The sequence below is a fragment of the Anopheles arabiensis genome, chromosome 2, assembly GCF_016920715.1.
Source record: "Anopheles arabiensis isolate DONGOLA chromosome 2, AaraD3, whole genome shotgun sequence".
In the NCBI taxonomy this organism is placed as follows: Eukaryota; Metazoa; Arthropoda; class Insecta; order Diptera; family Culicidae; genus Anopheles; species Anopheles arabiensis.
The window spans coordinates 58,170,445-58,314,623 of NC_053517.1; the positions used below are offsets into that span (position 1 = coordinate 58,170,445).

Sequence of the window (144,179 nt, forward strand, 5' to 3'; positions counted from 1 at the left end):
ACCACAGCATCACGCTCACCATAACCCAACCTTCACTGCACCTCAGCAACACACATACAACATCGCTAGCGATCACACAGCCACAAACAATACACAATGCACATTTGCAGCAGCATTGCAGCCTGCATCCGAACAAGACATACTGCAAACTGCTATGATAAATATCATAGACGATTTCGGAATAGCACATCCTGCGCGGGCGCTGTTGGACAGCGCATCGCAACCGAATCTAATAAGCGATCGACCCGCTCATCGCTCAGGGCATGCGTCGTTTTGAGCTTCTCGAGCGGAGATTGGAACGTGATCCAGCACTTCGAGAAGCATACCAAGACTTTATGCAGGAGTACTTAGCACTGGGGCACATGATTCCTATAAGCACTGAATGTGATGATACAGCTGCTTATTATTTACCACACCATCCAGTTTTTAAAGCGTCAAGTACCACCACAAAGGTCAGAGTAGTTTTTGATGGCTTGGCTAAAACATCAACTGGGTTTTCACTGAATGAAACTTTGAGGTTTGGACCCATAGTTCAGGATGAACTCATCGATATTATTTTGCGTTTCCGCACCTATAATATTGCTGTCGTAGCTGATATCGCCAAAATGTATCGACAAATTGTTCTGCATCCGGATGATCAACGATTGGTTCGCATTTTCTTCCGTTTCTCACCGCAATCGCCGATTGAATTGTACGAGCTGAATACTGTGACATATGGTTTGTCTCCATTATCGTTCTTGGCCACTCGTACATTGCTTCAGATTGCGGAAGATGAAGGTGCTGACTTTCCACTAGCTTTACCCGCACTAAGACACAATTTTTAAGTAGACGACTTCATCGGCGGAGCAAACAGCGTGAGTGAAGCTCGCAAGCTTCGTCAGCAACTTTCCGAGTTACTCTCCAAGGGCGGGTTTGAACTCCGGAAGTGGACATCAAACTGTTTAGGCGTACTAAGTGGTTTACCAGCAGAGCATATCGGTACACAGTCATCACTGCAGTTTGTGCCGAATGAGACTCTGAAGGCACTTGGCATCGCATGGAAGCCCGAATTAGATGTTTTGTGCTTTGAGTCGACTGCAATAATGGAAACCGCCAACCTTACCATGCGATCCATATTGTCAAACATTGCTCGAATGTTTGATCCACTTGGATTGATCGCTCCAGTCATCATACGCGCGAAATTGCTAATGCAGGAGTTGTGGCTGCAGAAAATCGGATGGGACGATCCGGTCCCTGTACACATCTGTAACAAATGGAAATCGGTTACTGGACGACTGGAAGGATTTGGAAAGCTTCAAAAGCGAACGGTATGTGCTCTTACCTAACTCTAAAATACAGTTCCATACATTTGCAGACGCGTTAGAAGTTGCTTATGGTGCTTGCACTTATGCGCGCTGTGAGGACCAGCAGGGACAAGTCGAGTCAGCCTGCTTGCGTCGAAATCTCGTGTAGCTTCACTAAAACGAGTTACATTGACAAGATTGGAGCTCTGCGCGGCCGTGTTAGGAGCACATCTTCATCATCGTGTTAGACGCGCTATGGGAATCGACACAACCGAGTCTTTTTTCTGGTCGGATTCGACGGTAACGCTAAACTGGATAGAATCTCCACCCAACACCTGGAAAACATTCGAGGCGAATCGTGTTGCTGAGATCTAGAACTATTCGCAACCTCGTCAATGGAAACACATTCCCGGTTCATCGTATCCCGCCGATCTGGTGTCTCGAGGGATGTCAGCAGCTGAAATGCTAAAAGGATCGATTTGGAGCTGTGGTCCTTAATGGTTGGCGCCATCCCCCTCCAAATGGCCAATGTCAAATCCATCACTGGCTGCTGAAATGGATATAGAAATTCGTCAGACACGTACACTACAGTCATCACAAGTTGCCTCAGCAGCATTATCGATCACCCCTGAGGCTACAGAAGCAGCTAAAATCGTGCTTTGTAAACTGGCACAACAGCACGAATTTTCATCGGAGATCCAACTGCTGAAAAAGGGACAAATGATACGAAAACAGTCTCCTCTACGGCGATTGAATTTGTTTCTCGACAAGGATGGATTATTACGAGTAGGAGGCCGCTTGAAACTTGCACAGCTACCGTACCAGTTCAAGCATCCCATCCTGCTTCCCAAGAACCATCAGCTGGCTCATCTCATCGCGGTGCACATACATGAGAAGCTGATGCATGGCGGGGGAAGACTACTACTTTCCCGGATACGTGAGGAATATTGGCCACTCGATGGACGGCTAGTAAAAAACGTAGTGAGGAATTGCTTTTGTTGCATACGCCAGGATCCGCAGCTGACACAACAACAAACTGGTCAACTCCCGTATGAACGCATCACCCCGAGCCGGCCGTTTTCCATAACTGGAGTGGTTTATGCCGGCCCACTGTATCTGAAACCCGCACACAAGAGAGCCGCTACCGCTAAATGCTACTTGTGTGTGTTTGTGTGTTTTTCAACCAAGGCAGTGCATTTGGAGCTCTCCACGGCAGGCTTCTTGGCCGCATTACATCGCTTCACATCCCGGCGAGGATTACCATCGGACATTTACTCCTATAACGGAAAAAACTTTGAAGGTGCGGCACACGAACTTAATGAATTGTTTGATATGTTACAGAACGTACAGCAACAAAACGTCATCGCATCCAACTGTTCGGACAGGGGCATAACTTGGCACTTTACCCCACCTAAGGCCCCACATTTTGGTGGATTGTGGAAAGCAGCGGTCAAGACGGCCAAACGACATCCTTGCAGGCAGCTAGGCATTTCGAGGCTGTCTTACGAGGGATACAGCACCATTCTGCAGCAAATAGAAGCGGCAATGAACTCGCGTCCTTTGTTGCCAATGACGGATGACCCTAATGATTTGGCAGCGCTTACGCCGGCGCACTTCCTGATCGGCTCTTCTATGCATGCTGTCCCGACTACATCCGACTGAAACCATACACGTTAGATAAATTGCAGAGCTGGCTATTGCTTGTGCAACGCTTTTGGAAGCATTGGACAACGGAATATCTGCAGGAAATGCAGAAGGATAATAAGGTACGTAGCGAAATAGTACCTGGCAGACTGGTCATCCTTGCGGATGATTCGCTCCCTATCACCCGATGGCCACTTGCTCGCATCATCGATGTACACCCCGGAGAAGATCCACTTACGCGTGTAGTGAAATTGAAAACGGCAAAGGGAATAGTTACTTCCGATTAGCAGCACGTGTAGTTTGTTTTCGTTTATGACATTCTGTCATGGGGGGGAGTATGTTGACGCTTCGCTTGGATGTCAAATGATAACTTGACGAAAGTGAGATTCGTCAAGTGAGAATGAGCAAAGTAGGAAATGATGAGTAGCGGGTGAGTTGCCACTCGCGTGAGTGGCAATCATAGAAAAATTATAAATAGGGTAACATAATGAATACACTTTCTCTTGCACTTTGGAAATTAAAACATATCGGTAAATATTCAGCCCACGCAAAATCATATCCGAAACGTTCGCGATTGTTCAGACTGTTTTGGACAGGTAAGAAAGATTTTGAAACATTGGAAAACTAATGCTGTCCGGGCCTGAAGACATGCCGCGGCATTTATTTAGAGCCCAATTAAGCTCATCAAGAGAAAAAAGGCTATTGTAATTTTGGTCGGAAGCGTCAATGGTGCAAGGGGTCTCAGAGATGAATTTATGGGTTAGAAAATGAGATGCAAAGTTGTGTGTTGCAGATGTAATTTAAGGCAAAGCATGGGTTTGGGATAATATGAAAGGGGAATCACTTGGAGTGGGCCAAGGTAGATAACAGAGGCGACACGGGTTGAGCAATACGGAGGAGGAAAGAGTTGGTTGGTATTATTCCGTTATTAATTTTGCGAGTAAAACGACGCACTTGAGTAACTTTTTGATCTTTCAAATTGTCAAGAACTTTGTCATCCTTCATGTGCTTCAGAACAGTAGAGAAAATTACGCATTGGACAGTGTGGGGTGTGATGGTGATAGGTGTTTCGTTAAAAAAATTTGTTAGAGATTGTAAATTTTTATAGTGAGTCAAAGAGTATACAGAACCAGATACATCAGCCCTCCTTCCTCGCCGTTAAACCATTCCGGGTATGCTCTAGCCCGGAAATTCGTGCCGAGAGGGAGATGAGCCCTCGTGGCAGGAGGAGGGACTGACATATCGTCGGCCCTCTTAGCACTGGCACTGAAAAAACGTTACTGTAACTATTTTTCTAATGTCCACTGCACCACTTCACTTCTAAACATGAATGTTTAATGAGGGACTATCTGACTAATGTCTTCAAACACTTACTTCTGAAAAACTTACAATATCTGCTCTAACGAAACAAGTTACACACTTGGGCCACTAAATTTTACGTATCGCTATGAGAAAAACGAACAGCTTAAAGTGCGTTGAGATAGTTCTTAATAAAGCTTTGAAATTTAATTTAACGTCTCGCTGTGAAAACAACGAACGACGTAAAAGGATGTATAAGTTTTATTTTTTCCCACATGCACTACACTACAGCACAAAACTCCTGCAATACCAAACACGAACAACACTTTCCAGCACTACGATTCGCGAGCGTTGAAATTCCATCGATTTGATGCGCGATTCCTGATTCGACTTCGCAGTAACATCCCAACCAGCAAAACCGAAGCTATTGGAAAACTTTCTTGTGTGCCAAAGCGAGAGAGCATATCTTCTCTCTCTAGAGTTTGGACTGGCAAAAAATAATGGACGAAAATCGGGAGTAGAGGAAACCTTTCGAACGACACGCACATATGCATTTGCATACGGATTCCACTTGACCAGGTCTACCGGTCGCTCATCCGGGTGTTAGGCATCCTTAGTGTCTGCGTACAAACTGAGCCCACGGGCCTGCCCACGCTCGAATGCAGAGCCGATTTCATACGATTCTATCTTTTCCAATAACATAAAAGGGACAGGGCTTATACCCTGAACGTACCCGAAAGGTATGCATGCTTCACTCATCAGAATCTACAGACAAGGACAAGGCAAAAGAGATACAGAAAAGTTTCCTCACGGCTACACATGTCCTCTAGACGCGTTGCCTATGCGTCTCGCTCGGTATCACAGTGGCATACGGCAGGTAAGCAGTACAAATGCAGCTACCTGATACGCACACATGTTTATCGAACACAACTATTCGGTTCGGCTCGGTAAACTTCATGAAGACTTCGGAACAAAAGGGCGCAGACTTTTTCATGATTTTGTATGACTTCGGCTGTTTTGGACCACGCGTGTAGGCGCTGACAGTCTGTCCAGAACTTTCCGTCGCTGTGGAAGGATGTGATTTCTTGTGATCCGTACTTTGCTCTTTTACGTTTTGTGTCATGTCTTCTTCTTCAATTATGGAATGATTTATCCTTGTAAATTTCTAAGGTAAGTTTCTTGTTGTCGTGCTTGCTTCTATGGGTACATTCAACTAACGCTTTAAAAGTTACAGGTCGTTTAAAAAGTTACAGGTGCACGCGCATATTAATCGACGGCTACCTGATGGCCTTGCCAACATCCCAAAACAGGTTTCAATACCGTTCTTTCGTAGAAGAGCGCACTTCAAGGACGCCAAGGATACGGCTAAACATGCGCATCACCAGCCCGTGACGTCATTTCCAGACAGGCGCTGGCTGAATATGACGAGGATATCCTAGCGCGGATAGAAGGAAGAACGAGAGGCAGGCTAGCGGAAAGTTACCGCATTATTTTGAAGTGATAAAGCATCCTGCCGTATAGAGCGTGAGTGTGCCAAAACGTTTGTGGAAAGAGTAACACCAATAAATAGCTTGCGAAAGTGTGCTTAAAGCAACTCGACAAAGCGTCACTACTACAACCAGCAATCTACAAACCAGCAAATATGGGAGCGGGACCAATGTGTATGCGTGAGCATGACCAGCAACCCGAGGCCAGTTCGTGCTGGGCTGAAGTTTTTATTTTAGCTGCTGCTAGTGTAAAAACTAGAGGAAAACATTATAGGAAATCTTTTTTTCACGTGCCGCCTTCGGAAATTATTGAGGGGATGCCGTTGAGGGGTGCCGCTTTCAGTTGGGAATGAGATACTGTACAAAAATATACACGCCGTTTTCATTTGGCATCCGTGGTCCATATGGAGCGCTCCATATGGATATAAAAAATAATATAATTTATCCATTTAGCTGTGATGTACTCGTTCACCCAGTGTAAAATTTGGAATCATTCAGTTCTGATTCAATTTGCCCGTGTATAATCTATATGTACAAAAACGCACCATACAGGGTTTTGAATCATATAAGGGCATAGTTCAATCACTTAGGGGAATGTTGCAAATCGCTTGGGGAATGTTGCAAATCGGTAGGGGAATGTTGCATGTAAGCTGTAGAAGTTTGCAATCATATAGGGGAGTGTTGCAATCGATTAGGGGAATTTTGCAAGCGTACTGTGGAGCCGGTGCCGGTGTAAAAAGCTTCGAATTGATACCGATGATGTTTATTAAAAAACAACATCATTTGGAGTTTTTTTTTTGTGTGGGATCCAGCTGTACACACTAGTGATGGGTAAAATTGGCAAAAATCCGGAGTCGACTCCGATCCGACTCCGATAAATTCGGAATCGACTCCGGAAGGTAGGTCCGCGCTGCAATATCCGGAGTCGTTCGGAGTCGTCGGAGTCGTTCGGAGTCGTCGGAGTCGTTCGGAGTCGTTCGGAGTCGTTCGGAGTCGTCGGAGTCGTCGGAGTCGTTCGGAGTCGGAGTCGTTCGGAGTCGTTTGGAGTCGGAGTCGTCCGGAGTCGTTCGGAGTCGTCGGAGTCGTTCGGAGTCGTCGGAGTCGTTCGGAGTCGTCGGAGTCGTTCGGAGTCGTCGGAGTCGTTCGGAGTCGTTCGGAGTCGTTCGGAGTCGTCGGAGTCGTCGGAGTCGTTCGGAGTCGGAGTCGTCCGGAGTCGTCCGGAGTCGTTCGGAGTCGTCGGAGTCGTTCGGAGTCGTCGGAGTCGTTCGGAGTCGTTCGGAGTCGTTCGGAGTCGTCGGAGTCGTCGGAGTCGTTCGGAGTCGGAGTCGTTCGGAGTCGGAGTCGTCCGGAGTCGTTCGGAGTCGTTCGGAGTCGTTCGGAGTCGTTCGGAGTCGTTCGACTCCAGACAACTCCGGACGACTCCGAACGACTCCGACTTCGGGCGGATCTAGTGGTTCCATTTTGCCGGAGTCGGAATCGAACTAACAAAAGTCGGAGTCAGATCGGAGTCGTGGGTGCGCTCCATACAGCACATCATTAGTACACACGATAAACTAAATAAATCCTGCTGCAGAGACATGACAGATTAAACATGATAAGTTAGTAAGATTGACGAAAATATTTTGAGGTATTTACAGTGGCACCCGCAGTCTGATGACAGTTCCAAAGTACGATTGCAAAATTCCCGTAATCGATTGCAACACTCTCCTATATGATTGCAAACTTTCACAGCTTGCTTGCAACATTCCCCTACCGATTTGCAACATTCCCCTAAGTGATTGAACTATTCCTTTCTGAGTTCCGAGCTCTGTTCTTGTTCTCCAGATTGACAGGTTCGATCCGTTCCTCAATTTTTGGAATTATTCCCATCACTACAGTGTTTATACCATATTATCAGCTATTCGCGAAATAACTGCGATTCGCGTTCAGTTCATCGAAATATAAGAACTAGTATGTTCAAGTATGTTGGGCCGGTCTGGTGGTTGATGACTGTACCACTCCTACGACTTTAACAACAATCCTTCATGGGTTCAAGCCCCGAATAGACCGTGCCTCCATACTTAGGACTGACTATCCTGCTATGGTAACAATAAGTCAAAGAAAGCCAAGCTTACTTCACCAGTGGGTAAAAGGCAGGCCTTGTGACCGACAACGGTTGTTGTGCCAAAGAAAACAAAATGTTCAAGTTCATCAACCGATTAGCCCAGGCCTACTAACGAGCCCTGAGGCATTCAACGAGGCTTCTTAACCTTCTATCATATAAGCAGGAAGTACCATACATGGTGTTTCAAAATCGACGGTACTAACTTGCGGTCGCTTAGTACACTTACCGTTTCATACGCCATTGCAACACTAAACTTATTCTCTTGACCAAATTAAATCCTAACTCACTTTAAACATTTAATGGTAAATATCAGTGATTAGAAAATTCTCTTTGATGACAAACTAGTAACCTGGATTTTACGGTTTTCAATACTCAATGGCATAAAGAAGGACAAAAATATAACAAGGGTTAATCATATATTATGCGTTTCAATTTTTATTGGAATTTGAGTAATCGATGCATCCCTTACTGCTGGTTAGATCTATTTCTTCAGAATCATTGGATGAGTCGGTAGAATTTGCATATCTCACACTTATTCTCGATGGTTGTGAAGATAGTTGTACTGTTGAGAGGGTTTCAGGATCTTCAGTGATAGTTTGCTGGTACAGTTTACTCTCTGGGTAAAAATAGCGATGGTGTTCGAAAGAAACTTGCTCCAAACATTGCTTAGAAAAGACTGTCAAATTGCTTTCATTTAGGTGGTCCTTCCCATTTTCCTTGTGGGTGCTAACAGCTTTATGATTCATAATAGTTGCGTTATCAATTCTTAAGCTGCTGCTATATACCGTATTTTGACAAACTGATTGTGAATCAATATCACTAGACTGTTCATGAACACGTTCTGAATTGTGTTTATTCTTCGTTCCTTTTTTGATCTCATCTTTGTTGTTGTTAGTATTGTTGTTTGAAGCAGTTCGCGAATCAGATGCTAATAACGAAATGAGATATAGTTAAATGCAATTATTAAATTAAGAAATCATGGAAGTTACAACAAAACATATGTGTGTGTGTGTGTGTGTGTGTGTGTGTGTGTGTGTGTGTGTGTGTGTGTGTGTGTGTGTGTGTGTGTGTGTGTGTGTGTGTGTGTGTGTGTGTGTGTGTGTGTGTGTTTGTGTGTGTGTGTGTGTTTGTGTGTGTCTGTGTGTGTGTGTGCCAATTTGCCGTGATTGTTTTTTCGAAACATACAAAAAGTTTTTTATTAATTCCTTTTTTCTCCTCACTTCGTCATGATAATATACAATTTTCTTTAATTTATTTTACCTATTATTATTTCTGCGTTACCCATACTTAAACAACGCATTCTCCATGCATCTTGCAATAATTGAAGTCTTGCTTGTTTCCTCCATTTGGCCCTCCGATTCTGAAACCACACCTACAAAACGAAAGCAATCTTTCATAGCCATTAACAAATTCATCCAGCATAATTTAAAACACATGATTTAAAAGTGGTTTATGGGCATCCTAGGTGGGCTGACGGTCATTTATATACTGTAAATAATAATAATAATATAATTTAATACTGTAAATTAGAAAATAATTGGATACTGAGTCCTTTCTGCAGAAGGACGTTATTGTTAGATATTAATCCACCCGATATTGTATGATCGCCAGACTATACCTCTTAAATATATCTAATAATTGTATACTAATATTATTATCATCATATTTGAAAGCTCCTTGCATTGAACGTCATATGCTTTGATAAAACGGCATTTTTAAAAGTTTGTCAAACACGGATTTTTTTTAATTTAATAAATAGTCGAGAATGCAACTGGATAACTGTTTTGTTTCGAAATATCAAGCAAATTATTATGATCACAAGCATTCCTATTATTTATTTTTTTCGCCAAAGTAATGAAACTTAACTCTCGTTATAACGCATTACGCATCATTTTCGTTCGAGTTCGATAACATGTATTTATATCGTATATGTACAATTTTTTCGTATTTAGTTGTTAATTTATTCGCCATCATCATTAACAACAGTAATAGTTAGTCTATGCCTACCTAATCATAGCTTTTCCAACACTTATAAGTGGCCGATTAGTGATCGCATAGCACGATCCATATGAGATTCGAATCCTTCACCGGTATTTTGTTAGGTCGTATGATTTGACGTCTATACCTAGACTGTCCCTGCCTCTGTGTCGACTGTATTTATTTTATAGTTATTATTAAGTCATAAGTTTTTTTTAAATCAAACCAGTACGACCTAATAACTCCTCATACATAAAAAAGCTTCCATTACTTTTTTGTTTATCTTTATTTCTCATTTTGCATTTAATTTTTGATCATATTTTTTATGTATTAGAGTTAATATAAAAAGGAAAAGTCAAAATCAAGCGACTGTACACAGCTTTTAGAACATAAAATAACATCAAAACAGTCTGTTGCACGTAAAACACACATAAATTGTCCCACAGAAATAGTTAAGAAATGTTCTATTGATCTTTGTTTACTAATTTTAATAGATACGACTACAATAATTTGTTCACCATTAACTTGCAAAAATATAAGTAATACGACTTATTCGGACCGTTCCTTCTGAATAAAAAAAACTTGCAAAAAGTTGATTAATTAATTATAACCTGGACACGTGCTTCACTCAAATTAATCCGTAGAGCAACTTCTTCTCTCAAGAAGACATCTGGATAATGAGTTTTTTTAAACAACTGTTCAAGTTCTTGAAGCTGTTGCGGGGTAAACGTAGTGCGATTTCGCCGTTGTCGACGCCGACCAAACATATATTCCGTAAGCAAATCTCCAGGCATCGGAGACAAGAATGGACCCGCCATCGATAGTTGTACGCAAAACTTTATATACTTTTTGTGTTTTTATTTTTCAAGCAACCAGATTTCACGAATAAAGCACCTTACAAATAGATTCACAAACACCTTATTTTATTTCAACTAATCTAGACAGTGTCTCCAACAAGACTGGTTCGTTTTGTTAGTAATAAACATCTCCTCGGTCTTCTCAACCCTAAGTGCCATCCCGTGCGATCCCTTTCTATCTGATAAATACAACTTTTTCTATATTTCGCTTTCTCACTTTATCTCTCATTCCTCTCATATTTTTGAATTCAAATCAGAATGCGAATAAAAGTGCATCTTGTTCGACCAACACGTTATTCACCAACACATCCGATTTTGTCCCTTTCGTTTTATCGTTCGGGAAGTATATAATTGTGTTCATGTTACCTGTTAGTTATTTTCCAGCAGGAAACTTCCCCTTTTTTCATAACTGAGTATGTTGTCTCATTTTCATGAGATTTTTCGGCCATCGTAGATTAGAAAGGTACTTGAAAGATGCTTTAAAAACGGAACATTTTTATTCATTATTTGTAAATGAAAACAAGTTTTAATTTTGAACAACATCAATGTTGCTGTTCATAACCTATATTAGCGTTATTAATGCTATCTCTTATGTTCATTTGGATTACACGAGTTTTGTTACATTACAAAACAGTTTTATACATAATGGATAAAAAAAAATCATCAACATAAAAAAAAGTTTTTCAACTAAATATGGTTATACATGTAGATTTACGTTTGTAATATATTTGTATTGCAATAATTTTCCCAAGAGCATGTACCATTCAATTTACTTTTCACACCACCCGAGTGTGCGCGCTTCCACCACAGTCGTAATAGAAATTCATGCAAGCGCTTGCGCTTGTATTGTTATGTTAACTTCGATGCAAAGAAAACAATTATGAGTAATGTATTTCCAAACAAGGAAAATGAAAAAGACATTATATTATATTTTCGTCGCGTAGTGACACGCGCATATATTTTCATTCACTTTTGATTTGGGTAAGGATTGCTTTTGTTAGATGGAAGAGAATAGAACGAAAATTTTCGACGGGGTACGAGGAACCTTATTTTACCATGCCCTTTCTGTGACCGCTTAGGAAGCTCAGTAATAAAAAAAAGGCGGAGCAAAAACCGAGGCCAATCAAAACGTTATTAAAAACGTATTTAAATTTGGTTTGCAATTCGCCATTTGTTGTCCATATGTAGCAATGTATCTCATTTGCTTTAGCTTTTATACAATTGTAATGATTAAATTATATTTATATACAAAAAAAGACCATATAAATACCAGGGTTAAAATCCATTTCCACTATTGTATTTTGTCTTATTTTGATACTTTTGGCCTGGCTCTTATTGATACCCAGGTCTATAGCACTACGTTAATGACTTCGTATCAGTTTATGGATATTTCATATGCTTTTACGCTAGAAATGTGTCACATTCATGGGCTTAAAATACGCTGTCGCATGTTTTGAGGTATTGTGCTACAGTCATGGCTTTGGCTCATTACGAATCGGTAAATTATTCCCTTAGGGTAGCTTAAAAAGCTCAAAAAAAAATGTTGTCCTCAGTGGTGGATCCAGCCTCACCACGGTCCTAGGCTCGGTTTGGTAGCAAGCCCCCAGGTAGCAGGTTATGGCTTAAAGAAATAAGTAATGCTTTTTATGCTAGACTGCAGAAGTGTTTTCCGCACAATACCACATCACATTCAATATGTACTAGATATATACCTCTATATATATATATATATATATATATATATATATATATATATATATATATATATATATATATATATATATATATATATATATATATATATATATAATATATAATATATATATATATCGTCGATTATCCGGGCAGCTCGGGACCGGATGGTTGCGATTTGAGTAATCGATTTGCACGGATAATGGTCCAAGAAATGTCAAACGCATATAAAACATATGAAATTCACTAGTTTTATTATTAATTCACCTAGAATCAATCGATTAATCGTTAGTAGAATATTATTTTAATCAATAACTGTAGGTTTACCAACTGTTCATGAACAAAAATGAATTTCGAAAATACCCTAGACACTACAGAGCTGCACAAGAAACTGGTTACCCTATTGATTATCGCTGCAAACTTTCGCCGTACGTATGAACAGCTGTCAGATATATGCGCACGGTTAAGCCGCCCGCCGGTTAATCGACGTTCTACTCTATATATATTTATATATATATATATATATATATATATATATATATATATATATATATATATATATATATGTTGTGTATATATATATATATATATATATATATATATATATATATATATATATATATATATATATATATATATATATATATATATATATATATCTATAGCATATCAGGGACACAACTACCGCGGTGCACTACGGTCAGGGATTTAGGAGTCACCCTGGATTGTAAACTAGATTTCCGACAACATTACTGTGAAATTTGAGACAACGCTAACAAAACGCTAGGATTTATTCAACGACAAACGAGAGAGCTCAATGACCGAGCGAGCTGAGAGAGATCTGTATAAGTCCTACGTTTGTTACATCCTCGAGTTTAGTTCTATAGTTTGGTGTCCTTTCTCTAGTGCAGGGGCCTCTAAACTTTTCAGCTCGCGGGCCGCATTGCTTCAAAAATAACTATATTGAGGGCCATTTGACGCTACCTTTAAATGAAGAGTGAACGTTTAAATCTCGGTTTTACAACAAAATACTAACGATACTAATACTAAAGCTTGATTTTTGTCTTAGAAAAGTAAAAAATACATTTTTATTTGAATAAGTCATAAAAACGTAAAATTTATATTAACTCTGACAAAGTCATCGTGGGCCGCATTATTTGTTATTTGTTATTTGTTATTTGTAATTTATTAATTAAAATTCAACGGACCGCAAGTGGCCCACTTGAAGCGAATTCATTTACATTAGCATAGTCACATTTCGGTCATTCATTTGTCACGCTTAGTCTTAAGTAACATAATTAACATGTAAAAGGTCGCACGACACGAATACTATTTAACAATGCGGTGCGCGACATGTCAGGTTGATGACGATCACAAATAACATTAAACTCACGGCACATACGAATAAACGGATCAGAGGAGCCAAAGCGAGTGCGGCGTTCCTCCACGTCAAGTAGCGATCTAGCTCGGAGCGATCTCGGCGGGACATACATGTTGAGCCTCGAAAGAAGCGCGGGCGAGTCGATCCGATTGTCAAGAAGTCCCGCGACAAACAGCCTCTGAGCGTTACAGTTCCGCTGCTTCAGCGTCTCGATGCCAAGCAACGCACAGCGTCCCTCATAGTCCAGTTGGACACTCCAGGAGCGCAAAGCGAACCGCGTGAATTTGCGCTGGATCGACTCTAAACGAGCTAGGGGACGAGCAGCTGTAGGCCACCATACTACTGAAGCGTATTCTAACACTGGTCGCACCAAAGCACAATATAGCGTCTTGATGCATATCGGGTCAGTGATGTCTCGTGCTATTTGTTTTAGTATTATAAGCTCTTGAGGGCCGCATGCGGCCCGGGGCCGTAGTTTGGAGACCCCTGCTCTAGTGTATGGTCCAATAGGATTGAAGCTGTCCTAACGATAGTTACACGTATTGTCTTGCACTTCACTCCGTGGCGTAATGTAATCCCTCGTACATCGTACCCCACTCGTTGTTTGTTGTTTGGTCTGGACACACTTGCTAAGAGATGTGATATTGCCCAATATACGTTTATGTCCAATCTTTTGTCGGTGAGATAGAATCGCCAGAACAATTGGCTAGAGTCAACATAAATGTCTCTCCTAGAGTGTTCCTTAACTACAGACTAATTAGAACTTAAACAATTAAACATTGATGAACATTGAAAGTCCCATGTTTTTTCAAAACATTGTACAAAATCATGAAATTTAATCAATATTTATTTGTATATTCTGGATAGTCTTCTTCTTCTTCTTCTTTGGCTCAACAACCGATGTCGGTCAAGGCCTGCCTGTACCCACTTGTGGCCTTGGCTTTCAGTGACTAATAGATTTCCCCCCATAGCAGGATAGTCAGTCCTACGTATGGCGGCGCGGTCTATTTGGGGATTGAACCCATGACGGGCATGTTGTTAAGTCGTACGAGTTGACGACTGTACTACGAGACTGGCTAATTCTGGATAGTAACGAGCTCATATTTCATATTATAACCTATACCTTCACGCAAAAGGGGTTACGAATCACGAGGTGTCTTTAGATATATCTCTTCACAAGCCCACACTTTGAATATGTAATTTTTATAAACTACTGCATTGCTTCGAATTACGGACACTTATGGCATGTTTGGCGGTTCCGTGGTATAGTCGTCAACTCGTACTCGACTTAACAACATGCCCGTAAGCCAAGTCTAGAATGGACCGTTCATCCCTAACAAGGATTGACTATCCGGCTGCGTAAGTCAAGCCTAGAATGTACCGTCCCGATCCTACTGCGTGGTACTAAAAAAGGTTCGAAAGCCTGTATAGGCTTGCATGTCTACGTAAGACGTTAGACCAAATAGAAGAAGAGGAAGAATACGGCAATTTTGGCAATCATTCTAAATTATTTAAAAAAATCAATTCTCGAAATCATTACTCTCACATTGTTACTCATATTCATCACGATATTTCATTCATATTCCACAGTTTTGAGGTCATGTTTCATATTATGAACGCTTGGATCAGCGATGTCAAACTCATTTGACCCAGCGGGCCAAAATGCCACTGAAAATAGCAGTACGAGCCACAGCCTAATTTTAACATTATATTTATTATATGATACAAAAATCAGATCGTTATCAATTCTATCCATTTCATTTTGGGATGATAGTTACATTACAAAAGTTGAAACTTTGATCAAAAAGTTAAAAAAATAACTGTAGCAATTTTTTTTCAATTGACCATTTGCTTATTTCCTTCCTGCCAATCTACATTGAATTCTTCATTCATTATGGCGACCAAAATCAGAGTCATAATCCCACCTGTAGTTTATCTAAACACATCTAAGGGTCTTGGTACGATACCTCATGGAGAGCTTGAGATCGTTTGTAACATCCTATCAAAACATCCTATCCTAACACGTGTTTGTGCTGAAATCTGAGTTCATCTTATATCTAAACGTTTTGCAGAAGTAAATGTTCTATCTTTAGTATAGCTAAAGATTGGGGTTTTGGGTTCGATCTTTTCCAAAAAAATATGTAAAAATGATGAGAGCTTACGTTTTTTATTCCTGTTGGTGAAGTGTTTTTGTTAAATTTTACAAGTCTTTTTTTTTACAAGTCTGTTCAAGATAAAAACAGTTTTTGGAAGTTAAAATCCGAGTAAAAATTCTGAGTTAAAATCTCGCATAACGAGGAAATTCATTTCTGTTCCCGATAAGAAACCGTGACCATTTCGAGAGTTTCAATCAAAACAAATAGCGGAGATGAGAGTTTTTCTGCGCTTATCGACAGATGGAGTAAGTTAGCCGTTCGGCGAAATTTCTTATGCCTTTTTTCCCTCCTACGGCAAATTTGTCAAGCAGCTCGTCGAGCTACCCGTCCCTGGCTCCGCCTTCTACCCCTCGCCGGAATGCGCTGTCGAAGGTTTGGATGCGTTAGTGCGCCAGACGGCCAATCGCTGTTAGCCGTCGTTCGTGCTCATTCCCTCCATAGCGCTATCTCTTTCTCGCGTGTGATCAATGCTCACGAGCTGTTGTGGCGCTTAAAAAAGCCGTTAACAAACATTGCGGCGATGAAGTTGCATTTTCAAAAATCAAACCAAAAAAGGGCAAAGAGTTCAAACGCTGCCAAGTAAAGATGATCAAGGAATCGGTAGCTCACGCCGGAGGGTTTGCTGTGCAACGCGCAGAACTCTAATTCGCAATGACACGTTCATCCCGGCGCTGATTTTCATCAACTTTCCGTTCCGCCGGCATCTAGAACGCAAGCTTATAGTGAAACTGGTATACTGGAAAGTTCACTGGCAGTCCCTGGGGCCTGCCATCGAACTGAACGTGTTAAGCATTAAATATAATATTGTTACAATAGGCTTACTTAAATTTCAGGCGGAGAGGGGGGTGGCCATGGGACTCCTACGATTATTGGTCACAGGCCCCAAAATGGTAGCTGGCATAGGGAGAGGTCACGGTAGGTTCAGTTTGACCCGAGGGTGCAGCGAGTTCGGGTCGACCCGGTAGATCAGTAGGTGCGCGAAAGCATAAGCGACTCCGACCCGTTGGTGCGGCGAGTTCAGGTCGGGTCGGGTCATATTGAACCTATCTTGATCCAACCCGACCCGAACTCGCCGCACCAACGGGACGGAGTCGCTTATGCTTTCTCGTACCTACTGATCTATCGGGTCGACCCGAACTCGCTGCACCCTCGGGTCAAACTGAACCTACCGTGACCCGACCCGACCCGAACTTGCTGCACCAACGGGTCGGAGTCGCTTATGCTTTCTCGCACCTACTGATCTATCCGGTCGACCCGAACTCGCTGCACCCTCGGGTCAAACTGAACCTACCGTGACCCGACCCGAACCGAACTCGCTGCACCAACGGGTCGGAGACGCTTATGCTTTCTCGCACCTACTGATCTATCGGGTCGACCCGAACTCATTGCACCCGCGGGTCGGATTTGATTCCGACTCCGACCTAGCGCACCCGCTGCACCCACGGGTCAGAATCGATTCCGACTGGCTTGCACCCGACTCCGGGTCGGGTCGTGAAATGAATCGTATGACACAACACTTGTGTGCAGCACTTTGACAGTCTGTGAGAAGTGCGATTTACACTGGCGTTGAAAACCCGCTACCATAGTTTTTTCGACCATAGCTTTAGCAGTTTAGAATTAGAGCACTCCGCAAACAGTTTTAACATCACAAATTGTAGTTTGATAAAGACATACAATGATATATTTTTCCTTGCAAAATTCACAAAAAGACCGTTGGTAATCAAGGCAGCGGGGCTATTGAACGACTAACAGTTTTAAATCTATAATATAGAGTGGAGCGCCATTTTTTTGGGCTAATCGGGAGCCGACCTCGCCTGGATACTCGAAAAACACGGATAATTAGTCGAATGAGATATTTAATCACAAATTCCTGTTTTTTAATTGTACTAGTGAAGGCCCGGTAAAATCTACCGGATGTACTCAAATTTAGAATTATTCTCAAACTCTACACGTTCAGTGGCAACAACCATAACTCAAACACCTATTTGTTCTTATGCGTTACACCACAAATGTGTTAACCTTGTACCTTCCTGGACAGCTCTTACTGTACTTTGCAGAAACGTTAAATGAGGCGCTGTCGATGAAGCTACTTTTGAGCAAAGTCACACAATTTTGAAATTTCTGAACTGATACGTGATACTGATGCCTCTGTTGACACAAATGTATAATTTTTTAATTATTATTTTTTATTTTTCGGCGTGATTTTATGGAAAGCATAGCTAAGTAGTAACCTCAACAACGTGTTCATTGAATAACGTATTGATGTGCAGTGGATTAAAAAAAGGGTGCCGCTAATACATATACAGGGTGGCATCGTAGAAGTGATACACCTATTCGAGTGCTCTTATATTGTGTTTTTTGTCACTGTGTGTCAAACTCATTTGTATATTTTGACTGTTTAATTTGTTTACTATTTATTGTGAAAAACGTAAACTTAGTGTTCACTTCAGTGTTCTCATATATTATAATGGATTCAAGTCGCGAACAAATAAAAATCTTGCATTTGCATGGATTGACAAACATACAGAGTAAGCAGAAACTGTCTCATCTCAATTTAAGTCGACTATTCGTCTACCGGACCATCAAGCGATACGAGGAGACAGGCACGGTTGTTCCAAATAAAAAACTGGGCAAAAAACTGAGTGTTCGGACTCCAGCGGTGATCAAAGCGGTAAAGGAACGTGTGGGGCAAAATCCAGCTCGGGCGGGAAGAAAAATGGCGCGTTAAATGAACGTGAGTCACTTTTCCATGCAAAGCATTCTGAAAAAGGACCTTGGTTACAGAGCGTTTAAAAAGCAAAAAAATCACGGCTTAACCAGCAAATCTATTACCGAAAGGGTGGCCAGATCTCGCTTGTTGCTGAAGACACACGCAGGCCACAACATCATCTTTTCGGACGAAAAACTGTTCACTCTGGAGGAAACTTTGAATAAGCAGTGTTGTGGGCAGCCGTGCGTGCCGACCCTGGACTTGCCGTGGCAGTTGCGCTGCCACCGGTCAACGTCCAGGGGACGACAGTGTACACGCACACTGTCGCACACACTAAGCGCGCAAGGCTTAGTGTGTGCCGAGCGCCGAGCAGAGTATGTACGAAGGCCGATCGAGCAGGGGCGCTCGGTGCGGCTGGTGCGCGGCCCATACAGTATACGTTTAAAGTGTTTGTTCATTATGTATTTTATTTATATCGTATGTTTAATAAGTGTTTTAATAAAAGCAAAAGTTTAAACATAACAGTGGCGACGAGGATGGGATCCTCCTGCGTAAGGGGGATCCCAGTACGAACCCGCGGACGCCATCGCGATTGGGCACGTCTTTCGCTGCATCATCGTAGCGGCCATCGCGATGGCAAAGGTCCGGGATTCCGTGGAAGGATTGGGCCGCCGCCACCGCCAAGACCGAGGCCCCCGGCTGCCGTCCCATCAAGGGGGCCATATGGGCAGCGCTGCACACTCTCGGCGACGTGTGAAGGTCGCCGGGCTGCAATCAAGCAGCGCCGGCAGCGTCATCGGCGAGGAAGCTTTCCGCCTTGCTGCCGGGCTATGGGCGAGAGCGTCATCCGCCAGGCTGCAGCCCCAGCTTCAGCGGGCGAGGTTCATTGCCGCCCTGAGGTAACAACAGCAGTCATGCCACTGTGTCCTAAGAGGGCGAGGGATCTAAGCCGCCCTGGATGCAGTGTGGAAAAGGGACGAGGACTCATGCCGTCCCGGGTGCTGCTCTGTATTATGGGGGCGAGGTTGTCATGCCGCCCCGGAGACAGCCACAGTGTCTAAAAGAGGGCGAAGGTGTCATGCCGCCCTGGATCCAGCACCACGAGCAACAGCAACGCGCAAAGGAAGGGCGAAGGATCAAGCCGCCCTGGCTGCATCGTGACCAAGAGGGCGAGGGTGTCATGCCGCCCTGGTTGCAGCATCATTAGCACCTGCATCAGCACCAGCAGCAACGGGCAGCAGGAACGTGTGAAGGAAGGGCGAGGGTCCATGCCGCCCAGCATCAACAACAGCAGTCCTGGATGCAGCATCGCAGGTTGGAATGGGGGCGAGGTGGTCATGCCGCCCCGGCTACAGCTTTGTTCGTGAGAAGGGCGAGAGTCTATGCCGCCCATGGTTCATCTTCAGCACCGCCGCTACAAGATCGTCATCGCCGACCTGGAGCAAAGGGACGATAGCGGGGCAGAGAAAGGCGCAGGTACACCGCCGGTACACAGCATCACCGCCGCCGCAAGTAATCGTAGCCGATGATGATCGAGCGCGATTAAAGGTGATGGCGGGGCGGAAAAGGGGTGCCGGTAGCCGTAGGGCAAGCAGAAGCGTCCGCGCCACAGCATCCACCGAATACACCAGCATCGGCCGGGGGGGTGTCACCACACCGGTATTCCCTCAGTGGAATATTCCGTGTCGGTTCGACCCCTCCGGATAAATAAAGGGGGAGATGTTGTGGGCAGCCGTGCGTGCCGACCCCTGGACTTGCCGTGGCAGTTGCGCTGCCACCGGTCAACGTCCAGGGGGACGACAGTGTGTACACGCACACTGTCGCACACACTAAGCGCGCAAGGCTTAGTGTGTGCCGAGCGCCGAGCAGAGTATGTACGAAGGCCGATCGAGCAGGGGCGCTCGGTGCGGCTGGTGCGCGGCCCATACAGTATACGTTTAAAGTGTTTGTTCATTATGTATTTTATTTATATCGTATGTTTAATAAGTGTTTTAATAAAAGCAAAAGTGTCAAACACAACAAGCAGAATGATCGTATTTATGGAGCATGTATTCGCGATATAACAGCCGTCAAAAGAACAGTCGAATGGTATCAAAATGCGTCAGCTGTGATGGTTTGGAGAGCCATCTCGGTCAAAGAGAAGATTTCGTTATTTTTTCTCGACAAAGGCGTGAAGATCAACAAGGAGAACTATTTAGAACACGTTTTTCAAGGCCACTTGAAGCCATACGCAAAGAAGCTTTTTGGCAACGACAGCTTTTGCTTCCAACATGATTCACCTCCAGCCCATAAGGCTTCGATCTTTCAGAAGTGGTGCAATGTGCTTTTGCTATTTTTTATCAGTGCATCGGAATGGCCTGCGTCGTCTCCATAGTTGAACCCGTTGGACTTCTTCATATGGGGATACATGCTTGAAAAGTTGGGCGACGTCAAACATTTGCATTTGGACGGATTCAAGAAACGGTTGTTAAAGATATGGGACGAAATGCTGGATGAAGTTGTGCGTGCGACCTGCAACGATTTCCAAAAGCGCCTACGGGCGGTTATCAAGTGTAAAGGTGAAAGATTTGAAATAAATTAAATGAAATGCAGGTTTAGTACCAATGGAAGCTATTTCAATCGATTCCTAAGAGAAATCAATCCTGGTGTCAATTTTATTACAAAAACAAAGTGTATCACTTCTACGATGCCATTCTGTACAACATGTTTCGATCCAATCCGAATTGCGTACTTAAAAACATACAATTTTTGAAATGTTTACTTCTGCTTCAATCCATTTTGTGTTTTTGTGCCCATAAATGTAAGATTGAACTATAAAAATATGATATAGCATACGGTTCGAATTTCAGTTCTACTCTTTTTTTCGACTTATGTTTCATACGTTAAGTAATAAGTAATAAATGCTTACTTACTTACTTATCCGGCGCTACAACCGCTTTGCGGTCTTGGCCTGCTTCAGGAGTGTCCGAAACCGCTCACGGTCTCGCGCCTTCGTCTGCCAGTCCGTTATCCCGGCCTTAATGGCGGACGCCTCCACGCCATCTTGCCACCTCAATTTGGGCCTACCACGCCTCCTCTGTCCTTGTGGACGGCCTAAAAAGACTTTACGGGCTGGGTCGTCCGTTTCCATGCGTACAACATGGCCAGCCCACCGGAGCCTGGCGAGCTTAATACGCTGTACGACAGTGAGGTCGCCGTACATCTCGTATAGCTCGTCATTATAGCGGCTCCTCCATTGTCCTTCCACCCATACGGGGCCAAGTATCCTTCTGAGCATCTTCCTCTCGAACGTGGCTAAGAGGGCTTCGTCAGATTTGGACAGTGTCCATGTCTCAGAAGCGTATGTGAGTACTGGTACTATATAGGTACTATATAGTCCCAGCTTCGTCCGTCGCGACAGGTTCTTTGAGGTGAACTTTTTCAGGCTGTATAATGACCGGTTGGCAGCCAGCATCCTTGCGCGCAACTCAGCTTCCATACTGTTGTCGTTGCTGACCTTTGACCCAAGATAGGTAAATTCTGGGACGACTTCAAAAGTGCGTTCACCTATCTGTACATCACGCCTACGTAGATTCGGATTATTTATTGGTAGGTCCGCTGATGTTGCCACCATCAGTTTGGTCTTTGCCTCGTTTATCTGTAATCCGAGGTTCTCTGCCGCCTGCTCAATCCCTTGGTAGGCTTCTGCTACATAGGAGAGCCGCAGACCAATGATGTCTATATCATCAGCGTATGCCAGGATCTGGGTTGACTTATAGAAGATGGTTCCCGTAGTCTCCACCCTTGAGTCGCGGATGGCCCTCTCTAGCGCCAAGTTGAATAGGAGACAAGCAAGCCCGTCCCCCTGGCGCAGACCCTTGGTGGTAGCAAAAGGTCCTGAGAGTTTTCCATCCACCCTCACCTGGCATGTGACGTTGGTCATAGTCATTCTAACTAGCCTTATCAGTTTGGCCGGGATTCCAAATGAGCTCATAGCGTCGTACAGTTTTACCCTGGCTATGCTATCGTATGCGGCTTTGAAGTCTATGAAGAGATGGTATGTGTCGTTTCTGTATTCAGCCATCTTCTCCAAGATCTGCCGCATGGTGAAGATCTGATCAGTGGTTGATTTTCCGTTTCGGAATCCTCTTTGATAGTTTCCTACTATCTCTTCGACGTGCGGGACAAGGCGATCCTGAAGGATCAGGGAGAATATTTTATAGGCAGTATTCAACACCGTAATACACCTGTAGTTGTTGCAGTCCAACCTGTCTCCCTTCTTGTATACGGGGTAGATGATGCCGAGATTCCAATCACAAGGCATCGATTCGCTATCCCACACCTCAGTAACAATTTGATGAATCTCGTTTTCTAGTCGTGCACCTCCATTCTTGACCAGTTCAGCTGCAATTCCGTCGGTTCCGGGTGCCTTGTTATTTTTCAGCCGACGGATAGCCTTTCGTGTTTCTTCTATGCTAGGTGGCAGTAGCATGACACTATCTGCTAGTGGCGCTTCTAGCTGTTCGTTTAACTGGTCGTTGAGTAATTCATCAAAGTACTGAGCCCACCGCGAGAGGACCTCTGGCTGGTTACTAACCAGATCTCCATCCTTGTTGCGACAGCAGGTTACCTTAGGTACAACGTTGTTTCGGTGACCTGCTATCGCTTGGTAAAACTTTCGTGTCGGTCCGTACGCCTCTCTGGTTTGCTCGAGTTCCCGCATGTTTTGCTCTTCCGTTGCTGCATTGCTCGGTATGCAGTATTCTTACGTCCGGTCACTAGTCTGCATTCATCGTCGAACCAGCCAGATTTGGTGTTGCCACGACGTGGTGGGAGTATATTTCTTGCACAGTTTATTATTTTTGTTTTTAGAGCGTTCCACCTCTCGCTCGTAGTTTCATATCTGTTTTCTGGTAGTAGAGACTCGTCTAAAGCGGCTTTGAATTCCTGTTGGACAGTAATGTCCCTTAGAGAGTCCGTGTTGAGCCGAGGCTGCGTGTTTTCTCCGCCCCCATTGGCGCGGGGGCGGGCGATTCTATAACGTATCACAAAGCCAACCAAGTAGTGATCGGAATCGATATTGGCTCCTCGATAAGTTCTGACGTTTAACAGGCTCGACTGTCGTCGGCGGCTTATTAACACGTGGTCGATCTGGTTGAAGGATTCGCCATCCGGGTGCGCCCACGTCATTTTGTGGATGTCCCTCCGCGCAAATTTGGTACTTCCTACAACCAGATTGTTCGCTGCGGCGAACTGGACCAATCTACTACCATTATCGTTACTGTGCTAATGCAGACTGTGACAGCCAGTGTATTGGCGGTACATTGGCTCCCTACCGACTTTTGCGTTGAAGTCCCCCAGGATGATTATGAGGTCACGCCTGGGGCACGCATCTATAGTTCTAAAAATAAATGCTTAGAACATTTTTAATGTAAATTTTCACGGTCTTAAATTTCATTAAGGTCATTTCCAAAAACGCCGTCCAAATTTTATTTTATTATCCTGAAACTGGTTTTGAAGTATTGAATGGAATTGGTATTTGTGTATGAGACAATTGTTATTGTTGCGCCAAAAATCAGATATCAACAGTGAACATATCCCCTCAAATAACAATTTCAAATGTGTTGTTCTAATTTTCCAATATATACTGTTATAGAAAAGAATGGTTCAACACTGTTATAGCCTGTCCAGATCAATTAACTAAATTCACGTTTACTTGCAAACTACTTTATTTGCTCTTGACGACCCACATTTTTCAGATTTTGCTTCTAACTTGACGTGTCCTTAATAATAACGTGGTTGTTCTTAATCAACACCATAGTACGGTGATAGCATCACATGGTAGATATCACCATCACTCTTGATAGATACAGTCAGAATCTTTTCAGTCCTCTTGGGCACGTTACAGTAAGCATAGTTTCATTGTGGTTCATTCTGCAGTTGATGCTGATCCGGCTGAATGCAGTGCGCACGGTTGTCTCACCTAACGCGCAGTATGTTGCAGTCATGTTGCGCAATGAACCATCTCTCCCTTTAGTGGTTTGTTCCGGAAGGACATCCTAAAATAAGTAGTTCTTCCTGCCCGCGAGCAAATCGTTACAAATTCAATTTTAACTTTCAAGCCATCAACATCCGCCGCTTTCTTGCTCGGAATTTCAGCAAGGCTTTTTAGCATACGGCCGCTTAGGGTCTCTCGGCTATATCTGCCTCTTATTGTCATGTGTTGTCCTTGTCCTGACTCCTTGGCCAATATTGCGGAGTAGTAGATTTGAGGGAGTAGTAGATTTTGGGCGGTCGTGGAGGTGTACACTTTCCTTTTCAAATTTCCTCCAAATATCGCAGCCAGTCTCTTTTCGTGAATATATTTCATAGTAGTTGTTGGAAACTCGTGAGTGCCCAACAATCTGCCAGGTCACAGCGCGAGAGAAGAAATGGATAGATGAAGAAAGAGTGAAAGGGAAGTCAAGCGAGCGAGAGGAAAGAAAGGGAAAACGATAAGTTTGGCGATAAAAGGGCAGGATGCGCCTGCCCTCGCCCTTTTAATTGAAACGGAAACCAGGAACAGTGGACTAATTTTTTGATTACACCACAATAAAATCAGCACAATAAAAGCACAATAAGTGTTATCTAAAAAAATCCACACCGTTTTCAACAGTAGTATTCGTGGTGCTTAAGCACCAATAATGAGCATGGTTGGCTTTGAATGATTGAATGAATTGGAATATCAACCATTTCACAATTAAGCTATTTTGCACAGTTTTCAAATATGTTTTTTTTTAAATATTGTCTTGAATATCTTGATTTATAATGGGAAGGGGTATGAGATGGGACACCTTATCATCAGGTAGCTAATTTGCATCTTTAATTATTTAATTAATTGTTTATTATATCCAATACCATGTGTTTTCAAATCGGTTTGTGTTAACAAAAAATCTAAGTAACCATTGCCCACAATTCCCGCAGGCTGGCAGTGTGGCATGGAGCAATTCCTTCTGCAACAACGCTCGTTGCTAAGAGAGCTATGCTCTCACCGTTTTCTCTCTCTCGCTGAATGGTTACCAGTGCTGCAAAATGTCACCATCAATATCACAAAAAAAAACTGAGTGAATCAAAAACCTTGTCAGCGTCACGTACTCAATTGCGATTATCACAGGTGAAATTCTCAAGTGGTTGTAACGAGTGATATGATTGCTGACAATTTGGGAATAAACTTTTAGTCAATCACTGTTATGAAATTTTCTGGACCAGGAGCAGCACTGTAAAATATCACTGTTTCAGTCACCAACGCTCATGACTGAAACGAACCTCAAATCAGCTCACGTACACAAGTGCGATGATCAGACGCAAGATGAACATAGTCGTTGTGACGTGTGACCAGATTGGTGACATTGCAGCAACCCCCTCTTGGTCGGTCACTTTGACGTGACTTTGTTTGTATGTGATCAATTTCGAAATGTCACTGGTTCTATCACCAGCACTCGTGATTGAAATGAAATTCATTTCGGTTCACGTACACATGTGCGATGATCAGGGGTAAGACGCACATGGTCGTTGTGACGTCTGATCTGATTGGTGATATTTTGGTAACCAACTCCTGGTCAATCAGTTTGTCGTGATTTTTGGTATCTTATTATCGCGATAGACTTAGAACATACGTGGCGCGGGCGAGTGGTGTTTTATTAACCATGTGCATATTATTAGAAGCAGTAGTCGGTTCTGCTAGCTGGTTAAATGATCCCGCATCCTACAGATATTGCCAGACTTAGTTTGCTGATCCAAACGTTTATGTATGAACTCTCGTAAGCAGTGCACATGCAATGATGCCGCGAGCGTTGCCTTTCTGCGAAAAATTCACAAACCTGCGACAATCACGGTTGCCTTTGATTTAGTTCTAAAACTGAGAAGTTGCTTTAGAACAAAGAGCTCGCAAAAAATTGTCGCGGAAGATTTTGTGGGTCGTCTAGAAGCAGTGTGACAGAAGGTAGCCCAATTTTGCAAACAGAGCTACTTGCCTCGCGCAATAGTTCTGCTGCACCAAATAGAATCAAATTATCCAGTTTGTTTTAACTGGATTAATACCAAACTAAAAGAAAAATAAAATTGAGCACAATTCAACTTTTTTTTATTGTTTTTTAACAAAAAACAAGCAGGTTGACTGGGTATACTGAGCTACTTTGATCTACTCGGTGTCAAATTTATCAATGCAATTCATCAAAAACGAGAGCGAAATTGTCGCAAAAAACGTTGTCGCTTTAAGTTTATTTAAACGGTTACGGGTTTCAATCATAATATGCCATTCTATTAAGTCACTAATATTAAGATGTGTCGTACAAATTTGGAAATTAAAAAACTGGCTATGAGCAGCCTGGTCTCCATAAACATTGGGCTTGGAGAACGATTGTTGTTGATGTGTGTTTAATATTTACATTTCAAGAGGCATAGCAAGCGGAAAACAATTTGGTTTGTTATTCGAAGCTAGGAGATAAAATTTCAAACGGTTCGTGTTTCATACCATTTAACATATCAGCAAGTCAAACCACACGTAGAATGGGATCGAAGTAACGGCTTCATATTTTGGAGCCATGCACCAGCGTTGGATGCTGGAGTCATACTTAGCACTCATACTTAATTCATGGTAAGTTCTGCTTCTTTCTTTCACTCGATTGGTTGATAAACATTATTATTTGCTATTTTTAGGAATGGTTTATAATGTAATAAGCTCGAGCGAAGTTTTTCCAGCTTAGTTAGATTGCGTCTCAACAGCTTCTACTGTGTGATGTAGCTGTTTCTCCGAGTGTTGCCGGTTTTAAAGGATACCCGCTCGCTGTCGATTACTAACCAACGCTGGATGTATACAGGAGTGCATTGCCACGATTACGACGGTGCAGGCCATTTGACGTGCTGGCTGATTCGCTGACCGATCCAGTTTTTACTACCACATTTGCTCGCTTTGATGTCACCATGCTGTTGCATGCCATCGCCGAGATAAGCATCTACTTGGCTGTGAATCCACTGGATTCGATATCGCGTATAATGAACCCAAAACATTACCGACGCTGAGCATTATAACATTTACCGTGGCGTGCAGCGGATCCTATAGAACTACAGGACGCTCCCGGAAATATTTCCCATCCTGACAATGAATGAGCTGTTCGTAGTGTTGCACATAGTGCATTGTGCTAGCACTTTTCGCACAGTTTGGTCTACGAGAAAGGTGCCCTTTTTGTGCTCTTGACGTGCTTTGCGCTTTGAGTTTTTGAGCCCTGCCCGCTCTTTGAGCACTTGAGGTTTGGTCTCCATTTTTTTCCACGTCCATGTAAAACTTTCCGCACAGTCGCGTACTTTAATCGCTGTGTTGTAATGCGCGCATAATATGATGTGCTGTGCGCATGATGCGCCGTTTCCAGCGTTTCGAAATGCAGGCGTTTCAGGTCACAGAAGTGTTCACGGGCTATGCCGGCAAGCTGGTGAACAAAGAGAACATTATCAAGGTTTACACCATGCTCATGAACGGATAACTCGACCAACTGACGGAGATTGCCTTTTACATGGTCGGTCCGATCGAGAATTTTGGCAAAATGAAGTAAAGCGTCTGGCCAAGGAACTGGCCTAAGAATCCGGTCGAGCTCCTCGGATGTGAACTCACTTCAGCGACACCTCCTCATTCACTGTGTTGTTAGTGTAATAATTTTAACCGAATCGGCGATATTCTTAGCATACGAGGCGAGTAATTTGTTAGTTTCTCCATAGTGCAAATATAAAAAGATGTTTTGTAGATGGATGAAAAGGTGGATAGTTTTTGTTTTATATCCTGGTTTTATTATTTTCATATCCGCAAGCACTAACTCTAGACAAAGCCACCACCAAATTCCAGCACCTTTCATAATCCACCTTTGCCGCAATTGACACCGCGCACGTTTACGGATTTTCTAACGGGCACGGCATGCTGATACCTAGCGTCTATCCACTGCAACCAACAACAGTCCGTGTATCCGCCCCCGGAGATCACCATTAACATAGGATTCCCGTTACCATCGAACAGCGTAAAATTGGTCATCTGGACAAGATACTCAGATAATGTCCGCTAAAAGTCTAACTGAATCTTGCTTCCTTTCTTCCAAATCGCCTCAAATCCCAGTGCCAGCTATTTGTGGGTCTAAAGTGTTTTTCTAGAGTAATTAATAAATACTTTATGAAGCGGTAATCCTTGCATGTGCACTGATTACGAGAGTTCATACATAAACGTTTGGATCAGCAAACTGAGTCTGGCAATATCTGTAGGATGCGGGATCATTTAACCAGCTAGCAGAACCGACTACTGCTTCTAATAATATGCACATGGTTAATAAAACACCACTCGCCCGCGCCACGTATGTTCTAAGTCTATCGCGATAATAAGATACCAAAAAAACACGACAAACTGATTGACCAGGAGTTGGTTACCAAAATATCACCAATCAGATCAGACATCACAACGACCATGTGCGTCTTACCCCTGATCATCGCACATGTGTACGTGAACCGAAATGAATTTCATTTCAATCACGAGTGCTGGTGATAGAACCAGTGACATTTCGAAATTGATCACATACAAACAAAGTCACGTCAAAGTGACCGACCAAGAGGGGTTGCTGCAATGTCACCAATCTGGTCACACGTCACAACGACTATGTTCATCTTGCGTCTGATCATCGCACTTGTGTACGTGAGCTGATTTGAGGTTCGTTTCAGTCATGAGCGTTGGTGACTGAAACAGTGATATTTGGCAGCACTGCACACAGCCAGCAATAGTCATGATTATGCTTATGCGGGCATTAAGCTAAGCTTGTCAGTCAGAGTATCTCGTTGGACTCAAGAATTCACATGTCGTGTTCAGCATGTCATGGCGCACTTTTATTGACTATCAGCAATGAGCATCAAGCTACCACGGATATGTTCATTGTTTTTGTTGACAAACATCAACGGTCCGTTCATCGTGATGCTAGTTTGAGCAACTAAACATAGAGGGCGCTGACTTCGTAGAGAGGATGCCATCGATGCCACGATCGTAGGGCGAAATATTTCAACATGACTCAGCCATATTTGCAACTGTTAGCACGAAGACTAACCGAAGAACCACCGAAGGGAAAGGGCATCGACCGTAGCGCCGAGCGGGAACGAGCGAAAGGGTACTTAAGGAACGACGGCTGAAGAAGCGCCCTTTTCTCGCGTACTAAAGTCCCGGAAGAAAGAGTATTTTTTTAACCCTTCGTGTAAATAAAGTGTTAAAAGAACTTTTTGCGTTTAATATTCGCGGACTTTCAAGTTGAGAAAATTCTGTTGCTCGAGGCAACATTTTAAAAAATACTCGAGTGCAAGTGCCATTTCAGTGCTTCGTTAGCGTGCCGGAAAGTTCTTGAGGCAAGTCAGAACATTAAGAACCGTGCAAGTGAAGTTTTGTGAAATGGCGCCCAACGATATTCTATGCGTAATCTGCGCCGCGCAAGGCGAAGAAGATTGCGTACTTTGTGACGAGTGTCGTGAAGCCTATCATCCCAAGTGTGTTGGTGCGGACGATTCGGTTAGAAGTCGCGAGTGGTTCTGTCCGAAATGTGCCGCAAGATCCAGCCAGAAGGAGACAGGCTTGCCAACGACGTCATTCCCCAGCGGTGATAACCCGGGGAGCTCCACGCCCACGCATCAGAGGGATATGATGCAGGAAATCAGCCTGCTTTTCGACCAAATGAAGGCACGTATGGAGAAAAGCAGTGAGTCTCCTCAGACCCCGCAGGTCAGAACGCGTTGCTACGCTTGTGAGAAGACGGACGCAGGAAACAAGATACTGTGCAATCCTTGTGGTAGATGGTGCCACATCTCCTGTCTCTCCGAGGACGAGGCGGCATCGATCGCATCCTGGAAATGCGCCCTTTGCACCGTCGCTAGGATGAGGGCATCCACCAACGTTATGGATCGTCTAGTGGATCGGTTGGAAAGACTGGAGCAGAAAATGGTGGTTTCAGCCATGGACCCGCGTCCCTCTTATGGCATTCCGCCACCAAGTTCAACCGTCTTTGGACGTTCCGCTGAGACCAGCCAAGAGCTGTCCCAAAGCCAAGCCTCGGCGAGGCATACAGGTGCGTCCAAGTTGCCACCCTTTTCTGGCAATCCGGAGGAATGGGACATGTTCATCTCAGCGTATGAGGAAACCACCCGCCTTTGTGGATTCACAGACGGCGAGAACATCATTCGCCTCCAGCAGGCGTTGAAGGGTCAGGCGCTGAAGGCTGTGCAACTACGCCTTCGTAAGGCCGAAAACCTGGAGGAAGTTCTAGACACCTTACGCAGCAGTTACGGACGACCGGAACTGATCGTCAATACTCTGCTGGATCAAATAAAAAATGCACCGGTGCCGCGGATGGAAAAGTTGGACACCCTTGTGAGCTATGCCCTGATGGTAGAGGAGATCAGTGCGGCAGTGCGGACCGGAGGCTTAGAAAACCGATACGATGGTCCATTGCTAGAGGAACTTGTCGGACGGCTGCCTCCCATTATCGCATTCTTATGGGGAATGCAGCGTTTGGGAAAACCTCTAGCCAGCTTATCCGATTTTGGAACCTGGATGAAAAGTGCTAAAGAAGCTGCGCTTATAGCTTCTCCAGCAGCGGCGAAAACGGACGATAGACGGAGGGCGAGAAACATCAACGTGCATATCCCGGCTGAGCGGACTGCTCAACATGAACCAGATAAATGTGCATGTGATCATCGATGCAATCAATTGGAGTATTGCGAGGCCTTCCTGCAGCTGACTCCCAACGACCGATGGAAGCTTGTAAAGGGTGAACATCTGTGCAGCATATGCTTGAGGCGCCACCGGACCACCTGCCGAATCACGAGGTCTTGCAACAAGAACGGCTGCACGAAGAGACATCATCCTCTGTTACACTCACCACCCTCACCGGAAGGGCAAAACGGTACCAGGTATGAGTCTAATCTTTCCCATTCTACAGGAAGTGCTGACGAAGTGTTGTTGCGCTATATTCCTGTTGTACTACACGGGCCGAAACGAACGTTGAATACGGTAGCTCTACTCGATGAGGGGTCGTCCGTCACCTTGATGGAACACCGCTTACTAAAGGAGCTCGGACTAGAAGGAGAATCGAAACCCCTTTGCCTAAGCTGGACTGGGGGTCAAAACCGCGAAGAGAGCGATTCCGTAGAGACATCGATCATGATTTCCGGTACGCGTAAGGGAGACCGTCGCTTCGATATGCACGCCGTGCGGACGGTTCGCACCCTGGGTCTTCCACCACAGTCTGCTGATGGATGCGACATATCAGCACGTTATAAACACCTGCAGTCTCTGCCCCTACCATCATACGTATCTGCCGTCCCAAGACTACTCATCGGCATCGATAATTATAGCTTGTCTCGACCCCTGAAAACCGTTGAAGGAGAGGTAAACGAGCCAACGGCAACAAAAACTCGATTAGGCTGGGTAGTGTCCGGTTGTTTCGGCAAACCAACTCATTCTGCGAAACAACAAGTTGTATCGATGCATAGACTTCATCCGTGTGATTGTCGGGACCTGGAAGCTAGGGTAGAAGCTGCAATCAAGGGAAGCTTTGCGTTAGAAGATGTTCACTCCAGCAACGCTTCGGCATTTATGTCCAAAGAAGATGAACGAGCCTTACTCCTACTACGCACGTATACAAAGCAGGTAGAGGGACGATACGAAACAGGGTTGTTATGGCGCTTCGATATGGTGAAGATGCCTAATAATAGAGGAATGGCTTTAAAAAGGCTGGATTGTCTAGAACGACGCATGACGCGTGAAGTCCAACTACGAACGACCTTAAACGAAAAGATCAAAGAGTATTTAGATAAAGGTTATGCGCGAAAACTGTCACTGGAAGAGAAACAAGCGATCGGTCCCAAAACGTGGTATCTTCCTATCTTTCCCGTGGTAAACCCTAACAAGCCGGGAAAGGTGAGGTTGGTTTGGGACGCTGCCGCCAAATTTCATGGGGTCTCTTTGAATTCGATGCTGCTATCAGGTCCAGATCTACTGTCCTCCCTTACATCAGTACTTCAAAGATTCCGAGAATATCGAGTGGCAGTGGCCGCTGATATACGAGAGATGTTCCACCAGGTCTTAGTAAAGGAAGACGACCAAAATAGCCAGAGATTCCTATGGCGTTGGAATAGAGAACAAACTGAACCTGATGAATATGTCATGCAAAGAATGACGTTTGGAGCGGCCTGCTCTCCCACCAGTGCGCAGTTTGTGAAAAACCTTAACGCAGACAAATATGCCACATCGCATCCTCGTGCAGTCGAATGTATAAAGAGAGACCACTACGTAGACGATATGCTCATTAGTACAGAGACGGTAATGGAAGCGAAAACCTTAGCATATGAAGTAACCAAAATACATGGCGAAGGTGGCTTCCTTCTCCATAACTGGCTGTCTAACTCTCCAGAGGTTTTCAATTATGCCACAGGAAGCACATCTACTCAAAAGGAGCTCAACATCAACGAACTATCTGCGACACAGAAAATATTAGGTATGTGGTGGGACATACAAACCGACTCATTCTGCTTCCGATCGCCTATGCTAAACTCCGAGCTTCTGCAAGGGAATATAGTCCCGACGAAACGTCAAGTCCTTCAGGTGTTAATGAGGATTTTTGATCCCTTAGGCCTCATTGCAGGACTATTACTATACTTGAAGGTTCTGCTCCAGGAGGTCTGGAGAAGTGGTACTGGATGGGATGAGCCAATCCCGTATGAGCTTAAAGAAAGATGGAATGAATGGCTAGCATGTCTCCCGCATCTAGAAACAATAACCATTCCTCGATGCTACCGTAAGTCTTTATCACTAGAGACCTCTAAACTTCAGCTTCACGTATTTGTAGACGCTGGAAAAGATGGTTTTGCCGCTGTGGCCTACTTTCGATTTTCAAGCAAGGATGATGTCGAGATAGCACTCATCGGCGGGAAAACCCGTGTAGCACCTTTGAAGTACTTGTCAGTCCCACGACTCGAGCTCCAAGCAGCCGTCTTAGGTACCAGACTGGCTAAGAGTATAACCAATGCACACCGAGAAAAAGTCATACAGCGTTTCTTTTGGTGCGACTCTAAAGATGTAATTTTATGGATTAATTCCGATCATCGAAGGTACAGTACATTCGTAGCACACAGGATTGGCGAAATATTAGAAAATACAGAGGCAAATGAATGGCATTGGATTTCTACCAAAAGCAACGTCGCCGACGAGGGTACCAAATGGTCGAAGTTAAGCCGACATCTCACGACCAGCGAGTGGTTCAGTGGACCCCAATTCCTAAGTCGACCAGAATCAGAATGGCCAAAAGAAAATGTAGACGGTCTAGCGACAAATGAAGAGCTACGAAAAACAATATGCGCTCATATAGTACGAGAACCTGTTTTTAAACTAGATCGTTTTTCAAGGTGGTTAAGGTTACAACGCTCGATTGGTTACGTTTGGCGCTTCATCAACAACTGCAGAATATCGAAGGCAGATAAAGCAAGACGAGAAGTGGGAGCACTAACAATGGGAGAGCTGCAACTGTCCGAGTTAAGCATAATACGCGAAGTACAGCAACAAGCTTTCCACGACGAATATAAAATGCTTCTACACTGCAGAGACCACCCCGATATTAAGCCTCGTTTACCTCCCTCCAGTAAATTATACAAAAGAAGCCCTTACATGGATCAAAATGGAATTTTGAGAGTGAGAGGTAGAATCGACGCTTGTGCCTTTATCAGCGAGGAGACGAAACGCCCTATCATCCTTCCTAAAAGCAACTACATTACCGATTTGATCGTCGATCGATATCATAGGAAGTACCGCCATATGAACCACCTCACTATAATGAATGAAGTACGTCAAATCTACGATATACCCGCTTTGAGAGCAGCGTGTCACCGAGTAAGAAATGGGTGTCAGTTTTGCCGTATAAAAGATGCTAGACCCAGAGAACCGATGATGGGAAATCTACCCGAATGTCGCCTCACACCATTTGCCCGTCCGTTTACGCATACCGGAATTGACTATTTTGGCCCATTCACCGTGGTAAATGGACGTAAAAGCGAAAAAAAGATGGGGAGTGTTATTTACCTGTTTAACGATACGCGCAGTGCATATTGAAGTGGCCCACACATTATCAACAAGCTCTTGTATATTAGCACTGCGAAATTTTATAGCTCGCCGGGGCGTACCCAACGAAATCATATCCGATAGAGGAACCAATTTTGTAGGCGCGAGCCGCGAACTTCAGGAAGCCCTAAAAGAAATAGATGTTGATAAGATCGTCGATGGAATTAGCCTTACCAGCACCAAGTGGACGTTTAACCCTCCAGCGGCTCCGCATTTCGGAGGAGCATGGGAGCGGCTCGTTCGGTCGATAAAAAGAACGTTAACGAACATTCAGTTCACTAAGTATCCGACCGATGCCGTATTCAACAGTTGGTTGATCGAAGTTGAGTTTATCATAAATTCACGCCCATTGACTGATGTTCCGGTTGATCGCGAAGAAGACGCCCCTTTGACACCAAATCACTTTCTTGTGGGCTCATCATCCGGTGCCAAACCGATCACCACAGTGGACCCCTCGCCCGAAATGTTAAAAAACACTTGGAAAACATCACAAATATACGCTGACGTATTCTGGCGAAAGTGGTTGGCCAGCTACCTGCCCACTTTAACACGGCGCACAAAGTGGCACGCACCGGTGAAACCGATCGCAGAGGGTGACATCGCACTAATAATCGACGAGACTCTTCCCCGTGGATGCTGGCCGAAAGGACGCATTGTAAAGGTGATCGAATCAAATGACGGTCAAGTACGGCGGGTGCACGTGCAGACAGCATCCGGTAAAGTGCTCGAGCGCCCAGCTGTCAAAATAGCAGTTATCGACGTATCGGACAAATGAAGTGTTGTTTACAAACACTGGGGGGACTGTTGACAAACATCAACGGTCCGTTCATCGTGATGCTAGTTTGAGCAACTAAACATAGAGGGCGCTGACTTCGTAGAGAGGATGCCATCGATGCCACGATCGTAGGGCGAAATATTTCAACATGACTCAGCCATATTTGCAACTGTTAGCACGAAGACTAACCGAAGAACCACCGAAGGGAAAGGGCATCGACCGTAGCGCCGAGCGGGAACGAGCGAAAGGGTACTTAAGGAACGACGGCTGAAGAAGCGCCCTTTTCTCGCGTACTAAAGTCCCGGAAGAAAGAGTATTTTTTTAACCCTTCGTGTAAATAAAGTGTTAAAAGAACTTTTTTGCGTTTAATATTCGCGGACTTTCAAGTTGAGAAAATTCTGTTGCTCGAGGCAACAGTTTTCGTTGGTGAAAACCTCGTGATACTCATGACATTTTGCAGCACTGACGCTATCATACAATGATGTCTCTATAGAACCGTTAGTCCGGAGCCGTTGATTCGTCGCCGGCTCCGCAGCCGTTGGAACGGAGCCGTGAGTGCAGAGCCGTTAGTCCGGAGCCGGCTACGGAGCCGTTGGTGCGGAGCCGGCTCCGGAGGCGTTGGTGCGGAGCCGGCTCCGGAGGCGTTGGTGCGGAGCCGGCTCCGGAGCCGTTGGAGTGGAGCCGGCTCCGAGAAAAAGTCGGAGCCGGCTCCGGAGCCGTTAGTCCGGAGCCGGCTCCGGAGCCGTTGGTGCGCTCCGAAACGCCCATCACTACCACGCAAACAATGAGACCCCAAATTTTGAGTGATTCAGGCCGTGGGGTATGAGGAAGCTTGAGGAAGCAAGGAGAAATGCGCTGCGATGAGAGTTCGCATGCTGTTTTACACGCGCGCTTCACTAACACCAATACAAATACCGTGCTTTGACGAGCCGTCTGTGAATGTGTGTGTCTTCTTTCAGCGAGCTCAACAACTTGGAGCTGCTCGTTACATCGTGTTGTCTCGCTTACACTACAGCATCGAACCATCGTTCCGTATGTCCCCCCTCCTACGCGTACAAAACCACCAGTACAGCGCGACGCTTTGCCGGAGATGGTTGTGCGTGTTTATTTCTAAGTCCCGCGCGCAGTGTTTGTGCGTTGATGCGCATTTCGTTGAAAGTCTCGTGCGCCGGTGTGTTTTGGTAAAGTTTGAAGTGAATAAACAGTGTGCACAGACGCACATGCAGTGCGTGGATCGACAGGTAAGAATTTGCTGAACAGAGTCAACGCAGATTGTCGACAGGTTTCCCGCAGCCTGGCTCGACCCGGTACTTTACACTATGACGCCATTCGTGAGTATGATAGATTATGAATGTGTTGTGAAAGTGTACTTTATGTTTCAATAAAGTGTTTAATGTAATAATAATGACCGTGTTTGTGTTTGTTGTTAGAATCAGTGCGTATTTGCGATCGTGTCTATGCATGAAAGAAAACGAGAAACGAAAGAAACAACTATCTTTAGATGTGTTCGTAGCATGACTGGAAAGAACACAAACACATTGAGAACTGCAGAGCGCACCGTGCGTTACGGGTGGGGAGGGCTCGCGCGAGGGTGTAACTCATTCGTCGAAGAGACACTGTATTTCGACAGCGTCACTCAAATCACTCAAAAAATACACTCGTTTTGCCGGACGGGAACTGCTAACGAAGGGCGGTACTCAAATCGCGTCCGGCAAAATGAGTGTATTTTTTGAGTGATTTGAGTACCGTCCCCCGCCCGTCCGGCAAAATGAGTGTATTTTTTGAGTGATTTGAGTGACGCTGTCGAAATACAGTGCCCCTTCGACGAATGAGTTACACCCTCGCGCGAGCCCTCCCTCACCCCACCCGTAACGCACGGTGCGCTCTGCAGTTCTCAATGCGTTCGTGTTCTTTCGAGCCATGCTACCAACACATGTAAAGATAGTTGTTTCTTTCGTTTTTCTCTTTCTTTCATGCACTTATTCTAAAACTAAACACAAAAACTGTCATTTTTTATTACATTAAACACTTTATTGAAAAATAAAGTACACACTAAAGTACACATTTAGAATCCTTCATACTCACGAATGACGTCATACCGGGTCGAGCCAGGCTGCGGGAAACTTGTCGACAATCTGCGTTGCCTCTGTTCAGCAAATTCTTACCTGTCGATCCACGCACTGCATGTGTGTCTGTGCACACTGTTTATTCACTGCACACTTCGCCAAAACACACCGGCGCACGAGACTTATAACGAAATGCGCATCAACGCACAAACACTGCGCGCGGGAGAACAAAACGCGCACAACCATCTCCGGCAAAGCGTCGCGCTGTACTGGTGGTTTTGTACGCGTAGGAGGGGGGGACATACGGAGCGATGGTTCGATGCTGTAGTGTAAGCGAGACAACACGATGTAACGAGCAGCTCCAAGTTGAGCTCGCTGAAAGAAGACACACACACATTCACAGACGGCTCGTCAAAGCACGGTATTTGTATTGGTGTTAGTGAAGCGCGTGTAAAACAGAATGCGAACTCTCATCGCAGCGCGTTTCTCCTTGCTTCCTCAAGCTTCCTCATACCCCTCGGCCTGTATCACTCAAAATTTGGGGTCTCATTGTTTGCGTGGATGAGTTACACCCTCGCGCGAGCCCTCCCGCACCCCACCCGCAACACACGGTGCGCTCTACAGTTCTCAATGTGTTTGTATTGTGAGGAACTACCGGAGGAGTGGAAGCTGGGTGTTATTCACCCAGTCTACAAAAAGGGCGACAGGCTGGATTTGTCTAATTTTCGAGCCATCACAGTCCTGAATGCCGCCTACAACATACTGTCCCAGATCTTGTTCTGCAGACTTGCGCCCCTTGCTACAAATTTTGTCTGCAGCTACCGAGCTGGGTTTGTTGGAGGCAAATCCACCACTGACCAAATTTTCACTCTACGGCAGATCCCTCAGAAGTGCCGAGAGCGCCAGATCCCAACGCATCACCTGTTCATCGACCTTAAGGCGGCCTATGACACCATAGACCGGAAGGAGCTATGGAGCATCATGCAGCGGTACCTCTTCCGTGGGAAGTTGATCCGGCTGTTAGAAGCCACCATGAACGGGGTGCAGTGCAAGATGAGAGTATCGAACTTGACGTCACCTGAGGCAAGGTGACGGACTCTCCTGTCTGCTCTTCAACATCGCTCTGGAAGGTGTCATTCAAGGCGCGGGGCTAGGCGATGGCACGATCCTCTACCGATCTCTTCAATTTCTTGGCTTCACGGATAACATCGACATAATCGGCAGGACAGCAGCGAAGGTGTGTGAGGCGTACACCCGACTCAAACGCAAAGCAGAAAGAATTGGAATCAATGCGACGAAGACGAAGTACCTGCTTGCCGGTCACTCAGACCATCTGGGAAGCAGTGTATTAGTTGACGGCGACATTCTCGGGTTGGTGAAGGAGTTTTGCTATTTTGGGACGGTCGTACTTCGGACAACGACATCAGCAGCGAAATCCGGAGACGTATTGTGCAGGAGAATGCATCGCTTCACTTCACTATGAGCTTCATCGACTGGTGAGATCCAGAAGACTTTAAGCCCGCACGAAATGTGAGATATATCGCACATTGATTCGCCCGGTGGTCCTCTACGGACACGAATCCTGGACCATTCGAGCGGAGGATGCAAACGCTCTGGGTGTGTTTGAGCGGCGCATCCTCCGGACCATCTTTGGCGGTGTCTTTGAGCATGGAGCGTACCGCTGAGCTGTACGGCGGACCGAACATCCTGACGGTGGCGAAGGCTGGTAGGATACGATGGCTGGGGCATGTCATGAGGATGCCGAACTCATGCCCCACCAAGAAGGTGTTCGACAGCGATCCCCAGTTCGGCATAAGGCGCAGGGGAGCACAGCGAACATAATCGGGAGCACAGATATGTGGATGACGTTAAAATTTTTCTTCCTGTATCTTCTACAGCTGATTGTCTAGTCCTTCAATCCTGGCTCTGTAAATTCTCTACATGGTGTGCTTCTAACGGTTTAATCCTGTGTCCTGAAAAATGTTCTGTCTTGTCTTTCTTCCGATCCTCTTCAAGTATAACTCATGCTTACATTGTCTGTGATGCCCCTATTCCCCGTGCGTCCTTGTCTAAGGATCTTGGCGTCTTCTTTGACCCGAGTCTTTCTTTCAAGGAGCACACGGACTATGTCATCAACAAGGCCAACAAAAGTCTTGGTTATATTTGTCGCATGTCCACTGAAATTCGTGATCCTTTTTGTCTTAAGTCCCTTTATTGTTGTTGGGTCCGTTCCGTACTGGAATATGCCTGTGTCATCTGGTCTCCTGTTCAACTATCTCTGCTCCAAAGGATTGAGAGGATCCAGAGACGTTTTACAAGGATCGTATTTCGTAGGTCGCTGGGTCATCACTCTATTCCGCTTCCTTCGTATGACGATAGATGCACTCTATTAGGCCTTGCCAAGTTGGAGCACCGTCTCTCGGTCGCTCAGGCTTCTTTCGTCGCTGGCATATTGCTCAATACGATTGATACTCCTTCACTTCTGTCGCGCTTACATTTGCATTCACCTTGTCGCACCTTACGTTATCGTTGTCGTCTCCAGTTACCTATATGTCGTACACGTTTTGCTCGCAATGAGCCTTTTGTAAGAGCTATGTCGTCTTTTAATAGTACTTCTGATCTGTTCGATTTCAACATATCCTATCCTGTCTACCGGTCCCGTCTTTGCTCCTTTTCCGTACCATAAACTCCTTCCAACTCCTTCGTGAATAATTGTACACTATAGTCAGTAAGAACTATTGCTGTAACCAAACGTGGCCGAGCAATTAATAAAATAAAAATAATAATAATAATAATAATAATAATAATAATAATAATAATAATAATAATAATAATAATAATAATAATAATAATAATAATAACAATATTGCAAATTACAAATGCATCATTTTACCAGTTATTACATATGCCATACCAGTCTGGAAAGACTGTGCTAAAACCCACCTTAAACAACTACAAGCAAGTCTTAACAAAATACTACGAATGATCCTTAATGAACCGTACGGTATCCGGACAACATATCTTCATAACAAAGCCAACACAATTACCCTTGAAGAAATATCCTTTCAAAATAGTATTCGTATATAAACTATCAGCCGTTTGTCAGATCATTACTTACTTACTTATCCGGCGCTACAACCGCTTTGCGATCTTGGCCTGCCTCAGGAGTGTCCGAAACCGCTCACGGTCTCGCGCCTTCGTCTGCCAGTCCGTTATCCCGGCCTTAATGGCGGACGCCTCCACGCCATCTTGCCACCTCAATTTGGGCCTACCACGCCTCCTCTGTCCTTGTGGACGGCCTAAAAAGACTTTACGGGCTGGGTCGTCCGTTTCCATGCGTACAACATGGCCAGCCCACCGGAGCCTGGCGAGCTTAATACGCTGTACGACAGTGAGGTCGCCGTACATCTCGTATAGCTCGTCATTATAGCGGCTCCTCCATTGTCCTTCCACCCATACGGGGCCAAGTATCCTTCTGAGCATCTTCCTCTCGAACGCGGCTAAGAGGGCTTCGTCAGATTTGGACAGTGTCCATGTCTCAGAGGCGTATGTGAGTACTGGTACTATATAGGTACTATATAGTCCCAGCTTCGTCCGTCGTGACAGGTTCTTTGAGGTGAACTTTTTCAGGCTGTATAATGACCGGTTGGCAGCCAGCATCCTTGCGCGCAACTCAGCTTCCATACTGTTGTCGTTGCTGACCTTTGACCCAAGATAGGTAAATTCTGGGACGACTTCAAAAGTGCGTTCACCTATCTGTACATCACGCCTACGTAGATTCGGATTATTTATTGGTAGGTCCGCTGATGTTGCCACCATCAGTTTGGTCTTTGCCTCGTTTATCTGTAATCCGAGGTTCTCTGCCGCCTGCTCAATCCCTTGGTAGGCTTCTGCTACATAGGAGAGCCGCAGACCAATGATGTCTATATCATCAGCGTATGCCAGGATCTGGGTTGACTTATAGAAGATGGTTCCCGTAGTCTCCACCCTTGAGTCGCGGATGGCCCTCTCTAGCGCCAAGTTGAATAGGAGACAAGCAAGCCCGTCCCCCTGGCGCAGACCCTTGGTGGTAGCAAAAGGTCCTGAGAGTTTTCCATCCACCCTCACCTGGCATGTGACGTTGGTCATAGTCATTCTAACTAGCCTTATCAGTTTGGCCGGGATTCCAAATGAGCTCATAGCGTCGTACAGTTTTACCCTGGCTATGCTATCGTATGCGGCTTTGAAGTCTATGAAGAGATGGTATGTGTCGTTTCTGTATTCAGCCATCTTCTCCAAGATCTGCCGCATGGTGAAGATCTGATCAGTGGTTGATTTTCCGTTTCGGAATCCTCTTTGATAGTTTCCTACTATCTCTTCGACGTGCGGGACAAGGCGATCCTGGAGGATCAGAGAGAATATTTTATAGGCAGTATTCAACACCGTAATACCCCTGTAGTTGTTGCAGTCCAACCTGTCTCCCTTCTTGTATACGGGGTAGATGATGCCGAGATTCCAATCACAAGGCATCGATTCGCTATCCCACACCTCAGTAACAATTTGATGAATCTCGTTTTCTAGTCGTGCACCTCCATTCTTGACCAGTTCAGCTGCAATTCCGTCGGTGTTCGAACTAGTGATATACAAACATCTGCTTTATGCATGCCGCAGCTACCTAAGCCCGTATCAACATGGATTCGTGCCAAAAAAATCGACTACCACGAACCTGGTTGAATTTGTAACCTATTGCACTAGTCAAATTTTTGCCGGAGCTCAAGTCGATGCAATTTATACAGATCTGAAAGCAGCATTCGACTCTCTTCCGCACGCAATTCTTCTCGCTAAACTCGATAAGCTAGGATTTCCCAGCTTGCTCGTACAGTGGCTTAAGTCTTACCTAATTTATCGCACATACATCGTGAAAATTGAAAAGCACATGTCCAAATAAAAAGTCAGCAGCTCGGGTGTGCCGCAAGGAAGCAATATTGACCCACTTCTCTTCATATTGTTCATCAACGATGTTACCCTCGCTTTACCTCCCGACAGTGTCAGTATGTTTGCCGACGATACAAAAGTTTTTGCGCTTATATATAACACAGGTGATTGTATATTCCTGCAAGACTGCATTTAAATCTTTTGTTCGTGGTGCAAGCGTAATGGACTGACTATCTGCATCGAGAAATGCTACTGTGTGTCTTTTAGTCGATGCAGGAGTCCAGTTACTGGTACACTGGTGGACATAAAAATAGGAAAAAAAAATTTGTGTGTTTTTTTTGCGTTCACTAGGTGTGTCATCGCCAACAGTTCGATGCGTACTGAATTTGCAATTGCCGAATTATTATTATTATTATTATTATTATTATTATTATTATTTATTAATCTTCAACGGGCCGTATGGCCGTATGGCGAATTTTGGCTTTTATACTCTCATTTTTGGTGCGCTACTTATCCTGAGTTTTGAGTGCCGGCAGCGTTTTGCGGCAGTATAAAAGAAGAGCCAAACCGTGTTGCGCTTCATTCTTCCATCAGTGGTCAAGGTGAAAGGTTGCTATTTAAAAATTCCACAAAATCATCATGGGTCGCGGAAAACACTGCACACCAGAGGAGCGAAAACACATTCAGGGGCTATATCGTGAGAACGTGCCGATCAAGACAATTTGCAAGGCGTTCGGCCGTTCGCGGACGTTTGTGGACAACGCCATTCGTAGCGAGGCTACGGGTAAATCGACAGGTCGTCCGCGAAAAACAACGGCCGACGTTGACGCGCGGATTGTTGAGATGATCAGGGCGGATCCTTTCAAAACTTGCACTCGTATCAAGCAGGAGCTTGGTTTGCAAGTTTCGGCGAAAACGGTGTCTCGCCGTTTACACGCCGCTGGGTTCTGTGCCCGGAGACCGCGGAAGGTTCGTAAGCTGCTGCCGCACCACGTAGAAGCGCGCATTCGGTTTGCCGAAGAACATTTAGCTGCATCCATCTTTTGGTGGAGCAAAATCATTTTTTTCGGATGAGTCCAGAATCAATCTGGATGGTTCGGACGGCATTAAATACGTCTGGCGCTTTCCTAATCAGGCGTATCATCCGAAAAATACGATAAAAACCCTTAGTCACGGAGGCGGCCACGTAATGGTGTGGGGTTGCTTCTCCTGGCACGGCACGGGTCCTTTGTTCCGTATCAACGGGACACTGAACTCGGAAGGGTATAGAAAAATACTTAGTCGTGAGATGTTGCCATACGCCCGACAACAATTCGGAGACGAAGAGCATTACATCTTTCAGCATGATAACGACTCTAAGCACACATCGCGAACAGTTAAATGTTATTTGGCAAACCAGGATGTGCAAGTTCTACCGTGGCCTGCGTTGAGTCCTGACCTAAACCCGATTGAAAATCTGTGGTCAACTCTCAAGCATCAGCTTAAGAACCAGCCTGCACGTTCAGCCGATGATTTATGGGCACGCTGCATGGTTATGTGGGAAAACATACCCAGTAGCGAATGCCGTAAGCTCATCGGCGATATGGCCAAACGCTGTCAGGAAGTGATAGCGAATAACGGTCACCACATTGACCGTTAGAATGTGTTTTCGCTCTGTGGAACACCGCAACACCTCCTCCCAACAACCACTTAAACAGTCCTTTTCAGGGCTACCAAATATTTCTGACAAGAACTATGTCTTTCGGTCACAGAAAAAAGTTCCTATTTTTATGTCCACCAGTGTACCTACTTCATGGACGGCACTGCAGTTAATCGACAAAATCATGCCAAAGACCTGGGCGTTCTGCTTGACTCTAGTTTGAACTTGAAACAGCATATCGATGACGTTGTAACCAGAGGAAATCAATTACTTGGCGTGGTTATCCGGACAACTAATGAATTCCGCAACCCCATGTGCATCAAAGCTGTCTACAACTGTATCGTTCGTTCGGTTCTGGAATGTTCGTGCGTAGTATAGAGCCCAACTACTGCTTCTTTCATTGCTCGACTTGAGGCGATTCAACGTAAACTCACGCAATATGCCCTACGCCTGCTTCCGTGTGCTCTTTCATCACTGGTTTGCTAACCCGCTGTGCAAATTCGAGCAGTTTCCTGCGCAGGATATGTACCAAAACCTGCGCTGGCCAGCGCAGATTTTGGCTGGTCTCCCGCGCGGGACTTTAGCGATTCCTGAGCAGGCCATCTGTTGGCGAAATGGACGAACTATTTTTGGCGGCAAAGCAAAAAAAACAGTCAAAAAATTCAAAAATGTTGACGCCCATTTTCTCGTCCGCTTCTTCTCCCTCCCTCACCCTGCCTTGCCTTACTTGAGCTTCTGCCCGTGCCTTCCCGCCGCCAACTGATTGGGTGTTGTGGTGTTGATTAATGTCGATGCATTGCGGTGGTTGTGTATTGTTATTGGTGGGTGTTAGCATTTATTAATTTGTGTGTGACGACCTTGAGACGATGCAGGAGAAGCTGGTTTGGGATTCAAAGTGTTTTCGTGCCGCTGCTGATGAGACCATTCGATGCCCGTGGCAATCGAGGGTGACGAAGCCTATTTAAAACAAGCGTAGGAGAACGTCTAACACTAATCTAATATTTTTTTAATTTGAACATGTTTGATGCTTCAACGACCTTCTAAGCATCATGTAGCACAGTGTATAGTGGTAATAAAATATTTTTTTTAAATGTACAGAAATCTGTCTTGAGTTTTCGGGTCTCGACACGCACACACACAGCGCGGGGAAAGTGACCGTTCACTCCATCATGCCGCGATCCCCCACCACAGCCGGCGCTTTGAATGAGGATGCGCTACAAGATAGCTGAATCAGCCGTTCTACCGATAAGGTAGCCGTACTCGCTCGTGCGTGTGCGTGGGTTTGTAGGTGCGTTCTCGCGTGCGCGCGTTCGTAGGTGCGTTATCGCGTGAACGCGTTCATAGGTGCGTTACTGCGCGCGTTCGTGGGTGCGTGCTCGCGTGCGCACTTTTGTGGGTGCGTGCTCGCTTGCGCGCGTACGTTCATGTGTGTGTGTGTGTGTGTGTGTGTGTGTGTGTGTGTGTGTGTGTGTGTGTGTGTGTGTGTGTGTGTGTGTGTGTGTGTGTGTGTGTGTGTGTGTGTGTGTGTGTGTGTGTGTGTGTGTGTGTGTGTGTGTGTGTGTGTGTGTGTGTGTGTGTGTGTGTGTGTGTGTGTATGTGTATGTGTGTGTGTGTGTGTGTGTGTGTGTGTGTGTGTGTGTGTGTGTGTGTGTGTGTGTGTGCGTGTGTGTGTGTGTGTGTGTGTGTGTGTGTGTGTGTGTGTGTGTGTGTGTGTGTGTGTGTGTGTGTGTGTGTGTGTGTGTGTGTGTGTGTGTGTGTGTGTGTGTGTGTGTGTGTGTGTGTGTGTGTGTGTGTGTGTGTGTGTGTGTGTGTGTGTGTGTGTGTGTGTGTGTGTGTGTGTGTGTGTGTCTGTGTGTGTGTGTGTGTGTGTGTGTGTGTGTGCGTTTGGAAACCCCAAAACTATTTTATTCTGGTGCGTACATTTTCATCCGCTGCGGCTACAAAGTCCATGCATTTTCGAACTCGCTACCTGAGAGACAACACAACCATTGGCATTGGCATCTTTGCGATCGGCTCTGCTGTTGGGGGTATTAAAAAGACACACGATCTAAGCAAACGTGCGTGTGATTTGTTGCACATTTATTAGCGGACTAGCGGACGCAAGTCCGCTAAAAAACATTTTGAATTGAATCCATACAACAGAGGATTCTGGATTTGTTTTTTACGGTGCGCGTATGGTGCTGCACCTGTCCAGAATCTGGTGGCTTGTTGGTTTGGAGTAGTTATCATGACGCCGATTGACCGGCATTGCCTTGGAATGGGTTCGGATCGGTAGGTTCATGTTTTGGTCGAGTGCATTCCGTGCATTTGTCTTACCACAGCGGTAGACCAGGCAGCACCAAAGTAAAACAAAAAACTTTAACCGAGTGTGGACTGCTATGCTAAGTTCTTCTTCTTCTTCTTATTTTTATTATTATTATTATTGGCGTAATGGTCTTCCGCATGCAGATATGCGGAATGATAGCGGTGCCGCGGGACCGCTCCTATCCAGCGTGCAACTTGCATACTGCCATACTGTCTCCTGCTCGATGCATACGCTGCAGGCAGGGGGAAGGATGCACCTCCACGATAAAAAAAATACGGCCATGAACCAGCGGCGGACCTAACGATAGGCGGACTCGGCGGTCGGTATGACCGATGGATCATAACATTCCGAAAGAAAACACATTTGGCGACAGTTGAGCACACACACGCACGCTCATACCCTTGCGCAGACGGATCAGCATATCTGTGCAATCTACACCATACGAAAGCAAAAGCTTAATGAAACAAAGTTATGTTTAACACGTTCAGTTCGATGGCAGGCCCCAGGGACTGCCAGTGGATTTTCCAGTATGCCGGTTTCACGATCAACTTGCGTTCTAGATGCCGGTGGAACAGAATGTTGATTAAAATCAGCGCCGGGCTGAACGTGTTAGAGCGAATTAGGGTTCTGCACGTTGCACAGCAAACCCTCCAAGGTGAGCTAGCGATTCCTTACTCATTTTTACATTGCAGCAATTGAACTCATTGCGCTGTTTTCGTTTGATTTGTGAAAATGCAACTTCATCGCCGCAATGTTTGTAACCGGCTTTTTTGAGCGCCACAGCAACTCATGAGCATTGACCACACGCGAGAAAGAGATAGCGCTATGGAGGGAAAAAGCACGGACGACGACTAACAGCGATTGGCCGTCTGACGCACCAACACATCCAAACCTTCGACAGCGCGCTCAGGCGAGGGGTATGAGGCGGAGCCAGGGACGGGTAGCTCGACGAGCTGCTTGACAAATTTGCCGTTAAGAGAAAAGGAAGGCATGATAAAATTCTCCGAACGGCATGATTTCTTCCGTCGCTTTGCACAGCGGTTGTATTTGGAGAAAAGACAGAGAAGACTGTAAGTAGAAATTAGAAGTTTTAACCTTTTCGGTGTTGCGCTGTTCCCGTGGTCACTGTTGTCGGCTACTGGATGGCTATCCTACGCTATCAGTGAACAAAATAATGTTCTTACATGTGTTTTGTTTCTTTTAGATATGGATTCTAAAACCATCGAACCACATCATGTGCCAGTTGCATCATCCAATGTCATTTCGCGAAATGATAAAATAATGCCTTAAAAATCGCTTTCCTCTTCCTGTTCCAGATCTGGCACACTAACTACATCCCGACTTCCTGTGCTTGTAATCAGCGAAACCAGACCTTTAGTACAAAATCCATGTGTACCCCGTCCGTAAGACTATTTACTCGACGCTGGTGCTTCATCGAAAGCCCGTCTTCCTACTAGGCATTCCGTTGAGGGTGTTAATTCAAATTTTTTTTTGATGAAGCAGGATTGATTAATTTTAACGAAAAATTAAAATCGGATAGCCTCTGACACTGCACAAACACTTATATTTTATGTTACAAATGTTAAAGATATAGAAGGTAGACTCAACTTAGTTTTAGAAGTAATGTTCGATCGCAAATTTTTGTCTACTTGTAGTTGGTCGGGAAAAAGTAGTGTAGGTGCACGTAAGATAGATCTTGTACAAGATATGTCACTTCGTGTATCGTGTCGTGTGTATGTGCGGTGTGGTTGTTTACATTACGCATGTGCTTCGCGCTGATCGCCTCCTAACTTTGGTGTTCGAGGTTATTTGTCTTCACATACGTTTGGATTTGGAAGGATTGCCAATCTAGCTGCTGCGCGTACTATCTCCTTTCCTGCAGCTGTACGAAGTGTTACGACTCTAACAACGCCGTCCTTTCCTGGGTGCAATCGTGTTATTCTACCCATTGGCCACAAGGTAGGTGGTATATTGTCTTCCTTTATGATTACCAATTGCCCTTCTTCTAGCGACACTGGTGGAACTATTAAGCGTTTGGCCCGGGCCTGAAGCTGCTGCAAGTATTCCGGATACCAACGCGACCATATATGCTGCATATGCTTTTGCACCAAATCAAACTCCTTCAATCTATTGCCTGACACCTGACTCCTATCAACTTGTGGCAACGCCAGCATGTTCGACCCTACCAAAAAATGACCCGGAGTGAGCGGTTGCGTGTCCGATGGCTCACTAGAAAGCGGAATCAGGGGTCTTGAATTTAAGCATTGTTCGACCTGCGCTAGCAATGTTACCATTCCCTCCTGAGTGAGGCTCGTACTTCCTATCGTGCGAATTAGGTGCTGTTTAGCGGATCGTACAGCAGCCTCCCACAATCCTCCGAAGTGTGGCGCTCGAGGTGGAATAAACTTCCACTGAATTTCTTCATTGGCACACCAGTTGAAGATTTCGATGCGTTCGCTATTGCTGCACTTAAACATCTCGTAGAGGCGATGAAGTTCGTGTGCAGCCCCCTTAAACGTAGTAGCATTATCCGAATGCGATGTATGCCTTGGTGGGACTTCTATTGCGAACAGGCGACTTCAGCAATACCGGACCGCAATAGTCCACACCACTGACAGCAAACGTTCTCGTGGGTGTAACCCTTGATGTCGGAAGATCTGCAACGGATTGTTGTACCAGTGTAGGTTTGGCCTTGAAACACTTGTAACACCGATGGAAAACCAACTTCGTCAAATTACGGCCACCAATTATCCAGAAGCGTTCACGAAGTATGGATAACAAGTGTTCCGGACCGGTGTGCATATACTTCTGGTGATACGCGACTGCCAACAATGCAGCGAGTGGGTGTTTTGCAGAAAGAAGTATAGGATGCTTCGTGTATTCTGCTATTTGTGCGTTGTGAAGCCGGCCACCAACACGCAGGATTCCCGCCTCATCAATAAAGGGGGACAACCATTTCAGCTTCGAATTGCGCGGTACATCCTTGCCGGTTTTGACCGTTTTTAACTCGTCCGCAAATGAATCTTGCTGAGCTAACCGACACAACTGCAGCTCAGCTTGGATGAGTTCGTCTCGAGATGGAGGTGCAATCAATATAATCATGTCCTGAATCGAAGCATGACCCTTGGCTGTCGGTGACGTAATTGCGGGTTTCGGTGTCCTCATGCATTGCACGCCATAGTTCGACGAAGTTTGAGGTAGGTTAAAAACCGTGCAAATAGCTTATTGTTGAAATCGTCCTCCATCGACATTGCAGCTATTCGTGATTGTGTAACACGTTCTTCTTCTATTGATGCCTTTTCTTCAATTGCAGGTTCTCTCATAGGCCATTCTTCCTGTTTGCTGCTCAACCAATGTGGCCCATGCCACCATCGTTCACAGGATTGCAATTTGTCTGGTAGTAGGCCTCGCGATGCATCGTCTGCTGGGTTGTCTACACCAGGAACATGCCTCCAGCACTTGATCCGGGTTTCTCCTTGAATTTGTGCCACCCTGTTGGCAACGAAAGGCTTCCACCTCCGTGGTGCTGAATTGAGCCAATGTAGCACGGTCATGGAATCAGTCCAAGCGAAAGCATCGTATTCGCCGTTGAGGGACTGACTGACCTTCCGGAACAGTTGCGTTGCCAACCGCGCTGCACAAAGCTCGAGTCTCGCTATAGAATGTGTATTTGACAACGATACTACTTTAGACTTAGCTGCCAACAGCTGCACCGATGTTGTCGAATCGTTTTCTGCCCTGACGTAACAGCAAGCACCATATGCCACCTGAGAAGCATCCGCGAAAATGTGTAGCTGCACGTTTGTTGCTTGCCGAATTGAAGTGTAACGCGGAATGTGCTTGGAATGAAGTGTGAATGCAGCTTGGAATGAAATGCCGTCCATTCCCTTTGGAGATGTGATAGTAGCTCACGATCCCAATACCATGGCTTCCCGTTTTCCTGCAACTTCCACAGCTGTTGCATAAAGAGCTTAGCGATGATAATGGTTGGACTAAGCAAGCCCAGCGGGTCAAAGATTTTGGCGATGTAGGACAAAGCTAGCCTCTTTGTCAACATCGTCGCAGCAGTTGGTAGATCAATCCGATATCGCAGCATATCAACTGCTGGCTCCCAAACCAGACCAAGCGTCGATACAAATTGGGGATCTTGCCATTCATGAGTAGGAAGGATGGCAAGGCCTTCTGAAGGAATGCCGATTAGTGCTTCGGGTACGTTCGATACCCACTTCTTCAACACGAATCCAGCCTGCTTGAGCATCTCTGAAATCTGCCTTTGCATTTCAATTGCATCTGCCAACTCGTCTGTTCCCGTTAGCAGGTCATCCACATAAAAATCGTGCAATACAGGATCCACTGCTCGGGGGTATTGCATCTTGTGATCGAGAGCGATCTGCTTTAGCGTTCTTGTTGCTAGGAAAGGTGCGCAAGACGTGCCATATGTTATCGTTTGTAGTTGGAACGTCTGAATCGGCTCTGCGGTGTTTCCTCTATACCGAATGCGCAGGTAATCAGTGTCGCGAGAATCGTGGAGAATTTGGCGATACATTTTCTCAACGTCTGCTGAGAGTGCGACTGCGTGAGACCGGAAACGAACGATGATGGTGAACAGATCGTCTTGGATCACCGGCCCAACCAGGAGTTTGTCGTTCAAGGAGTAGCCAGAAGCTGTCTTGCACGACGCGTCAAAGACTACCCTGACCTTGGTGGTTGTGCTCGATTCCTTAAGCACCGCGTGATGAGGGAGATAGTAGTGTTCACACGAATCGTCCACCGGCTCGGTGAGTTGTTTCATGTGCCCTAAGCGCTCATACTCCGACATAAATTTACTATACTCCTCCTTCATTGCAGGGTTAGACTTAAGCCGCCGTTCCACCGCTAGGAGACGACGATCAGCGATTGCTTTCGATTCTCCTAAAACGATATTCGTATTAGGAATTTGTGGTAAACGTACGACATACCTGCCAGATGGGTCTCTGGTTGTAGTAGAGATGAAATGACGTTCACACATGTCTTCCTCCAGAGATAGAGCGGGCTCGTCGAAGATGGTCTCGCTCTCCCAGAACCGCGTCAATATGGCTTCCAACGGACTGTCGCTCGTTGCCATATTACATACCAGATGTTGTTGAGACGAATGGGCGCTACCGCCCATCCAAACTGCGTTTCTACCAGCCATGGCAGACCCGAACCGAGAGATTGCTTGCGTCCGGTATGCAGCTCCCAGAACGTATCGCCACCGATGACCACATCGACCTTGCCTGGGATGTGATACGTGGGGTCTGCTAGCGTTACATCCGGGATGTTCCACGAAGACACGTTGATTGGTGAGGTGGGAATGTCCGCCGAGGGTGTATCCAGGATCAGAAACTCCAATGGGGTGGTGAATTGAAGGATCCTTGAGCGAACGATCGCCGTGGTCGAACCCTTTATCTGCTGCCTTGAAGTTCCGATGCCAGACACTGATACATTAACTCTCGCTCGAGGTGTCATGAGCTTCCGAGCTAACGTATCCGAAATGAAGTTGGACATAGAGCCCGAATCCAAAAGCGCCCGTGCCTCATGTTTCTCTCCATAATCGTCTACGATGAACACAATAGCCGTCTCGAGAAACACCATATCATCATCTGATTTGGCTGACAAAGCGACTGTAGGTTGTTGTGGTCGTTGATGAAGCAGCGTATGATGCCGTTCCTTGCACGAACGGCAAGAATACTCGGATTTGCACGATCTCACTTGATGGGAACAACTGAGACAATTCCAGCACAAACCTTTTGACCGTGCGATTTCCCGCCGCTCCTGAGTATTTTTGGCTAAAAATACCGGGCAATTTCGAACCAGGTGATGATCTGCACACTGCAATGGACAGGTCACTTGTTGAATGGTCGATGAAACGGGAGTATTCCTTTGCACAGAAGCAGCGTTGGTTACCGACCGCCGTGGTGCGGTGGGCCGATGTGCCCCGGCCACCTTGATCGGAGCCACAATCCGATCGCACGAGATACTCTGGCTCGATTTTAGGATTCGAATTCGGTCTTGCAGGAATTCGATCAACTCGCTGTACTTGTCCTTCTTCTTATGCACAGAATGCCTTTCCCACGCCAGAATGGTTTCATTGTCCAGCTTCATCAGCAACATGTTGGACAAAGGCGTGTCCCATGAGTCGACAGGTTCATGCAGCTTCTGCAACCCATTCACATATCGCACGAATTAATCTATCAACGACGTCAAACCATCGACACTTTCTGTTGCAATCGCAGGTAGGAAATGTAGCCGTCGCCAATACTCGCAAATGAGCATCCGTGAGTTGTCGTATCGCTTAAGCAGCGCAGCCCAGGTAACAGAATAGTTTTCCGTGGTCAGAGTAACATGTTCGAAGGGAACCGCAGCGTCACCTTTCAGGGACGAAAGTAAGTACTGCAGTTTTGCAATTGGCGGCAGCTCGACACTTGCGTCAATCATCGCGACAAAGCGATCGCGGAATGACAACCACTTTGTCGAATCACCGTCGAACGTTGGTAATTCGGTTTTTTGAAAACGAATGTTTGATGTATTTGGCCGTCTAAACGCTAGGGTTGAGTTTGCCTTTAAGGAGTCGTTGAGCGAATTGGCTTCCTTCCGCTGGTTTTCTCTAAGGAACGATTTTAGCCGCCGGCAGCGCTCTTCCATATCGATCCTGTCAGTAATACAGGCTTGAATCGCATCACTGGTGTCGTCATACTCTTCCAGTTTTGCCACCGCGGCAAAAAAGTCCTGTCTGTGTTGCTCCAAACCCTCCATAACCTCCGGGATTTCACCTACATTTTCGGGTTTGAAGTTCTGCTTAAAGCGCTCCAGCGCCTTAATGTTTTCCACTGCGACGAGTTTTTTGTGCTGAGCAGATTTTATCTTCTTGTCCATCTTAGCTTCCGTCAGATTTTCACGATAATGTCGATAACGCGATATGAACGTTCACGAAACTGTAGCAATTCGAATTTACGCGGGAAAAATAAACCACGATTCACGATCACGAAAATTCGACCGATGCCCTTGCTGCAGGGCTAATGAACTTGAACGAGCGCGAGAATTCGAAATGGCGCGAATGATGACTTGCACCGTGCTCGTGATGCGGATCGTTCCGAATTTGCCGTTGCTCTTGATGCAGAGCGAAAGAAAACACTTAGCACGCACGGATCCGGTTCGAAGGACCAAAAATGTGAGAAAACCTCACGAATGTTCGCTACGTGGTAAAACTCGTTTTCTTTCCCGATAATTCCAAAAACTTCTGCCGGTTAGAAAAATGAATGCGACTCGTTCAAATGTCCGGTTGCTACTGTTTATTCAATTGTCAAGAGTTCATTACATAATTCATTTTTAGTTCATTCTGTTATCCTTATCTATGCCTATGAATTCATTTCCTATCCTATCTCTAAATTTAGTTCGAATTTCGAATTCGAACTAATTCGAACTAATAAATTCAAATTACAATCTCTAACAATATTGCAGAATTAATGTAACAAATCCTGCAATAAATATAATCCAGCTAGCACCACGTGAAGGTTGGGATAGGAATTCAAAAATGCATAAAAGCGTCAGCGCATTTGCAAGCCAGCTGAAAAAGAAAAAAACGAAAATTGTCGAAGCATTGCTGCCTTGCATGGAATAATTAAAACGTCTTAAGCTATCTTAATGAAACCCTATCTAACCTATTCAGCTAAAGTATGTAGTAATGGACTGAAATGATACCCTATTCCTTCATCTAATGAAAATGCTACAAGCTTACACATCACACTATCTATAGGAACCCTACCTAATTCTTTTGATAATTCTGCTATTTCACCTTCATAATTAAATATGATATCTGGACTACACGGAGTACTAAAGCTGACTTTCTTCTTCTTTAACAAATGTCCTATTATGCAAACCTTTCCCAAATTCTTCAAATGGACCTGAAGATCTTCCTATCCTTCGTCAAAAACCATCCATTCCTATTACATTTTCTTAGCATTAAACCTTCTTTAACGCATTAAATTACTTCCTCTCCTCTGCATTTGAAAATGGGATACTGTTTTTCCTCCTTTCTAACTGCTACTTGAGTTTCCCTAAGCTCGGCAAGCCTGCAAACTATTTGATTTAATATTCACGGTCCTGGTCTAGCTAGCCTTTTCATAAACTGCAGCGTATTCTCACAATCATAAGTTGAAATTTCTGGAAGGGGACCTAAATTTTGAACGTCTTTTGTGACGTGTAAAAGGTTATGGACATTACTAGTTAAATTATATTTGGTATATATTGAACTGTAGCCTAAAACAAATTTTTCTAATAATTGACCAGCGTATGTCCAATATTGTTTGAAGAAAGAATGCGAAAGGAAAGTATGAGCTACATAAATAAGTTTAAAATGATCATACGCTGAATCGTGGATTCTTCCTAAGAACAAAGGGATACTTATATGATTTAAAAAAGATCGGAATTCGGTCCCCTTCCAATAATCCACATATTTTAATGACCTAACACCTCGATGTATCTCTGCTGGCAATTCTATTCTAGCTAAAATCTTGTTTAACTCTTCCTGCTCTGCTGCTGACCATGCTGAAAACCCTTTATAACCCTTAAGCAATTTCTTTAATGCCCCTAGATGAAACAAGTGTAAATCGTCTGCAATTGACATCTGAACTACTATATTAAATTCTTTTAAGTCTAATAACTGAGTATGGTGTTTCTGGTGTCCTATTGGGTAGTTTCCATCGCGAAAATCATCGTCGATCCTCTCCTCAGCAACGCCTTCAAATATCATCTTCCGTGCGCTCTTGTCAAATTTTCCTACGATTTTGCACTTTATGCAACCGCAAGCACCGTTGAAGTATGTTACACCTGGAAAAAAGACACATAAATATTGTTAACTTATTCAACTTTGTATTATTCTACATTGCTTACCTTTCATGAATGCTCGTGCTCGAGAATCTGCCAGGAAAGCTTTAAGGGTGATTTTTATTTTTTTGTTGTTGATAACAATTCCGTCATCTTGTAGGCGATTCAATTCATCAACGAGTGGGCGCAAGTAGTCCTCGACATTTTCCGGTTTGGATAAGCCACAAAACACGCCAACCACCAATATGGGAGCTTCTGGGACGTTTACAAGCTTCACCAATATGGACCATAGCTGTTTTGGCCCGCTGTTAAATATGTTGGACACAGGACCTCCCTGTGTGCTACGCAGGACAGTTAGCTGTCACACCTCAAAATCTGAATTACCCTTGTCCGAACTACACACCTCTGCTATATGAACTCCGACCATTTTGTGTCAAATAAACTTCCTTCTTCATCATTACTTCAACCGAACAACACGTGCTTCTGCCTATTCCTAATTTCCCTACGGCACTGCAAATCTCTAACAGGTTATGGACCCAGGGCCATAAGAGGCAACATCGGAATAGAGAAAAGGTTTTGATAAATCGTGCGAGCGAAAGATGGACGGTAATCGGATCAGCATGGCGAAGCTCAACAACAACAACTACAGCAGTTGGCGTTTCAAGGTTGAGTTGCTGCTTGTACGGGATGAACTTTGGCACCACGTCGAGCCGGGAGTAAAACCCGCAGACGTAGACCAAGCGACATGGGATGCTGGTGTGGCCAAGACCCGTGCGACCATCGGGCTGCTGATTGATAATAATCAACACGGGCTGATCCGGAACTCCACTACAGCACGAGAAGCGTGGCTGTCGCAGCAGAATCATCACAGAAAGTCAACACTAACCTCAAAAGTGTCGCTGTTGAAGCGCGTATGTGACAAGCGGTTCGAGGAAGGCGATGATATGGGGGAGCACCTTTTTACGATGGAGGAGCTGTTCGAGCAGCTGGCGAATGCAGGACAGGAATTTTTCCGAAAACCTCCAGGTCGCGATGATCCTGAGGAGCTTGCCGAGCACGTTCGACACTCTTACCACCGCCCTGGAGATCCGCGCTGATGCGGACCTTACGATCGAATTGGTGAAGAGAAAGCTGCTGGATGAAGTGCAGAAACATCAGGATTCGAGCCAGAACGCTATTCTAAGAGTCGACAGCGAAAAACGGGGGAAGAAGAAGCCTCTCGTTTGTTACCATTGCAACGTAGCAGGTCACAAGAAGACGAACTGCCCGCAGCTGAAAGGGTCAACGGAAGGCAGCTCAAAGCCACGAGGTAAGCCACAAAGTAGGTTAAGTGAAAACGTATCGTTTGCTCTTGGCTGCAGCTTGCGGCAGGTTTCGGATAATTCTAAACCATGGGTGATTGATTCCGGTGCATTAAGTCATGCTGTTGCTGACCGTAGTTTTTTCAGCGAGATCCATAAAAGCGATATTAAATGGGTGAAACTAGCCGACGGTAAACGAGCACCAGTAGAGGGACAGGGATGCGGAACGGTAACATGTTACGATGAAAACGATCAGTCCAGAGAGGTTAGCTTAAGCGTAGCGCTGTATACTCCCAGTTTATCCATGAATTTGTTGTCGGTGCCACAGCTTGTTAAGAAACGTGCCGTTGTCACATTTCATGCAAATGGGTGTCGAATATCGAACGGAAAGCTAACGAGGTAGTCATGATCAATGAGAGCCGGCATAACAACGATTGTAGCCACGTTTGGCATAGACGGTTCGGTCACCGAGATAAGTACGCGATTAACCAATTAATTAAAGAAAACCTCGTAAATGGAATAAAGGTTAACGAGTGCGGCATAAATGAACCATGCGAATGTTGTATGAAAAGCAAAACCACGCGCACACCTTTTCCTAAAGAATCGTTATCTTCGACAAAAGCTCCAATGGATCTAGTTCACACGGACATTTGCGGTCCAGTAGAAGTTCCTTCAGCTAGCGGCTTCCGGTATTTCATGACGGTTATAGACGATTACTCGACGTATTGCGTGCTATACTTCCTAAAACAGAAATCCGAAGTACCAAACAAGCTGGAAGACTACGTGGCATTAGCAGAGAATCTGTTTGGACAGAAACCGAAGATTATACGTTCGGATCAAGGAGGAGAGTATTCTGGGTAAAAGCTTCGGGCGTTTTACAAAAGAAACGGCATTCAAGCCCAATTTACAGCGGGGTACAGTCCACAACAGAATGGCGTCGCAGAACGTAAAAACCGCTATCTCGTGGAAATGACCAGGTGTATTCTTTTCGATGCTAACCTTCACGAGCGTTATTGGGCCGAGGCGTTGAATACTGCCGTCTACTTACAAAATATTTTGCCTACTAAATCCACAAAGCTGACACCATATGAAATTTGGCATGGAGTGAAACCGGAGGTTGGGCATCTAAAGATTTTCGGGTGCTAGGCATGGGTCGCCATACCAAAGGAAAAACGAAAGAAGCTTAGTGCCACTGCAAGACAACTAACGTTCGTCGGATACTCTGGCGAACACAAAGCTTACAGATTCCTAGACCAAGGGACCCAACGCATCATCACCAGTAGAGACGCGAGATTTATTGAAAGTTACTCCGAACAAACGAACAATAAAGCAACCAATGAAGAAGACAGTCATGAAGAGATCGTATACGAATCAATACAGAAAAGAAACAGTCCGATTGATGATCCTATCGAAGAGTACGCTACGAGCGAAGATACAGATCATTTCGATTCGGCGAACAGCGACGATGATAGCTCATCATCGACTAACACGACAAACGAGCCAAGAAGGTCAACTCGTACAACCAGAGGGATACCTCCGCAGCGCTACATAGAAGTCACCGGTTGCGCAAGTGACGAAATGGGAGAACCTCGAAGTTACACAGAGGCCATCCAAAGCCCAGAAAAGAGCGCTTGGCAATCTGTAATGGAAGAGGAGATCAATTCTCTTCACGAAAACGAAACATGGGAGTTGGTAAAGCCACCACCTAGGAGGAAAATAGTCGGCTGTAAATGGACGTACAAGAAGAAGCTCGATGAGAATGGCCAAGTCGTACGATACAAAGCGAGACTAGTAGCACAAGGCTTCTCACAACAGTACGGTACAGACTACGACGAGGTGTTCGCTCCCGTGGCAAAACAGACAACACTAAGAACAGTTTTGTCAGTAGCATACCGCACAAACATGATCGTCAAACACCTCGATATTAGATGTGCATATCTTTATGCTGACCTGAAAGAGGAAGTATACATGAAACAACCCCCAGGGTTTCATGAAAACGACGATCTGGTCTGTAAATTGAAAAGAAGCCTGTACGGTTTAAAACAGTCAGTGAACGTTAGCTCATAAAGTACTGTGATATTTTTGTGGTTTCCAAAAAGTATGTTGCCGAGTCGACTGTCTGATTGCTACTAATCCTTTTATATTTTCGTCATAACCCTGACAGTCTTGCTAACACTAATACTAACGTAATCCTATGTACCCTTTTCCTATAATCTTACAATCTATAAATTTGCAGCCATTTAGGCGCAAACAGTCAGCACGAGCATGGAACAAGAAAATCGACGGAGCGTTCAGAAGAATGGGGTTTAAACCCGGTGAAGCAGATTCATGCCTGTACACCCGCAACAGCGCAGGCAAGCGATGCTTCATACTTATCTATGTCGACGACATGTTAGTAATTTGCGACACGGACGAGGAGTATCGCAGCATTTGCACCACGCTTCAAAAGGAGTTCAAAGTCTTGAACCTAGGAGACATACGACAATTCCACGGGATACATGTAGAAAAGGTAAACGGCATTTATACCCTAAATCAGAAAAGCTACATCGAAAAGATTGTTGATCGCTTCGGACACGAGAACGCTAAACCGTCAAAGGTACCAATAGATCCCGGGTACATAAAGCAAAAGGAGGAGAACCTTATGGAAACCAATACCTCGTACACATCGTTGGCTGGAAGTTTGCTATATGTAGCGGTGAATACTCGGCCTGACATATGAATTAGCACATCTCTATTGTGCAGGAAAGTTTCAAACCCGACTGATCGGGATTGGTCTGAAGCAAAACGTGTCCTACGCTACCTTAAGGGCACAAAGAATCTGCGCTTTCACTTGGGCAATGGACAGGGACACCTAGAGTGATTTGCCGACGCCGATTGGGCTGGCAACGAGCAAGACAGAAAATCCAACTCAGGATTTCTCATCAAGTACGGTGGAGGGTTGGTAAGCTGGGGAACCAGGAAGCAAACGTGCGTTTCACTTTCTTCCACAGAAGCCGAATTCGTGGCATTGTCTGTATGCTGTCAGGAACTGCTATGGATCAAAAAGCTGCTAGGCGACCTCGGTGAGGAAAACCACGAACCAACCGTCTTGTGGGAGGATAACCAATCGTGCATCAAGATGGTCGAATCAGATCGAATCGACAGCCGGTCCAAACACATCGACACAAAACATGCCTTCACTAGGGACCTGCGGGAAAGGGGCGTCTTCAAATTGCGGTACCTGCCGACCGGAAACATGGAAGCTGACCTGATGACGAAGCCGCTCGGACGAAGCAAGCTGGAGCGCCATCGGATGGCAATTGGCGTTGAGTGAACGCAAACGTGTCCACGTTAAGGAGGAGTGTTGGACACAGGACCACCCTGTGTGCAACGCAGGACAGTTAGCTGTCACACCTCAAAATCTGAATTACCCTTGTCCGAACTACACACCTCTGCTATATGAACTCCATTTTGTGTCAAATAAACTTCCTTCTTCATCATTACTTCAACCGAACCACACGTGCTTCTGCCTATTCCTAATTTTCCTACGGCACTGCAAATCTCTAACAAAATAACGGTAGCCCATCTACGAATATGTTTATTAATATTTCGTTCACCGTAGGAGTCAGCTTTCTAATATGAAACACAGTAGATGTTACCTATACATTAGTTATTTACATGGTACATGTTATCAAGCTAAGCACAATCTGTCTTACCGGAAACAACTTTGCATACATTTCGCAATGCCATGATACCACATTTCACCGCCAGCTACCGCGTATATTTCCTTGTCCACAGCAACCGGTGTCTTAAGGAGCGTTCTAGAATCGAGAGGAAGAGGAATGTCCGTTGATTCGCGAACCAAGCGAAGAAGATCATTCAATACTAAATGAGGTATCTTATGAGATAAAGCCCAAACTCTCAACCGCTTGGCCATCGGATGTTGAGCTGGACTATTATTTTCCTCATTCAGTAGATGATCTTTATCATCCTCTTCGCTCTCGTTCTCGATGTATTCGATTATTTCATCCTCAACTTCATTATCGGATAAAATGAATATATCCTCCTCCTCCGACAACGGGAAATCCATCAGGCACTCCTCAGCAACGCCATCAACCACAGCTTCCGGACCTAAAACTAAAAGACTTTATTACTAAATACGTCCATAAAAGCGTACATAAATTAGTGCATTTGTGATTTGTACGTTCAGCAAAACACTTTTGAGTTTGCAGTCTGACGCAAAACTTAAAAACGGTCAGAAATGTTTTGCAAAAACTTGCACGGTCACCGGCCCAGAGCGTGCATCAAAATGCACAAAAAGTATACGCACTTCGTATACTCAGAGCTACACACAGCTAAATATGGTTTAAAAAAAAAACTATTAAATATAAACTTGATACCGAGTTTAACGAGCGTAAAAGATGATGAAAATCGCTTACCTTGCACTTCCATACTCGTACTCGGACCGGGTTGATTTTCAGCCACCCATTTCTTCTTCATTTCACCCATCCTTGCCAGTGCTCGCTTCCTTAACAGCCCACTCTTCTTCAACTGCTTTATTTGGTCCATTTTCTTCTCTGAAACACTTTAAATCACTTTAAAATATAATTTTCACAAACACCAACTCGCGAAGCGTCCTCGTTTGTTTTGAACGTGTTTCGAACGGTTTGTTTTGACATTTCTCTTTCTCCGTATATGAGGCTCTACGTTTCCCCTTGGTTCCATTTCTCTCTCTCTCCAAAATTATCCTGCTTCTCCCTCGTCGCAACCTGTTTCTCTCTACCTCACACCCCGTTTGCCCTAGAAATAAATCCCCATTGTCATATGGGTCATCATTTTTTTTCGTTTTTTCGTTTGAGCCACTCGATTTTGTTCTTCGCTGATTTTGGCAGCGCATGAGGGGGTTTCGGCTTCAACTTTCAACAACAACAACCACCCGAGGAGGCTCGGGGACACTCATCAGGGGAAAATCGCTCAAATTAGAGCGAGAGACAGATAGAAAAAGTGAAAGGTCAATATAAAATCTTCGGCTTTTAACCGTTGGGTCATGCCCATCAACCGGCGAGAGAAAACATCTCGCGGAGAGGGCGCGTGAGTGCCCTGCCACACCCAACACTTTACTTACTTACTTATCCGGCGCTACAACCGCTTTGCGGTCTTGGCCTGCCTCAGGAGTGTCCGAAACCGCTCACGGTCTCGCGCCTTCGTCTGCCAGTCCGTTATCCCGGCCTTAATGGCGGACGCCTCCACGCCATCTTGCCACCTCAATTTGGGCATACCACGCCTCCTCTGTCCTTGTGGACGGCCTAAAAAGACTTTACGGGCTGGGTCGTCCGTTTCCATGCGTACAACATGGCCAGCCCACCGGAGCCTGGCGAGCTTAATACGCTGTACGACAGTGAGGTCGCCGTACATCTCGTATAGCTCGTCATTATAGCGGCTCCTCCATTGTCCTTCCACACATACGGGGCCAAGTATCCTTCTGAGCATCTTCCTCTCGAACGCGGCTAAGAGGGCTTCGTCAGATTTGGACAGTGTCCATGTCTCAGAGGCGTATGTGAGTACTGGTACTATATAGGTACTATATAGTCCCAGCTTCGTCCGTCGCGACAGGTTCTTTGAGGTGTACTGCTTTTTCAGGCTGTAGAATGACCGGTTGGCAGCCAGCATCCTTGCGCGCAACTCAACTTCCATACTGTTGTCGTTGCTGACCTTTGACCCAAGATAGGTAAATTCTGGGACGACTTCAAAAGTGCGTTCACCTATCTGTACATCACGCCTACGTAGATTCGGATTATTTATTGGTAGGTCCGCTGATGTTGCCACCATCAGTTTGGTCTTTGCCTCGTTTATCTGCAATCCGAGGTTCTCTGCCGCCTGCTCAATCCCTTGGTAGGCTTCTGCTACATAGGAGAGCCGCAGACCAATGATGTCTATATCATCAGCGTATGCCAGGATCTGGGTTGACTTATAGAAGATGGTTCCCGTAGTCTCCACCCTTGAGTCGCGGATGGCCCTCTCTAGCGCCAAGTTGAATAGGAGACAGGCAAGCCCGTCCCCCTGGCGCAGACCCTTGGTGGTAGCAAAAGGTCCTGAGAGTTTTCCATCCACCCTCACCTGGCATGTGACGTTGGTCATAGTCATTCTAACTAGCCTTATCAGTTTGGCCGGGATTCCAAATGAGCTCATAGCGTCGTACAGTTTTACCCTGGCTATGCTATCGTATGCGGCTTTGAAGTCTATGAAGAGATGGTATGTGTCGTTTCTGTATTCAGCCATCTTCTCCAAGATCTGCCGCATGGTGAAGATCTGATCAGTGGTTGATTTTCCGTTTCGGAATCCTCTTTGATAGTTTCCTACTATCTCTTCGACGTGCGGGACAAGGCGATCCTGAAGGATCAGGGAGAATATTTTATAGGCAGTATTCAACACCGTAATACACCTGTAGTTGTTGCAGTCCAACCTGTCTCCCTTCTTGTATACGGGGTAGATGATGCCGAGATTCCAATCACAAGGCATCGATTCGCTATCCCACACCTCAGTAACAATTTGATGAATCTCGTTTTCTAGTCGTGCACCTCCATTCTTGACCAGTTCAGCTGCAATTCCGTCGGTTCCGGGTGCCTTGTTATTTTTCAGCCGACGGATAGCCTTTCGTGTTTCTTCTATGCTAGGTGGCAGTAGCATGACACTATCTGCTAGTGGCGCTTCTAGCTGTTCGTTTAACTGGTCGTTGAGTAATTCATCAAAGTACTGAGCCCACCGCGAGAGGACCTCTGGCTGGTTACTAACCAGATCTCCATCCTTGTTGCGACAGCAGGTTACCTTAGGTACAACGTTGTTTCGGTGACCTGCTATCGCTTGGTAAAACTTTCGTGTCGGTCCGTACGCCTCTCTGGTTTGCTCGAGTTCCCGCATGTTTTGCTCTTCCAAAGCATGCTTCTTGGAGCGGTGAACTCGTTTCTCTTCGCGTCTGAGCCGTGAATATTCCTCTGCGCATGCCCGCGTTCTATGCCGTTGCTGCATTGCTCGGTATGCAGTATTCTTACGTTCGGTCACTAGTCTGCATTCATCGTCGAACCAGCCAGATTTGGTGTTGCCACGACGTGGTGGGAGTATATTTCTTGCACAGTTTATTATTTTTGTTTTTAGAGCGTTCCACCTCTCGCTCGTAGTTTCATATCTGTTTTCTGGTAGTAGAGACTCGTCTAAAGCGGCTTTGAATTCCTGTTGGACAGTAATGTCCCTTAGAGAGTCCATGTTGAGCCGAGGCTGCGTGTTTTCTCCGCCCCCATTGGCGCGGGGGCGGGCGATTCTATAACGTATCACAAAGCCAACCAAGTAGTGATCGGAATCGATATTGGCTCCTCGATATGTTCTGACGTTTAGCAGGCTCGACTGTCGTCGGCGGCTTATTAACACGTGGTCGATCTGGTTGAAGGATTCGCCATCCGGGTGCGCCCACGTCATTTTGTGGATGTCCCTCCGCGCAAATTTGGTACTTCCTACAACCAGATTGTTCGCTGCGGCGAACTGGACCAATCTACTACCATTATCGTTACTGTGCTAATGCAGACTGTGACAGCCAGTGTATTGGCGGTACATTGGCTCCCTACCGACTTTTGCGTTGAAGTCCCCCAGGTGATTTTGAGGTCATGCCTGGGGCACGCATCTATAGTTCTAGCGAGGCGGCCGTAAAAAAAAGGTCCTTCTCCTCTTCCTCTTTATCTTCGGTAGGGGCGTGAACGTTTATGAGGCTTATATTAAAAAATTTGCCTCGCATGCGCAGGGTGCATAGCCTATCGTTTATAGCCTTGAAATCTATGATTACGGATTTCAGCCGGGGACCTACGGCGAAACCCGTTCCGAGCACGTGGTGGCGGTCGTGGCAGCTGTAGTACAGGGTTTTCCATTCCAATTAACAATTGTCCACTGTCTACTAGCAATCCTCGATTTGAAAAACACAATTGTCTACCACTTACACACAAGTCAAGCCGTTTTTGGTACACTGTCCATTTCAATTACACAATTGTCGTCTTCGAAAACACACGTCAGATGCGGCACGGTTTTAGCTGGAACGTGTATCACTTGTCTGTAAGAATTGAACCATGTTGTAAACAGGTCTTGATTGAATATCAGAAAATAGGAAAGCTGGGCAATTTGGACATGTTAAGCAGTTTTATCATTTGGTTTTAGTTATTCTTGGATCGTTACAGTTTTTAGGTTATTTTGGGACGTTGTAATTTTTTTTTCATTGGTTACCAGTAAAAGCACCGATAAATGTCAAAATTCCTGCATTGTATTGAAAGATTAAAGTATACATAAAATGCCTAACATGTCCATGTTGCCCAGCAGCCCAACTACAAGTGATACACGTTCCAGCCAAAACCAAAACAAACCGTGCCGCATCTGACGTGTGTTTTCGAAGACGACAATTGTGAAATTGAAATGGACAGTGTACCAAAAACGGCTTGACTTGTTTGTAAGTGGTAGACAATTGTGTTTTTCAAATCGAGGATTGCTAGTAGACTGTGGACAGTTGTTAATTGGAATGGAAAACCCTGTAAATGTCGTAGCATTGCTTACCACGCCTGTTGTGCACACCGTTCCCTAGCCACCGAATCTCTTGTAGAGCTACGAGGTCCATGCTCAGTGTGGCTAGGGCGTCATCAAGTTGTTTCAAGGCTCCGGCTTTGCTAAGAGTGCGTACGTTCCATGAGCCCATTTTTATCGTTGTCCGGGGGCATTGCGTTGGGTCGGTATCGTTAAGTCCGTTTCGTATCCTTCTGATGCTTTCTGTAGTCAGTTGTTACGTGAGGCACCCAGTTTCCCGGGATACCCACCCCCCTCCTGGTTCGCCATATGCCACCATCCGCCCAAGGGGTTGGATCTAGCCCGTGTACCCAAGCTAGGATATATGGAGGCACATGTTACCACTCTGCACGACGAGGACGTGTCGGAATAGGAGTTGGATGGGAGAGCCTATGTTATCCCTCGGAGGGCTTCGGATCCCATCCCATTACAGAGCAAACCCAACACTAACCAACCTTTTTACGGAAGCCAAACAGAACTTAGAAAATGCAGTTAACCGACTATTCAACCAAAACAACAAAAAAACATTTCTACCACTCATATATGAATCAAAAGACGTATTTGTAGCTCCCAACATAAGAACAAAAACCCAACTGCGAGCAAACAAAACTACAGCCAACAACGTTAAAGAAATTACTTTTGAAAACAGTATAGGAGTAAAAAGACATAAAGGAAAGATCAAACGATTAAGAAACTTAAAAAAAAAAGATGAAACTACTTATTATTTTTTCAAAATAATTATGGAATTTCGATTGCAATCAATTTATTTGAATTCCGGTGTAGTTGTAATAAGACTGTAGCGACCACACCGCCATCTGGCGCTACAATCATCGAGCGATCGTGACAGTAAGAGGACAAGGACACGGATCTCCGCGGATCGCACTCACCAGGCACACGAACGTGTCAATGTGACGTTCGCCGCATGTCCGTCACTTCACTTCTTGCTGTCAGCGAGCACATTCTTTCTTTTTCAACGCTAACCTCGATAGCGAACGGAACTCTTCCTTCGCTCCGCGATCTTAAAAATCCTCGGAACAAATCGACCTCGAACGAACGTGAGCAACCGTTCCCGAAACATAGTGTAAAATAAAGTAAGCGTTACGTACTCACTAGTGTTGAGCATTGTGCGCGAGTGCGCACTGTGCGCACAGCACACCTCATTGTGCGCACTGCACAGCACACTTTGTACTGTACGAGCACACTCCGCACGGTGCGTGCACTTTTCGCACAGTGCGTGCGCACTCCGCACTTTACGCACACTCCGCACAGTGCGCGCACTTTTCGCACAGTACGAGCACACTTCATGCTGTGCGAGCACACTCCGCGCAGCGCGCACGCTTCACTTTGTACTGTGCGAGCACACTTCGTACCATGTTATAGGAATTCAGGTCCCAACCCAAGTAGTAGAGCCGAAGTTTTTCAGAGATTTTTCTGTGTGCCAAAGCGAGATGCCCTGTCTTCTCTCTCTAGATTTTGGACAGCAAACCGCCGCGCGTGTAGAGGTGTGTGCGTGTGACGAAAAATGATGGATGAAAAACTCTGGTCTGAAGTCTTTCGTTGGTCACACACACCACCAGCATTGCATCTACCCAAGTAGCAGAGCCGAAGTTGTTGAGAGGTTTTTCTGTGTGCCAAAGCGAGAGGCCCTGTCTTCTCTCTCTAGATTTTGGACGGCAAACCGCCGCCCGTGTAGAGGTGTGTGCGTGTGACGAAAAATTATGGATGAAAAACGCGAGGAGCGGGGTCTGAAGTCTTTGGTTGGTCACACACACATGCATCTACCGTTGGATTGCGTTGAACCGAATCTACACATCTCTCTCGATCCACCATGATTTTTCTGCTATCGCGCTCATCCGGGTGTTAGACATCCTCAGTCTGTCCAGAACTGTCCCTATGGAAGGATGTACTGAAGTAAGGTGTGGTTTCTTGTGCGACGTTCTTTGTTCATTTACGTTTTGTGCCGGGTTCCTTCTTGCTCAGTAATGGAATGATTTATCCTAGCAAATTGTTGAGGTAAGTTTCTGGCTGTGTGCTTGTGCAGGTACATTCAACTAACCCTTGGCGTCTAAAAAGTTACAGGTGTGTGCGCTATTTATCAACGACTACCTGCTAGCCTCGTCAACAATCTTCGAAGTGAGCGACGGAAAGAAAACGTTTTCCAGTTTTAAAATATTAAGGTAAGTTTTGATCTAATCCTATGCGCTAAACTCTCCATAGTAATACATACTACTTACATTCATTATTGCTTCATTCAGCCCCCGGTGAGGACGTCATCACTAAACTGAAGCCAGCTGAACACGCGCAGCACGGATGGTACCCCGATCGCGGTAGGAGGAAGGAAGAACGAGAGGAGGAAGAACGGTAAATTTGGAAGGGGGAAAGCGTTCTGCGGTCTACACAGCGGGAGTATGCCAAAACACTTGTGGGAAGGGAGAGGGATATTATTCAATAAACAGCATGCGAATGTGTGCATAAAGCAAATGTGAACACCCTTTCAACAATCTCAGAGAGAGTTTGTATGGAAACCGCCACAGCTTCTTCTCTGCTTAAACTCTGCTTGTTGGTATAAGCAGAACTCAGAGAAGAAGCTTTAAATGAACCGGCGCTCAGTGACGTCACGGATCGCACTGAATCCCATCCAAAGAATTTTATGTTCCAACCTGCTCGAGTCATCACCACACCCGCTGTCAAAATTAAATTAAAACGAAACTCTTTTGTTTACTTTTTATTGAAAGATAGCCGCGTCGCTTTTGTGCATGTTAAAATAAAATTCAGAACTGTTACGAAGAAACTGTTTGTGTTTGCTGATAACCTGTAAGTATTTAAATAAAGGATCAAAATGCGTAAAATTTAGATCGGTGTACAACTAATAAACCTTCATTTTTCAGCTGTATTTGAAGCTGCATTACTTATTTGAAGAACGTCAGCTGTTGTTCTGTACTGGTTGTTCGAGATTCGTCGTAAATTCTTCGCCTTTGTAACCTGTAAGATCAACTGAAACACATTTTATATCAATAAATAACCCCATAACTTTCATCTAAACGAAATGTGGAATATACTTATATTATCATTGCAGGTTACGATGAACGCTTCGAGTGTGGCAGCTGCCGGATGTGGATGTGAGCAGGAATGTTACTGCAGAAGCCTGGCTGTTGAAAATAACAGGAAAATACATATATTGACGAATCTAACAACAGATTTACATATGAAATTAGATGAACTTTTAGCAATGCAACGTCAACATCCAATTCAGCCTTTGGATACTGTTGCAGTTATAGTGCAAGAAGATGAAGCAGATGGGTTTGTCTTTGCCAAAATTAGTGACAAAAACGAGCTAGCCAAATTTGAGGCGGATTTGATGTTGACGGAGCGTTTTTCTTTTATAAAAACGTGGCTTTTTAAACAACTTAAGTCCGTAGGAAGCATACCAAGGATGCATGAAGCCCTGTACATAATTTTTAATAGAGTTTTTTTAATGGAGTGCTCGTGGAGTGGACTAGGAATAGGACGTAAAAAAACAAAAGTAGAATTTAGGACAAATGTAAATATATTACGATTATTTAAGGAAATTGGAAGTATACAGGACATAGCAGAATTAGAAAAAAATTTTAGCAAGAAGCTCCGTAACGCTGGTTCTGCTGCCCAATGAACCGTGGTCATTAAAAACGTCAGTCGAGGAAAGCTCACGAAAAAGAAGAAAGAGGAATAAAATCAGAATATTTGTAAATATTGTAAATAATATGAATTATAGATTTAGTAGTTTTAATATAAATTTTAGTGATTTGTTTTCAAAGAAGACATATTTTGTGAATTAAATAATTTTATGAAATAGTATAATTAAGTTGCTAATGTTTTAATTACTGTGGAAGTTGAATAAATTGGAAAATCACTAGTTTTATAAAAGAAAGTCTTACATGCTCTTTTTGTGACTTTAATGGATTGAAGAATGCTGAAACGTAATAAGAGCTTAACATTAAAAGTCATATTTCCGCTTCCGAAAACACGAAACTGTTAACAAACTGTCAGTGTCGCAAATAAAAGTAAAATTTACTAAAGAACTATGCGACAGTTAATCCAAAAATGCAGAAAAGGTTGTAACAAGCGTCGATTGTGACTGACTGAAAAATGCTGATTTGTTAAGTATGTTAGGATAATTAATTAGCACGATGCGATGCATCACGCTTCAATTTAGTTTAAAATTATTTCCAGAAGTGGAACTTAATAAAGTTTATGCTTACTACCTTAATCAGTTTTATAAGTTTTTTACTACCATTACTTAATATATAATTAATTGCTACTTTTCTCAAAATCTGACACCGTTATTGTCCAGTCTATTGAGTTGATTTAGCGAAGACGTGTTACCACTAAAGGCTAGACCACTTACTTCTTCAGGAATCCATCCATACATGACTTATACTACAACCTGAAAATACAAAAAACATATTAGCATTAGAGCGTGTATCGAATCGTAGTCTTCAAAGTGTACTTGCCTGACGATGTAATTGTTTATGTGGTATACGTTCGAGAACATCATGAAATAGAAAGCACTAGCAAAAAAACAACCCTCCCATTGTGGTGCACTGAACGATCATGTTCTTTAGGCCCAACAATTCGGTTATTTTAGTGCTTGTTTTCGTGGTAGTTGCGTGATGGCGTGTTCCTATAGTACTATGAACTATCATGTTTTCAGCCAAATATTTGTGCACTATCTATTTTCGTTCAGCTAGCCTAACGAGCTTAGCAAGTCACTGGCAGTCTTAAAGCAGCTGCAGAGCAATAGAATGGAGTACGCGTGGTAATATGTGGATTGCGCACAAAAGTGTTCCGAATCTTGCTGATGAACATGATTCAACCGCAGCGCCACATCAATTCAATACAATCGTAGTTTGGGGTCCATTTGTTTGGGATCCATCTCCGCTTCGCGCTGCAACATGAAGCCCTGCGCACACGATACCTTTCGTGCTGGGCCCGGCCGGTTGATTGCTGCCCTGAGCATGCTCATCTTTCAGAGCAGATACGCAGCGGGAAAAGACCGCTCCATCAATTAGCATCACCGGAACGGCATGGCGCAGGGCGGCAACCGCCGACAATTTGCCCGTATCCTTGTGGCCAAGTCACGAATGAGCTCAAGCATCTATCCCTCAACGTCGCCGTTCAGAAAATCGTGCGGGATCTCGATCAGGAACGAATCCAATACGCCCTTGTTCCACACGTCGAATTCCTGTGCCATTTCCTTCCGTGCCATGCCCAGCGCCAGCATCAGGTGACGCGCTGCGCAGATCAGTTGAATATCACCGTACTCGATGCCGTTGTGTACCATTTTCACCAAGTCCCCGGCACCGCCTATGCCAATTCCTTCACAATACGGATCACCGTTAGATTTGGCGCACATAGCCTACTGGGAGGAAGGTCACATACATTACAAGCCATTCAATTAAAAAACAGGAACAAATCTTACATCCACGGAAAATGCGTCCGAGTGTGGGAAGGGTGGTAGCGAGCCCCTTTTCTGCACCCCTTCACAGCTGCAGAGGGTATCGACTATTGACTATCCCCGCCAGGAACAGTTATATCCAAAAAATCACACCCTAAAATGAAACAATCATCGAAATTAAACACAAGCACACCTTACCTCAGCGTCGGCATCGTGCGTGAAGGCTAGAAATTTCATCCGGTTTTATTCCATGCTCCAAGCATTTTTGTCGCTTCCACCACAACTAAATCATACTTCCGTGGTTGATTTTATGTTTATTCTACAAAACAAAACGTTTTTAATGATAAATATCATATAATTTGCATAAAATACTTACAAAATCACCGCACACGCGAACACTTGTTGTTTACATTTTAGCTTCACTCTCATTTGACATGTCAAAAATTTGCAAGCCCCAAAGCGATGATCAAAAAGAGGGGTGGGAGGGGAAAGAAGGTGATGAGATCGAAGCAGCACGAAATGACCGTTGCAAAAACCGCATGCTCAGAACGCTAAGTCCCAGAAGAGGGAGATCGAGCTACGAATGTGACAGAGAGGGCATGAGAAAATGAAAGAATTTGAGTGCCATTGTCGGGAGGGCAGCCTCATCATTTCTATAAGCAATCCGAAAAAGGGGGTGGAGCAAACACATTGGAATGCGTGAGCGGCTGAAGAAACCAGAACGTTTAGATGTGTGCGTGACGAATGGTTCGGGCGCCTGTGGCGAAGCTCTCGACAAGAGAGTTGAGCTCAGATTACACAGGCCGCTGTCGGTTTTTGGGTCCTTGGGAAGGACGCAAAAACCGACGGCGGGCTGTGTAATCTGAGCTCTCTACAAAGCTCTCCACGAAGCTCTCGTCTACAGTCTTGTCGAGAGAGCCCACAAGTGTTTTGGCATACTCCCGCTGTGTAGACGGCAGAACGCTTTATCCCAAGGACGCAAAAACCGACGGCGGCCTATGTAATCTGAACTCCCTAAAAAGCTCTCCACAAAGCTCTCGTTTGCAGGCTTGTCGAGAGCTTCGCCACAGGCGCCCGAACCATCCGTCACTCACACATCTAAACGTTCTGGTTTCTTCAGCCGCTCACGCATACCAATGTGTTTGCTCCACCCCCTTTTTCGGATTGCTTATAGAAATGATGAGGCTGTTCACATTTGCTTTATGCACACATTCGCATGCTGTTTATTGAATAATATCCCTCTCCCTTCCCACATGTGTTTTGGGATACTCCCGCTGTGTAGACGGCAGAACGCTTACCCCCTTCCAAATTTACCGTTCTTCCTCCTCTCGTTCTTCCTTCCTCCTACTGCGCTCGTGGTACCATCCATGCTGCGCGTGTTGAACCGGCTTCTGTTAAGTAATGACGTCCTCACCGGGGGCTGAATGAAGCAATAACGAATGTATGTAGTATGTATTACTATGGAGAGTTTAGCGCATAGGATTAGATCAAAACTTACCTTAATATTTTAAAACTGGAAAACGTTTTCTTTCCGTCGCTCACTTCGAAGATTGTTGACGAGGCTAGCAGGTAGTCGTTGATAAATAGCGCACACACCTGTGACTTTTTAGACACCAAGGGTTAGTTGAATGTACCTGCACAAGCACACAGCAAGAAACTTACCTCAACAATTTGCTAGGATAAATCATTCCATAACTGAGGAAGAAGGAACACGGCACAAAACGTAAATGAGCAAAGTACGTCGCACAAGAAATCGCACCTCACTTAAGTACATCCTTCCACAGGGAAAGTTCTGGACAGACTGCGGATTCCTAACACCCGGATGAGCGCGATAGCAGAAAAAATCATGGTAGATCGAGAGAGATGGGTAGACTCGGTCCAGCGATATCCGCTGGTAAATGCATGTGTGTGTGACGAACGAAAGACTTCCAACCCCGCTTCCCCCGTATTTCATCCATAATTTTTCGTCACACGCACACACCTCTACATGGGCGGCGGTTTGCCGTCCAAAATCTAGAGAGAGAAGATAGGGCCTCTCGATTTGGCACACAGCAAAATCTCTCAACAACTTCGGCTCTGCTACTTGGGGAGCTCAGATTACACAGGCCGCCGTCGGTTTTTGCGTCCTTGGGCGTTGGTGCAACGAGTTAAAGTCGGGGCGAATCAAAGGTCCATAAATCGCTTGCACAAATTCATACAGTATCGGACAGAAAGATAGAACCCTGGTGTTTTCAACGCACCGTGCACTTGTTTTGCCACGTTACTTGTGTTTGTTTGTGTGTGTGTGTGTGTGTGTGTGTGTGTGTGTGTGTGTGTGTGTGTGTGTGTGTGTGTGTGTGTGTGTGTGTGTGTGTGTGTGTGTGTTTGTGTAAGTGTGTGTGTGTGTGTAAGTGTGTGTGTGTGTGTGTGTGTGTGTGTGTGTAGTAGTAGTAGTATTAGAAAGAGAGTGTGCTTTTTAATGTGTATTTGCAAGTGCGCGGGTATGTGTCTGAAAAACGTAGCTTGCCATGATGTCATATTGCGTTGAAAGTATTCTGATGATGTTTGTTATCATGTGAAACATCGTGCGTTTACACTTGGATAAAAACTAAAGTTTGCATCGACAGCAGCGCTTGTTCATCGGACGACCACGCAGGTGTGCTGTTTCATGAATGTGAATGCGACACCGGTGCGAAATGGACACGCGCTCAATAGCAATGAACTCGGCATTCCCTCACAGGTGTTTCTTCAGTGCACGCCATTGAAAGGCCTTCGTGCATCTCTGCGTTGAACCTTGTGTGCGCATGGAAAACTTTGTGCGTGCATTGAGCTGGTGCGCAGTTGTTCTCTTCAATGGGCGTTTTGTTTCATGAGCGCGGCAGTATTCTGTTCTCGATTTTGAAGGGAAGACGCTTACTCGCGTACTCGTTGATAGTTTTTATCCATGCGATGTTTTCGCTGCTCGACAACGATGTAATTCATCGCGTATAGAAGTAGAACGCAAGCAGAGCACGGGATCAGCCGTGTCCAAGTTTTTAACCAGCCCGTTCTTGACGGTCCAAGCAAGCAATGTTAGTAACAATGGGTCGAGGTAAACATTGTACCGATTATCAGCGCCATATGATAAAGCGAAAGGCGGCTGCTGACATTAAGCGCAATACGATCGAGTTCGTAATGGAACGATCGCGCACTTTTGTGGCAAACGCGCTTCGGACAACCGAAACGTGCTTAGACAACCGAAACGCGCTTGGAAAATCGAAACGCGTAAGTCAACCGGACGTCTTCAGAAGACCACAGTGAAAGAAAACCGTAAAATTGTTATTATATCGAAAAAAACACTGATCGCGAGGGCAGTGGTCCTGCTTATTACATCAAAAACCTAACCCAAAACACAAAAAACTACTAACAAAACTATCCGAAACGACCTACTTGTGAAACACACACACACACACACACACACACACACACACACACACACACACACACACACACACACACACACACACACACACACACACACACACACACACACACACACACACACACACACACACACACACACACACACACACACACACACACACACACACACACACACACACACACACACACACACACACACACACACACACACACACACACACACACACACACAAACACATACAAATCACACATAAACCTGGCCCGACGGGTGCATGGTGTGTTGAAAACACCAGGGTTCTATCTTTCTGTCCGATACTGTACCACACACATGCCCATCACACTTCCCCCCCCCCTCTCGCCCTGTCCCATGTCCCCTTCTCTTTAGTTAATTACAAAATTTGACTAGGGCTCTGAGTGAAAATTATAATTTTGCATTAAAATATGCCACACTGGCAATGAATTATGTTTCTCGCTCTACCTAATGCCTTGGGCCAACGAAGATTAAATTCTATTGATTTCAGCTGTGCGCGTGTGTTTCAGCGTTCAGCGCAGCAATACAATTTAATCATTGTTGGCCCAAGCCATTGCGTAGTGCGAGAAACATAATTCATTGCCAGTGTGGCATGTTTTAATGCAAAAATTACAATTTTTACTCGGACCCCTAGTCAAATTTTGTAATCAACTAAAGAGAAGGTGACATATGACAGGGCGAGAGGGATGGGGGGAGGGAAGAGTGATGGGCATGTGTGAGGTATGAATGTGTGCAAGCGATTTATGGACCTTTGATTCGCCCCGACTTGAATTTGTTGCACCAACGCATCGGAGTCGCTAATGCTAACTGATAATGATAACTGATAATGCTAAAAAGCGGTTTGTCAAAATATGCTCAGTACTACACCACCTGACTTCCTATAACATGGTACGAAGTGTTCTCGCACAGTACAAAGTGAAGCACTGCACGAAATTTGCAAAATATGTTTGCACTGTGCGAAGTGTGCGAAACGTCCGGACTGTGCTTGCACTGTGCGTAAAGTGCGCGCACTATGCGGAGTGTGCTCGCACAGTATGAAGTTTGCTCGCACTGTGCGAAAAGTGCGCGCACTGTGCGGAGTGTGCGAAAAGTGCCCGCACTGTGCGAAGTGTGCGTAAAGTGCGGAGTGCGCACGCACTGTGCGAAAAGTACGCGCACCGTGCGGAGTGTGCTCGCACTGTGCGAAAAGTGCGAAGTGCGCGCACTGTGCGAAGTGCGCGCACAGTGCGGAGTGCGCGCACAGTGCGGAGAGCGCGCACAGTGCGAAATGTGCACCGCACACTGAGATTTGCGTGCGTGTACGCACAGCACACTCAATTGTGCTATTTTACCCAACACTAGTACTCACAAAACTAACCGCTTTCGCGACATAAAATTAGAGAAAAAGTTAGATTCGAACTACATAGCCCCTAAAAGACCAAGAATTAATAATATTTTCCGATTTTAGATTATTATAATCTTGAAAATCATCTGACAAAGGTATCCTTCTTCTTCTCTTGGTGAAGTAGTAATGATTGGTTAGGAATGGTTAGGGAATAGTTAGGATTAGTATTAAGAACAACTATTATAACGTTTATGAAACAAAGTGTAAAGATGAGCTTCAGTTCTAGCTACTCCCGTCAGACGAGGACGTCTCGAATCTTAGCGACGGAGAAGTTATATGCCAATGAATACGCATATCAACGCTGCACTATAGAAGAGGACTGCACCACGTAAACAGACGGTAAGACACTGTTAAGCGAACGTGTGTACGTGTTTATTAGCTAAGAACCGGCCGTTCGTCGTAACCGTTAGATACGCTCTCTTTTTTGCGAACTGAGAACGAAAACTATGTTATTTTAATTAAATACAGTTATTTATATCCTTGGCCTAACCATTCCTTGGCAGCTTTAAGGTTCCAAAACAATAAAACCCTAGAAAATACTGAGTACGCCGGATTCAAATTTGACAACGACAGTTTCATACTTTACAACATCAGAATAGAGTTTACTGCGTCCAATTGAGGGTTTAAGACGCCAAGTCACACTTGACGAAAACCGATAACTAGTTAACAATATAAAATTGGCTATAAAACCCTGTATGCTATTACTCGCTCGATGCTGGTGAGGAACTTCACGAATTACAAAATTTTGCCACGACTTGGACAACTTAAATCAACAAAACAGGAGGCATTGATTTGATATCGTTCAGGAATATATGAAAGATTTTATGGGATTACAAAGAAAAAAACATTTGATTTTTGACATGGTGGATAAAATGGCATGACTGAAATTGTATGCGGACTTTCCGCGGAGTAATTGTCTGAATGGAAGTTTTAAACTGTTGTTCTGTACGCTGGTGCTACTGTTAGTGCCCGATATTTCAATAATATTTTAGATTCTGAATTCTTAGGGTGTTAGAAGTGACACATTATACACATTATTTTATAAACAAAGCTGGCAAAACATTTGGAACAAATCACCCTTTACCAACCTAAAAAAATTAAACAAACTACGGCACCTTGGAACGATCCACTAGATCACAGCGATCAAAGAGTGTTAACAAGGTTGAGAATTCAAACCCGACTTACGCACACGTACAAACTTAAAAAGGAATCACCGTTAATCTTCCCATTTTGTGGATGTGATACAACGGTGGAACACATTTTAATGAATTGTTTTGGATATTCCGAGGGAAAGGAAGAGACACAGACATGTAGAGCACTTGGATATTGTACTTTCCAACAATTACAATGAAATTGAAAAACTTTTGAATTTTGTAAAGGACACTAATCTCTAAAAACAAGTGTAGGAATAAATATAAAGATAAATATAAAGATAAAAATTTTTATAAAAACATAATTTAAATGAAAAAAATCATTAGAATTAACAAACATTTTCACCTTTCACCATTACCATAAGAACTGTTGTATTTTTTTCTTCTTAAACTTTTACTTCTTTTTTAATAACAAATAGTATTAGTAGTTTCTAAACTGTAAATTACGGGAGGCGAATGCCTAAAAGTCTCGTAAAAAATAAAACAATAACAACAACAACATTATTTTATTAAACATAAATATAAAATAATGTTTGCACATTTGCATGATTGTTGTAATTATATATACCTAGTTTTTTTCATATTCCTTAACTTGTTCGTCTTTACCTAGCTTATTTATTTATTTATTTATTTACATATTTATTGATCTATATATATATATATATAGATATGATCTATATATATATATATATATTGCCGGTCTCGTAGTACAGTCGTCAACTCGTACGACTTAACAACATGCCCGTCATGGGTTCAATCCCCAAATAGACCGTGCCGCCATACGTAGGATTGACTATCCTGCTATGGGGGGAAACCAATTAGTCACTGAAAGCCAAGCCCACAAGTGATACAGGCAGGCCTTGACCGACAACGGTTGTTGAGCCAAAGAAGAAAAGAAGAAGAGAAGAAGATATATATATATATATATATATATATATATATATATATATATATATATATATATATATATATATATATATATATATATATTAGCATATATATATATATATATATATATATATATATATATATATATATATATATATATATAATTATTTATTCGGAAGTACAACATATGAGGTACGTGCATATTTAAGGGGCGTGCAAACCTGTGTTGTTGAGGAATGATAACGGAACGGGAACTAGAAAGGAGAAAGGTCCAGTTCAGATGGACTCAAATACAATTTTTTTAAACTCAAATTATTTACTTATTAATTGATATATTTAATTATTTATTCATATATTTACTCATTTGTTTATCGATCCGGTAATGATACAGACTTCAACTCGCAACTTGCCCGTCGTGAGCTTAATCCTCGAATGGACCGTCCCTCTATAGCAAGGACGGCATGTCCTCATTTAATAAATAGTTGTGTAATTGTCTCACGGTTTTGAATTAGGACTATTTTATTACGTTAGGCATTCGAGAAGATTCACTCGAACGTGCATTATGTTCACTTTGAATCGTTTTGCTAACGACATTCCCCTTCGAGTAACTCAACAGTACATTATAGTCGACGAAGTAAAAAACGGGGCCGTATTATTCCAACAGGAAACAGGTGCATTCGGGAGATTTTCTCCTGACAGCTCAAGCTGTCGGGAACACGAAAATTTTAACCATACACATAATTTAAGCTGCTTTTTACAATTGTAATTAAGTTTAACTTTAGTTTATCAACACTTTAATTACTCATGTTTAGCCCATTTATAAAAAAATGGAAAAAAAACTATTTTAAAGATGTGCTGAATCCGTTTGTTTACACTTACTCCTACCGTCGGTTGCTTCGACCAACTCAAGCTTTTTTAAGCTGTCTTATTATTTATTCTTTCGTTAGAGACGCTTAAAAATCCGTCACTTGTCGTGGGCTTCGACGAAAGAGTGACCTTGCATCTTTCGCTTAGCCTAGATCGGGATCCTTCGGAAATGCTCAACCCGATCAGTGGTAAACGTTGACCACACTAAACACTGTCTGTGTCGCTCTCTTTCGGGAATCTTAAAAAGTAACACAGTGCCAGCAAATCGACCGTTAATAATAATTAACAACCAGGATGCCTCAAAGATTGTTTTTTTTTAAATGAAAAAACGTCACTTTTTGACAGAACGGGTGAACACTTTTCCCAAAAACCTTTCTGGCGACTTTCCGAATACACAAACACTCTTAAACTCTTCAATTTGTTCAATAACATACCTTTAAAAATACGTAAAATATTTTTGTAAGCTGAATCAAATCTGATTGTAAGCTAAAAGCTAATTGTAAGCTAAATCAAATCTGAACGAATTAAAATCCTTTTTTGTTTCAAAATAATGCCGTCGATGAGGACACCAATGTATACTACGTTAGTGTCGCTAAGAAAAGCGAACCGTTCCAATGGAATCATCTCACCCATTCTGTCAAAAGTAGCTTTTTTGTTTCCGAAATTAGTTGTCAATTTGTATGGGATGAGACCACCTGATCTTCATACGCGTATACGTATACCAAATTTACTCCCACTCGACTTTAGTGCTTCCGACGTAATCGAATGTCATTAGAGCAAAATAATAGGCATGAATGTGTGAAACTCTGTATTCCGCAGTTCCATTGACTTACAAATAAGAGAGAGTTGATTGTAGCAACAGACGTATGTAACGTTCACGATGTACTCATGCCAAGTTATACATACACCGCAAAAAAATTAATGTATGTAACCATATATACTATAGCCATACAACCATAAATGCATATATGTAATCACCCACGTATGTAACTCAAAAAAACCCATTTTTAATATAACCTATAACTCACGTAACAAGCTTCCTAAACATTATTTTTTCAATAAAAATTTAAATAATAATGTCTGTCTTTATGTAATCAATTCGTAAGGCGGTTTATGTCGCATGAATTTGTAAAAACTAGATATTACTAGACATTACATACTGACATTGAATACATTTACGCTATGTTACTTAATAAAACACGTGAGCATTCCTTTTTCAATTTGACTTAATCTTAATGATGATTGAAACTACTAAAAACGAACAACAATATAAAAAATGAAATAAGACAAAGAATAGATAAATAAGATGAAACAAAACATTGCATCTATTTTTTGCAGCATGTTCAACGTAGCATCTTTGGCAAAGATAAACAACAGTGGATGCCCTCGGAAACCATAGAGCTGTTTCAGTACAGTGAGTTTACTGTGTTATGCTGCCATGCCCTAGGGTACGTTTTCATTTTCCGAAAGTTTATTATGATTATGAGTATTATTCTCCGTTTCAGTTCAGGAAACTGTCATTACATTCAAACTGAATCACAATAGGAATGGTTGAGTAGAAAGATTCAATGGGTCTGGTTTTCACGATTGAAAAAAGCGGAGAAACAATTTGTATAGAAACTCATCAACATTATGCACTGCGGAAGTTAGGCTGCTGTTGATTTTTTAATTAACAGCGTAGTGTTTTATACGTGTACGCTGTTAATTGAAAAAAAATTATAACATGTATGTATGTAGGTATGTATGTATGTGTGTACATGTGTATGTATGTATGTATGTATATACTAATGAATAACAAACCAACAAATAACCAGTAAAATTTTTGTTCAGTATCTGTAGCATATGGAAAACATCATTAATAAAATAATGATTTATTTGCATCAATCATTTTATCATTAAAAAGAAGAATAGCTGTGAACAAAACTCAAGAACTGATAACAATTGTACCACAGCTGTTATTTTAAAATAGGTTTCAAAACTAAAAACAAAACTACTGGGAATTAACTTACTGGGAATATTTCACGTAATTCGTATACGTATTAAGAGATGCCATAACGACAATCAGAAACATTGTTAGCGATATGTTAGTTTATAAAAAGATGTTGATGGTCCCACCCTTTCCCCTTCATAGGTTCGAGAAGGACGAAATTATCTTAAGATATGTTGTATTTATTACTTTAAAAATGGACTTATAACGTTGTATTACTAAATTACTAGTGGATGATATGATACATTCTTTGACCAAAGAATCTGATCAGGTACCTCTAACTCCAATCATTTTCTATTGACTGATCCATGTTCATGGTCCACTATACGCGCGCGTCTCAAATCTTTGAAGACTCTCAAATCTTTTTTTTTGTTATTTCAAATTAAAAATTTTAAAGATTTATTTTAGAATTATTTAATTGAAAAACAAATAATATTCTATCATTATCGGATGAATGCGGTTGATATGCTACACAAAAAAACACAAAACATAACACATTGATCTAAATACGTTTATTACTACTAAACACAGCACTACTTAACAAATTGCTTAATATAAGCTACACATTTATTTTTAAATTGTAGAAGGTTTACAGCATTTATTATTTCGACTAGCAACGATTTGTACGTACGAATAACTTAAAAAATTATGAGTTTTGAGCATTCCTGGACAGGTAGTGAGTCGCTCTTGGCTCATTAGCTCTTTGAGCAAGATGGCGGTTTACGTCAGTTCCTCTAACAATCTGCTCTCTAAGATACCTAGGGAACATACCATGTAGGGAAAGTCAGGGTTGGTTCGACACTGTGGGTAAGTTCGATACCTTGCTGTTTTAGTATTTATAGAACTTTTTGAAGAATAAAAATTTGTACACATTATTTATATCAACTGTTTCTAATATTTGAGTCACATTTCACTGATTAGAAACCCGTCAATTGTCATAAAACAGCAAAATAAACACATGATTATTCAGATTGACGGTCTCGTAGTACAGGCGTCAACTCGTACGACTTAACAACATGCCCGTCATGGGTTCAAACCCCAAATGGACCGTGCCGCCATACGTAGGACTGGGGGGGTGTACAGGCACAAGTGGTACAGGCAGGCCTTGACCGACAACGGTTGTTAGCCAAAAAGAGGAAGAAGATTCAGATTGACAGACGATGTAAGTTTTTATTTTTGGGACTTAAGCAATTGTGGCGTTAATTCAACAAAACTATAGTTTTCGTGTTAATAGTATTGTTTTATAAACACTACTGATTAGTTCTCTATCAAAGTGCGTAATTTTTATATTAAACGATATAGCATAAAATGTCTCTAAGACTTGTGTGGCCAATGGGGGTAAAATCAACGCAACACTTGGTAGTAGTGCAACGCTTATTTGTAGCATGATAACTTTATTTTTAAATATCGTGTTTATATTTTCTACATATGTCCCGTAACTATGAACGGCAAATGTAATGATTAAGCTGAGCAAACACTCAATTAAAAATACCTTGGAAGCTTGAAAACTCGCGATGTCAACAAACCAAGGAGCTTTTAATTAAGGAATTTAGCTATTATGCCCTCGTAGAACATTTTTGCCAAACTCGGACACAAAACATATACTTAACATATGGTTTAGGCTTATTAAAATTTATATTGTTATGGCTTAGACCGTATTTTCAGCTTACTTTAGGCCGGTTTATGCTTAAATGAAGAAAAAAATAGTCGCTGGTATGGAATCACATTGACCGATGTTCGACTTTTGGCTTTCGAGATGGCAGAGAAAAATAAAATTAAACCTTTCGATTTCATAAAAAAGAAGACGATTACTAGATACTGGCTGCAAGGTTATTTTTTCAAGGAATCTTAACCATCAACTAATGCTATCTCGGCAGCTTCTACTATATGGAGTCTGGTCCCATGCTATTTGTAACAAAGTTTTTGTTCTTGCCTGTAACTTTATATCTTTCGCATATTTCAATAATGTTTTGTGTTAATTTATCTTAAAATTGGTAAGATATACTTTGTTGACCTTCAATGAAAAACAACCGGCCATCAGAGTTTGTTATTTTAATGTGTCGAAATCACCCCACAAGGTGTCGATTTTACCCCATCATGGTGTCGATGTTATCGACACACCAGTCTTGATGCAACAAAAAACACCCTTTTTATTTTTATTAAAATGCTATCAAAATCAATCCAGGAACCGTAGTTTCTCGTAAGATGGTACATTATGAATCAAAAAAGCTTTTTCGACGTGTACTATTAAGTTTACATTGGCAAAAGTATTGCAATCAGGGGAAAACCTTAAGGTGTGGAAACTACCCCCAGTTCCCCTAAGATTTTGTAAATAAAAATGATAGTCTGATACACAACTCTTTGCTTGATTAACATTGATTGTATTATTTCAAGCAGAATAGCAGATTAGGTGTATCTACCAAGACTTAAAACTAATCTCATGACTCTATTTTGTTATATGCTGTAATCTTTGAAATATGGGGTTGATTACCTAGAAACAGAACAGTGGCACAGCAATCAAAATGTGGTGAAATCAAGGATTTGTATAGGGTAAGTGTACCAATTGTGGCTATAGCGCCAATTATGGCTTTAACTAACAATATTTTTGCTCTAATACAGTCTATTTACACTCTTAAACCACGGATAGATTTTTCATTTCAAATATTAACATTTTAACACATGTGTGCTTCATTAGTTCAATGCTGGCTACTTTCGTTTGTTAAATATCACTCTTTTAAAATGTGTTGTCAAGATGTTTGGTATCTCTAAACAAAATCAAACAGACCACCCCGATGTGTGATCCTTTTCGTATCGCGCTGAAACGGTAGCTGGTTTCTGTATAGCTTCCAAGTGATATGAAGGATTGTCAAGGTGATATGAAGTGTGTCGAAGCATGGTGTAATCGGACAGTTGTAAGAAAGAAAAAATTGAAGGATTAGCTCCATCAATTGGGTGACTAATTGAGCGAGGCTATCAATATCAATCAACTAGTTATAGAAAACGGATATTTGAAAATGTTTATTTTACGTATGTATTTGTGTTTACACACTTATATTGGTGCAGTAAACTTATTATTACTTGATTTGAGTTAAAACAATGCCACAATTAAATTTTTGTTGTATATATCCACGAGTTTTAGCATACAATATATTGGTATAGCTATGGCGAATTGCTAGGAACACTATAGCCATAATTGGTACCTTGAGATGCAATTTTAAATTTAATTTTTCTAGCATTTTGATAAACACTGAGTGAAAATAAAAAATACCCTCATGTTATACACATTGTAGGCTACAAGAAAACTTTAAGCTTTTGACCTTTTTCTCAGTATTAATTTTTACAGGGGAAAAATCGGTATCTTGGTGACATATTTGGTAAACTTACCCTAATTGAACTTTCGCAAAGAAACTGAGATCTTTTTTTAACGTACTAATGACCCCACATTTCTTAGCCACCTTTGCTATGGCGTTGACCATTTGAGGACTAAAAGTAAGTTTATCATCAATAATTATTCCTAGATATTTAATTTCAGACACTTTTTCTATTTGTTCCTGATGAATGTGAATTGAGAGCTAAATTTGCAGTTATTTATTTGATATCCTCATGTATTTTGTCTTCTCTACGTTTAAAGCCAATTTTTTATGTCCACCAGCCATTTAAGGCATTTGAATCGATGTTTAAAAGAGTTTCTGCATGCTTTGCTTCAAGCAATGAATAAAATTGTATAGTCTGCGAATAATTGATTTCACAGGTTCACGCAATTAAAATTCAATTTCAATATGTCGAGCATCTGTATTACACACTTTACTAAAACAAACCTTCTACATTTGTGCAAAATATAAAGATTGTCAATAGTTTTACTCGAAACATTGCAAAATATCATAAAACTGCAACAATATTTTGTTTGACATTCCGGACAGTGCTCATGTTTCGAGCTCATGTTTCAAATTACGGACGATTTGATACATGTTCCAACCAGCCTCAAAATTCCTTTCATAATCTTCAAATTTACACACACACTACACCTTTTTAGTTTTTAGGTTTGGGCACTTCAGTTTGGGACAGAACGACGGTCTCAAATACGATGAGGTTTGAGTATTGTTTTCACTTGCACTCGCAGGTGAATAAAACCCAAGAACTGCTATGCAAATTAACGGTCTTTCCGGTACGGCCATCAATGCACTTGTCCCATACATATTGTTTTCTTGTAATAATAACTGACTAAAAAAATCATTGAAACAATAAATTACAATTTACTTCGGCTGTCCGGAATTAAAAACAAGATAAAAAATCTTGATTCATTTTCCGGACAAAATTAAATATCTATTTTAATCAAACTCATCACAATATGATAATACACTGTTGTTTAAGCATTGATTACTTCTTTCACAATAGATTCCGATGTATTGCAATGCACGTGGACGCGATTAATATGATTTATCGAGAAACACTGACGTGGGTTAAAAGCAAAACTGCTAAGAATACCCCAGATGGTGAACTGACCGACAGAAAATATTTATTTACTGAGGTATCAGGAGTCACACACAATTTTAATTTATTCTAGTACATCATGGCTAACTTCTTAAATTAAAAAGCAGCATGTCTAGGGACTTGATAAGAAGATATTCAATAAAAACATGCCAAATGTCCCAAATTCGAGGCTTCCCGTAATTTGAATCATAACGGTACTAGGTTAAATGTAGGGGAAGGTAGGTAAAGACGGACACTGCGGGTAAGATGGACACTTCTCATAAATACATGAAAAAGGTAATTTTCGAGTAATTCAAATATGTAGAATCCAAACTGAAGGTAAAACAACACATTTGAGAACATTTTTGGCATAATATATATAAAATTGGTTAAATCCACGAACAAAACAAATTTTCAATCATGTGCACCCTTGTGGATCTAATTTGACTACTGCCGATCTTAAGCTCTACAATTTGTATTGTTTATATTTCCGGGAGTTTTATTTCATGAATAGGTTGTCGTGATCATTAATGAAAAAACTGGCGAAAGAACGAGAATGGAAGCAATACAAAATATTGTTTTCTGCTGGTTTAAACATCCTGACACCAAAGCGGGAAAGACGGACACTTTGTTGTAGGGAAAGATGGACACCGAATTTATTGATTTATTTTACTTCTCATATTGGTGATGAATAGATTTCTTCAAATACCTTAAATAAGGGCATTCGCAGGCTATAAACCAATCAGCAACTAGAGAAAGTATTGAAATAAGTGAGAAATGAAACACCGGTCAAAATAGTAGCCGTTCGTTTTGCTATTGCTCGCTCGACGCTGATGAGACGCTTCACGAAATCCAATATCTTCTCACGACTTGGACAACTTTAAGCAATAAAAAGATGAGGCATTTATACGACATTGTTCAGGAATGGATGTGAAATTCTATGGGATTACAAAAATCAAATGTTGAATTTTACCATGGTGGAAAATGGATTGAACTATTAACAAGTTCTTCATAAATACTGAGGTCGTGGACTTTTTGCGGAGTAATTTCCTAAAAGGAAGTTCTAGACTGTTGTTCTGTAAGCTGGAGCAACGTTAGCTGCGCGATATGTCAATAATGCTTTAGATGCTGCATTCTACGATATATTACAAGCGCCGTTTACAATTCCTAAACTCATGGCTGAATGAATCGCCGTTGCAATAGGCCAAGAATTGGTTTATAAACGTACCAAGACGTGGAAAGCGATAGAATTTGTTAAAATACTGTAAAACTCTTCACTTTCTAACCTTTTCTACAGGTGTCCATCTTACCCTTCATGGTGTCCATCTTTCCCATATCAGGTGTCCGTCTTACCCGAACATTTCAAAACTGCACGAAAAAAACATGTTTTTCATTCATGAAAAAACGCAAAAATCGATGGAAACTTAAAAGTTTTAACACATTTTCTGATAAAACATGAGTGTAAGATAATGTATGCACATTTTCATGGTCGTTGCACTTAATAATCCATAGATTTTTACCATTTCCCTTAACGTGTCCGTCTTTACCTACCTTCCCCTAATAATGCAGGTAAATTAGTAAGTAAACACCACTAAATAAGTCAAATTAACAGTTTCAAATCTCCGTTTTGTCTCACTATCCACGCTCAATTAATCGCACAATTGATGGGGCGATAGAGTAATTCACCCTCCACTGTTGTATCTGTGGCTGAAATGTTCTAAAATGTTAGGGACTTTATCTACTGATAACACCGTATTTGAACACACTTTATATCTCTTGATAATTCTTCATATTCCTTCATTTGGAATTTATACCGAAGCTAGCTACCGTTTCAGCACGAGACACAGAGGAGCGCAAATCAGGGTAGCCTGTTTGAATTGGTTTAAATCGTAGAACAATCGTAGCATTGCCCAACTATCTTGAAGATGCTTCTGGTCAATTATGCTCTAATTATCGATCAGAGAAGGACAAGAGCGCACTTGGCAAAAGTACGACACAAGCGGCGTTCAGATTACACTTTTTTTTTCGTATGAAAGTCATTCAAGACTGCGTTATTTTGGTGAAACTTATTCGATGTTGTATAATTTTGAAAAATTACAAATTACAAGAAAATGATGCTTAATACACAAAATAACTTTATATTGCGAAAATAACAACGAGAAACCCCGATTTGTTCACATGTAAACTAAGCACTACGACCAAAACGACAGTTGTCAACAAAGCATCCATAGTATACTACGATATTTGGTACACCGAAGATTAGTTGTACCAATAATGGACATACGTAAAAAGGCATATTTTCGATTAATTTTAGTAGATTTTTATGTGTAGTCGTTAAATAACTAATATTTTGCACCAAAATGATGATTTTGAGATAAAATTATGGTTAGGTGCTTAAAAATCGCTAATATCCTACAGTGCTGCTCTTAGCAAAATGGTAAGAGATACCAAACATCTTGACAACACAATTTAAAAGGGTGATTTTTAACAAACGGAATTGAGCAGTACGGATCTAATGAAGAACAAATGTGTTAAAATGTTCATATTTGAAATGAAAAATCTTTGTGTGGTTTTAGAATGCAAATAGACTGTATTTGAGCAAAAATAGTGTTCGTTATAGCCATAATTGGTGCTAAAGCCACAAATTGGTACACTTACCCAAACTCTGATATTTTTTTGCTAATGTTAAGAATGTTAATTGGACGAAACTCTTCAACATTAACTGTCCCGGGCCACTTTTGAAATTGGAATAACTTTAGACACCATACCTTAATTCGTTTATTATATACAATAATTTTTCTCCTTTCACGTGGAAACTATTTTTTATGTCTGTATTATTTAGCTGTACTGTTGTAATTTTTTTTTAATCGAAGCATATATTTTTTAGATCTTGTAATCTAATTGTTTGGAAATTAAATGCTTGAGTTGGCTCTTCTGTATCTATTAACTCAATTGCTTTAGAAACATCTGGTATATTTTAATCAATTGTTTTTTGTTATATTAAACTTTATTAACTAAAATAAATACAACAGTTTTATAGATAGCATAAGCATACATAAAAATAAAATATTGTTAACTAATACATTTAGGCATAAATATTTGGAAAAGGGAAAAGTTCATTCAATTGCTCAGTAGGATTATACACGCACACTAATTCAAAAATAGTAAGATGGATTGGGATCGCAAATAGTATTAGGATTAAACGAACAAGGATAGCATATCGCACAATAGCAATTAGAAGCTTGGCATAAGCCACTGTAGGAATAATTTCATATAAATAGGGATCCGCGAAACAAGGGAAACAAGTTCCACTTCTAATCGCCACTACGAAGCTCCGACACAAAAATTAATGTGTAAAAGCTTAAAGTGAGAGTTAAAAAATAAAGGTTTAAGTTTACGTTAATAAGGTTAACGTTAACAAAGGTTTAAAGAGTTTTAAACACGTATGAAAAACTTCAAACTCTGATGACATCCTCCTCTACCATCGGGGCTCTAAATTTTTATGGGCTACCACACCATGTTTCACTGTTCGTAGCAAGAAATCTCCCGTATCATTTGTCTCTTATTTGTTTTTTTATATCTCTTTTTCTTCTGTAAGTTGGTCAATTGCTTGGTTTATTATATATTAGCTAAATTACCTGGTTTTACACGAAATGTCATTATTTTCTCGTTTTTATAAAACAAAATAGAAACATGAACAATCCGAGTAGTATAAAAACTATTAAAAAATAATATCTCATAGTTTGATTGCCTATCTAGCGTAATAACCGTAAGTGTTCTAGATCTGCCCTGGCTACTCATTGGCCTAAAGATAAGCGATGTTGATGGATCTACTCATAGCATCTTGAGTAGCAGGGACTCGACTTCAAAACACACGTACAAAACATCGTAGAGCGCGAGCGCATCGCAGGGGAAGTCAGGGTTGGTTCGACACTGTGGGTAAGATCGACACCTTGCCGTTTTCGTATTTATAGAGCTTTTAGAAGAAAAAATAAGTACACATTATTTATATTAACTGTTTCGAATATTTGAATCATTTTTCAATTATTAGAAACCTGTCAATTGTCAAAAAACAACAAAATAAACACATGACCGTACTGATTGACAGCCGATGTAAATATTTACTTCTGAGACTTAAGGAATTGTGGCGTTAATTGAACAAAATTACAATTTTCGTGTTCATAGTATTGTTTTATAAACACTATTGATTAGTTATGTATCAAAGTGCGTATTTTTTATATTAATTTGTATACAGCGCCTACCACAACTATATGGACAGTCGTTTTTCGCGATTTGCAGAAAAGTCATAAGAGATAGATAAAAACAGTGAATGTATGAGCTGTGCAGAATACTATTTCACATCGTCATATACTTTTTTCAAAATTTTAAAACACGTTTTTACACGAATTATGGCACAAAAACAAATTTATGGTCGTACCATAACTATAAAGACACTTCGAAAAACAGGTTTTATGTGCTAACCAACGCATTTAAAAATCGTTCAAAAATATAAATAACATATCCTACAAAGGTTTAAAAGAAATACAATTTTGAACGATTTTTAAAAAGTGTTTTTAAAACTTAATTTAAGGTTTTATAAGTTTTATAACACCATCAAAATATATGTTTTTCGAATACCAAACAATTTTACAAAAAGTTTTTTTCGCCTGAAAGGATTGTTTTGAAAATACAAAACAAAGTATGTAAAAAGTTTTTCAAAAATTATTTTGGAATTGCTATGAGAACCTTATCAATTTTATGAACAACGGTTCAAAACTGATCCGATCAAACAAAAGCGACACAAAAAGCTCAACAACGATTTTTTAGCAGTATCTAAATATTTGCTGATGTTACATACATAGTTAAGGAATGTAATCCTAGCCTGATTTTTTTCCTCCCACCACCCACTTCACCATCGATGTTCTCTTAGGCCGCTACAAAGTCGCCAGATGTAGGAACCGTAGTTTCTCGTAAGATGGTACATAATAAATCAAAAAAGATGTTTCTATGTCTACTAGTAAGTTTACATTGGCAAAAGTATTGCAATCAGGGGAAAACCTTGGGGAACTATTTGTCGAAAGTACCCCCAGTTCCCCTATGTGCAAAACACACAGAGAAAAACAGGCTGGCATGCAAGCGCATTGCTTGTCCAAAATACGTAGCGAGAAGATCAGGGTAGCTCGCGAGCCTGTATGCTAAAAATTCATGCAGAAAAAACAGCCTAGCTCGCGGGCGCGCTGCCTATCCAAAATCCATCCAGAAAAAACAACCTAGCTCGCGAGCGTCAACATACACAGTGAGAGGATCTAGCTAGCTCGCGAGCGTGCTGGCTGGACAAAATACGTTGTGAGAAGAAAGAGGGTGCTCGCGAGCTACCTTTTTCAAATTACTGTAAACTAAAAAAAATTGTTAGTATCAAATATTCACAGATATTGATTACTTATTCTTGTGCTTCTTCTTTTTTGACTTTTTCTTTTTTGGTCCAACATCCGATATTGTATATCAGTGACTTATTGATTACCTATAGCATGATAATCAGCTTTCACGGTCTAAATGGGGCTTGAATAGTGAGGCGTGTAGTAAAGTCGTTCGAATTGGCGATAGTGTCATGGGACCAGCCATTCCTTACAATTCTTTCGCAAATACACGATTCCTTTTGTAGATATTATTGCGGTACGACACTACTTTTATTTGGACAGCTTATTCGGTTAAAAAAATTTAACCATGTTTCAACATGTTACTAAGACATATTTACCACCTGCATCGATACTGTAGCATTTGCTCAGAGGAATCGACTATACGCGAAATTTCAAACCTTTGTAGTACATTACGATTCATACAAAAACATATATTGGATAATTGCTGTACCTAGATTTTCTTGTTTATACAATGAGACACTCTAGTTAGACCAAACAATACCCCAAGCCTAGAAATCTATAGAATTTATCGCTTTAGATCAGATACTTTGATCTGATGATTCAGATAGATTTGATTTTCCAAAAAGAAAAGCTTATGACGACACATATCGATATATTTTCTCCCCAAAATTAAAATACAAAGTTCATCAGGCACGTCTATAATAAAATTTTAAAAAATGTTTTGATTGAAACGGTTTAACCGTCTTGTGTACGACCAAAAAACTCTAAGTAAACGTACAACCGCCTAAACGGGAAAGCCATACATTTTGTAATGATCACACCTCACAAAATAGATAAGGTTTTCATGACAACTTCGACATAATTAAAAAAAAACTTTTTACATACTTTGGTTTACATTTTCAAAACAATCATTACAGGTGAAAAATGTTTTTAAAGATTTTTTTTTAATATTTTTAAAAATTATATTTTGTTAATTACTCTTATACAACTTATAAAACCTTAAAATAAGTTATTAAAACACCTTTTTAAAATATTGAAAAATAATTTGTCGGTAGATCCTTTATAGAATAGATTATTTATATTTTCGAAAGATTATTAAATGGGTTAGTTAGCTCAAAATTCCTGTTTTTCGTTGTGTCTTTATAGTTATGGTACGACCATAAATTTGTTTTTTCGTAATAGGTCGTGTAAAAACTTTTTAAAAATTTGAAAAAAAATGTACGAAGATGTGAAAATAGTTTTCTGCACATCTCATAGCGGAATTTGGGGCAAGTGTGCCATACGGAGCAAGAGTGCCACCAAGCATTTTTCCTTAAAAACTTTAGTTTAATGATCAATTGTGTATACAGTTGGTTGCTTTCCAATGACTAGGTATACTGAGATGAATTTCATGTAGACCAATCGATGTTTCCCATTATTTTGAACTGATTTATGTTGAGTTTCAAAATTGAGCAGAATATTATAATTTTTTAATCCAACCAAATAAGCTTAAAAAATCATGCGAAAAAAATCAACCGAGGAAATATTTACACCACCGTATAGCTGAGAAAACGTGAATTTTTTGTGGGGTTAGTTGGAAAAAACTTTCTTTTTGTCACTGAAAAATTCAAATATAAAAAAAATACAACTTTTGGGGCAAAATAGCCATCTCTATTTAGGGCAAGTGTGCCACCATCTTTCATAGGCGCGAGCTGTCAAAAATGTAAACATTGTTGTAGCGTTCACCGGTATGGTGCGCTTTTACGAGCGGATTCTACTCCGGAAAAACAGACCAGCAACAACCCATATTGCGATACAGTTTGTGATGAAAAGGGCTTCATTGGTGACTCAAGACATGTAGTAATACATACACTAGTGGTACCGGTCTCGTAGTACAGTCGTCAACTCGTATGACTTAACAACATGCCCGTCATGGGTTCAATCCCCAAATAGACCGCGCCGCCATACGTAGGACTGACTATCCTGCTATGGGGGGGAATCAATTAGTCACTGAAAGCTAAACCCACAAGTGGGTACAGGCAGGCCTTGACCGACATCGGTTGTTGAGCCAAAGAAGAAGAAGAAGAAGTGGTACAAACGTAATAATTTCCAATTATCTAAGAAATACGATTATTTTAACCAGGTGGCCGTCTTGCCCATACGAGTGGCACTCTTGCCCCATAGCCAAAAAAACAACGTCTTTTTGGACCCTTTTTAAAACACTTCAAAAACTGTTTTGTTTGCATTTTTTTTCAAGCGAAACTAAGTTATAAGTGAGGAAATAGATGTAAAATGGTTATGAGACTTAAATCGACTTTTGAAAAGCACGTTTTAGTGAGTTATAACTTGAAATGTTTAAGGTGGCACACTTGCCCCAAATTCCGCTACATCCACTGTGTTCTATCTTACGATTTCGGATAATGTTCTTTCGCGTTTCGGTGTAACTTTTTCTAGCGTTTTATAATTACCGGGTGTTGTTCCTTGTATTGCACAATTAGAAGAGAGTTTATTTCACGCAATTCACTTATACTTATAAACTGATCGATCGTGCCCGAACGCTCCGAACTCAACGAATGATCTTCGTGTTTCGATAAACACGAATCAACTGGCAGGGCTTCCGTGCCTAAGCCTGAACATCCTCCCCCCCTTGACGCAAGTCAATAATCAAAACAATATTAAATAAAGATAACGGAAGTTAAAAGTATGTGCCTTCGCGTTCAGATGCAGGTAAGATACAAATTCTTATGAGGGGGCATGTTACGATACCTTTCGTTATTTTCAGCTTTACTACCCGTGCCAGCTTATCGTCTTCGGTGTGCGCATGGCGTGTGGTGTTGCGAAGGAGCAAACCGATCTCCGGGATAATCTGTCTGCCAGGTAAGCTAAGCTGTTGTTCATCATCGCCATAGAATAAACGCGTTGTACTTCTTGTAGGCAAGCCGTCGACAAATGCTGAACCTATGTGCCGACTAGGATATGCGCTAAGTTTAAGTGACGACTAATCGATAGGTCATCAGGCATCGATAGAAGAGGACGCGAACGCGTCGCTGCCTCGATTAAGTTTAGACCGGTAGTGCAGGTGAAAGCTGCAGTGTAGGTGGCTATCGCTTGACGGTCTTCGCTGCTGCCTTCAACAATCCGCAAGAGGGTGGTGGTGTGGGTAGAGGAAAGTTGCCAAGTGCAAATTCAGTTGCAATCTGTAAAGAATAAGTATAGTTGTTCGCCGCGGAACAGATTAACTAGCTCATGAAGCTCGCTTGCAGCACTCGCGTTGTGTGCTGGTAAACCGCGTCGCGCAGTCAGTCGTGGTAGTGATAAAAGTTGTAATTGTTAAACTGTCGGTTGCTGTTGTGTGCATCGACAAAAAATTATCTCATCTGACCAATACAAAATTAGCCTTCCATCTAACGGCCAATGCTCATCCCGTACCATCGAGAGCAATGATCTTCCTTCTTGCTGATGAAGCTCCGTGTAACGGCACTTGTCGATCATGTGCGTAAACGACTGCATTTTAGGAGGCAGGACAGGATGCTTTGCATGGTAGGGCAGCTGAGTATGCCGTAATATTTCTCCTACTCGAATGATTCCTAGAGGGTCTAGGAGTGAAGCTAGTGTTCGCCAGGGTGTTTGTTTCGTCACCACGTTGCCTTTTTCGAGCTGCCCGAGATCCATTGAAAATGCATCCTGCTGTGCTGTATGATGTAGCACAGTGTTTGCAGTTTTCATGCGCTCGGTAGTGATGATTAAAGGTGCGTGGTGGTGTGTTGCTGTTCGTTGAGTGCGTGACCTTTCCTTAGTGTTACGTGCGCGGTGAATGCAGTTTGCAACGATACGCGACAATCGCTTGTAGCTGTAACACGTAAACAAAGGAAAATTAGTAGGCGTTATCATTACGGTAGAACTCACCATACGAATCTCAAGATTCGTTTCTTCGGTTGGTTCAGGGTTAGAGTTGGGCCAGATGGAAGCGGGTAGACAAAACCAATCCGGACCGAAGCTCCGCAGCTTACTTTTCAGGAATTCTGCTGACATACCGTGAAAAACGAAATCTGCAGGATAATACGTGCAGGATAAATGCTTCCACGATCGCTGGTGCGAAAGGTGCTCCTCGTATGGTAAAAACTTTCGCGCCGAGCGTGTCTCGATCTGTTCAGCATATAAAGCGGCGAGAACATTAAGTGAATTGGATACGTCATACGTTTTATCTAAATGTAGCTCAATAGGTAAGTGAACAGCTTGTTGTGTTGTGACTTCTTGAATCTTTTCGTGCTTTCGTACTTTGAGTGAATATTCATTATTATCTTGTGCTTCTTCTTCTTCACAGAATTGCTCGATGGATTCATTTCTTAATGCTATGGCTGCTACCGATGACATGGTAAAGATTACGAATTGTTTAGCACGATTAGATTTAAATGATGAGCCTTGCGAGATCCACCCAAATACGCTCTTTATCAAGACAGGGCCATAAGGGAAGTTGTTATGTTGAACCCCGCTAGCACGGATTGCACAATAGTGGCAAGCACCGAGAGCCACGTCGATCCGTGACGATATATCAAATTGGGGTACGACAAGCATAAAAACCCGCTGGATTTTCTTCTTAATGGTGTGCACCTCATGTGCTGGCAAATCTTGCATCAATTTGGCTACAATCAAAACATCAACATTCAGCTCGTAATTGGTGATTTTGGACGCAACCTTCGCACGCACCGTGTTTTGCACCGGGATGGAAAATTGACCCACACCAATTAGAGTGATGTCGCTCGAATTACATTTCATATTTAATGTATCAGCATTGTGTAGGATTGCGCCCCACACTAGATAGTTAAAACTCGCGACTCGAATTTTCTAAGGGAACAAAAATCAGCAAAGTTACCATATTCACCGGAGAGCGCTAACAAGTGTCAAGCAAGAGCTACCCGCCAAGGACTCTATGCAAGATTTGCTAGCAAGGTGATATGAAGATGTAGAATTAAATTCAAGCTCCAAAATCTGTGCTGTTAACTGAATTCTGCATGTATTTCTTGGGGTACTCATAACAAATTGCTGTGTTCCGTTAGCGATGTTTACATTTTTGGGTTTGTACGCTGGCTTAATTTCTCCTCTTTCCGTGGACATACAAATGTTTCCTAATTATTAGTCAAGACACCACCCTTTGACCCCATAACTTGCATAACTAACTACGTAGATGGCGCTATTGTGAAAAAGGGGAGTAGTTGTGTCATTGCCTCGAGATGGCGCTGCTATTGATTTTATGGCTTGACTATGGTGTAAATCAAATTGCCTATAGTTTGGCGCATTTCAATCCTAAACAAGCATCGAGGCGATACATCATACATGATAGATTGAATCGTTGGAATAAGCTGAGTTGCACCGTCTAACTGTGCGCTTGCAGGATGCACTATACTATGTGCATCGCTAGCGTGAATAACCGCAATTTGAGCCAGAACTTGCTCAGAAGTTTGTCTTAGTGCTGCATCGCTGTTTGTTTGAGTACTTGCCGAGTGATCGTCAGTGTTGTGTGTGTGTGTCACCGGAGCATTTTGCGCAGCTGGCTTGGTTGCAGTGGAAAATGCACCGATTTTATGTGTGTAACACGCGGAAACATTTTGCGCAGCTGGCGTCGGTGCAGTGGAAAATGTGCCGATGGTTTGTGTATTACACACAGGAGCATTTGGCGCAGCTGGCTTCGGTACAGTGGCAAATGTGCTGGTGTAGTGCGCTGTGTGTATCTATTACAAACGTGTAATGGCCCTTTAGCGCTGTCTGCTGCATGGGCCTATGTCGACTCCAATTGACGTTTACGAAGTTAACCACGAGGCGCGCGAAAGGGAACGATCGAAGACGACGTCGGCCATCGCGAATTGCATATTATAAATAGAGGCGAGAGATGCGCTCTCTTCCTTTTTTTCTGCTACCGCGAATAAAGACACGTTCTTTATAGTTCGTTAAAACAAAGTTTTATAAAACGTGTCTAGTCTATTCAATGCGATTAGGAAAGAAGTTGCATTTGCAACATTCTATAAAGAACGTGTAATACTGCGTATTAGGTGAACTTCTACCGCGTTCGAGCTCTAGTTGTCCTTAACAATAAAAACTATCACACGTGAAAATCATTCTATTAGGTCGCCGGTGTGTATTGTTGTGTAAGTCTCGGGAGTGAACCGCGAGTTCGCTAGTAAAACGCGAAGTGTTCATCCGGAGCGTAACGTAAATCGGTGCGAGAAGTGACGCGAATTTAGAAGTGATAAGTTAAAATGTTAAGCAACAGCCCTGAAACAGAAGCCTCCTGCGAACAGCTCGCTGAACACGAGCAGCAAGCTGGACCCACGATGAGATCGAGCGCACGGAGTGGCGGGGCGAAGGACGCAACGTCTGGGATGGTCGTTCAGCAGCACGAGCATCAAGCGGCGCCGTCGACGAGCTCGATTGTGCGAAACACCGAGGCGAAGGACGCAACGCCAGGAAAGGTGAGAGTACCCACCGGGCACCAGTACTCAGAGATCGCTTGAATACGCGCTTGAAAAAGAACTTGAGTTGGCGAAATTATTCAAGTGATCCGTCGGGTCCCGAAGCCGAAGCAAACCCGAAGCCGAATCAAAACCCGAACGGGGGTCTGCACGAACCTTCGTTTTAATAGCCCCTCCCCCTTTTTGCCAGGATTTCTTTCCAAAATGATACAGTGCACAGAATTATATCACAACAATTCTATTTATTGAATTTAATACCATTAATCTAACAAGTTTCACAAAAATCAAAAACACATGCACTACGAACACTGAACTTAATTTCACATTAACGCACATTAATTCAACACACACTTTCCACACTCGCACAGTGAATAAAATCACAAAATCATCACAACACTTTCAGCTCTTCCTCGCTGTTGCGCCTAGTTTCTTTCGCTACACTGTACGGGCCACCATTTCGAACACTACGACACAGCCACAGGCTTTGTTGTCTCCGTTCGCCGTGAAACACGCATGAAATGGAAGAAAAATGATATTAATTAGAAGAGGGGATGTTGGTTGATAATTTTAATCACTTTTACTTACCTCAAATTAAACAAAACTCAATTTTTTACGGGGTTTATCCGCCAAGCGCTGAAACACCACACGAGCACCAACCTCACTGGACTGAAAGTAAAGCCTACTGCGTGAATGTGTGTATGCGCTTCTGCCAAGCCAACAGCGCCGTACTGCGTGTGTAGCCAAGTGCGTGTGTGTGTGTATTTGCACCACTGCCCTTTCAACAATCTCAGAGAGAGTTTGTATGGAAACCGCCACAGCTTCTTCTCTGCTTCAACTTTGCTTCTTGGTATAAGCAGAACTCAGAGAAGAAGCTTTAAATGAACCGGCGCTCAGTGACGTCACGGATCGGATCGAATCCTGTCCGGAGAATGATTGTTCCAAATCGCTCAAGCCATCACCACACCCGCTGTCAAAATTAAATTAAAACGAAACTCTTTTGTTTACTTTTTATTCAAAGATAGCCGCGTCGCTTTTCGTGCGCTTATAAAACCCAGTTTTTGTGTAGATTTCTGTGTACAAGCTTGATTTCCTTGCTACCTATCCGTGTTACCTGTAAGTATGGAGATAAATATTAAAAATAAGACATTTTAAAGACATGCAAAACTCATATACTTACTTTTTACAGCTGTGATTGTGGGTGGTTGTTGTGTGCAATTCGATCGGGAGTTGCTAATTGTTGTTCACCTGTAAAACCTGTAAGTTGGATGAAATCAAATTGTATATTTTTCAACTATTACTTTACATTGAAACTAAATGAAAAACTACAAATAACATAATTGCAGGTTACCATGAACGGTTCGAATGTGGGAGCTACTAGCTGTAATATGTAATATTCAAAAGAATTAATATTGTAAATAGTACTTAATGTAGTTATAGGTAAGAAAGTATGTTGAAATTAATTTTGATGGTGTAGATAAAGAATTTGTGAAATGTTAACTATTTTAAGTAATACTTAATTCACAGTTGCGAACAGTTAAGTTTGGTGTTGCAGGTGAATAGCGAATAATGTTATGAATGTGAAGACAAGTAGAATAATAAATGAATTATGAAACGTTCGATGGTTGTGTTATTATTTTTTCTTAATAATATTTAGTTATTTGAAATATTTTAAACATACTTTGAGTTGATTATAGCGATTAATAAGTGTTATATACGATTTTATATGGACATGTTAGTTAAGTGACCTTTTACAATTTTTTTTAATGAAATTGCTAGTAATGCGACAAAAGCGACTGGCCAATTTAGATAATCATGTTTTGTGAAAAGATATTACCGAACAGATAATTACTCCTTCGAGGTTTTACCTTCTGTAAGAGAGTCCTTTAAAGCATATCCAGCTTCATAGTTTTAATTGATTAATGTCATCTACTCGGATAGTCTGGCCACAGATTGCTAGACCACTTACTTCTACAGGAATCCAACCATACATGACTTATACTACAACCTGAAAATACATAAAACATATTTGCATTAGAGTGTGTTTCGAATCGTGGTCTCCAAAGTGTACTTGCCTGACGATGTTAATGTTTATGTCCGAGTTTATATGTCCGAGCACATCATGAAAGCACTAGCAAGAAATCCTTTCATTGTGTTGCACAAGACGATTATGTTCAGTAGCGTGATGTCGCTTTTTTATATTTGGATGAACTAGCATGTTTAAATACTTGTGTTCCATGAACCTCGATCCATTTTCGTTTTGCTAGCCTAACGAGCTTAGCAAGTCAATGACAGTCATTAAACAGCTGCAGAGGCATAGAATGGAATACACGTGGTAAGATGTGGATTGCGCATAAACGCGTTCCGAAAGTTGCTGATGGACATGATTCAACCGCCGCGCCACACCAGTACAATACCATCGTAGTTTAAAATCCACTTGAAACCCCGCTTCGCGCTGCAACATGAAGCCCTGCGCACACGATACCTTTCGTGCTGGGCCCGGCCGGTTGATTGCTGCCCTGAGCATGCTCATCCTTCATAGCAGATAAGCAGCGGGAAAAGACCGCTCCATCAATTCGCATCACCGGAACGGCATGGCGCAGGGCGGCAACCGCCGACAATTTGCCCGTATCCTTGTGGCCAAGTCACGAATAAGCTCAAGCATCTATCCCTCAACGTCGCCGTTCAGAAAATCGTGCGGGATCTCGATCAGGAACGAATCCAATACGCCCTTGTTCGACACGTCGAACTCCTGTGCCATTTCCTTCCGTGCCATGCCCAGCGCCAGCATCAGGTGACACGCTGCGCAGATCAGTTGAATATCACCGTACTCGATGCCGTTGTGTACCATTTTCACCAAGTACCCGGCACCGCCTATGCCAATTCCTTCACAATACGGATCACCGTTAGATTTGGCGCATATAGCCTACTGGGAGGAAGGTCACATACATTTAAAACCATTCAATTAAAAAACAGGAACAAATCTTACATCCACGGAAAATGCGTCCGAGTGTGGGAAAGGTGGTAGCGAGCCCCTTTTTCTGCACCCCTTCACAGCTGCAGAGTGTATCGACTATTGACTATCCCCGCCAGGAACAGTTATATCCAAAAAATCACACCCTAAAATGAAACAATCATCGAAATTAAACACAAGCACACCTTACCTCAGCGTCGGCATCGTGCGTGAAGGCTAGAAATTTCATCCGGTTTTATTCCATGCTCCAAGCATTTTTTTTTCTCTTCCACCACAACTAAATCATACTTCCGTGGTTGATTTTATGTTTATTCTACAAAACAAAACGTTTTTAATGATAAATATCATATAATTTGCATAAAATACTTACAAAATCACCGCACACGCGAACACTTGTTGTTTACATTTTAGCTTCACTCTCATTTGACATGTCAAAAATTTGCAAGCCCCAAAGCGATGATCAAAAAGAGGGGTGGGAGGGGAAAGAAGGTGATGAGATCGAAGCAGCACGAAATGACCGTTGCAAAAACCGCATGCTCAGAACGCTAAGTCCCAGAAGAGGGAGATCGAGCTACGAATGTGACAGAGAGGGCATGAGAAAATGAGAGAATTTGAGTGCCATTGTCGGGAGGGTGGACACAGCACACAAATCTCACCGCACAGCAGAGCGTGTGTCGCCAAGTGTATGCATGTGTGTATTTGCACCTCTGAATTCTGAACGTCCACCGCACCGCACCACACAGCGTGTATCGCCAAGTGCGTGGCTGTGTGTAGTATCACCGTGGACTGCAGAAAACTGCCTGCACTAGAACAGAGCGCTGGTGTGGCCACATGTGTATGTGTGTGTACTTGCTCCACTGAAAGCCAGTATCGCACCAAATTTCGGGTGTCGCCTTGTGCGTGCGTGTGTGTTATTGTCACAGCACACTCGCTCATCATTTTTTTCGTTTTTTCGCTTGAGCCACTCGATTTCGTTCTTCGCTGATTTTGGCAGCGCACGAAGGGGGTTCGGTTTCAACTTCCAACAACAACAACCACACGAGGAGGCTCGGGGACACTCATCAGGGGAAAATCGCTCAAATTAGAGCGAGAGACAGATAGAAAAAGTGAAAGGTCAATATAAAATCTTCGGCTTTTGACCGTTGGGTATCGGCGACCCCGGATGCGTTAGCAGCTCGTGAGCATGTGGTACGTAGGAGAAGACTTGAGCTTGATCGGCTTGAGTTCGACGCGGAGAAGGCTCGTAAGGAGATTGAATTCGAGGAACGTGAACTGGAAATTTTGCGGCAATTTGGTCAAGTAGGCTCGTCGGGTCAAGTGGAGAAAACCGTAGCGTGGCTTACCGAGACGGACCGTATCGGTATGGCTACCGGAGTGCAACGCGATGGCGGCAGCGCTGGGCACCATCGCCTGAGTCATCACCCGTTAACACCTACGGGAAGCCGTGCTAGCTTTCCCCCACATTACGATCCGACATGGTTCTATGATCAACGAGCGGCTGAAGAGCAAGAGTATGCGGCGTGGCGTTGCGCGGTGGATAATTCCTTTACGAAAGGTCGTGAAAGCCATCACGTTAGGCAGTACAATTTGAACTCGACAAATGTACAAAATGGTGGTACAAACCACGTGTCATCATCGCCATGCGCCGGCCTCGGAAGCACGGAGCTTAATCAAAGCCATGGGAACGCGCGGCATGCAATCAGAAGTGAACTGCCTTCCTTTAGCGGTGCAATTTCAGAATGGCCAATATTTTATGCTCATTTTAAACGTTCATCTGCTGCTTGTGGCTACACCGAGGAGGAGAACCTTCTGCGTCTGCAAAAGGCTCTTCGTGGACCTGCTTTGGAGGCTGTTGAGGATCTGCTGCTACTTCCTAACAGCTTGAACGAGACGCTAGGTGTCCTGGAAGCGGAATTTGGAAGGCCAGAACTGGTCGTAGACACCATGATCGAGAAAGTGAGGACGATGCCTGCTCCCAAAATTGAAAAACTGGAAACGATGGCAGCGTTTGGATCAGCTGTACGGAAAATGTGCGCTGCGATTCGAATCTCCGGGCTACGCGACTACCAATGCAACGTCGCGCTTCTGAAGGAACTATCGGCGAAGCTTCCCCCGACTACGCGCTTGGAATGGGGGCGGTACAAACTGCGCTTGCCTGAGGTAACGCTTATGGATTTCGGTAAGTGGATCGCGGAGATAGGAGCGGGCGCAAAGCTAGAGGTGAGTCCCAACACTAACACCGACCAATATAACCGTGGGAATACCGATCGATCACAACCACCTAGAAGGGCCCGGGCGTATTTAAATGTTCATGAAACTACCTCTACTAACGAAGCACCCCGTCAACGCTCATGCCTAATGTGTCGCGGTACTTGTAGAAGTCTAGGCGAGTGTTTTAGATTCCTTGATTTGACTCCTACCGATAGGCGAGCATTTGTGAGGAGACAAGAGATGTGCCGGAAGTGTTTGAAGTTCCATAACAATGGCTGTTATGTGAAGTCTGAGTGTGGGAGAGATGGGTGTACGGAATGCATCATCCTTTGCTGCACGAAGAAGCTGAAACTACCCGGTAAGCGGTGGTATCTCAGGAGCATTGTTTTACCCACTGTGGTTCAAGTGACGGCATCCTCTTTCAATATGTACCAGTGGTCCTCTACGGCTCAAATAAAACCATTCGTACCGTTGCATTCATTGATAATGGATCGTCCTCTACGTTTGTTGATCATTCCCTGGTAGAGGAGCTTAAAGTAGAGGGAACTCCCAGTCCCGTTTGCCTAAAATGGACTGGAAACACAACAAGAAACGAAGCGGGTTCGCTAAAGGTTTCACTTCGCATATCAGGGATACATGACGGAGCATCCATTCATGAAATATCAGGGGCTCACACCATGCACAATTTATCTTTGCCCGTGCAATCGGTTTCTTCCAAGCAGCTCATGGAAAGATATAAGCACCTCCGTGGGGTGCCTTTTAGTACGTATTATAATCAGGCACCACGAATACTCATCGGAACCGATAACAGTAACCTAGGAAAGCCGATAAAGACCAAGGAAGGGAAAAATGATGAACCTATCGCATTAAAAACTCGACTCGGTTGGACGATTTATGGTCGATGTCCGATTGCCTCTTCATCCGCTAATAGTGATACACACTGCTTCCACATATGCGAATGTGAAGAAACTGGCAACGAAGCCCTAACTGATGCTGTGAAAAGGTACTTCGCCCTCGAGTCGTTAGGGATTTTCAATCAATCTCAAACGCTAATGTCCACAGATGATACCAGGGCCATTCAGATACTGACAAGGGAGACTCACCTGAAGTCCGGTAGGTTTGAAACCGGGTTGTTATGGAAATACGATGATGTTCGATTACCTTGTAATAAAGACTTGGCATTGCGGCGCAACGAATGTTTCAGGAAGAAAATGCGAAGGGATCCTGCATTAGCCAAAGCTATCATAGAAAAAATGAGAGATTACGAGAGGAAGGGATACATTCGACGCGTAGAAAAGGAAGAGTTGGTTGAACGACAATCACGCGATTGGTATCTGCCTATATTTCCGGTAATAAATCAAAACAAGCCGGGAAAGCTTCGAATGGTTTTTGACGCGGCCGCAAAAGTTCATGGGGTGAGCCTTAACACCTTTCTTCTCTCAGGACCGGATCAACTAGCAGAACTAATGAGCGTTCTTCATAAATTTCGAGAGTTTCGCGTAGCCGTGGCTGGTGACATCCGCGAAATGTTTTTTCAAATCAACATGAAGAAGGAAGATCAGCGCAGCCAGCTGATCTTCTGGGATGAAAAAGAGACACATAATGCTGAGCCGACAACGTACGCCGTGACTGTTATGACATTTGGTGCAACGTGCTCACCAGGTACAGCTGACTTCGTCAAGAATAATAACGCCGAAAGGTTTGCTGAACAGTTCCCGCGTGCCGTCCATTGTATCAAATACGAGCACTATGTGGACGATATGCTCGCCAGCGCAGAAACGAGCGAAGAAGCGGCGCAGCTTGCTGAGACAGTGCGGCACATCCATGCGGAAGGAGGATTTGAAATACGCAACTGGGTGTCAAATTCTAATGAAGAGTTGGAGCGGCTACGATGGGGAGTCAGCCAGGAGGATGGTCGAGGTGTGGTCATGGACTCGTCGGCGGAAAAAGTATTAGGTATGTGGTGGGAGACTACAACGGATTCCTTTATTTTTCGCCTGAATTTAAAACACGATAAAGGTCTTCTATCTGGTACGCGAATGCCAACGAAGCGGGAAGTACTGCGCACATTGATGCTTGTATACGATCCATTGGGTCTTGTTGGAAATGTTCTAATGTTTATGAAGATTCTGCTTCAGGAAATCTGGCGTGCAGGCTACAGCTGGGACCAACAGATCGATCGACTGTGCGGAGAAATGGCTTAAATGGATTAGCGCTTTACCATCACTTCAGTCCGTCCGGATTCCACGTTGCTACCGTGTAAAAACATCCGCCGCGGTGCAAAATGTACAGTTGCACATCTTCTGTGATGCCAGTGAAAATGGGATGGCAGCAGTAGCATACTTTCGCTTCGAAGAGGACAACACAATTGAATGCTTGCTAATAGGGTCAAAACGCGCGTGAGCCCGTTGAAGTTCTTGTCGATACCGCGACTAGAGCTACAAGCAACAGTGATCGGGGTTCAACTAGCGACGAGCATTATAAAATATCATCGAATGAAGATCACGCGGAGGATTTTCTGGACAGATTCTAGAAACGGCTGAAATCTGATCACCGCAGATATAGTCCGTTTGTCGCGTTCCGGGTCAGCGAGCTCCTAGAGTCGACAGAGGTAAAGGAGTGGAGGTGGCTTCCTACTAAGGCAAACGTCGCAGACGAAGGAACCAAGTGGCAGAGGATCCCTGATATGAATCCGTCGAGCAGATGGTTTCGAAGGCCCAGTTTTTTTATGGAGTCCCGAGGATGAATGGCCCGTTGACAACCATATCTCTAGCGATACACCGGAGGAACTACGCCGTAACGTACTCCATCATTCCGTGACTGATCCACTAATCACGTTTGATAGATTTTCCAGATGGACGAGGCTTGAAAGATCGATAGGCTACGTGGTCCGGTTCGTTAACAATGCTCGACATCGGCTGACCGAAACGCCAGTAACCCGAGGACCGCTGACACAGGAGGAACTCTTGGCATCCGAACGCATTATATTTGCTCAAGTTCAGCTGGAAGCGTTCCCAGAAGAAGTAAAGTTGCTGAAGCAGCAAGCAAGGGAAGAAAGAGAAGTGAACAGAGCACTACAGAAAAGCAGCGCCCTTTACAAATTGTCGCCGGAGCTGGACGATTGTGGGTTAATAAGGATGCGAGGACGTCTGGATATCTGCTCAATAGCTAGTGAACCGTTGAGAAAGCTGATGATCCTGCCACGCCGACATCACGTTACCGGGCTGATCCTTCTGGCATATCACGTGAAATATCGTCACTGCAACCATCGTACCGCTGTAAACGAGCTTCGAGCGAGGTACATTATGGGACAGAAAGATAGAACCCTGGTGTTTTCAACGCACCATGCACCCATTGGGCCAGGTTTATGTGTGATTTGTTTGTGTGTGTGTGTGTGTGTGTGTGTGTGTGTGTGTGTGTGTGTGTGTGTGTGTGTGTGTGTGTGTGTGTGTGTGTGTGTGTGTGTGTGTGTGTGTGTGTGTGTGTGTGTGTGTGTGTGTGTGTGTGTGTGTGTGTGTGTGTGTGTGTGTGTGTGTGTGTGTGTTTGTTTCACAAGTATGTCGTTTCGAATAGATTTTTTAGTGGTTTGTTTGTGTTTTGGGTTAGTTTTTTGTTGTTATTAGCAGGACCACCGCCCTTGCGAGCACTGATCCCTATTCAAAAATGCAATAAGCACAGTTCTTGATCTTATTGCCGTCGCCAACAATGACATTAATCATGCGTTGACGCATCGACATCACCAGTTTCTGGATCGTTTTTGGTGGAATTTTTCTCCACACCTTTTCCATGTGATCGAAGAGGTGATCCAGATCTTCCGGCATGTTTTTACCCAGCCTCTTCTTGAATATTGCCCAGAGGTTCTCAATGGGATTGAGATCCGGGCTAAGGGCAGGCCACTTCATTGTTTTGACATTGTTGTCAGCAAGCCAAGTTTGGACAGTTCCAGAAGTATGCTTAGAATCGTTGTCTTGCATAAACATCCAAGACCGAGGAAGGTTTCTCCTAGCATGCGATAGCAAATGAGTATCAAGAATGTCTCGATAGCCAAAACGATTTAAATTACCGTGGATTCGAACCAACGGACCATGAGACTACCACCGCCATGCTTGAAAGTTTTGAAGCAGTACTTCGGATCAAGAGCACGGGGCGCCGAACCAACCTGCGTCCGTCCGACCCCTGTCGATTGAATTTCGAATCGTCTGACCACAAAACCCTGCGCCAATCCTCCTCATCGAAGAACATGTGCTCAATTGCAAATAACACCCGTGCGTTTTTATGCGCAGGTGTTAAATTGGGCACTTTGCGTAGCACTCGCGCGAGTAGCCCGGCACTGACCAATCTTCGCTGAACTGTTCTCGGCGTCACCGCCAATTTCAGTCTGCCTCGGATCTCTGGTGCCGAGCTAAACGGATGTTTCTTCGATATGTTTACGATCTTACGGTCTTCCTCCGCAGTGGTCTTCCGAGGACGTCCGGGTGACTTGCGCGTTTCGGTTGTCCGAAGCGCGTTTGCCACAAACGTGCGCGATCGTTCCATCACGAACTCGATCGTTTTGCGCTTAATGCCAGCAGCCGCCATTCGCTTAATGATATGGCGCTGATAATCGGTACAATGTTTACCTCGACCCATTGTTACTAAAATTGCTTGCTTAGACCGTCAAGAACACACTGGTTAAAAACTTGGACACGACTGATGCCGTGCACTACCTGCGTTCTGCTTTTATACGCGATGAATCACATCGTTGTCGAGCAGCAAAAAAAGCGTATGGATAAAAACAATCAATGAGTAAGCGAGCGAGCATCTACCCATTCAAAACCAGAACAGGTTACTGCCGCGCTCATGAAACAAAACACACATTGAAAAGAACACCTGCGCGCTTGCTCAATGCACACACAAAGTTTCCCATGCGCACACAACGTTCAACGCAGAGATTCACGCAGGCCTTTCAATGGCGTGCACTGGCGAAACACCTGTGAGGGAATGCCGAGTTCATTGGTATTGTGCGCGTTTCCATTTCGCACCGGTGTCGCATTCACATTCATGAAACAGCACACCTGCGTTCTCGTCCGAGGAACAAGCGCTGCTGTCGATGCAAACTTTAGCTTTTATCCAAGTGTGAACGCACGCTGTTTCACATGATAAAACACATTATCAGAATACTTTCAACGCAATATGACATCATGGCAAGCTATGTTTTTCAGACACAAACCCGCGCACTTGCAAATACACATTAAAAAGCACACTCTCTTTCTACTACTACACCCACACACACACATGCACACACACACACACATGCACACACACACACACACACACACACACACACACACACACACACACACACACACACACACACACACACACACACACACACACACACACACACACACACACACACACACACACACACACAAACACACACACACACTCACACACACACAAACACACACACATACACACAGATACACACACAAACACAAGTAACGTGGCAAAACAAGTGCACGGTGCGTTGAAAAAAAAGGGTCCTATCTTTCTGTCCGATACTGTACTACATACCACGAGTCTTGGCCGAGTATAACCGAATACGGCATTCTTGTCAGTACTGTAAAAATGCGAATGCAGCACCGAAACCACCAATGATGGGTAGTATACCGAGATGCCGAACGGCGGTTGGACAACGTGCATTTACTTATACTGGGCTGGACTACTTTGGACCGATGTTAGTGGTCGTGGGACGTAGAACAGAAAAACGATGGGGAGTTATCTTTTCGTGCCTCACAACCCGGGCAATCCACTTGGAACTGGCGCATTCTCTCAATACGACATCGTGCATCTTGGCCATACGTCGCTTCGTGGCACGGCGCGGGCCTCCGAGAGAAATCATAAGCGACCGTGGGACAAACTTCATCGGAGCGTCAAGGGAACAGAAGGAGGCAGTATCAGAGGTAAACGAAGATGAATTAATTTGTGAGTTCTCTACTTCAACTTTTGGATGGACGTTTAACCCCCCTGCAGCACCCCACTTTGGTGGATGCTGGGAGCGCCTGGTACGATCTGTGAAGCAAATCTTGTGCAAGTTCAACCTGCCACGACTCCCATCGGATGAAGTGCTGCAGTCTACTTTAGCCGAAGTGGAGATGATTATAAACTCGCGGCCGCTAACATATGTACCACTAAACGATGAGATGGACATGCCTATAACGCCTAATCACCTTCTATTAGGCAGCTCCGACGGTACCAAGCGCTCTGTACCGTTTGATGATTCACCAGCGGCGGTATCAGCAACGTGGAGAACAACGCAGCGGAACGCTGACATATTCTGGAAGAGGTGGGTCGCGGATTACCTGCCCACACTCACCCGCCGCTCGAAATGGTTCCAGTCGGTACGGCCCATCAAAGAAGGAGATGTCGTGATCATCGTGGACGCAAACCTGCCCCGCAATACCTGGCCAAAGGGGCGCGTGCTAGCAGTAGTGCGATCTGGAGATGGACAGGTCAGACGAGCCACGGTGCAAACAGCGAACGGAATTTTAGAGCGACCAGCTACAAAACTCGCAGTGCTGGACGTGAAACCCATGGAAGACGAAGAAAGTGGCAAGGTTTCCGATGTTACTAAGGATTGTGAGGGATAGGAGCACCAAACAGCGATACGGGTTTTAAAGTGATAACGAGCGGTTTTCACTGATGGGGAGAATATTACAAACGTGTAATGGCCCTTTAGTGCTGTCTGCTGCATGGGCCTATGTCGACTCCAATTGACGTTTACGAAGTTAACCACGAGGCGCGCGAAAGGGAACGATCGAAGACGACGGCGGCCATCGCGAATTGCATATTATAAATAGAGGCGAGAGATGCGCTCTCGTCCTTTTTTTTCTGCTACCGCGAATAAAGACACGTTCTTTATAGTTCGTTAAAACAAAGTTTTATAAAACGTGTCTAGTCTATTCAATGCGATTAGGAAAGAAGTTGCATTTGCAACAGTATCAGTGTGTGGTATGCTGAACTACAGCGCTTACACTTGTGTTGCGACGAGCAATCGCGCGTATGGTGATTGTCGTGCAAGCAATTTAGGCAGAGCTTGAGTGTATTTGCGTTCTGATATCGTTCATCCGAATTCATGAGCATGAATTGCGGGCATTTCGCTATAGAGTATTGCGAATAGCATATAGGGCATGTGCGTGTGTGTGCGTAAGTCGTAGCCGGAGAATTAGCTTCGCGTAAAGGTTTAGCTTTTTTATGCGGGTAGGACATTTGCTTTCCGCTAGGTGTCGCCGCAGTATTGTTCACACGAGTATAACCACAAGCTAACCCGGGAAGCGCGATGGTAGGCTGTTTTGTCCCTGCCAAAGAAATTATGCCTGCGCTTTCATTTCGCGGCGAACGAATTTTGTTTGATTTTAACACGGCTTCTATGCGTATCAAACGGTCGTCGTAATCATCGCGTACAATGGCATTATGCACAATTTCGTCGTGTGTGACTGCTGCGTCTTCTAATTGGCATTGCACAGTTTCCAAGTCGATGGAAAGCTGTTCGATTTTTGCAATGAGAGGGTCGATCTGCATTGCATCCCGTTCTGGGTAAAAGTTTATGAGAAATTTTTCGTAATCCGGTAACATCGCTAGCAACGCTGTCCTTCTGGACGATAGGATGCGTTGTTGGGTTACCATAGTTCGGTTTTAGGATGACGCTAAATTTCGCGAACACAGTGAGCTCGGTCGACGGTGTTGCGACTAAAGCAAAGTTATACGCACAATAATCACAAATATCTCGAGAATCCGTAAAATTATTTAAACCAGAATCCGTCGTTTTCCTGGTCACGGCACCAATGTTCTATCTTACGATTTCGGATAATGTTCTTTCGCGTTTCGGTGTAACTTTTTCTAGCGTTTTATAATTACCGGGTGTTGTTCCTTGTATTGCACAATTAGAAGAGAGTTTATTTCACGCAATTCACTTATACTTATAAACTGATCGATCGTGCCCGAACGCTCCGAACTCAACGAATGATCTTCGTGTTTCGTTAAACACGAATCAACTGGCAGGGCTTCCGTGCCTAAGCCTGAACACACTGTTTTATCTATCTCTTACGTATTTTTTACAAATCACAAAAAACAGCTGTTCATATATGGTGGTAGGCGCTGTATTAAAATGTTTTATTACATATCGTAGTAGAATTTTAAAAATCCTATCTAGACTTTTTACAATCAAAAATATGTTGTAACTATGTTGTAACTCCAACACTCCAACCGACCGTGCCGCATATGTTGAGTAGATGCTTATGTCTTTTTCTTTTCTTTCAAACGTTGTATTTCAGTTAAATTTGATTTCTTGATGTCTGAAAACATGTTGAAAATAACACTGAAATCATCTTGTTTAAAATGATACCAACCACTACAACCAAACGGAATAGAATTCCCTGGCTGAAAGATATCAACGGCTCCGGACCATTGGCTCTGGACTAACGTTACAATAGAGACGGCATTGTAGGATAGCGTAAAAAATAAATCTATCTTATCGCAAATTTAGAAGCTAACACCCGATGGTAATGTACGATTGTTGAACAATGTTTAAAACTTATCGATTTTTAGTGTTTTGATAAATTCATTTTAACATTATTTACTCGGCTATTTATGGATCTTCCCGATTGAAACTTTATTGAAAAGGATTTTTTTGGTGCAATCTGTTTAAACCAGCTCCGGAGCCGTGAATGCGGAGTCGTTGGTGCGGAGCCGGCTCCGGAGCCACTGGAGCCACTTGTCAGCTTCGGAGTCGTGGGTGCGGAGCCGGCTCCAAAATTGTCTGGTACCGTTCGGAGCTAGTTTAAAAAACACAAAATAAGAACATATTATAGATCGTCAACATATATTTTTATACAACAAGCAAAACATGCAAAAAATATATAACTTTTGAGAGAAACGTAAGTAAAACTTAGAAATAGACATCAGCATCCATTCAAAACTTGCGGCCTGGCCGGTTGGGGTGTTGGAGTTACAATATATTTTAGATTGAAAAATATCTTTGTTGCGTAAGACCTCATGGTGAAGTACAAGGTGAATGTGCGGATGTAGCGAAGTATAACACTTCAAGTTAAAACAAATTTCAAGTAAACACATATCAAGCAAAACACGCCTCAGGCAATAGCGCGCTTCAGAAATGCAACAAACATAAACAGGTAGTCAACCGTTCTCACGGTTCAAACGAGGAAGTTAGCTTACGCAATTCATAAACCATATGTACATGTCGCATTAAGTATAAATAGAAACTTGTTATCAAAATAGTCATAGTTACAGTTAGCTGACCCATATACGATCAGCAACTTAATAGCATATAAGAGATGAGAACCTAAATAAAGTAAGCGCATTCGAACACAAACCTCAGAATTCTTAATAGTCGGAGGCACTCTCCAGTCGACGAAGGAAAGATATACCCGACTCGGTGTAAAGCACTGGCGTATTGCGCTGCGACGGAGCAACACATCCGCCAGCAGCATCAATCTTGATAGGATTTTTAAAATTCTAATATTACTACGATATATAATAAAACATTACATACAAGACAGTTTTATTCAAAACTAACAAGTAATTCAAAATATATACTGTTGTGACAGAACAACGGTCCGACAAAAGGTAAACAAAAAAGATAAAGAGACAGGGAATGAAGGGAAACGGCCTTTATTCGGGATTAAGACGAGATTGAGAGAGTGTGTTTTCGGGAGTAAGTAGAAAGGTATAAAAGCGGATGGCCGCGGAGAACATAATTCTCTTTCGAACCAGTAGGGATTTTTTTTGTTATTTGTTTTTTGTTATTTATTTATTAAAATTCAACGGACTTCGAGTGGTCCACTTGAAGAAAATTCGTTTACAGTTAGATTATGGTCACGTTTCGGTCATCCATTTGTCACACTTAGTCTTAAGTAAAATAATTAACACGTAATAGGTCACACGACACGAATACTATTTAGTAATGCGGTGCGCGACATGTCAGGTTGATGACGATCACAAATGACATTAAACTCACGGCACATACGAATAAACGGATCAGAGGAGCCAAAGCGAGTGCGGCGTTCCTCCACGTCAAGTAGCGATCTAGCTCGGAGCAATCTCGGCGGGACATACATGTTGAGCCTCGAAAGAAGCGCGGGCGAGTCGATCCGATTGTCAAGAAGTCCCGCGACAAACAGCCTCTGAGCGTTGCAGTTCCGCTGCTTCAGGGTCTCGATGCCAAGCAACGCACAGCGTCCCTCATAGTCCAGTTGGACACTCCAGGAGCGCAAAGCGAACCGCGTGAATTTGCGCTGGATCGACTCTAAACGAGCTAGGGGGCGAGCGGCTGTAGGCCACCATACTACCGAAGCGTATTCTAGCACTGGCTGCACCAAAGCGCAGTATAGAGTCTTGATACAGACTGGGTCAGTGATGTCTCGTGCTATTTGTTTTAGTAAGCCGATCAATTGGTTACCCTTAGTGACAACGTGCTCTAGCTGGTCGTGGAAGCTCAAATTTTCGTCAAGGAGCACTCCTAGATCTGTGACACAGCTTTTGCGCCCAATGGTAGATCCATTTAACGCATAGTCATACACTAAGGGGTACCGCTTTCTCACAAACGTAACGACAGCACACTTCTTGACGCACAATTCAAGACCATTCAAAGAGCACCATGACTGGAAGGCACTTAGAGTGGCTTGAAGGCGGAGTTGGTCTGACCGGTCACGGATAGGCAGGAACAGCTTCGCGTCGTCCGCATACAGTACGTGGCTGTCAGGAGGGAGCAACCATGTTACGTCATTCAGGAAAATGACAAACAACAGCGGTCCAAGGTTACTCCCCTGCGGCACCCCCGAAGAAGCATCAATACGACGCGACGTATGGGGTCCCATCTTCACGCAGTATGTGCGACCATCAAGATAGGAACGCATCCAGGCCAACAGCTGCACAGGTAGGCCAAGCGTTTCGAGCTTTGCGAGCAGCAAGGCGAATGGAACGTTATCGAAACAGCCTTGATATCCGTGTAGACTGCGTCGATCTGCGAGCCGGCATCAATGGCCCTGTGGCAGAGGCTAACGAACTCAACCAGGTTGGTGGAGGTTGAACGCTGAGGGACAAATCCATGTTGAGCTGCGCTAATGTAGTTCGAGGAAGCTGCGAAGAGAGGTTGGTACACCAGGAGCTCGAAGACCTTAGCGCAGGCACAAAGCGATGTAATGCCACGTTAATTACATGCATTTGATTTGTCCCCCTTTTTGTGCACTGGAACAAGCCACGAAGTTTTCCAGCAGGCAGAATAGATGCCCGAACGCAGTGAGTCGCGAAAAATCGAGGCCAGGACAGGGGCGATGGTGGTACCACAACGCTTAAGTGTGGAAGCCGGGATCCCGTCATACCCTGGAGCAAACGAAGTGTAGCATATCTGCATAAAGTGAGTTTCGTCAAGTGAGAATGAGCACGGTAGGAAATGATGAGTAGCGGGTGAGTCGCCACTCGCGTGAGTGGCAATCATAGAAAAATTATAAATTGGGCAACATAATGAATACACTTTCTCTTGCACTTTGGAAATTCAAACAGATCGGTTAATATTCAGCCCACGCAAAATTATATCCGAAACATTCGCGATTGTTCATGGTGCCGTGGCCAGGATTGTGCGAATATCTGGTTTTTAAATCGCAAGTTTCGATAATTGCATCGGGGTTTCGTTTTACCGCTTGTGCCACACACTGTAATCGCAAACACCCACATCCACTAACATAATGGCCACACCGCCCGTTGTTTTGGCGTCCCGGCGGACTGTTTTATTGGGAATTCTCTCGCGATACGAGAAATTCATGAAGGATCTCGTCCCTGAACGGGATCGAGTAGAGTTGGAAATACGCGCAAAAAGGTTCAAAATGCCCAACCGAGTATCGGAGCGAATTATTTCTATTGCGAGGTAGCGAGAAACAGGTTGCGACGAGCGAGAGGCTCTGTTAATTCAGAGAGAGGGGAATGAAATAAAGGGGGAAGCGAAGAGCAACACATAAGGAGAGCGAGAATGCCATGGCGAGGAGTAACAAATGATGAGGAAGAAATAGAACAAGCTATGGAGGAAGCAAACAGCAACACATACGGAGAGCGAGGATGCTATACCCTACTAGCAATGAGAATGAAAAAGTGTGCGACTTTCAGGCGAGGGGCATATAGAAGCATGGGGAGACGGTTGGAAATACGCGGAATTGCTCGGAGGCGCGAGCGTGTTTTGGTTTCTACACAGTTTTTGCACTCACACAATTACACATGTGTGAATGTGTGCGTTCTTTTTCAGCCTGCGCGCTCAGTTTGGTTTTCTCGCAGCGGCATGCGGGTATCGGTGTCTCGCTCGCACTAGTGCAGCGAGTGTTCCTCTGTGCGCTCCCCTTCTTGCCACCACACGAAATCGTCAGTTCAGCTCAAGCGTTCGCCGTGAAAGGCTGCGCGCGTGTTAGCCTAAGTCCCGGGCGATCGAAGTTTCGCTAAGTGTTGAAGTGTTGTGCACATTGAAATGAAGCTGCGCTTTTCTTTCACCATTAAACTGAAATGTGTGATTTGCGCTGCTTTATTTCAAAGTTTTTTTTTTGCTGTTTTGAACATCAACTACGGGATGTACGCAGTTAGACGGCTATTTAAAATACGACGATTTTTTTATATAATGAATGTGTGTGGTTTGAAGTAAGATTGTGTGAAGCAATGTATTTAAATGTGCTTTTATTTGCAATAAATGTGATAAAATGTAAACCAAGTTTGATGTGTTCAAGTTTTTTTTTTGATTCGGGTGCATCAAGTCCGAATGAAGGGAAGCGCACAGCGCGCTACGAAAGAAACGAGCGGGAGGGGATGTCAGTCCAGCGCAGCGCAATTCGCTGGAATCAAGTGGGAGGGGGTACCAGTTCAGCGCAGCGCAAGCCGAAAGAAACGGGAAGGAAGGGGTATGAGGAAAATACGATGAAACAGCGCGAGCGAGCGTTATTTACAGCGAGAGCGCCTCGTGTATTTTAAAGGCAAGCAAGAGAGCGCATTCTCTCCGTGGTAGCGCTCCATCCGCCATTTTTAATTTCGAGCCCAAAACAACGGACTTTGGATCCGATCTTGGGCCGGGCCCCCACCGCGTGTTTCTACCTACCTTTCGCCTGAAAATTTCGTTCTCTTTGTCTGTCGGGTAATGAGCGGTGACAAAGAAAGAGAAAGAGTGATATAAAACAAGGAGCGTGACAACACATGGAGAGAGTGTAGCTAAGGGGATAAAAGAAGAGCCACACATAAGAAGAGCAAGAATATTTGCGCTTGCTATAGCTTGCTCAATTTTCATACATGCCGCTCTTATTAAAAAGCCGGTAGGTCTTCGCTGATGATCGTTTGAATCAATCAAAAAACTTTTTGCGCAACGGTACCGTTTGTATTTACGGCCGTTTTGTACGTAAAATCGGAAAGTTTGAATGACTAGCTTTGCCCATCGACGCATTCGCCTGGAACCGTCCGAAGCCATCCGCAACCGTCACGAGCTGTTTGGAATCGGCTTCGGATGGATCCAACGAATACGACGGCTGAAGTTACCGACTAACGCAACCGGCCAGTCCTGGTCGGCTACAACAGATGACATCAAACATTACCGAGATTGCATCTACCTTTCACAACTTGCGATTATTGTGGAGTAATTCGGCAGCGATTCCGGTGTTTTTTTTTTTTCAAATTTATCCATCGCTAGTAGCTTGGCCCTAAATAGCCACATTCATGATTCTCAGATGGAGAAGAAAACCAAGACAAATTGACTTGCAAGCGCGCTAGGGTTTTTCTTCTCGAGCCCTTTTAGCGAACTCAAAGAATCCTTTCGATCTCCAAGACTCGCTCGGCCACTTATTTTGCGTAGAGATTGATGGCAAGAAACAAGAACGCACTGAATAGTATTTTGTTCACTCATAGCGTAGGCAGGTACGTGCAACCAAGATAGCCGAAAACATTGACGATGGATCCAACACAACGCTGGTAAAGTATTAAAACCTAAATGATTACGCTCTTCCTCCAATATTCTCATCAATCACAGCAAAGAAACGCAGCGAAAAAAAACGTGCGAGAGAAACGAAGATCCGCCCTCAGATTAAAAGCCACAACGCACCAAGAACAGCTGTGCACAATACACACATAAATACAAATACAGAGCGAACAGAGCGGATACAGGTACAAGCCACGCACGGCCGTGGCCCCACCCCATTTTTTCGCAAACCGCCGTTTGCATATGACGTCATATTCACCAAACCTCTTGTTTTGCTAAATCAAGAGGTTTTGAGGTGAATTTGTGGTGAAAATTGTTATATGGGGATAATTTGATTGCTTATCTACCAACGCGCGACATAGACATCAGCGATTGGAAGATACCACCTGGTTTCGCTTTAGCAGACCCTCTGTTCAACAAAGCTTCTCCTGTAGACCTCATTCTTGGTGCTCGTCATTACCACACTTTCTTTGAGAATGCAACTCAGTTCCGTCCTGCACCTCATCAGCTCGTGATGATAGACAGCGGTTTCGGCTGGGTAATGACTGGTCCAAGCCAATGACTGTTCCATTGAGAATTCTTCACCTAAAACCGATCTCACCGCATCATATAACAATCATACACTAATAGCATCACCGCTGGCCACTGCTCACACATCCAATTTATAACCCACACATACGATCCCTCGACATCAATAACTACAACAACTGAGAGAACTCCAACAGGATATGTCAATCGCAATAATCGCTCGCCGAAACGCAATACTCTCACGATCTACTATCAAAATGTGCGTGGCGTTCGTACGAAACTGGACGAGTTACTTCTCGTGCTCAGCGATCACATCTATGACGTCATTGTTTTTACCGAAACGTGGCTAAACGAACAAATACCGTCTTCGCTCTTCTCGGGTAACAAATACAACATTTACCGTTGCGATCGCTCTCCTAATAACAGCGCATACTCTCGTGGTGGTGGTGTACTAATTGCATGTGCAACGGATCTGATCACCGAATTGATTTCATCTCCAGCCAACATCGAGATGGTTTGGGTAAAGATTAGGATGCAGAGAGTATCACTATTTATAGGCGGCATTTATATCCCGCCAGGTATGATAGCAAATAACGCATTGTTAAATAGCCTTAGCGATAGTATTGATGCGGTTCAACACCGCCTAAAAAGAAATGATTCAATGTTATTGTTAGGTGATTTCAATATGCCTTCTATTGTTTGGACTGGACGCCCATTGAAAACTATTATGTTTCAAGTAATGCACACTCATCAAGCAACGCTCAACATAATGTATTTTGCGACATAATAACAGAGTGTAGTCTCCGTCAAATCTCAGGGATCAAAAACAGTCTGGGACGTCAATTAGATCTAATTTTTGTTAATGAGAGCGCAGTTGATATAAACTCTCAGGTGCTATCGGCTGTAGCACCTTTACTTAGACCAGATGATTATCATCCAGCTTTAGAATTCTCTCTCTCTGCAAATATTCAAAAGGCTCCGCGCTCAGTATCGTCAAATATTCGTAGATATAACTTTAAAAACATGGATTACTCTAAACTTTCAGCTATGCTTTCGTATATTAACTGGTCGTTCTTAGATACAGATATTTCAATTAATGATGCGGTTACTGCTTTTAATGCTAATATTATCTCGGCTTTCCCCTCCTGCTGTCCTACCTATAAACCTAACAACTCCCCTCCCTGGTCTGACTCTACACTCCGCTCCCTCAAAAGAGATCGCAATCGCACACTACGTAATTATCAAGACATGCGAGATCCTCATCATAAGCGCATATTCAAATACGCCTCTAATGCATATCGCATATATAACAGGGCTTGCTTTAGATCTTACGTCCACCGAGTGCAAGCACAGTTTAAAATTCATCCTAAAGCCTTTTGGGGATATGCTGATAAACGTCGTAAATCTAATGATATCCCTTCTCATCTGAATCTTGGCAATCTCTCTGCATCCGGTACTGACGGCTGCTGCAACCTTCTAGCTGAACATTTTTCAAGTGTGTATGCTGAATCAATCAAAACCAAAGCATCAATCTCTAATAGCACTCATAACACTCCCACCTATGCGAGGAGTAACAAATGATGAGGAAGAAATAGAACAAGCTATGGAGGAAGCAAACAGCAACACATACGGAGAGCGAGGATGCTATACCCTACTAGCAATGAGAATGAAAAAGTGTGCAACTTTCAGGCGAGGGGCATATAGAAGCATGGGGAGACGGTTGGAAATACGCGGAATTGCTCGGAGGCGCGAGCGTGTTTTGGTTTCTACACAGTTTTTGCACTCACACAATTACACATGTGTGAATGTGTGCGTTCTTTTTCAGCCTGCGCGCTCAGTTTGGTTTTCTCGCAGCGGCATGCGGGTATCGGTGTCTCGCTCGCACTAGTGCAGCGAGTGTTCCTCTGTGCGCTCCCCTTCTTGCCACCACACGAAATCGTCAGTTCAGCTCAAGCGTTCGCCGTGAAAGGCTGCGCGCGTGTTAGCCTAAGTCCCGGGCGATCGAAGTTTCGCTAAGTGTTGAAGTGTTGTGCACATTGAAATGAAGCTGCGCTTTTCTTTCACCATTAAACTGAAATGTGTGATTTGCGCTGCTTTATTTCAAAGTTTTTTTTTTGCTGTTTTGAACATCAACTACGGGATGTACGCAGTTAGACGGCTATTTAAAATACGACGATTTTTTTATATAATGAATGTGTGTGGTTTGAAGTAAGATTGTGTGAAGCAATGTATTTAAATGTGCTTTTATTTGCAATAAATGTGATAAAATGTAAACCAAGTTTGATGTGTTCAAGTTTTTTTTTTGATTCGGGTGCATCAAGTCCGAATGAAGGGAAGCGCACAGCGCGCTACGAAAGAAACGAGCGGGAGGGGATGTCAGTCCAGCGCAGCGCAATTCGCTGGAATCAAGTGGGAGGGGGTACCAGTTCAGCGCAGCGCAAGCCGAAAGAAACGGGAAGGAAGGGGTATGAGGAAAATACGATGAAACAGCGCGAGCGAGCGTTATTTACAGCGAGAGCGCCTCGTGTATTTTAAAGGCAAGCAAGAGAGCGCATTCTCTCCGTGGTAGCGCTCCATCCGCCATTTTTAATTTCGAGCCCAAAACAACGGACTTTGGATCCGATCTTGGGCCGGGCCCCCACCGCGTGTTTCTACCTACCTTTCGCCTGAAAATTTCGTTCTCTTTGTCTGTCGGGTAATGAGCGGTGACAAAGAAAGAGAAAGAGTGATATAAAACAAGGAGCGTGACAACACATGGAGAGAGTGTAGCTAAGGGGATAAAAGAAGAGCCACACATAAGAAGAGCAAGAATATTTGCGCTTGCTATAGCTTGCTCAATTTTCATACATGCCGCTCTTATTAAAAAGCCGGTAGGTCTTCGCTGATGATCGTTTGAATCAATCAAAAAACTTTTTGCGCAACGGTACCGTTTGTATTTACGGCCGTTTTGTACGTAAAATCGGAAAGTTTGAATGACTAGCTTTGCCCATCGACGCATTCGCCTGGAACCGTCCGAAGCCATCCGCAACCGTCACGAGCTGTTTGGAATCGGCTTCGGATGGATCCAACGAATACGACGGCTGAAGTTACCGACTAACGCAACCGGCCAGTCCTGGTCGGCTACAACAGATGACATCAAACATTACCGAGATTGCATCTACCTTTCACAACTTGCGATTATTGTGGAGTAATTCGGCAGCGATTCCGGTGTTTTTTTTTTTTCAAATTTATCCATCGCTAGTAGCTTGGCCCTAAATAGCCACATTCATGATTCTCAGATGGAGAAGAAAACCAAGACAAATTGACTTGCAAGCGCGCTAGGGTTTTTCTTCTCGAGCCCTTTTAGCGAACTCAAAGAATCCTTTCGATCTCCAAGACTCGCTCGGCCACTTATTTTGCGTAGAGATTGATGGCAAGAAACAAGAACGCACTGAATAGTATTTTGTTCACTCATAGCGTAGGCAGGTACGTGCAACCAAGATAGCCGAAAACATTGACGATGGATCCAACACAACGCTGGTAAAGTATTAAAACCTAAATGATTACGCTCTTCCTCCAATATTCTCATCAATCACAGCAAAGAAACGCAGCGAAAAAAAACGTGCGAGAGAAACGAAGATCCGCCCTCAGATTAAAAGCCACAACGCACCAAGAACAGCTGTGCACAATACACACATAAATACAAATACAGAGCGAACAGAGCGGATACAGGTACAAGCCACGCACGGCCGTGGCCCCACCCCATTTTTTCGCAAACCGCCGTTTGCATATGACGTCATATTCACCAAACCTCTTGTTTTGCTGAAATCAAGAGGTTTTGAGGTGAATTTGTGGTGAAAATTGTTATATGGGGATAATTTGATTGCTTATCTACCAACGCGCGACATAGACATCAGCGATTGGAAGATACCACCTGGTTTCGCTTTAGCAGACCCTCTGTTCAACAAAGCTTCTCCTGTAGACCTCATTCTTGGTGCTCGTCATTACCACACTTTCTTTGAGAATGCAACTCAGTTCCGTCCTGCACCTCATCAGCTCGTGATGATAGACAGCGGTTTCGGCTGGGTAATGACTGGTCCAAGCCAATGACTGTTCCATTGAGAATTCTTCACCTAAAACCGATCTCACCGCATCATATAACAATCATACACTAATAGCATCACCGCTGGCCACTGCTCACACATCCAATTTATAACCCACACATACGATCCCTCGACATCAATAACTACAACAACTGAGAGAACTCCAACAGGATATGTCAATCGCAATAATCGCTCGCCGAAACGCAATACTCTCACGATCTACTATCAAAATGTGCGTGGCGTTCGTACGAAACTGGACGAGTTACTTCTCGTGCTCAGCGATCACATCTATGACGTCATTGTTTTTACCGAAACGTGGCTAAACGAACAAATACCGTCTTCGCTCTTCTCGGGTAACAAATACAACATTTACCGTTGCGATCGCTCTCCTAATAACAGCGCATACTCTCGTGGTGGTGGTGTACTAATTGCATGTGCAACGGATCTGATCACCGAATTGATTTCATCTCCAGCCAACATCGAGATGGTTTGGGTAAAGATTAGGATGCAGAGAGTATCACTATTTATAGGCGGCATTTATATCCCGCCAGGTATGATAGCAAATAACGCATTGTTAAATAGCCTTAGCGATAGTATTGATGCGGTTCAACACCGCCTAAAAAGAAATGATTCAATGTTATTGTTAGGTGATTTCAATATGCCTTCTATTGTTTGGACTGGACGCCCATTGAAAACTATTATGTTTCAAGTAATGCACACTCATCAAGCAACGCTCAACATAATGTATTTTGCGACATAATAACAGAGTGTAGTCTCCGTCAAATCTCAGGGATCAAAAACAGTCTGGGACGTCAATTAGATCTAATTTTTGTTAATGAGAGCGCAGTTGATATAAACTCTCAGGTGCTATCGGCTGTAGCACCTTTACTTAGACCAGATGATTATCATCCAGCTTTAGAATTCTCTCTCTCTGCAAATATTCAAAAGGCTCCGCGCTCAGTATCGTCAAATATTCGTAGATATAACTTTAAAAACATGGATTACTCTAAACTTTCAGCTATGCTTTCGTATATTAACTGGTCGTTCTTAGATACAGATATTTCAATTAATGATGCGGTTACTGCTTTTAATGCTAATATTATCTCGGCTTTCCCCTCCTGCTGTCCTACCTATAAACCTAACAACTCCCCTCCCTGGTCTGACTCTACACTCCGCTCCCTCAAAAGAGATCGCAATCGCACACTACGTAATTATCAAGACATGCGAGATCCTCATCATAAGCGCATATTCAAATACGCCTCTAATGCATATCGCATATATAACAGGGCTTGCTTTAGATCTTACGTCCACCGAGTGCAAGCACAGTTTAAAATTCATCCTAAAGCCTTTTGGGGATATGCTGATAAACGTCGTAAATCTAATGATATCCCTTCTCATCTGAATCTTGGCAATCTCTCTGCATCCGGTACTGACGGCTGCTGCAACCTTCTAGCTGAACATTTTTTAAGTGTGTATGCTGAATCAATCAAAACCAAAGCATCAATCTCTAATAGCACTCATAACACTCCCACCGATGTAATCAATGACAGTAATCTAAACTTACACCTTAGCACAGTTTTACAAGCAATAAAAAATCTGAAACAGTCATATAATCCCGGTCCAGACGGCATTCCAGCAGCAGTATATAAGAAATGCAATACTGTGCTCGGTTCTCTCCTATTAAAACTGTACCGTATATTCATTAAATCATGTTCATTCCCGGACACATGGAAATTAGCTCATATTACTCCTATCCCTAAGAAAGGTAATCGTGCAAACGCTACCAAGTATCGTGGAATAAGCATCCTCTGTGCAAGCTCCAAAATATTTGAATCTATAGTCCACTCACATATCCTCTTTATTGCAAGAAACTGCATTATACCTCAGCAACACGGTTTCTTTCCTAAACGTTCTACCTTGACAAACCTTATTTCCTTGACTTCCGTTATCACCTCCAGTTTAGACAGCGGTTCTCAGGTTGATATCATTTATACTGACTTTAAAGCAGCCTTTGACCGTATTCCTCACCCTATCCTTCTTGCGAAGCTATCCAAAATGGATTTCATTGACTCACACATTCGTTGGCTTGATTCGTTTCTCAGCAATCGCTCTTTTCGTGTTAAACTAAACTCCTGTTTTTCCAAATCCTTTTCATCCAAATCGGGAGTGCCTCAAGGTAGCGTGTTGAGTCTGTTGGTGACTGCGTATCGCTCCAAAACACCCTCAACCGATTTGCATCATGGTGCTCATCGAACCAGCTAGTTCTATGCCCCGAAAAATGTCATGTCATGTCCTTCAGTCGTTCACGTTGTCCCGTTACGACTGCTTATAACTTTGAGGGTATAGCAATAAATCGTGTACTCTCGGCAAAAGATCTTGGTGTAACTTTCGATAGCAGGTTATCATTCCTCGATCACATTGACGTTACCGTTAATAAGGCTCGTAAAACAATCGGTATGATAAAACGTTTTTCAATCCGCATAACCGACCCTCTGTGTTTAAAAGCGTTATATTGTTCGTTAGTAAGACCGATTTTGGAATACTGTGTTGTTGTTTGGTGTCCCACCTCATTTACATCGATTGACCGCATAGAAAGAGTGTAGAGATCATTTACTCGGTATATTGTCAGCAAAATGCCCGGCTTCACGTCAGATACCCAACCGGACTATGAGCAAAGATGCCAGCTGTTGGGTCTGGACTCATTGGAGAAACGCCGTCACATTTCCCAAATAATGTTTGTTGCCTCGCTCATATCTAATGCTGTGGATTCACATATCATTCTTTCATCCCTGCATTTCTATGTTCCAATTCGTTCCTTACGCCCTCGTGCTCCTTTATTTGTTCCAAATCGACGCACTTCAGTTGGTTTAAATGACCCTTTATTACGTGCTGTGAGATTGTTTAATTCCTGCGCACACCTGTTTGACCATCACCTCTCCTTACCATCCTTCCGATCCATCCTCCGAGCAAATATTTAATAAGTTTAGTTAATCGGGGCGAGTACCGGCTTCGAACGACGAAATCCGTTCGACGCTCATGAGAGAATAAGAATCATGAGATACAACTGTCAAGCATTTAAAGACGTTTATATCTACGATTCAAGGATGGTTAAGTTTTGAATTTTGATTTTTTTTTGCCGTTGGTATTGGATTTCATTCGTTACATCATTATTGGATGATTTGTTATCAATTATAAGGCAACTTTACTCACTATCTTTAAATTTGAATTTAAGTTATTTCAAATTTAGGAGGGACGTCAGGATTGGATTTACTTTATTAAAAAGGTATAAAAATACTGATTGATTTATTTAAAAGAGTTATAAACGCTATTTACATGGTGAAAATGTTTTGCGATATTTTTCTATAAAGTTATCAGCAGTGTAACAAATTTAAATGAAAAACATATAAATATTTTTATAGATATAGGGTAAATGTACCTATAGTGGTGGTAGTACCAATAGTGGTGGTATTGCACTAAAATGCGGTTCATACGGAAAATTACAAGTAGCGGAATTTGGGGCAAGTGTGCCATACGGGGCAAGAGTGCCTCCAAGCATTTTTTCCTTAAAAACTTTAGTTTAATGATCAATTGTGTATACAGTTGGTTGCTTTCCAATGACTAAGTATTCTGAGCCTAATTTCATATAGAACAATCGATATTTCCCATTGTTTTGAACTTATTTATATTGAGTTTCAAAATTGAGCAGAATAATATAATATTTTAATCCAGCCAAATAAGCTCTCAAAAATCATGCGAACAATCAATCGAGAAAAAATTTACACCACCGTATAGCTGATAAAACGTGTAATTTTTTGTGGGGTTAGTTGAAAAAAACTTTTTTTTTGTCACTGAAAAATTCAATTTAAAAAAAATTACAACTTTTGGGGCAAGTGAGCCATCTCTGTTTGGGGCAAGTGTGCCACCATCTTTCATAGGCGCGAGCTGTCAAAAATGTAAACATTGTTGTAGCGTGCTGCGGAATGGTGCGCTATTGTGAGCGGATTCCACGCCAGAAAAACAGAACAGTAACAAACTATATTGTGGTACAATTGGTGTTCAAAAAGGGTTCATTGGTGACTAAATACATGTAGAAATACATACACTAGTGGTACAAACGTGATAATTTCCAATTATCTAAGAAATACGGTTATTTTAACCAGGTGGCCGTCTTGCCCCATACGAGTGGCACTCTTGCCCCATAGCCCAAAAAAGAACGTCTTTTTGGACCCTTTTTAAAACACTTCAAAAACTGTTTTGCTTGCAATTTTTTCAAGCGAAACTCATTTATAGGTGAGGAAATAGATGTAAAATGGTTATGAGATTTAAATCGGCTTTTGAAAAACATGTTTTAATGAGTTATAACTTGAAATGCTTAAGGTGGCACACTTGCCCCAAGTTCGGCTAATTAAGTTATTTACGTTAGTGTGAAATGTTCTTTAGCCTTTTACAAAGGATTTAAAAGTTAAATGGGGCCATTCCGTTACTTAGTGACCGAAAAATCCATTATTTTGTGAAATGTGTCAATATTTATACAAAATCCTTAAGATTTCATAACGAAACTCATTTTTCTGTTAACGTTCTAAATGACCACATAACCACGCAATTACTAGTTTTTCAACATAACTGTTATGAAATGTCATTGTTTTACTAAAATTATTTGCCTTTTGACCATATTTATGCATTTTTAAGTGTTTTTTACCATAGTGCCATTATAGGTACACAAAACAGGCATGTTCCTATAGTGGTCTTAGTTATAAAATCAATAAAAACAGGTCATTTTAGATTTTTTCGAGGATATTTTTGACATGTCGTACTGTTTTCACTAAAAAAAGCAATATAAATGAGTTTTATGTAGGTAATTTACCAAAAACAGGCCAAAATTCGCTTATATGGCTGAGTGAAAAATTGACTTCAAATCAAGCACACTCTTCCGGGTGTAGGTTGACGACAGGTGTGATGCAGTACTTTTGTCGATATTTTCATCAACCAAATTTATACATTTTTTTACGATCAAATTACGCGAGAAACCTATATTATGGCAGTCCTTGCTATTATTAATCCTTGCTATTCATACGAAAACAGCTTTGAAACTTAGTTTCATTGATATTATACACCGTTGTTGATGCATCTTTGTTTACCACCACTATAGGAACACAATACGACGACTAAAGGAACCATACCACCATTATAGGTACAACGAAGCAGTCACCAAAATATGTATTTTTTTCGTAAATTTGATGTATTTTATGATAAAAATGGTTGTGATTGCGAAGATAAAACATATTCCAATTGCTATGTGTTAAAATATTCAGAAATTGTCCTTCCTGACACTTTAAATCCATTAAAACACATCGGTACCACTACAAATTGCACCACTATTGGTACATTTACCCAATATAAATAAAAAAAAAAAAAAATTTCTGTGATTTATGTAAATATATTTGTATATATATATATATATATATATATATATATATATATATATATATATATATATATATATATATATATATATATATATATATATATATATATATATATTAATATAGTATATATATTATATAGTATATAATATATACTAATATATATATATATTAGTGTTGGGAAAAAGAGCACAATTAAGTGTGCTGTGCGCACACGCACGCACATCTCAGTGTGCGGTGCACATTTCGCACTGTGCGCGCACTCCGCACTGTGCGCGCACTCCGCACTTTTCGCACAGTGCGAGCACACTTCGCACGGTGCGCGCACTTTTCGCACACTCCGCCCAGTGCGAGCACAGTCCGGACTTTTCGCACACTTCGCACATTGCGAGCACACTTCGCACAGTGCAAGCTTAACTTGCATCACTTTGCACTGTGCGAGCACACTTCGTACCATGGTGGTACGTACACAAAGACCACGACCACACGACCAGTGTCAGCTTTTTCTCTTAGAGTTCATTTACTCAGCCATCGGGGTCGTCTAACAGTGGATGAACTTGGCGGACACCTGACCTCTTCAAGCCCCCCCCCCCCCACTCCGTCCGCCCATCCACGATGGCTATTATTGGTCCCAACAGAAAGCATGCGTAGATCCATGCAAATATTGGAAACTCCATCGATTTGACATACACCTGTTTCGAATCCTTTAAAGGGTATGGACAATATTTTTTCAATCTAAGAGCCCCCTTCTACGCTGCACTTCATTCCTCGCTCTTCTTTTCCACCCTTTTACGCATGGCAAAAGCGCAGAACGCTGAAACACGCGCGCACTGCTGAAATCAATACAATTTAATCATCGTTGGCCCAAGGCATTGGGTAGAGCGAGAAACAACATAATTCTTTGCAAGTGTGGATGGCCGGTACACGAGCACACCGAAACCGCGCGGAGACATTTGCTGCGAGAATCGAATGCACATAACGCTGCGCTTGACCACCATCGAAAACCCGTTACACAAACACAAGGATACAACACACCCAGACAAAAATTTAAAGGCCCCGAAACACAATATCAACACAGCGGTCCGTAGCCGAAGAAATTATCAGGAAAAATCGGCTGACATCAAGCACGCGTTTCTTTAAAACAACTATGAACTGTGAAGGTCGTAGGTAAACGACGCTCCAGTGGGTTTAGGTTTCTCTTGAATTTGGCTGAGATGAAACGTGTCTGTGCTTGTACTCGGAGCCACCGTTTTGCGATTGTGCAATAAAACAGACAGCTGGTTTCACGCGAAAACTGCTATTCGCGTCGCAGGCTTGCAAAAATTACTTGCAATGCAATGAATGTGTGCAAGCGATTTATGGATCTTTGATTCGCCCCGACTTGAACTCGTTGCACCAACGGATCGGAGTCGCTAATCCTAATCGGAGTGCTAATGATAGTGCCGATCGCGCTAACGGATCGGAGTCGCTAATGCTTAAAGGCGGTTTGTCAAAATATGCTCAGTACTACACCACCTGACTTCCTGTAACATGGTACGAAGTGTACTCGCACAGTACGAAGTGTACTCGCACAGTACAAAGTACAAAGCACTGCACGAAATTTGCGAAACATGCTTGCACTGTGCGAAGTGTGCGAAAAGTGTGGAGTGTGCTCGCACTGTGCGAAGTGTGCGAAAAGTCCGGACTGTGCTCACACTGTGCGAAAAGTGCGCGCACTGAGCGGAGTGTGCGAAAAGTGCCCGCACTGTGCGAAGTGTGCGAAAAGTGCGAAGTGCGCGCACTGTGCGAAGTGTAAAGCAAAATTTAAAGCAAAATTTAAAGCAAAACGTTACATTGAAAACAACATTCGTTCCAAATCCGCAGCGCAAAACCTCGCGGATTTCTCCCCATACAAACGGGAACGTTCGACCCCGGCAGGTAGAACTCATTCTTTCGCGCGCTTCTTACGGTCTCTCAATGGTACGTTATTTTAAAACTGAGCGCCAAGTGAGCGCCTTCTGACAACCGCGGCGAACGGATCTCGTCGTTCGAAGCCCATAGTCACCCCGAATAGGTATGTTGTTAAGAATTCAATTCAGACAGCAGTTATGTAAATAAATAAATAAATAAAATATACAAAAGTCTGTATGGCATCCTTGGAGGATTCGCTACAAAGACTTTGGCAATTAGAAAATTTAACCATGATTGATGGATACTCACCAGACGAACGGCATTGTAAATCGTTCTATAAGAATAACACCGAACGTGACGATAGCGGTAGATATATTGTTCGCCTACCGAAACAACCCGAATTTTATGAAAAGCTCAGCATTTCTAGACCTCAGGCCATGCGTCGTTTTGAGCTTCTCGAGCGGAGATTGGAACGTGATCCAGCACTTCGAGAAGCATACCAAGACTTTATGAAGGAGTACTTAGCACTGGGGCACATGACTCCTATAAGCACTGAATGTGATGATACAGCTGCTTATTATTTACCACACCATCCAGTTTTTAAAGCGTCAAGTACCACCACAAAGGTCAGAGTAGTTTTTGATGGCTCGGCTAAAACATCAACTGGGTTTTCACTGAATGAAACTTTGAGGTTTGGACCCATAGTTCAGGATGAACTCATCGATATTATTTTGCGTTTCCGCACCTATAATATTGCTGTCGTAGCTGATATCGCCAAAATGTATCGACAAATTGTTCTGCATCCGGATGATCAACGATTGGTTCGCATTTTCTTCCGTTTCTCACCGCAATCGCCGATTGAATTGTACGAACTGAATACTGTGACATATGATTGGCATTGGTATGGTAAGATTGTATATGGTACATTGCTGCAGCTTGCGGAAGATGAAGGTGCTGACTTACCACTAGCTTTACCCGCACTGAGACACAATTTTTATGTAGACGACTTCATCGGCAGAGCAAACAGCGTGAGTGAAGCTCGCAAGCTTCGTCAGCAACTTTCCGAGTTACTCTCCAAGGGCGGGTTTGAACTCCGGAAGTGGACATCAAACTGTTTAGGCGTACTAAGTGGTTTACCAGCAGAGCATATCGGTACACAGTCATCACTGCAGTTTGAGTCGACTGCAATAATGGAAACCCTCAACCTCACCATGCGATCCATATTGTCAAACATTGCTCGAATGTTTGATCCACTTGGATTGATCGCTCCAGTCATCATACGCGTAAAATTGCTAACGCAGGAGTTGTGGCTGCAGAAAATTGGATGAGACGATCCGGTCCCTGTACACATCTGCAACAAATGGAAATCGGTTACGAGTTTTCATCGGAGATCCAACTGCTGAAAAAGGGAGAAATGGTACGAAAACAATCACCTCTACGACGATTGAATCCGTTTCTCGACAAGGATGGAATATTATGAGTAGGAGGCCGCTTGAAACATGCACAGCTACCGTACCAGTTCAAGCATCCCATCCTGCTTCCCAAAAACCATCAGCTGGCTCATCTCATCGCGGTGCACATACATGAGAAGCTGATGCATGGCGGGGGAAGACTACTACTTTCGCGGATACGTGAGGAATATTGGCCACTCGATGGACGGCTAGTAAAAAACGTAGTGAGGAATTGCTTTTGTTGCATACTCCAGGATCCGCAGCTGACACAACAACAAACTGGTCAACTCCCGTATGAACGCATCACCCCGAGCCGGCCGTTTTCCATAACTGGAGTGGTTTATGCCGGCCCACTGTATCTGAAACCCGCACACAAGAGAGCCGCTACCGCTAAATGCTACTTGTGTGTGTTTGTGTGTTTTTCAACCAAGGCAGTGCATTTGGAGCTCTCCACGGCAGGCTTCTTGGCCGCATTACATCGCTTCACATCCCGGCGAGGATTACCATCGGACATATACTCCTATAACGGAAAAAACTTTGAAGGTGCGGCACACGAACTTAATGAATTGTTTGATATGTTACAGAACGTACAGCAACAAAACGTCATCGCATCCAACTGTTCGGACAGGGGCATAACTTGGCACTTTACCCCACCTAAGGCCCCACATTTTGCAAGACAAGAAGCGAAAGGGAGATCGTCTCTGTGCGGTGGTAACGGTGGACGTCCGGAATGCCTTCAACTCGGCAAACTGGACAGCGATCGGCCAAGCTCTGCAGCGTAAAAACACTCCGCCTTATTTGCAGGCGTTGCTGCGGAACTATTTCATTGGCCGAACGCTCCACTATGATACGGATGAAGGAGTAGTGTCGAGGACTGTATCTGCTGGCGTTCCTCAGGGTTCGGTTCTAGGACCAACACTTTGGAACGTCATGTACGACGACCTACTCCGCTTGCCGCTCGAGGGACTACGAGCGGACATCATCGGGTTTGCTGACGACGTGGCCTTCACATTTTTGGGAAGGACCACGGAACAGGTCAGCGCATTAGCAACGGCTAACCTGGAGAGGATCGAGCGGTGGCTGCAAGGAGTTGGTTTGGAACTTGCCCACCAAAAGACCGGGTTCATGATCTTTTGTACCCATCATGTCCCGCAGCTCGCAGAGCTTCAAGCGGGCGGTCACTCGATCCAATCCACGGAAACGCTGAAGTACCTGGGAGTGGACCTCTGCCGCAAACAGCACCACAGCCGGCATCTGGAGAAGGTGGTCAATAAGGCTTCACGGATTACGAACGCCTTGACCTGCCTAATGCCGAATAAGCGTGGTCCTAAGAGCCGCAGTAGGAGACAGCTCGTAAACGTCGGCAACAGTATCATCCGATACGGAGTTGCCACCTGGGGGCGATGGGTGCTCGACAAGGAGACCGCAAATCGGTCCAAAGGGCGCATCGACCGGGGGCTCTCCGAGTCGCCAGCGCCTTCCAGACCGTCTCTTATGATGCCGCTTGCGTTGTCGCCAACACCACCCCGTTAGTCCTCCTCATGCAGGAGGATATCCGCTGCCACGACGAAAAGGTAGCGAGTGGTGGTGTTCAATCAGACATACGGAAGCGACAACGGGAGGAGACGATTAGGCGCTGGCAGGACCAGTGGACAACGGGTGCAGGGCAACCAGGAGCACCAGGACTGAAGACGAGGAGGCTGATTTCAGACATTAATCTCTGGGTCAGCCGCAAGCATGGGGAAGTCGACTTTTTCCTCACCCAGCTCCTCACGGGGCACGGGTTCTTGCGCTCCTATTTCGTCGAGAAAGGCATCCTGGAAGGCTCGCCCAACTGCCCCGAATGTGGGGACGCCGTGGAAGACGTTGAACACGTGCTGTTCCACTGTCCACGGTTCGATCGGATCCGGAACGAGATGCAGCAGCGGTGCCATTCCCGAGTAACAATGGATAACATCGTCTCGGAAATGTGCGCCCGCAGCGATACGTGGGAGGCCGTCCGCGCCGCCGCCAGGACAATCTTCTCCACTCTCCAAGCGAGATGGGATGTTGAGCGTCCACCAACAGCAAGGCGACGCAGGCGGGCCAGACGGCGGGCGAGGGACGCAAATGGTGGTCCTCAGGCCCTGCGGCACGGCAACAACCCGTGCCGCAAGGGCCACCATAAGCTGGAAAGTTACTTATCTTTTATCTCTTTTCTTTTCGTTTCTTCAAGCTTTCTTTTTCTCTTCTCTCATCTATTTTCAGCTTTCTTCTATCTCTTTCTCCTTTTTCTTGTTTCCTCTATCAAAATTTCGTTTCAGGAGAACTGCCTTACGGGCTTGGAGTGGTGACCAACGATGCAGACCCCCCATTGCCCACCCGAAGCGTGTAATACGCACCACAAGCGTACCGGCCGAGTTGGGTGAGTCGGAGAGGGGGATGGAATATGCTCACTGTTCGTTAAAAAAAAAAAAAAAAAAAAAAAAAAAAAAGGCCCCGCATTTTGGTGGATTGTGGAAAAGCGGTCAAGACGGCCAAACGACATCCTTGCAGGCAGCTAGGCATTTCGAGGCTGTTGTTTAGGATTTAGATGCGCCAAAATGTAGGCAATTTGTTGTACACGTGAATTAAGCCTTAAACCTATAGCAGCGCCATCTCGAGGCAATAAAACAACTACTCCACACTTCATAGTAGCGCCATCTACGTGATTAGTTATGTAAATCATGGGTGATGTATTGACTAATAATAAGGAACATTTGTATGTTCACGGAAAGAGGGGAAATTAAGCCAGCGTACAAACCCCAAAATGTAAACATCGCTAGCGGAACACAGCACTTTGGACTAAGTACCCCAAGAAATACATGCAGAATTCAGTTAACAGCACAGATTTTGGAGCTTGAATTTACTTCTACATCTTCATATCACCTTGCTAGCAAATCTTGCATAGAGTCCTTGGCGGGTAGCTCTTGCTTGACACTTGTTAGCGCTCTCCGGTGAATATGGTAACTGTGCTGATTTTTGCTCCCTTGGAAAACTCGAGTCGCGAGTTTTAACTATCTAATGTGGGGCGCAATCCTACACATTTTGGTCCTTCGAACCGGATGCCGGCCAGGCCGATAAAGTAAGAGTGAACCAGTGAATTGAGGTGCGTTGTATTGGACAACGGCACACGGCGTGGCCAGCGACGGAAACTTCCACTGGACGCCAACTCATCCCTTTGAGGTGCGTTGTATTGGACAACGGCACACGGGGTGGCCAGCGACGGAAACTTCCACTGGACGCCAACTCATCCCTTTGAGGTGCGTTGTATTGGACAACGGCACACGGCGTGGCCCAGCGAGGAAGACATCCATTGGCGGCCATCTCATCCCTTAAACTACGTTGTATTGGACAACGGCATACGGCGTGGCCCAGCGAGGAAGACATCCATTGGCGGCCATCTCATCCCTTAAACTGCGTTGTATTGGACAACGGCATACGGTGTGGCCCAGCGAGGAAGACATCCATTAGCGGCCATCTCATCCCAGAAACAACGTTGTACTGGACAACGGCACAAACCTTGGCCCAACGAGGAAGACATCCATTGGCGGCCAATTCATCCCTGAGAGTGCGTTGTACTGGACAACGGCACAAACCTTGGCCCAACGAGGAAGACATCCACTGGCGGCCAATTCATCCCTGAGAGTGCGTTGTATTGGACAACGGCACAAACCTTGGCCCAACGAGGAAGACATCCACTGGCGGCCAATTCATCCCTGAGAGTGCGTTGTATTGGACAACGGCACAAACCTTGGCCCAACGAGGAAGACATCCACAAACGAACACTCCTATCGTCAATTTTGCGGTGTATTAGACATCGCCTTGTGTGTTCATCACGACATCAGTAGGAAAAGCATCTACAAGTCATCATGCCGACAACTAGATCCACATCGCAGCGTGTAGAAGACCCTGCATCACAAGAAGAAGCACAAGCTGCACCACCAGCGGCACCACAAGCTGCATCACTAGCTGCACCAGCTGCACCACTAGCTGTACCAGCTGCACCACAAGCTGCATCACTAGCTTCACAACAATCTGCATCCCAAGCTGTCGTCGCTGAACAAGTGTACCACTATGGGGACGATGAATCTTCGGCCACACAAAGAGAGCTTAAGACGTTAAGGCTTCTGCATTCCAGTATGCAACGCAAACTCATTCAGCTACTGGAAGAAGTCACAGCAAATCCAATCACGGCATCTACCCATAACGTCAAGTTTCAATATTTGAACGATTTAAAAGCCAAGCAGAATGCAATATTTGAAAAGGTAATTGCCCTAGCTCCCGCTGACATGGAGCTCGACTTTGCTGAAGACGAAGCATACTCGAAGATTTGCATTCAATTGGACACATTGATTGCACGTGGGACACCGAGTGCCACATCTGTTCCGGTGAATCCAGTGGTAATAGCACCGTCACACCATCTTAACATTCCCATGCCAACGTTCGATGGAACGTACTCCCAATGGCCTAAATTCAAATCAATGTTTTCGGACATTGTGCAGCAATCTGGTGCTTCTGATGCCGTCAAGCTTCATCATCTGAACAAGGCGTTGATTGGCAACGCAAGTGGCATTCTAAACGCAAGCATCATCGCCGGAAACAATTTCGTCAGTGCTTGGCAGATACTAGAGGACCGTTACGAAAATCCTCGCGTAATTGTTGACGGACATATTTCGGGCTTGCTTCAAATGAAACCCCTCGCCAAAGAATCTGCACGTGGACTGCGTGACCTAATGGAGACGTGCAAAACTCATGTAGACGGACTGTCTTACATGAAAAAGGAGATTGATGGTACCAGCGATTTAATCATCACCCACATCTTGGCGTCGTGTTTCGATCCAGAAACAAGGAAGCTGTGGGAACGTACTATGACCCGAGGGCAGTTTCCCGAATTGAAGAGTACGCTCGAATTTTTGTGCAGGCAATGTGATGTGCTAGACCAGTGTGCTCCAGACAAAGGCGAGAAAGGCAAGGTGGCAGGTGCTAAAGCTTACACATCATCGGTACAAGTCTGTAAGCTTTGTCGAGGCGAACAACACACCATTGCACAGTGTCCAGATTTCCTGGCACTTTCCGTACGTGAGAAACAAGCGAAGGCACAAACTCTTCATCTATGTTACAATTGCCTTGGATCCGGACATTCATCATTGAGGTGTGAATCTAAGAGAAAATGTCGCCATTGCAACAGACGTCATCACACGCTTCTTCACATTGAACTGAGCAACGATACGGCAGAGACGGAAAATGTGCCATCTACCTCCACGCAGTCATCCCAAGCTGGTTCAACTACATCACAGCCGACCGGAAGTCAGTTTTCACCTCAAGTTGCCTTGAGTGTGAATGGAGAGGCTACCTCCACTGTCCTGTTATCTACAGTGATCATCAACATCATGGACGACCAAGGGATTGAGCATCATGCGCGAGCATTACTGGATAGCGGTTCGCAATCGAACTTCGTGTCTGGTAGACTAGCCCAACTACTGCGGTTGCCAAGGAAACTTGTCAACATTCCTCTATCGGGCATCGGTGGCAGCTCAAACATCAACGTCCGACATGCTGTACGAGCCACAATTCGATCCCGCTGCTCCAACGATACGTTCTTCGTCGATTTGCTGGTTTTGCCCAAACCTACTGCAAATTTACCAACCCGACCGGTAAACATCAGCAACTGGAACATCCCGGCTGAATACATCTTGGCAGATCCGACGTTTAATCAGCCTGGAAGTGTGGACATCATTCTTGGTGCCGAGATGTTCTACGAGTTCTTGAAGGAGCGTCGTGTATCTTTTGGTCAGCATCGTCCGATACTTCAAGAATCGAAATTCGGCTGGATAGTGAGTGGAAATGCACCCGTTGAAACATTTGCCGATCCAACAGTGTGCATGACGGCGATTGAAGACACGACTGATGAACCGAATTTGAGGTTGGAGGAACGTGAAACTACTACGAGTGAAGACATCGAGTCCAATCCGTTGCAGTGGTTCCCAACTATTGAGCATCGTGTGCAGCAGAAACCAGAAACTCGACAGGTGAGCATCGAGTGTAACAACGAGCGTCAACATCAAAGGCCTATCAGCAAGGTGGCAGCAGTAAACCTGACGAAGGCAGATCTGGATCGAGTCTTCGGATCATCTACCGTGCCGACAACCTTGATGGCGACAAATGTGTGTCGTCTCAAACCTCGTTTCGTAGCTGCTATCATCGGTGAACCTCCGGATGCTGATGTACTGAAGGGTGTTTCAGAACACAACCCAGCAGAATTTCCAAGAAACCGTCTCAACCCTTGGCGACAAATGCAGCAACGAAATATGTGGTATTGATCTAACAGTGAGTTTGGCAAAGTATATCGTAATCGTAAAATGGGACATACAAAATCGACAGGGATTTTGAATTAGGCAAGAAATAATTTATCTTGTAAGTGTCCATTGGCAAGAGATTTCAATGTATCCCGCAAAAGTACCTTCAATAGGATGTTCATTCAAGAGTAGCTACAGTGAGTAACAGTTAGGGCACAACAATAACAAAACCAATAGATCATACGTGTTTCCTAAACCAGGTTAAATTGGTTCCAATTTAAGGTGGCAGAATGTTTAGGATTTAGATGCGCCAAAATGTAGGCAATTTGTTGTACACGTGAATTAAGCCTTAAACCTATAGCAGCGCCATCTCGAGGCAATAAAACAACTACTCCACACTTCATAGTAGCGCCATCTACGTGATTAGTTATGTAAATCATGGGTGATGTATTGACTAATAATAAGGAACATTTGTATGTTCACGGAAAGAGGGGAAATTAAGCCAGCGTACAAACCCCAAAATGTAAACATCGCTAGCGGAACACAGCACTTTGGACTAAGTACCCCAAGAAATACATGCAGAATTCAGTTAACAGCACAGATTTTGGAGCTTGAATTTACTTCTACATCTTCATATCACCTTGCTAGCAAATCTTGCATAGAGTCCTTGGCGGGTAGCTCTTGCTTGACACTTGTTAGCGCTCTCCGGTGAATATGGTAACTGTGCTGATTTTTGCTCCCTTGGAAAACTCGAGTCGCGAGTTTTAACTATCTAATGTGGGGCGCAATCCTACACAGCTGTCTTACGAGGGATACAGCACCATTCTGTAGCAAATAGAAGCGGCAATGAACTCGCGTCCTTTGTTGCCAATGACGGATGACCCTGATGATTTGGCAGCGCTTACGCCGGCGCACTTCCTGATCGGCTCTTCTATGCATGCTGTCCCGACTACATCCGACTGAAACCATACACATTATACGAATTGCAGAGGTGGCTATTGTTTGTGCAACGCTTTGGGAAGCATTGGACAACCGAATATTATGCATTATAACCCAAAGCATGAACAGTATAAGCATTAAACCCAAAACAGGAACTTAGTGACAAGAACCATCGTTCTTGTCAACAAAAGACAAACGTAACTAGCTGAGTGAAAACAATAACTTTCCAACATGCAACCCGGAACCAAATGTGAGAAACCCTTAACTTCATTTGAGTATTAATAAAACGAATTCTAACCGTGGCAGGTCAGATTCGTTCCGACTGCCAAGCTAGGACATTACGCTGCCTAATACTTCGCCTTCCAACTTATTTCAAGCGTTTAGTTATGTCCACTTTCCCAAGGTATGGCTTCTAAACACCAACGTTTCCAGTAAGGGAAACCTCCTAAAAACCCACACACATCTCATCCTCCCCATGGTGTTTTTCGCAAGGTGATCCCGTAGGAGAACGCGAACGCAAAAACACACACACACAGCCACGCACGCACCCAGGCAAGCACACACTCACACCCAACCCCTCCCCCTCGTGTTTTTCGCAAGGTGATTCTGTAGGAGATCGCGAAACAGCAAAAAACACACACAACGACGCACGCATGCAAGCACACACACACACACACACACACACACACACACACACACACACACACACACACACACACACACACACACACACACACACCTACCCCTCCCCCTCTCTTGGTGTTTTTCGCAAGGTGATCCCGTAGGATCTCGTTAACGCAAAGCCGCAAAACACACACAGCCACGCACGCAGGCATGCACACACATACACACACACAGACGCGCGCGTGCACGCACGCACGAACGCACGAGGGAGCGTAAATGAAGAGGTTCGATACGTTGCCGGCCTCCCCCTCCCGTGTTTTCGTTCTCCGACAAGGCTGATGTGTGCACGTTTGTGCGTGTACCTTTGCCGTCCCTCCTCTCCTTCCTCATCCGTTGACTGTTCGTTGTAAGCTGGAGGATGAGTTCAGCGCTGTTGAAGAAATGAAAGTTAAGAATAAGATTACTCACTCTTTTTCCGTATGCTTTGTGTGTTATCATAACTTACCTTATTGCAAACAAAATCCGGAATGAAGCTCCTCGTTTAGAATATTCCGCATTCGATCACATCCTCGGCGATGCTCGACGCCATCAGTGGATGAAAGCAGGAAAAGAAACAAAGAAAAGCATCAGTCACCATCAGCATCATCTTACTCTCACATTTTTACATCGGTTGATGATTCTTACCTTTTCAATTCCACCAAAACAAACAGCGATGGAACCAAATCCAGAACACCAAAATCACACACGATTTCTGGAGCAAACCGACACATCCTCCCCCTCCAATTGCTTGCCACAGACTGACGTGTGTGTGAGCAGCAATGTTCTTGAAGCGATGAGCAACGGTAAAGCACACACAAGAAGAAGCGAGACGGCTATACGAGTAGCGACTTACGCCGCCGCACAGACAGCGCGCGTCATAATTTTATGCACGAAAATCTTAAAATTCAAGTTATTCATGACAAATTGAATCGACATTTTCATACTCTGACGAACTTTTACGAAAGATATGTAAAAACTTAATGTAGTGCAATTAAATTTAATGCAATATCATTAGCAGAACATAATATTTTGATATTTGTTTGTAAATTCAGATCCTAGGAGCTACTACTTTTTTGAACAATAAGTGTACAGACACAAATTTTGTCTGAGTCCAGAACAGTGTTGCGAACGGTGACGTTCATCGACATAAAATTGTAAACATTCATTCGATTTGTAGCTTCCCATTCCCATCTCTCTCTGTCATTTGACATTCCCGTCAAAAAATGTCATTTGACATGAAGACATTTTCAAGATACATTCATTTGACATTCGCCAACTTGTATGAATCGTGAACTGTGTCGTATTGCAAACGGCCATATTCATGTCAAACTACAACAGAGCGTGCGGTGCAAAGGCTTTCATTTCACTAGTTTTTGCTATTTCACTAGAATCCCCATATTCAGCGTCGATACACTTCATAATCCTCCGATCGTATCGATTTGTGTTGTTCAAAAAATGTCAAATGACATTCAGACTACATTGTTTACATTTCATGTCATTGCATCAGCCCTGACGGTAGCAACACGAATGAATTTCGTTTAATGACAGTCGTGTCGTGGAAGCATTGAATGTCATCAGCCAAAAATTATTTTGACCGGCTGTTTACGGTGACTGTCATGAAAAATGTCAACAGTTAACAACACTGGTCCAGAACAGCAACAGGGAAGATGTCGTACCCTGAGTGTGGAGATGTGTGTGTGTATATGGTGAACGTTGACGCGACAAGCGTGCTTTAGGGTACAATGCGTGTAGGACCCTTCTGACAGAAATCGCGCGACATGTAGGCTTAAACTCGTAACTTAAACAAAGCTTATTGGCATTCAAAAGTTTAAGCCACGCTGAGTGAACGCTCACGAGAGGCTTGATCGTTTAAGCTACCGCAATCCATTTAAGCTACGCACTCACCGGCTGTGAGTGCTTTCGCTCACTATTCTCCCCTCTCACCCTTTCTTTCCTCCTTTCTGATCCATATTTGCCCGTTGCTTCGAGCCGTTACGAACTGGATATCTGGATCCTATAACAATATACAGTTTAATAACTCAAAAAGAAAAAAAACACCAGCAATCATCACACTTTACACAACTTACCTGCTAATTTAAACCAATTTAACGCCTTTACGCTTGCGCACACTGACACTATAAGTCAATTAAATAAATATTGGTTAACTGCACTTATATGCTCGGTAAGCACAAGCAAATTAAACTGTACTTTATTGAAATAATATTAGTTTAACAGCATAAATCACCCAGAATTTCACCGAACCAAACCAAACCAATTTTTGTCAACACTGATATCTGTCAAACGAGGGAGGCGAACCGCAGATGAAGAAAACAACTTTTATCACTATGGGACAGCTTCAATACTTGTCCAAATTTGTAGAATAGTTTTGTGTACAACTTTCAATTGCCAGGAAAAAGATTTAAAACACAACACACATTTATTGAATCATTATTACTCTTAAACTAATTGTAAATTATTGTGTGTTGTATTAAATATCATTATTATCTGTTTTATCTGTTTTATTTCTGTTTTGCCAAATAGAACTATGATTCGTCCATAGTTTATTTCGCTGTCTCATTAGATTGAAAATTTTACCAACACCACAAATGTGGAAGCATTGTGGCATGAAGTAGGTTGGTAAGGCACGGCGGAGTGAGAGCGAGGATCTCACACACAGATGTAACAATAACCCATCATCGCAATGACGGGAGCAATCGGTCATGGGGGGTTGGTGGAGTGCGAGTGTGTCTCTCAAGCTCAGAGCGGATTTTTGCTTAACACCTCAACAATGGGAGCGTTCAGGGGTGGAGACGTATGGAAGTGTACGAGTGTGTCGCATGATTGCTTGCAAGTGTAGAGCGGGGGTAGCGAGAGGCAGAGTGTACAGGCGATTTCTGCCAAGAGGGGAGGGGGTTAAATCGCTTGGCTCATTGAAAATACAGGCAAAGTTGGCGCGAAGAAAACGCAACATAGCGGATTGTATGGAAAATGTTGCGCGTTCAATCCGATTGCCATGCGATTGTCCTGGGGGGGATGGAGCTAGGAAAACCAGAGGGCTTCCGACGTTTGTTTGCGAAGTTCCACAGTACACGTGAATTACCGCGGCAGCGCAAAACCGTACGCCGTACGTGCCCCAGGTAGCGGAACCTGATATAGCGCCGATAGAGAGAGTGCGCAGTATTATAGTTGCGCAATGCAGCGGGACACCTACGCAACAGATAATCGCGATAAGCGGCAGCTTTAGCCGTTTTGAGCCTGCGCAGCGTTCTGTCACTCCAAGGGGGGCCTCGTTTAGGTCGTTTAACCGGCGTGCATTCATTCAGGGCTTGCGACATGCACCGCTCAAAATCTTTCACAGCGAGGTCAAGAGTGGCGTAACGGGAACATTCGAAGACAATCGCGAACGAGGCGATCATCGCCAGGAGCCTGTTAAAGTCCGTCCGCGCGTAGTCAAGGCAGTGTCGAGTTAAACGGTGGGCGGACTGGGCTGCCGCCAGGGGCCCCGGCGATCTAGGGGGCCCCGTCAATGTGGAAGTTCTACTTCGTATCGATTCTACAACCCCCCCGCCCCCCACCCCCCTCTAGATGGGACTTTTACCATCTATTTGAAAATAGTCTAATTTTTAATTGATTCATTTTTCCCAACGCTTCACTCACTGTATATTGTCGAGGGCCCCGGACTGCAGAAAACCGGGGCCCTATACTACTCAAAGCAACACATTAAAGGTTCTAAGAAATCTCCCCCAGGACAATCGCATGGCAATCGGATTGAACGCGCAACATTTTCCATACAATCCGTAGTGTTGCGTTTTCTTCGCGCCAACTTTGCCTGTATTTTCAATGAGCCAAGCGATTTTACCCCCTCCTACACGCATTGTATCCTACAGCACGCTTGACGCGGCAACGTTCACCACATACACACACCCATCTTCACACTCAGGGTACGACATCTTCCCTGTTGCTGTTCTGGACTCAGACAAAATTTGTGTTTCTACACTTATTGTTCAAAAAAGTAGTAGCTCTTAGGATCTGAATTTACAAACAAATATCAAAATGTTATGTTCTGCTAATGATATTGCATTAAATTTAATTGCACTACATTAAGTTTTTACATATCTTTCGTAAAAGTTCGTCAGAGTATGAAAATGTCGATTCAATTTGTCATGAATAACTTGAATTTTAAGATTTTCGCGCATAAAATTATGACGCGCGCTGTCTGTGCGGCGGCGTAAGTCGCTACTCGTATAGCCGTCTCGCTTCTTCTTGTGTGTGCTTTACCGTTGCTCACCGCTTCAAGAACATTGCTGCTCACACACACGTCAGTCTGTGGCAAACAATTGGAGGGGGAGGATGTGTCGGTTTGCTCCAGAAATCGTGTGTGATTTTGGTGTTCTGGATTTGGTTCCATCGCTGTTTGTTTTGGTGAATTTGAAAAGGTAAGAATCATCAACCGATGTAAAAATGTGAGAGTAAGATGATGCTGATGGTGACTGATGCTTTTCTTTGTTTCTTTTCCTGCTTTCATCCACTGATGGCGTCGAGCATCGCCGAGGATGTGATCGAATGCGGAATATTCTAAACGAGGAGCTTCATTCCGGATTTTGTTTGCAATAAGGTAAGTTATGATAACACACAAAGCATACGGAAAAGAGTGAGTAATCTTATTCTTAACTTTCATTTCTTCAACAGCGCTGAACTCATCCTCCAGCTTACAACGAACGGTCAACGGATGAGGAAGGAGAGGAGGGACGGCAAAGGTACACGCACAAACGTGCACACCTCAGCCTTGTCGGAGAACGAGAACACGGGAGGGGGAGACCGGCAACGTATCGAACCTCTTCATTTACGCTCCCTCGTGCGTTCGTGCGTGCGTGCACGCGCGCGTCTGTGTGTGTGTATGTGTGTGCATGCCTGCGTGCGTGGCTGTGTGTGTTTTTGCCGCTTCGCTTAACGAGATCCTACGGGATCACCTTGTGAAAAACACCAAGAGAGGGGGAGGGGTAGGTGTATGTGTATGTGTGTGTATGTGTGCTTGCATGCGTACGTGGTTGTGAGTGTGTTTTTTGCTGTTTCGCGATCTCCTACGGAATCAAAAGGGGGTGGGGGGGAAACACGAGGGGGGGAGGAGTGAGGTGTGTGTTTGTGTGCTAGCCTGCATGCGTGCGTGGCTTTGTCTGTGTGTGTTTTTGCGTTCGCGTTCTCCTACGGGATCACCTTGCGAAAAACACCATGGGGAGGAGAAGGTGTGTGTGTGTGTGTTTTCTCTTCTTTGTCGTTTCGCACTCTCCCGTGGGTCTCCTTGTGTGCGTTAGTTTTTTTGTTTTACAAGAAAAAAAATACTTCGAAAAATACCAGTGGGGAGGGTGTGTGTATGAATGAAAGAATGTGCTTAGAAAAAGAAAGTAGAAAATAAAAAAAATATTGAACAACGGATTCGTAAGTGTGTTTGAACTCATTGCAATCCGAAAGGAAGCGAGAGGGGCTCTTAAAATGTAGTACACATGTATGCAACATGTATCGTGTCGCCGCGACGGTGTATCTCGCTCAATCCGTTAAGCCTGAAAAGTGCTTCTATCGGATCGTCTAATCGGGCGCCATTTAATCAATCCGTTAGCGAAAAGTCGCATGGATTTTGGTACCGGGGAATACTTGCATCAAAGTCGCAAGCGAAGAACGCTGCGAAACGCGCACACAGCTCAAATCAATACCTCATCATCGTTGGCGCACAGTATTGGCCAGAGCGAGAAACCGTCAATTTTTGCTGGTGTCCCCAAACCCAAAAACAAGCAGAGCAACTTGCTCCTAAATGGAATGCACAGAACGCTGCGCCTACCTACCACCGAAAACCCGTTACACAACACAAGCATACAACACACTCAAACAAAAATTTAAAGGCCCCGAAACACAATATCAATACACCGGCTCGCAGCAAGTAAAATTAGCAGGAAAAATTGACTAACATCAAGCAAGCAACGGTGCTCCAGTGGGTAGAGGTTTCATTCGAGAAACGATTCCATCGCTATGAAGGGGCCCCGTCGGTAAGGGCTCCTGTGGCTAACCTTTGGCTAACGAAGTGCTGTTGGAAAGGCAAGCTGTTGACGGGTTTGGGTCAAATTTGGAAGGGTCGACGGAAAGGAAATATCGATATGAATGATCGCGTAAAATTTGAACTAATTAAGCTGTCGACAGCGGTCGGCAAAGTCCAGCCCGCCACAATATGCAGTCAGGCCCGAGAAAATATTTGCGCGATTTGGAAAGATAGGAAGATCCTATTCATTAAAAATTAACTGAACATATTATATTATGACAATTCATATCGTTGAACTCTTCCAAATTTGATCACCATAATATGGATTGTCGGACCAATCAATATGGTCAAATTTGAGGAAAAATTATAAAATAGAAACGAATAATTCCATAAAAACCTGACTGTTGATTTTACGAGAACAATGGTTACATACTATTGCTTCTTAAGGATGCAACGATTTTCTATGAGCTTTTTTTTAAATGCGCTATCAATTTGTCTGACCTGGCCTTACTTGTGCGTGGCCTCATAATAGTATTGAACGATTGTACGTTTGTCTCGATCATTTTTCAGCTGGTAAGGTTTTTGTATCATCTTCAGATATATCCTGAAAACAATTTCCAACATTGCAAAGGGTGCATTAAGAAGCGATATTGCGATTTTTCTTAATTGTTTGGAACTTTTTATGACTTTTGCACACTATGCTGCTGACTCTTAACTGAAGAATCTTTACAATCAATTTTGGTAATCGTAATTTAATAAAATGAATTTGAAACTTGCTTGGATGATAAAATAATTCAAGAAAAACAACAATATAACCAATCGCATTTATGTGTATTAACTGTAACAATATAATAATGTATGTGTAAAAAATGCAATCTCCTGGCCCTCAACGCTCGATCATTTAGAAAGCAGCTGATCTAAAGCAGTGATCTAAACCTGTGGTCCGCGGACCACTTGAGACAAACATACCGCAATACAGGGTATTTCCAGTTACTTTCGAATGAAAATATTGTTTTTCCCGCGTGCAAGAAATTATCGCTCTGACCGATTGAAAATGAAGTGGCCGTAATTCGAAGCCAGACGGTACTTCAGTATTCAT

At 43.7% G+C, this 144,179-nt stretch overlaps 4 protein-coding genes, 3 long non-coding RNA genes and 1 pseudogene across 10 annotated transcripts; 2 read left to right on the forward strand and 6 right to left on the reverse strand.

Annotated features, from left to right (window-relative positions):
• Positions 1-8,225: 8,225 nt before the first annotated feature.
• LOC120896946 (homeobox protein SMOX-3) lies at positions 8,226-10,763 on the reverse strand. The gene is made up of 3 exons (XM_040301481.1): positions 10,406-10,763; positions 9,078-9,189; positions 8,226-8,745 (listed from the first exon to the last, which is right to left on the reverse strand). The coding sequence occupies exons 1-3, from the start codon at positions 10,610-10,612 to the stop codon at positions 8,246-8,248; spliced, it is 819 nt and encodes a 272-aa protein (XP_040157415.1). The 5' UTR covers positions 10,613-10,763; the 3' UTR covers positions 8,226-8,245.
• Positions 10,764-50,105: 39,342 nt separating this feature from the next.
• LOC120897748 lies at positions 50,106-52,044 on the forward strand. 2 transcript variants are annotated; one of them, XM_040302811.1, is made up of 3 exons: positions 50,106-51,205; positions 51,276-51,374; positions 51,448-52,044. In XM_040302811.1, exons 1-3 carry the CDS (start codon positions 51,163-51,165, stop codon positions 51,708-51,710), a joined length of 405 nt encoding a protein of 134 aa, XP_040158745.1. In that variant the 5' UTR covers positions 50,106-51,162; the 3' UTR covers positions 51,711-52,044. The 2 variants fall into 2 exon arrangements, with proteins under 2 accessions (XP_040158745.1, XP_040158747.1); XM_040302813.1 differs by having other exon boundaries at positions 51,276-51,368.
• A 587-nt stretch (positions 52,045-52,631) lies between these two features.
• Positions 52,632-53,321, reverse strand: LOC120908624. Its single transcript, XM_040319836.1, has one exon. It carries the CDS (start codon positions 53,319-53,321, stop codon positions 52,632-52,634), a length of 690 nt encoding a protein of 229 aa, XP_040175770.1.
• A 13,472-nt stretch (positions 53,322-66,793) lies between these two features.
• Positions 66,794-67,618, forward strand: LOC120897857. 2 transcript variants are annotated; one of them, XR_005738589.1, is made up of 3 exons: positions 66,794-67,156; positions 67,217-67,320; positions 67,399-67,618. It is a non-coding gene; the product is annotated as an uncharacterized LOC120897857 (long non-coding RNA). The 2 variants fall into 2 exon arrangements; XR_005738588.1 differs by having other exon boundaries at positions 67,223-67,320.
• A 2,601-nt stretch (positions 67,619-70,219) lies between these two features.
• On the reverse strand, positions 70,220-70,535 carry LOC120897851 (6-phosphogluconate dehydrogenase, decarboxylating-like). Its single transcript, XM_040302988.1, has one exon. The coding sequence runs from the start codon at positions 70,533-70,535 to the stop codon at positions 70,278-70,280; it is 258 nt and encodes an 85-aa protein (XP_040158922.1). The 3' UTR covers positions 70,220-70,277.
• Positions 70,536-71,771: 1,236 nt separating this feature from the next.
• LOC120897853 lies at positions 71,772-72,466 on the reverse strand. 2 transcript variants are annotated; one of them, XR_005738584.1, is made up of 3 exons: positions 72,240-72,466; positions 72,076-72,179; positions 71,772-71,997 (listed from the first exon to the last, which is right to left on the reverse strand). It is a non-coding gene; the product is annotated as an uncharacterized LOC120897853 (long non-coding RNA). The 2 variants fall into 2 exon arrangements; XR_005738583.1 differs by having other exon boundaries at positions 72,076-72,173; positions 72,240-72,460.
• Positions 72,467-97,576: 25,110 nt separating this feature from the next.
• Positions 97,577-98,584, reverse strand: LOC120897858. The gene is made up of 3 exons (XR_005738590.1): positions 98,447-98,584; positions 97,759-97,835; positions 97,577-97,692 (listed from the first exon to the last, which is right to left on the reverse strand). It is a non-coding gene; the product is annotated as an uncharacterized LOC120897858 (long non-coding RNA).
• A 74-nt stretch (positions 98,585-98,658) lies between these two features.
• On the reverse strand, positions 98,659-100,138 carry LOC120897847 (annotated as a pseudogene).
• Between the last annotated feature and the right edge of the window lie 44,041 nt (positions 100,139-144,179).

Excerpts from the sequence above, each read along its gene's own strand:
- LOC120896946 (XM_040301481.1), bottom strand. The coding sequence starts at position 10,612 with ATGGCGGGTCCATTCTTGTCTCCGATGCCTGGAGATTTGCTTACGGAA. Across the intron at positions 9,190-10,405 it reads TGAGTGAAGCACGTGTCCAG|GTGTGGTTTCAGAATCGGAG; the intron begins GTTATAATTAAT and ends TTCGTTTTGTAG. Across the intron at positions 8,746-9,077 it reads TAACGCAGAAATAATAATAG|CATCTGATTCGCGAACTGCT; the intron begins GTAAAATAAATT and ends TTTCGTTATTAG.
- LOC120897748 (XM_040302811.1), top strand. The coding sequence starts at position 51,163 with ATGAGGGAGATAGTAGTGTTCACACGAATCGTCCACCGGCTCG. Across the intron at positions 51,206-51,275 it reads ACGAATCGTCCACCGGCTCG|GGTTAGACTTAAGCCGCCGT; the intron begins GTGAGTTGTTTC and ends CCTTCATTGCAG. Across the intron at positions 51,375-51,447 it reads ATTAGGAATTTGTGGTAAAC|AGATAGAGCGGGCTCGTCGA; the intron begins GTACGACATACC and ends GTCTTCCTCCAG.
- LOC120897851 (XM_040302988.1), bottom strand. The coding sequence starts at position 70,535 with ATGTGCGCCAAATCTAACGGTGATCCGTATTGTGAAGGAATTGGCATA.
- LOC120908624 (XM_040319836.1), bottom strand. The coding sequence starts at position 53,321 with ATGGACAAGAAGATAAAATCTGCTCAGCACAAAAAACTCGTCGCAGTG.